Here is a 144,179-nt window from a genome sequence, read left to right on the forward strand (position 1 = left end):
GTTGTCCAGAGTGTTGTCTGCCCTGCTGAAACACATGAGGAGCTACATCATTTTCCCTGAGGTGGGGGATTTGCCTACAGTGAAGGGTGATTTCTATGCCCTTGGACATATCCCCAACATCATAGGTGCCATTGATGGGACACATGTTGCTTTGATACCCCCCAGCAGGAGTGAACAGGTGTACAGGAACAGGAAAAGTTATCATTCGATGAATGTACAGATGGTCTGTTTGGCAGACCAGTACATCTCCCATGTTAATGCCAAGTTCCCTGGCTCAGTGCATGACGCCTACATCCTGCGGAATAGCAGCATCCCGTATGTGATGGGTCAACTCCAGAGGCACCGGGTGTGGCTATTAGGGGACCCTGGTTACCCCAACCTGTCGTGGCTACTGACCCCAGTGAGGAATCCCAGGACCAGGGCAGAGGAATGCTACAATGAGGCCCATGGGCAGACTAGGAGGGTGATCAAACGCACCTTTGGCCTCCTGAAGGCCAGGTTCAGGTGCCTCCATATGACAGGTGGATCCCTAATGTACTCACCAAAGAAGGTGTGCCAGATCATTGTGGCTTGCTGTATGCTTCACAACCTGGCTTTGCACCGCCAGGTGCCTTTTCTGCAGGAGGATGGTCCAGATGGTGGTGTTGTAGCAGCTGTGGAGCCTGTGGAGAGTGAAGAAGGGGAAGCCGGAGAGGACGACATAGACAACAGGAACACAGTAATAGAGCAATATTTTCAGTGACACACAGGTAAGAGTACACACCGGCATATTACATTTACTTAAAGACTCCTTCCTCTCTACTGTCTGACTTTTTCCCTCAGTGTATGGTAACTGTGTTGTGACTTTCCCTTCCGTTTTCAGAGCTGTGGGCCCCACTGCGTGACATCTGCTTTGTTTCCCCATGGACTACAGCTGTGTGACAGCGGTTTGTTGGCATCACAATGTGAATAACAATTTTGGCACTGTCATGTCTAATACATTTGTTAAAATCACAGACAGACTCCAGATTGTTTATGTGCAATAAGTGTGTTTATTCAAGTGCTCTAATTTGGATGGGTGGTTGCAAATCGGTGAGGGGTGATGGTGGAGGATTGTCCATGGCAGAGTCCAGACTATCAGGTTCACAGGTGCATTGTCCAAATGCCTGTGGGAAGTGGAGCAGGGGCAGTTTAAGGTTGACAGGGTGACAATGTGGGACAGTGGGATGACAATCAGGGCGGTATCCTTTGCTGGCGGGGGTCTTGACATGTTACTCTGTCTTCTTCCTGGATCCCAGGGCCCGCTTGCGGGGTGGTTCTCCTTCTGCAGTGGGTGGGGTTCTGGTGGCCTGTTGGTCTTCTGTCGGGGCCTCCTGTCCACTAGCGCCAGCGGAGGTGGTAGCCAGTTCTTGGTCCATGCTAGTGTCAGGGGCCCTTTGAGGTGCCACAGTGGTCTGCAATGTGGTGATTAACTCATTCAGGGCCACTACGATGGTACCCAGGGCAGAACTGATGTTTCTTAGTTCCGCCCTGAACCCCATATACTGTTGCTCCTGCAGAAGCTGGATTTCCTGAAACCTGGCCAGGACCGTCACCATCGTCTCCTGGGAGCGGTGGTATGCTCCCATGATGGAGGAGAGGGCCTCGTGGAGAGTGGGTTCCCTTGGCCTGTCCCCCCCCCCTGTCGCACAGCAGCCCTCCCAGTTCCCCTGTTTCCTTGGTCCTCCGTCCCTTTGGACCGTGTGCCCACTACCACTGCCCCCAGGTCCCTGTTGTTGTTGGGGTGGTGGGTTAGCCTGGGTTCCCTGTAGTGGTGGACACACCGCTGATTGACGTGTCCTGGGGACAGAGGTATGGGCCTGCCGGGTGGGTGCTGTGCTGGTGTTCCCAGAGGGGGGAAGGTCTGCTATGGCCTGTGCCTGTCTGAGGGGAACCGACTGTCCCGAGGTCCCCGATGGACCGGGCTGGTCATCTAGATCCAGGGAGACAGAGCTGCTGTCATCACTGTGAGCCTCTTCTGGGGGTGGAGGGGACATTTGTGGACCCTCCTGCGCGGTGACCTGGCGTTCGGGTCCTGCAGGGGTATAAAAGTATGGTTATTGCTTCTGTGTGTGCCAATGGCGTGCAATGGGTGGGTGCCCGTGTACCCCAGTGCTAGCATTCCTTTGTCGGGGCTGTTGTGACAGTGTTTTGGGGGGGGGGTGATGGGTATGTGTATTGGGCATGCTTTGGTGATGGTTGTCCATGCTTTGGGGCCGCATGCAGGGCTAAGTTTTGGGATGGGTGGGTTGTGATGGTGAGACATTTGCAAGGGGTAGTTGTGATGGGGGTGAGGGTGAGGGTGGGGGTATGAGTTGGCATGCTGGTGGGGTGGGGGGGATGAAGTAGTGAAGATGAGACTTACCAGAGTCCATTCCTCCAACGACTCCTGCGAGGCCCTCAGGATGCAGGATGTTCAAGACTTGCTCCTCCCATGTTGTAAATTCTGGGGGAGGAGGTGGGGGTCCGCCGCCAGTCCGCTGTACCGCGATGTTGTGCCTTGATACCATGGAACGCACCTTCCCCCGTAGGTCGTTCCACCGCTTCCTGATGTCGTCCCTATTTCTTGGGTGCTGTCCCACAGCGTTGACCCTGTCGACTATTCTGCTCCATAGCTCCATCTTCCTGGCAATGGTGGTGTGCTGCACCTGTGTCCCGGACAGCTGGGGCTCTACTCGCACGATTTCCTCCACCATGACCCATCTGAGAACCTGGGGTGTCTTTGAGGTGCCATGGAGTGGTGTGGATGATGTGTGGGGTGGAGTGTGTAGTGATAGGTGGGGTGCTATTTAGTGGTGTGTTGTGTGAGGTGCGTGGAAGTTCTGTGGGTATTGGTATTGTGTGCCTGTGGATGCTTGGTAGTTGACTGTGGTGTCTCTCTCTCGCCTTCTCTCTGAATTTCTGGTCGTAAGGGTTTGTGGGTGATGTGGGTGTGTGTTTTATATTGTATTGGGTATGTGGGAGTGGTGTGTGTATGTGTATCAGATGTGTGTATTTCGAATTGTCCAATGTGGTAGTGTTTTGTACGAGTATGTGTATTTCGACCGCGGCGGTGTGTACCGCCAATAGAATACCGCGGTTGAAAGACCGCCGCGTGGATTCGTGGGTCGTAATGGCATGGGTGTATTTCTGTTGGCGTGACGGTGGAGGTTTGGTCATCGCCAGTTTATCGCTGACCTTTGGTGTGGCGGACTTTTGTGGATGTCGGTATTTTGGCGGTTTGCCTGTTGTGGGTCAGAATGACCCTGGCGGTTTACCGCGACCGCGGCGGTGTTATGGCAGTCTTCTGTCAGGCGGTAAGCGCCTTTTACCGCCGAGGTTGGAATGACCGCCTTTATATCACTTTTTAGTGATATCCTTACAAATTCATATTGCATCTTTGATCGTTTTGACCTGCAAATACCCAGATAAATATTATGTATTTTTCTAAACACTGTGTGGTGTATTTTTGTGGTGCTATATTATGGTATATTATGGTATTGTATGATTTATTGCACAAATGCTTTACACATTGCCTTCTAAGTTAAGCCTGACTGCTCGTGCCAAGCTACCAGAGGGTGGGTACAGGGTAATTTTGGATTGTGTGTGACTTACCCTGACTAGAGTGAGGGTTCTTGCTTGGACAGAGGGTAACCTGACTGCCAACCAAAAACCCCATTTCTAACAGGGTGCATCCGGAGTATTGCTGCATTCTACCTCGTGTAGCACCGCTGAACGTGTGTCTTTGTATCTGATGGGATTGTCTGGTGTGACTCAAGTCGTTGTGCATCAGACATTGTGCCTCATTCCAAGGAGGTACAGGAGTGGAGTTCTTCGTGTGTGACCGGACTGTCTGGTGCGACACAACTCATTGGGAACCAGATTTGTGACTCATTCTCGGGAGGAACTGCATTGAAACCCCTTTTTCGTGTGTGATCAGATTGTTTGGGGTAACTCACGTTATTGCACCCCAAACATTGAGCCGCATTCCTGGAAGAAACGCATTGAGCACTTTGGGTGTGGAATCGGAATCGTCTGGTGCGACTCAAGTCATCACGCACCAGACATTGTCCCTCCTACCCAGGAGGTGCAGGGCTGGTATCTTCATGTACAAACCACTGTGTGCCTCCCCCGGGAGGTGCTGAATTGGTAGCTATTGTGTTTTTGGAGTGCTTGGCTGGGCTGGGTGACTCTGTGACTAGCGTGTGGCCCCAGTGACCATTCCCCCATGCTTTGCAGACTTCTGAGTGAACCTCTAGATTAGTGCCCAACCCTCCATGTGTTGACTGTTGCCTGACCAGCGGTTATCTCTTTCTTCCCCCACCTTATCCCCGGGATCCTGAGAAGTGTCTGGCCTAGTATCTGGGGAAAAGGTTGCTTTCCTCTCCATCTCATGGGCGGGTAGCAGGAATTGGTGCGTGGAGGGTGGTTTGGGACCTTGGGTGTCTGCGAGCACAGTGACATTAACTGGCTGGATTTTAGTGCACTGCATTAGGGTGCTAGGATCGAGTGCATGCAAGTGTGTGTGTTCGAACCGCCTGATATCCTTGGCATTGCGTAGCGGTGCGTAGTGTTTGTCAGGGGGTGTGCATGGGTGAGTGTTGAAACAACACAGTGGTGTTGCCGTACAGATTATTTTTGCCAGAGTACTTTAATGATTGACATTGAGTTTCACTTGTGCGGTCCAGGTTGTGGAGCTTACTTAAAGTGCTGCAAGTCTTTGTATTTACATATTGTTGTTAACGTTGTGAACCAGGATGCACCCTGCAACAGTGTTTTATGGAACTGGGGTAATCTCTAGGGTGGGTCTTGTGCTGACAATGTTTGGCACCGCATAAGGGTGCTCGGAGGGAAAGTGTTATTTTTCTCACATGTACGTACTGGTTATGGTGTTTAACACAGTTGGGTCTAGTGCTGGGAGTAATATATCTAAATGTGATTTATGCCCAGATTTACATGCTGTGTTAATAATGTGTGTCTTGAATATACATTTTTTTTACATAGGCCTTTTGTGAAGTCTCTTTTGTGACGCTCAGTTTACTTGTGTGGAAGTCCTATGCCTTTGCTTTACACATTACCTCTGTAATAAGCTTCACTGCTTTGTGTCAAGGTACTCAAGGGTGAGCGCAGGTCATACAGTGAGTATAATTACCCACCCCTAACAGGAGTGACAAGTTCTACCTTGCTAATTTCTTGCTTCAGCCAACCTGAACGTGCTGCCTCCAACAACTAACATATATCTATTTGATTGCAAGGAGAGAAACAACTCCTTCTGACCAGCTGCCTGTCCAGGATGACCAACCTGCTGCCAGTGACATCCTGTCCCACATGAATGAAGACACCAGCAAATCCTGGACTACATTGTCACACCTTCTCCCAGAGTGGGAGGGGCTGACAGTGTCATTGGGCCTCCAGAGAAACTGCCTACAACCCAGCCTACCCCATCAGCAAGTCCCAGGCCACCTCTGGACTCCATGGACCCACAGGCTGTATTTCAACACCAAACAGTAGGAGTCCAGTTGCAGATGTTGGATGAGGTGCGGTCGATGAATGAGACCATTGTGGCACCCCAGAGGGAGTCCATAGGTGCCTCAGCCCGACACCTCTGAAGAAATTAGAGGCACCTACACTCCGCTCCAGAGATTGGAACAGTCTCTGGACAACATCCCTGGTGTCATGAGACAGAGGCAACAACAACAGCCAGTGAGGTTCCCACCCAACTAGATGCTATATGCACCACCCTTCAATCCAGAGCAGAATCAAGACTCCTATATTACACCAATGGGTGCCTTCCACTGTGATGTTGTTGCTGTGCTGACAAGCCAGCAGGCCCTTCTCGCACTGTACTGCATTCCTTGTTGGCATAAGCAAATGCTGCTGGGGGCAGGGCGCCATATCTTTGGCCCCTGATGTGTGTGTGGCTCAAGGCCTCCGGGACAAACACTACCACCCTCAGGGCAGGCACACCACACATCAGAGGTGGAAGAAGTAATGTTTCTATGTGACCGTTGGCCAGTTTCCCATTGGACTTCTGTTGAGTAACATGCCATTGCACTTGTCATCTGGCACTGTCTCCTTTGCTTTTGGCCACTTGTTTCTCTTGTGGACTGTCAAGGTGGCCTGTCTTCTCTAATTACAATTTGGAACTCCTCCTCAATGGAATACTCCTCTCCTCCACATGTTTCATGCCATGTATCCCCATGAACTTTATCTGGGAATCCTTTAACTCTAAATCAATGTTGGGGTTTTGCTGCAATAACTGCTACTGTGATTCTTCACATTTACTCACTTGTAAATAAGGGCACTATCTTTAAGCTGTGTGTTGAATGTCTGTAGCTGATTTGATGAACTAGACCATGCTGGATGTGCTGAACCAGTGGGCACTTCTTACTATCTAGAGTGAGTTGTGTGTTATAGACCCATAGTTATTACAGGCAGGTGGTAGTCACTTCTATGGTTACTAACCAACACACAACACTGATGTCACATTCAAATGGTGAGCGATTAAGTGCCTGGCATCAGTGTTGGAAGCAACATATACTAGATCTGTGACTATAGATTGATATTTTCATCCCTACAATACACGCAGCATAACTGAAACACCGTGCAACAGCAAGTGATTACCTATTTTGGGCTCTGTGTCCATGCACATAAGGAGGCACAGATACATTGGCCGAACAGGGATAAAGACTCCTTAAGTGACTCCATAGCAAAAGTGATGCACTTATGTCCCTAGGCATCCCAGAAACATACACATACATACCAACACTGCAAGAAAATCCTAATGCATGTGTTTAAACTAAGCATATGTGCAAAATCATATGCAGTCAATCATTAATCAGTTGTGAAAGTACAAAACCTTCTTTTTAAGACTATCATAACATTGTAAATTCTAAACCTAATTAAACTACACTAACTAACTTATCCTATCTAAACTAAAACTAAACTAACCTATGCTAAATTAATCTACAGTACCTAAACTTATTTCTATCTTAAACTACCTAACCTTTCCTTATACTAATGTACACCCATACCACAACAGACAAGTTAAATATTAGCCCACTTATCATACGTAGCCCACTTATCATACGTAGTCACGCAATACAAACATAAACTGCACCTATACACAAACTATACATTAAAAGCTAAACAAAGATATTGTTTTGTATTTTAATTTTTTTGTTTTTTTTCATATACAGACAAAACATTATCCCCCACCCACTAAACCCTTAACAAAATATAAATTCTAAAACCTATCAAAAATCACTCAAATTCTTATTTATAGCTAACCTAAACTTATTCTAACTAAAACTAAATAAAAACTAAGCCAACTGTACAAATAATACAAATTATTTAAAATGTTCAAGCAATCTGGGACAGTTGCTCCACGGCCTCCTCCAAATTGTCAAGGAGAGTGGCCTGCTGGCACTGCTCCGCTGTTACAATGTCCACCTTCTGGTGAAGTTACGGCAGTTCACAAATTAAAGTGTACTGGAACACGGAGTTCTCCTGAGTTGACCTCCTAGCATGTCTGTCCTAACAGGTTGCGGTTGAGGAGACAGGGTGTCACACTTGTCCCTGCTTGTGCATGTCTTTGGCCTGCTCCAGCCTGGATTGGCCCAGATATGGCAGGGCTTGGTTCTGGTATGGGCTGACTTGATCTTGGCCTGTGGCAACTTGGTCCTGGCCTGTCCCGGTTCATTGGTGTTGCAGGGACTGCAGCTGTGGTTTGGCTGGCCATGTTGCAGGTACTGGCGGCTCTCGTCCATACAGAAAGCTTTTGCATTGTCTTGAATCCCTTTTGCACTTTCTTTAAATTATTTACTGTGCAACGCAAATGTTCGGATCTCATCAGCATTCATGTAGGCTAGGGAGAAAATAACAATTACACGTTAACACATTTAAGACATGTACATACTGTCGGAGATACATATTCAGACAAAATTATGACGGTGTCCAGATCTAGTAACATGACACATATTTCTTTTTAAATCAAAATAGGATTTGGAGTTGCGATCAGCAGCAGTACATTTCATTGCCAAAGGACAGGAATGGTCTGCATTGCATAAATACAGTGCATTCCTGCCCTTTCATTTTGGTGTAGAGAAGTGCAGCAAGGTGAGTGGTTGTTCTGGCCTAAGGCATATACCCATGAATAAGGGCCTCATCTAATCTAAGGAGATGCGTACTTCCTTTGAGCCTGCTTACATACATCTACAAGTTACAAACAAAACAATTGTCCATGAACATTCCTGATGACACTTTGACCAGGTTCTGTACTGATTCCCAGACTGACAGCTCATTGAGGTTAGGCAACTGTTATCTTGCAACACACATCACAAATGAACATTTCAACCTAGATCATACACAGACCTTATAATTGTACCTACACACATATTAACGCTTACTGGCAGTATTGGTGTCTAGAAAAAAAGTGTTAGATGGCCACACAGAAGACATGAAAGAGAACATAGAATTGAGAAGATTGCATTTTTCCTACTAACAGTATATTTTACCATACTATGTAATCACATTATTTATTAAGTTCATAACCACTTATACATATAGCATTACAGGCAGCTCATTGCTATCATCAATTCCGTTTGCAGCCCAGAGCAGGCGTTATGCTTGACTTCAGGGATACACATTATGACCTGTCTGTAGCAAGTGTCCAGGATGAGACAGAGGGGCATATTTACATGCACCAGTGGCGCATTGTGCGGACCCATAACTACAAAGTCACGCAAAGCCACTTTGCATGGCTTTCCCTGGCCTCGTATATATGGTGTAAGGCAACACAGCATATGTTGCTGCATTTCCTCGCACTATGTCAGGGTGCTGTACCATGGGAATTGCAGTGGGTGTTTTCCAATGCAACACCTATGGGTTTTGATGCATTCCCAGATTTACAAGAATCTGTAAACCTGGGAATGCTTCAAAACTGCATGCCTACCCAGGGCAGGTGCAACATGGAGAAATAGCCTTATTTCTCATCGCTGATTCCTCTTTCCATGTGTGCTGCATTCTGCAGCACACAAGAAAGAAGGTAAATGCCTCCTTGGATTGCTTTTGTGGAGGAAGGTGTCCCTTACTGCAAAAAACATTCCTGCTGACAATGCAGACACCCTTGCACCATTGTGCAAGGGTGCCTGTGTTGGTGCTAGGCAGAAATTTGTGAGTCCTTGCAGGGGGATAGGACAGAAATGCACTGTATCTTGAAAATGCTGTGCACTTTTGCCATTTTGAATTGGCATAGGGCAGCACAGCAGAAACGCTTGCAGTGCTGCCTTGCTCCAATTCCTTGTAAATATGCCCCTGAGTGAGTAATGCTTGGCTACCTACAAATTGGCAGAGTACAGTGTACCCTGACACACAGGTGACATGATTAACCATGGGAGTACTTAACAGCCAATATAGAGAGCCCCTTGTATCACAATGGCTTACTGCTCGAGATGTTCCTGCATAAAAAAATCCCAGTCACACTTATATGAGGTGACTCAGAGTCACTTTTCCTGGCCCAGTATGGCTTCATAGAGATGTACCACAGCAATGCAACATGTTGCTGCATACCCTTACTCGTCGCTGGGAATGCCTTTCATGGGCCATGTGTGAGCAGACCCTAATCAACACATATGCGTAGTGTAACATACCCATATTTATTATCTATGTAGACTTGGGGATGTGCATAGACTATATGGCTTCTCATTGGTGACAAAAGTAGGAGACAGTATCTCAGTTCTCCTCATGTAGTCATGTTTTTATTGTGATGCACTGTGAGACACACATACATACAGGATAAATGCTCACATCATTATATTATGTGCAGGAAGTTACACATTCCAGCATGTAAAGTATCAATAAAACAACACAGACACCCTTGCACTATGGTAAAAGGGTGCCTCCATTGTATGCATGATTGATCTGGGGCAGGAAGGGGAACCTTCCTGCACAGAAACAATGCATTGATGTTTTCCCTCTTTCTTTATGTGTACTGCAAAATACAACACACATGGAAAGAGGACAAATGAGGAGAAAATCTATTAAACATCCTTGTTATGCCTGCCCTAAAGAGGTGTGAGATCTGGGGCCATTTGCATGTTTACATGTCCTTGTAAGTCTGAAAATGTGTCAAAACCCATGGGTTTGCATATAAAAACCCACCACAATGTCCATGGAATGTCCCCCTGACGCAGAGTAAGGAAATGCAGTGATTTGGGCAGCTTTTCCATACTCCTTATCTAGGAGACCATCAAAAGTCACACAAGGTGGCTATGACTTGCCTCATATATGTTTGAGAGAGTTGTGTCGCCAGAGCATCTGAAAAATGACACTTAAGCAACACAAACCTCTCGTAAATATTACCCTTTGTTTTTTGTGCAGCACATCAAGCCTACTTGCTGTGCTTGTGTACCCCCATATCAACATTGTTAATGATGTAACTACAATTTGTTAACCGCATCTCCTAATTTTGTTCAATCCCAAAAAAACAGGGTTATGTCTCTACATTAAGGCATTACAAAATTTAAGAATAGATCTTGTGTAAACCCAACATTCCAGATACAGCAACAAGTCTATATGCAAGCATGAAATATATATTAACAGGTCCACCAATCTCTAGCCCCAGGAAGTCAATCACATCAGCCTCTCATGATATGATGTCTTCCCACCGATGCTTCAATTGATGTGTTGGTCACTGTGTTAGCGCGTCTGACCTTAATAAGTAAACTTACAAGGAGATGCAAATAGGTTGATAAACCTTTGGACTCGCAATTAGGATGATCCCACCATAACTCCAGTACAACAATAATCAATGACATTAATAATCAATTGGAGTCAGTAATTGTCACACACCATGAATTTTCAGTCATGAATAACCACACCTTTTAGTAAAAGTTAGAATATTTATTTCCCTATTTTAACAATGCTAATGTCATATAAATTAATCTCAAAACCAAATGATACACATACAGAAACAACACTGGCTGTCCAAATCTGCGGAAGAATAGCAATCTAATCAAAGCTTGAACTATTACACATTCTAAGGTTACGGTGCAAATTAATAACAAGAACAATTGTGCAAACAATATCACATACATCTAGGTTCAGCAGAGAAATTCATCAAAGATTATTCCCTATTAGCAAAGTAAGAATCCTTTTCTAACATCAGATTAGCATCAGCATGTTGGGATTCATGCAAAACAATTTTGTAACACAAATTTGGAAAACATCTAACTATGGCTCTATCAAAACAGTGCGGTTGGTACCTAGAAAGAAAAAGCAAATATGCATAACATAAACATGTGTACAATAATACCTCTGCTCTCAGCAAGCTAAGATAGTCTTCATCATCAGGACATCGGTCGATCAGCAAGGCATCAGGATTCAGCATCAAAGTTCAGAAACGCAAAGTCTTTAAGCATTAAAGTTAAGAATGTCTCTTGTCAAGACGCACAAAAAAATATTGACCTTTCGGCCAGCAAGAAAATGGGCAATGGGCTGTCTTCTCTTGGTGCAGTCTTGTTAAGTTAAATTCCCTAAAACTATTTCCCAAATCCCTATTGGTCAAGGGATCACATGTTCCCACTTTGCCCAATAAAACGAAAGCTCCAAATCTATGAATTCTACCATTACTCCGTTCATATGTCACTGATTGGTTACTTCTGCAATGTTTTCACCATCCAGCTCGCCAGGTGGCAATATTGTTGCAGCTTCTACTCCAGTCAGTGTCTCCATTGATCTCCTCCTGAGAAAGTAAGTCTCATTTATATTACACACGTTATGTTACATTTAGCAAGAACAGCATCTTCTAGCAGTCGGTTCTCATGAGAAAAGATTCTCAACTACGAACACATTTACACAATCCAATGGAAAATCACAATTTAACTCTCTAGGACATCCATTTTTTAAACGTTAAGAAATACTGCTTGACATGAGACCGGGCAACTACGCCAAGACCTTCGTCCAGCTAAGGCCTATAATTAATAAATCTAGTACATAATGCATATCTCTTTATATGACACATTGCTACATTAGTCAAACATATACTCAACATTTCATGCTAATAGACTATTAATAAGTACACTTCGTGAGCATTGGTGGCCACTCATCGTGATCACATTTTCAAATGAGTGCATTATTTTTCTACATTATTATGTTTTCTACACAAATACATTAAGCATAATACATTAACACTCATTAATAATTTTTAATAAAATACCCGCGCTAGCAATCCCTCCTATGATGACTAAATGTGTCATCACACTATCACCCACACATTTTTGCATCAGGTAAAATTCTGTCAATTTATTCCCTTCATACTTTTGTTCCCTTTTTGGATTTTCCCTAAACAATTTTTCCCTTTTCTTTTCTTCCCCCTTCTGATCATTCTCTGACCTTTTCAATGTAATCCTTTTACACTGTCCCCATATTCCAATTATGCAAACCACAATAATTAATATCCCCTGCAAGATTTTCAATAGAATCCCATTCCAAATGTTGCTGAGCCAATGAAGCAAAACCTATGCCAACCTTTTCCCAAACACCTGGTTCTTTCAATTCTTTCAAATCAGCACTTTCACTAGTCAGATTAGTAATTAAGTCTCCAATTTATTTACTATTATTAGGAATATATGAGCAGCAATGCCTGAATTAATCATTCTACAAACTCAGCCATGCTTCGCTAAGAGAATGTCTAAAGCAAGACGATTCTGTCATAGCTCTTTCAGCAGCTAATTCAGTATCTATCAGGAGTATGGCTCCTGAAAAATGTGTCAGCATGTTAACCACAATAGTAGACTACTTTCGAATCTTTATCGAATTCAGAACAACTCCCACTGAAGGATTAATTGTTTCAAATATATCTCCCTCCCTCCTCTTTCTCATATGATGTAATTCAGTCACTTTCGGAAACATCTTCAGATCATTCATTTGATAAATCTTTGGGAAAACTATCCCAAAGTAACATGTCCCATGCCATCCTCTTGGAAGATGGCAATAAGCATTAGGATCACAGATGTAGTAAATCCCAGGAATAGCTGGGTCTTGTCCATTCAACATAAACGTCCATTTACTCTGAAACAAAAACACATGTTTACATTCACTCGTTCCTACAAACAAAGGGGGTCATTCTGACCCTAGCGGTCCTTGACCGCCAGGGCCGGGGAGCGCGGGAGCACCGCCAACAGGCTGGCGGTGCTCCCTTGGGCATTCTGACCGCGGCGGTACAGCCGCGGTCAGAAACGGAAAACCGGCGGTGTACCGCCGGTTTTCCGCTGCCCATGGGAATCCTCCATGGCGGCGCAGCTTGCTGTGCCGCCATGGGGATTCCGACCGCCATCCTGTTCCTGGCGGTTTTGGCTGCCAGTAACAGGATGGCGGTATGGGGTGTCGTGGGGCCCCTGGGGGCCCCTGCAGTGCCCATGCCAGTGGCATGGGCACTGCAGGGGCCCCCGTAACAGGGCCCCACTGAGAATTTCAGTGTCTGCATAGCAGACACTGAAATTCGCGACAGGTGCAACTGCACCCGTCGCACACTTTCCACTCCGCCGGCTCCATTCGGAGCCGGCATCCTCGTGGAAAGGGGTTTCCCGCTGGGCGGGCGGGCGGCCTTCTGGCGGTCGCCCGCCCGCCCAGCGGGAAACACAGAATAACCGCGGCGGTCTTCTGCGGCGGCCGGCGGGAGTCAGAATGACCCCCAAAGTATCAGTCCGTGATCTAGGCCTATATATACAAATTTTCCCTACGTGTTGCACATCTAGAGCTAATTTCTCTTGCGTTTTAATTGCACTATAAGCATAATCATTCCTGTAAGTCCTTTTCTCTAAGCCTTTTTCTTACTTCTTCTTCAATGCCTTTCTCCTGTCATCTGTGTGATCTTAAAAGCTTTTCTTTAAAGGTGTAAGCAAGCATGTTAAGTTATTACGGTGTGCAGAAGCTGTGCCAAATGTAAATGTAGGTTCAAAGAAACCTCTATTACTATGTCATCATCCCTAGCTATTCTACTCCAATACCTAATTATAGGGACAAATAAAAACAACACATCGTAATTCGAGTAAAAGTACTGGATATACTCCTGGTTCCAACTTATTCCATATGTTAGTGGTAGACTATGGTACGTAACTCCTTCCTCAACTGATGAAGGAATCTACGTATACACATAACAATTACTCACATCCATCATCTCAACATACTCACTCAACAAGCGATAGAAGGCATTAGAAGAAAGTTCTCCTTGCACATTAGTGCCCTCATGCAAATACTTCTCATCTAACCTAAACCTCTCTATTGCCGTTTGTGCCATAGTTGTCTTAAATGCAGAAGTATGGGTGGCTTCACCCTTGTCAAGAACAGACATAACCACAATCAACACCACAAACAATATCCCACACATAATCGCCAAACCAATACTCATATATTTACAGAGCTTAGTATTCCTACCCTGCTGGCTAATGTTACTCATGATCTGTAAAGAATCAGAAAGCAGAAGAACATTGCAGCTAAATCTAAACAAAATCCCCTTTCAGAAGTTATTTACAGCTCTCAGTTTCACTTCCAGGATCCCATGTCAAAAATCGGTAAGCAGCTTGTCAAAATCAGGTTTCAAAAGTCAAATCAGGATATCAATGTCTCTTACGGTTACTTTCAACACTCTCTTGTCATAAAATTTCTCTCAGATTGTTTCAACAGTTCAGTTCATCAGCTTCTTCAGGTGCCAAAATGCTGACCCGGAATGTCCCTATCAAAACAAAAAGGCAAAAATTCTTGCTGCCACTCACTTGTAGTTGCATACGCCCATTCAGGACCTGTGTATCTTCTATTTGCTATTCTCTTTCTTTTCAACTTTCGATCACCATTCAATTCTCCTTCACTTAGATCTTCTCTCCTTGTTGTATTTACTTCTTCCTCGAGTGTTGTCTCAACAACCACTTCCTTTCCCTTTCCTTGCAACTCTGGCTACTTATCTCCTTTCAGTGGACCTTTTGTCAGTGTTCTCTTCAGAGTCGAACTTGAAACTTCCCCTTGTTCTGCAGTTTTCTCTTGACGGACCTGCAACAGGTTCAGGAGGAGTCAAATCATAGTGACTTTAATCTGTCTCAACTCCTTTCCCCTCTGAGTCTGGCAATTGCTCTGTTTGTCTCTCAAGATCGTTTGCTTCTGGGAAAGCCCTCCTCTGACTAGCCTCTCCCGCTGCCTCAATTACGATAGACTTCTGGAGGTCTTCCCCTTCGTCTCTCACAGGAGTGACTGACCCATCCTCTACGGGCTCAGATCCGGTCTCAGTTCCTCTTTGTTCTCTTTCCGGCCCTGAGACTTGTTTTGCTGTTGTTGGTATTTACATCAACTCTTCCTCCTCATGATCAAGTGAACATGCCACTTTCTTTGTGTGACTGGCATGGATCCAATTCGAAATTCCAGCGAACTTCACAGCTGTGGTAGTTGTCAGAACTACCTGAAATGGTCCTTTCCAATGAGGTTCCAAACACGTTTTACTCACGTGTTTCTGGACCACAACCCAGTCTCTGGCTCTCTGGTTGTGCCCTGGGTCATGGATCGGTGGCAGTGTGGTCGCCTCCACCTGCTGAGAGAAAGAGTGAACCACATCAGCCAGACCTTTGCAGTAGTCCAACACCATATCATCTGTAATGTTGACAAGTGCATTTGCAGGCACTGCTGGCACCCTCATGGCTCGACCCATAAGGATCTCATGCAGTGACAATCCTGTCAGGTGTGTTTCTCATTGTCATCAAAACTAAAGGCAATGCTTCAGGTGATTTCATATTCGTGGACGCACACATCTTTGCGTCAAGATACCATTCATATGCTCCACTAGTCCTGATGCTTCTGGACGGTAACTACAATGCAACTTCTGCTCAATGTCCAATGCTGCACACTGTAATTTAATTACTTCATTGTTGAAGTGACTTCTCCTATCTGATTCTAAAGAGATTGGAAACCCAAAACGCGGTATCAGTTCCCTAAGCAGTAGTTTCGCTACTGTGAGACTGTCATTTCTTTGTGTAGGGTAAGCGCCAATCCAGTGACTACAAATGTACACAATCACCAACACATATCTCAAACCTTCACACACAGGCATCTCAAAAAAATCCATCTGCATTCTGCTGAATGGACCTCCTGCTGTCCCTTTCCTCACGTTCAATTGTTGGCAAATGACACAACAATGGCAAACTGCTTCAGCAACATGTCTAAAGCTTGGGTTGAACCAATCATGTTTGAACAACCAAATCATGGCATCCCTCCCAACATGTGCTTGACCATGATAATACCTAGCCATTTGAGACAACAGACTATTTGGCCAAACCAATTGACCCTTTTCCGAAACCCACAATTCATCTTGTCTTTGTACACATTCATTTTACTCCATTAATGTTTTTCCTCCCTGTCAGCATTATTCTGCAACATTTTTAAATCCTCCAAGGTGTCAATTACTTTCAATGAAAAACTTGGACATGGTTCGTCTTCTTCAGGTAACATTTCCCACTTATCTTTGAACGATATACAGTTCAATGAGCAAAACTGTGCAACTTGATCCACAGATCCATTTCCCAATGATACGAAGTCCTGCGACTTCAGATATGCACTGCATTTCACCACAGCAATCTTTTCAGGCATTCGAATGGAATGTATCATTTCTTACTGGTGAACCAGAAGAGGTCATGAAACCTCTCTGTGACCACAACTGACCCAAATCATGGACTATTCCAAATCCATATTGGCTATCCGTATAGCTTGTAACTTTCAACTGAGCAGAAACATAGCAGGCTCTAGTAAGGGCTACCAGTTCTGCTACTTGGGCAGAATATACTCCTCGAAGCCAAGAAGGTTGCAGAATACCAGTAATTGTGCACACGGCATATCCTGCTCTCAGTGTCCCTGTATTGACTCTAAGACAAGAACTATCAACGAAGATCATTTGGTCATTTTTTCCAATCGGGTATCTCTAATGTCAGGTCTTGGTTTTGTGCACAAGTCAGTTACTTCAAGACAATCATGCTCAACGTCTTCCAATTTCTCAATTTCAACATTTTCATTGGGAAGTAAGGTTGCCAGGTGCAGCACTGTACATCTTTTCAATTACACATTTGGTGACCCTAGAATACTCGTTTCATATCTAGTCAACTTTGCACCAGTCAAATATTGGGTTTTCGTTCTTGTAAGTAGAATCTCAATAGAGTGAGGGACCATTATAGCCAGGGGACGTCCCATCACAATGCCTTCACACTGTGTAAGGCTTTGACCAACTGCTGCAACTGCGCGCAAACAACATTGTAAGGCTGCTGCAACTGGGTCCAAAGTAGCTGAAACATATGCTACTGGGTGGTTTGCACCTCCATGGACCTGTGTCAAGACAGACAAAGAACATGCATCACGCTCATGACAAAATAATGTGAAAGGTTTTGTGTAGTCAGGCATACCTAAAGCTAGAGCCTTGCACAGATTCTATCTCAATTCATTGAACACTTTCATTCCAGCCTGGTCTAACACTATGGGATCAGTGACTTCCTTTTGAGTCAGCTTATGCCATGGTCTCTAAATGACAGAAAAATTTGGAATCCATTGGCGACAGTAGCCTACCACCCCTAAAAACATTCTGACATCTCTGTGTGGTCGGGGGATTTATCTGCAATATGGCTGTAATCCTTTCTCTTGATATCCTTCTTGATCCTTTCTCAATCTGGTGACCCAAGTATTTCACTAGTTTTTGACAGTATTGCAATTTAAGCTGAGACACTTTTCGACCATTCTTTCCCAAATGGTTCAACAGGGCAATCGTATCATACTTGCACTTGTTCTTTGTTTTGGACGCAATCAGCAAGTCATCAATGTACTGTACCAAGCTCGATTGGAAAGGCAATTCCAACAACTCCAAATTCTTTTTCAAGATCTGATTGAAGATGGAAGGTGACTCTGAAAACCCTTGAGGAATTCTGCACCAACAATAAACTTGGCCCAAAAATTTAAAATAAAAGAGAAATTGGCTGTCCTGATGAAGATGCATAGAAAAGAAGGCTTGCGACAAATCAATGACAGTGAACCATTCAGCATCACATAGAATCTGAAAAATCATCACAGCTGGTTTTGGCCCCATGGGACAAAATGTGACAGTCTTCTCAAATCCTGAACAATTCAAACTTTACCAAACGGCTTTTGCAAACCCATTATCAGTGAATTGCATAGCTGCTCAATACTTCCGTCAAAACCGCTTGATTTATAAAGTCTGCAATTATTTGGGTTACCTTCAAAAGGACATCTTGCGGCATGTGATACTGGGGAATTTGAGGGAAACTGCATTTGGCTTTACAGTAACTTTAACTGGCTCAACTCTCTTTATTAGACCTACTTCTTTTCCTACCACAAAAGGATGATGGATGGAGTGCTGAACGATGCAAACACTCACCCCCAGTCACAGATCTGGGTTTAATCCATCGTTCTTTTGCTCACCATGCCACCCCAGTTTGAACCCAGCCATATGCAAATCAGTATTGACCCTGTTCCTCATGGGGACAGTTCAGCCCGAACTGCCAGACCAGGTCCTTCCCGGACCGGAAACAAGCATCCTGGGACCAGTTTCAGGGTATCACCCTTCATCAGCCAGGCTAGCTTGAATCCAGTGGCACAGTGAGCACGGGACCCACATCTGGGCATACCCTTCCCACTTGGGTCAACTTTAGCAACACAAAAGAATGATTGATGGAGTGCTGAACAATGCAAACACTTACCCCAGTCACAGATCTGGGTTTAATCCATTGGTATTTTGCTCACCATGCCACCCCAGTTTGGATCCAGCCATATGCAAATCAGTCTTGACCCTATTCCTCATGGAAACAGTCCAGCCTGAACTGCCAGACCGGGTCCTCCCTGGGCCAGAAACAAGCATCCTGGGACTGGTTTCAGGGTATCACCCTTCGTCACATTTGCAGTCAGCTCCACGGAATCCTTTTTTCTCTTGTCTCTTTTCTTGACGCATCTGCCTTCCCATTTGTCTAATGCTCCCCAAGTCTGGGCACTTTGAAGCAATTCCTTAAGGTGTGCCTTCATTCCGGCAGATCTCATGTGTTCAAAATCTTTAGTCTCAAAATCTAATTTGTAACTCCTTTTCAAATGCTTTTTTTCTCTATTTCTATGCCGTACTTCTCTGCCAGTCTGCTAGCTTCTGATGCACATTACTCACTTCCCTCGTAATCTTCGGGCACAAATATCTCAATTCTGCCTCTGTTTAGGATTCTAACCTATTCACACCCATAGTTCCTTCAATGAGCTCACCCACTTCCATGCTTAGGTTAGCATAATTCAAACACTTGTCTCCCTTAGGAGCAATCGGCGGGGTATTCAGCTTGTCTAACCATTCAGTCAACTGCTGAGCTGTCAAACCTTGCAACGGAATGTTACTGGCTTGGACTTGTGGCACCTGCTGTGCAACTGCATTCAGGCTCTGCGATGTCAGTAATTTCAAGCTCTGGCTAACATCTGCCCCTACATAGTATCTGGAAGTGCCCCAAATGGACTGAGGTCTAACAATGATCTTGATCCATCAAAAATCTGTCCCAGAGGAGAGACTACTCGAGCATTTTCGTTATGTCCTCCCCTGAATACCTTCTGTGGCATGGCACCCTGTTCACCTACAGTAGGTTTCTTCTGTGCTAATAGTGATACGGCTGGACCAACAGTAATAGGTAGCGATATAGCATCTGGGGGTGGTCTGGCACTTACGCTCTGTGGGAGAGTAACTCCCATGTTCGGATTCATCATTAAAGACATATTTGACTGTGTCCCTGTTACTGGAGTGAATCTCGGGTAAACCTGTTCCATAGGCACCATTAAATTCGAAGTTGTTTCCATAATGGGCACATCAGGGTATGTTCTCTGAATGTGTGGCAGTTGCACCTGGCTTTGTACTACAGGAGTAGTAGGCACATTATGGCCCTTGGTGGTAAATCCCACTTACCGCCACAGTGACTGCCACCAACATACCGCCGCCACCGCGGATATCCGTTCACCATATTATGACACACACATACCAATCCGTCACTATTCAGCCACGCACACACAATTACGCCACACCAAAGGTCAGTGATAAACTGGCGGTATCAACACCCACACCGTTACGCCAACAGAACTACGCCCATCACATTATGACCCATGAATCACCACGGCGGACATTCAATGGTGGTAAACCATTGGCAGTACATACCGCTGCGCTCAAAATACACACACACAAACAAAACAGCACCACATTGGACAATTCAAACAACACACACCTGACACTCATACACATCCAACACACCCACACCACTACAAAACACACCCCCACAACTCTTTACGAATACACACCATTGGCACGAGACAGGCACCACGACCACAGACAAGACCAGAGCCACACACCACCATCGCCTATACACCACCCACGCACCTTACAACACCCCCCAACACATCACCCTACACACCCTCACCCACACTACTCACAAAACACGAATGGCACCACAAAGACACCCCCGATTCTCAGAGGAGGAGGTAAGGGTCATGGTGGAGGAAATCATCAGGGTAGAGCCTCAGCTATTTGTAGCACAGGTGCAGCAGATATCCATTGCTAGGAAGATGGAGCTATGGTGGAGAATGGTGGACAGGGTCAACACCGTGGGACAGCACCCCAAAACAAGGGATGATATCAGGAAGAGGTGGAACGACCTACGGGGGAAGGTACGTTCCATTGCAGCAAGGCACCAACTCATTGTACAGAGGACTGGTGGTGGACCCCCACCTCCTCCCCCACAACTAACAACATGGGAGGAGAAAGTCTTGCCAATTATGCATCCTGAGGGCCTGGCAGGAGTAGGAGAAGTACTGGACTCTGGCAAGTCAACTCTATCCTATTCTCAGCCCCCTTCTTGCATGCCATCATATACCCCCACCCCATCCTCACTCCCATCACTCCACCAACTCCCACACACCCCACCATCACATATCACCCATCCCGATGCCAAGCCCTGAATGCACCACCAATGCATGGACATCACTCACAGCCCTGCATGGACACCTTTCACTAAAGCATGCACACTAGAGAGAATCAGCTAGCCCACCACATACCAACTCACACAAGTGAAAGCTGCCAGGGCGAATACAACCAAAGAGGGAAACCCACTGATGCACAATATGTCACACACAGAAGCAAAAACACTGCATTTACATCCCCACAGGTATCCCAGCCAATGTAATTGGAGAAGAGGTGCCAGCACTATCCAGTCCCCCCACAGAAGAGGCCCACAGTGATGACAGCGACTCTGGTCGCCTGGATCTGGATGACCAACCTAGCCCATCAGGGACCTCCGGAAAGTTGGTTACCCGGGCACAGCCACACACAACCACAGAGCTTTCCCCCTCAGGAAACACCACCACAGCACCCACCCAGCGTACCCATACTTCTAACCCCAGGACACGTCAATCAGCAGTGTGTCCACCACTGCAGGGACCCCAGGGCACACCCTGTCCCCAAGACAATCAGGGACCTGGGGTCAGTGGCAGTGGGCATACGGTTCAGGGGACAGAGGCACAGCACAACAGGGACACTGGGAGGACTGCTGTGCGCCAGGGGGAGGACTCTCCAGGAGTCACTCACCGAGATCCTGGGAGCATACCAACAGTCCCAGGATACGCTGGGCCAGATCCTGGCCAACGTGCAGGAGAACAGGAGGGACAGTACCAGGGGATCAGGGAGGACTTGCAGGACACCACCTTGGTCTCCATAGCAGCTAGTGGACAGGATGCCCCGCCACAGGACCAACAGGCCACCAGCATCCCTCCCCCTGCAGAAGGAAAACCACCCCGCAAACGTTCCCTGCGATCCAGGCAGAAGCCAGAGACTATTGCCAAGACCCCCGCCAGGAAATGAGACTCTCCTGATTGTCACCCTTGTGTCCCACTCTGTTACCCTGTTCACCTTGAGCTGCCATTGCTTCCCTTCCTATGTCCCCATGGACAATGCATCTGTGCTACAAATAGACTGGAACTGTATCCTGGACTTTCCTCTATCACCACCATATCCCAATGCACTTGCCCCACTCCTCCTTATCATTTCAATAAATACCCTTTGAACAAATACAAGTATGGAGTATGTCAAAGGATTTAACTATGTATTTGTTTAACCAGGTTCAAAATTTGCAATTCAACTTTACAGTAATGTTCACATAGAAGAGACCTGTAGTTGGCTGCAGTGATCACACCACGAGCGATAGTGGGGCACCAACAGCTGCAAAAAGAGTTGCCGAAAGATACAGTGAGTGGGCATAGAAGTGGGAAATAACAGCTTGTCAGTGACAAAGTGAAACAAAAAACTGACAATGAAATATGAAGTAACACTGTCTTACCTGTGTGTCATTGGAAGTATTGTCGAATCACTGCAGTTCTGTTGTCCTCATCCTCTGCCTCCTCATCCTCACTGTCCACAGGGTCCACTGTTGCCACACAGCCATCTCCAGCCTCCTCCTCCTGCAGAAAAGGCACATGGCATCTCAAGGCAAGGTTGTGCAACATGCAGCATGCCACAATTATCTGGCAGACCTTCTTGGGTGAGTAGCAGAGGGATCCACCTGTAAGATGGAGGCACCAAAACCTGGCCTTCAGGAGGCCAAAGGTACGTTCAATTATCCTTCTTGTTTGCCCATGTGCCTCATTGTAACGTTTCTCTGCCCTTGTCCTGGGATTCCTCACAGGGGTCAGTAGCCATGATAGGTTGGGGTAACCAGAGTCACCTGCAAATATCGAGGGACAACATTTAGCCACACACTATCCCATATGGCCCACACCATACCCATACGCCAACATCCACTGGGTGGGAACAAGGGCTCACCTATTAGCCACACCTGGTGCCTCTGTAGTTGGCCCATCACATTTGGGAGGCTGCTATTCCTCAGGATAAAGGCATCATGCACTGACCTAGGATACTTAGCATTGACATGGGAGATGTACTGGTCCGCCATGCACACCATCTGGACATTCATAGAGTGAAAACTCTTTCGATTTCTGAACACCTTTTCATTTTGGCGGGGGGGGTCACAAATGCAATATGTGTTCCATCAATTGCCCCAATGATGTTGCGGATATGTCCCATTGCATCGAAGTCTGCCTCCATAGTGACCAAATCCTCCACCTTGGGGAAAACAATGTAGCTGCACATGTGTTTAATCAGGGCAGACAACATTCTGGTCAGCATGATTGAGAACATTGGCTGTGACATTCCTCCTGCCAAGCCCACAGTCACTTGGAAAGAACCACTTGCCAGGAAATGGAATGGAGCACTAATAGCACTTGCACAAGAGGGGGGATATCAGGGGGGGTGACGGATATCAGATATCAGGACAGGCTCCAATTGGGCACACAGCTCTGTGACTGTGGCCCTGTCAAGTCTATAGGTGAGGATGATGTACCTGTCCTCCATTGTTGCCAAGTCCACCAGGGGTCTGTACACAGGGGTATGTCTCCATCTCCTATTGATCCGCAGCAGTAGCAATCTATGGGGCAAAAGAGTGAGGAGCCGGTTACAAACTGTACATCGTAGCCACAACAGTACAATGCATGATGTCCATTTTTCATATATATGTGGCATTTGTCCTGTATGTCCAATTGTGTACTGTGAAACAGTTATAATACAGGGCCTGCCCCCCCTTGAAATGGTGTCCGCCTGTCCTGTGTGGAGGGAGATGTGGAAGTGAGGTAATTCTGCTGACGTTGTGCGTCATTGCAGGAGGCGGTCGGGAACCGCCGTTCAACTCCTCATTGGATAATGGTGGCCCCTATGGGGTACAGTGGCCAACGGTGATGTACGCCGGCAGTGACGGTATGCACCGCCGTGGACGTGATCGCCATTTTCTATCTGATCACTCACTTGCTACATGACCTTCAACAGGAGAGGACCTACACTGCATGTGGTGCTGTGACCTGTGTCTGGAACTTACCATGGCTCGTGTGACTGGGGAAAGGGCCCCTGCCTTCACCTCAGTGGAGTTGGAGCGACTGGTGGATGGGGTCCTACCCCAGTACCGACTGCTTTATGGGCCTCCAGACCAACAGGTGATGCATGGGGCATGAATGCATGGAGTGGTGTGTGTGAAGGCCTCGTGTAGGGGGTGGTAGGGGATGGCCCTTGGGCGGCGGACAGCTTGTGTGCTGGGCCCTGTGTGTGCAAATGGCGATGTGAAGGAGTATGGTGGGCCAGGAGTGTAGCAGGGATGACAGTCTGACTAATACCTTTCCCTGTGTGTATTTCTCTGCAAGTCAGCACCCATCAAAAGAAGGGTATATGGCGTGCCGCCATCGCCAAGGATTTGCGGACACTGGGGGTCTACGGCAGGCGGAGTACCCACTGTCGGAAATGGTGGGAGGACCTGAGACGCTGGGCACAGAAGACGGCAGATGCCCAGCTGGGGATGGCCTCCCAACGAGAAAGGGGTGCCCATCGAACCCTGACCCCCTGATGGCCCGCATACTGGCGGTGGCCTATCCGGAGCTGGATGGGCGCTTGAGGGCATCACAGCAGCCACAAGGGGGTGAGTACAGTTCCCATCATTACAACTTACGCATGGTAGAGGTGAACCTGGGTGGGGGATGTGTGTCAGTGGGTGCCCTTAGGCCAGGCCTGACATTGCAGAGTAGGTCCCATGTTGGGAAGGGTTCAGAAGTAATATTCCTGCTACCTAGCTTGTAGGCATTCACTATTGGGCAGGGCTGTGTAGGTCCCAGGTGTGCTGCAGTTGGCGGTCTGTGTCCATGCCCATGCCCTGGTGGCTAGCATTATTACTGGTAGTGCATTGCATAGTGCGTAGGGCTGTACCCTGTGTGTGAGTGTGCTGTGTACGCCAAAGGGGGTGTTGATGCAGCCATTGACCAAGTGTATCCTTTGTCTCTTCCCCCCCTTTTTGTTTTGTCACCCTGTCCTTATGTGCATTAGCATCATCTGGCGGAGGAGCAGAGGCACCAGGAACAGAGGGAGTTGCATCCCACATGACCCAGGACGCAGAGTCCACCGATGGTGAGGGCACCAGTGGGACAGAGGGGAGGGGAGCACCATGGCAGAGGCTGGAGGGGAAAGTTCAGACACAGATACCTCCTCCGATGGGGGCTTCCTGGTGGTGGTGAACACTTTTGTGACCATCCCAGCTACAGCTGCCACCCCCCCATACCAGCACCACCCTCCCAGCAGCCCCTCATCGAGTTGCCTGTGCCCGCTCACCCAGGAGGGTGGGCATCTCCTTCACCCCAGGCACCTCAGGCCCTGCCCCAGTGAGCTCTGCTGCCCTGAGTGAGGAGGCTATTGACTTACTGCGATCCATCTCTTTAGGGCAGTCAACCATTGTGAATGCCATCCAGGGGCTGGCAGCCCAAATGCAACAGACAAATGCATTTCCGGAGGACATTCACACTGGCTTGGCAGCCCAACAGAGATCAATCCAGGCTCTGGCTTCCTCTCTGATGGCAGCCATTGTCCCTGTTTCCACCCTCCCCCCTCCAACATCCTCTTCATTCTCTTCAACCCCAACCTATCCCATGTACACAGGCAGACCCGCATGCACGCAGGACAACAAACAAGAGTGGCACAGGCAAACACAAGCACCACACAGCATCCCACAGGCCCTCACACAAACACCATCCAGATGCAGACATACCAACATCCACTGCCTCCACTGTCTCCCCCTCCTCCTCCATCCCAGTTGCGTCTACACTCACACCTGCATGCACTACATCCTCATGCTCTACCAGCATCACCACCACACCTAGAACACACGCCTCACTGGCAGACACCTCTACAACAGCCATGCACACGTCCCCTGTGTCCTCTCCCACTGTGTCTGCCCCCCCTCCCAAGGTACACAAACGCAAGCACTCAGACACCCAACAGCCATCCACCTCACAACAGCATCCAGTCCATGCACCTGCACCCAAACACAGCAGGCAGACACCACCTACAACCACTATCTCTTCCTCCACTCCCAAACCTTCTTCTTCTTCCCGCCCCAATTCCCTAAGAAGCTTTTCCTATCCACCATTGACCTCTTCCCTATCCCTCCCCCACCGTCCTTCACGTCTGGCCAGGGTGGCAATAACCCAGGCAAGCACGTCAGCCACCCAGGCCACAGGAAGGACAAGGGGCCTGGTGCAGGGACTCAGTCGGAGCCCCCACCATGAACCATGGATGTGCAGCCGTCTGAGGCTGCAGGAGATGGGTTGGAGCTTCCCCCCCACCACCACCAGCAGCACCACCACCACCAGGAGTAGGCAGCCATCCGAGACTGCAGGGGATAGGCTGGAGCCTCCCCCCACCACTATCAGCAGCAGCACCACCACCACCAGCAGTGGGCAGCTGTCCGAGGCTACAGGGGATGGTCTGTAGCCTGCCCCCATCACTACCAGCAGCAGGACCACCACCAGTGGGAAGCCGTCCGTGGCTGCAGGGGATTGGCTGGAGCCTCCCCCCTCCACCACCAGCAGCATCAGCAGCACCACCACTGAACAGCGGTCCCTGCCAGTGGACGGTCTGTAATCCTGCCTCCGTGGGCTGTTGTGCGGCCTGTCCCCTGCAAATCCTGTGGGAATGACACCCAGCTGAGAGACTGTGACATTGCACTCCCCAGGATCTAAAGCACAGGGCACAATGCCCCCTCCAGAACCAGTGGGTATGGCCTCCACTCACCCCATCCTCACCAGGAACAAGAGCACAGGGCACGATGTGCCCTCCAGAACCAGTGGGTATGGCACTGACTCACCCCATCCTCACCAGGATCTGAAGCACAGGGCACAATGCCCCCTCTAGAACCAGTGGGTATGGCACCAGCTCACCCCATCCTCACCAGGAACAAGAGCACAGGGCACAATGCCCCCTCCAGAACCAGTGGATAAATCGCCTACTTGAGAGACTGTGGCCTTGCACTCCCCAGGACCAAGAACAGGGCATGTTGCTCCCTCCAGGACAGGTGGTGTTGTTCCATCTGCTGGCTGAGGTGCCCCCCGTTCCCCGTCCCCTTGAAGTGCCTGCCTATTTTCGAGCTGATGCCCCTGCAGTGTTCTCTCTGTGTTGTTGCAGGAGACAAGTGGGGCCTTGGACTTTGTCATGTAGCCCTGTGCCCCACGCGCATTGAGGACTGGGCCGTGTCCCTTGAACTGCATATATGTATATACCATTAGATTGTATTTTTGTATTTCTAATATATTTATATTATTACACTCACTTTCATCTGTTCCTGTAGTCCTTGCATTATTCCTGAGGGGTAAGGGGTAAATATGTTTTCTTACTGCATATGGTTGTGTGTATGGTGTTGGGGGTGGGTGTGTGTATTGCGTGTCTGTGTCACTCTCTTTTTCCTCCCCTGTGTGCTAGGCGGCTGTACTCACCGTGGTCGTCTTCGCTGTCATTGGTGTTCGTGGTGGAGCTGGACGTAGAAGATCATTTGAAAGATCTGCAGCTTGACCTCCATGGCAGCCTGGTTGTTCCCTGTGTCTTCAATGGTGAATCCTTTCACTTCTGTGCAGTATTTCCGCCAGGCTTTTGATGTCATTGGTGCCGCCCCGGAAAAGGTGGCAGATTGGGTTGTCTTAATACGGTGGGCGGAACATTGGCTTCCGCCTGGTTGTAGGTGGCTACCGCCGTGGTGGCTGTTGTTTCCACCCTGGCGGTCAGTGTGGTAAAGTGGCTGTCTTTCTGAGTTCTCACCGCCATGGTCATAATTTGGCTGTAATTACCGCCAGCCTGTTGACGGTATTACTGCCACTTTATCATCGACCTCCAGGGTTGTAATGAGGGCCTAAGACCACTCTGCATCCCATTCTGTATCAGGCTAGCATTAACTGGCATCGGACTATTCCATTAACCTGTGTCGTTGCTCTAGGATCAGCACTGGTAGTCGGACCACTCTCATGTGCTACATATGGTGGTGGGTGATTTCTCAATAACTTCAAAATAAACTCATCATCATCTGATTCTTCCTCCACTGTTGAAGACTTTCTAGCCTTCCTACTTTCGGATGGACTTCTGTTAGTCTTTCTAGTAGCTTTCCTTCCTTCTCATTGTCCTGCGTAATTGCTGGAAATAACTTAATTCCATGCAGTCTCCATCCTCCAAACTCTCTGATCACTCTCCCACCTAGCCTCTGTTAAAGTCTTTTCTGCCTTTCTCATCCTCCTCTCGAGTTTCTGTTGCTGCTGCTCTCTGGCTACTGATCCCAAATCGCAAATGCCTCAAACTGTCTCAGAAGGGGCTTCGATTCATATAGCACCATCCTTAAATGCTCCTAAACCCTCAAATTGAACGTTCCATTTATAGGAAATGCTAAGTTTCCATCCTTCTCTGTCACTTTGCACCATTGTTTTCGTCAAAGACATGGAGCAACACCCCTCTCTTCCATTACAATGTAAGCTGGTGTACCTTCTCGTGGTGTAGCCTCGCCTATACTCGTTGTAATATGCGTATCTCCCCTTAAAGCACTCTTTAAAGTGTTTAAAAATGTCATCTTTTAGACCTTTTGTTATTCAAAATCAAATCAGGTAGTGATTTTAATCCCAGAATTCCCCTTCACCTACTTTCTCAACCAGCTGCCTCCCACAGAAGGCTGCCAATCTGTGCCCGACCCTTCTCATTAACTGACGTATCCCAGCGCGGCTCCAATGACATCACACTCATACGTACTGCGGCTGACAAAGTCTTGCGGCTTGTCCTCCCAAACTTCGATTCACACAAAACTAATGCAAAAAAGTATGAGCACAAATCAAAAGCCAAAAACTAAATCTGCTGGTTCACTACAGAAAAGGTAACACAATAGCTTCGGAAACTTTACGGATTTTTCACTGCTGGCTCTCGCTCTAACAGCTACTCCTTTCTCAGTCTCCCAGATTCGCAAGCAAAATTCAACCTGCATATTTTACTCTCAACTGATCAATGGGTCTGTCCTGGTGCACATAGGACTCGCCAGGTCTCAGTTGAAATTTTCTTTCACTCACCTTGACTCACACTCTGACTTGTCAACCACACCCGATCAACCAATTAAACCAGACAGATTACAACATAAAACCCAAGTGTCTCATACACTTTTCAATATACTCTGGAGTATTATACCTCATAGGGTCCGTACATCAACAACCATGTGGACAATTTTTGAGCACAAAGTGCCACACACATGTGAAGTTTGACGACCTCCCTACTCTCACACTGCGGAGTACGCACACTCCTTCTACAACTTCATTTTGAGTATGCAAACTCCCTAAACCTTCACAAACCTCACAATACACCTGCGATTTGCATAAGCTGTGCAAGTGCAACCTACTTAACTCATACTGTCACTAGAAAGCTGAGAACACCCTCAAACAACCAGTAGCAAGATCTGAGATCCTGGGAAAGCAATTTCTGGACTTAAGGGAACATTTTCTCTCCAATTAGCATCATTGAAAAATAAAATCCAATCTCAGTAATAATGAACTCTCAAAAGACCAAGGGCCAGATGTAGGTAGCCTTTTGCACGATGCAGAAACACATTTTGCGAGTCGTTACCGACTCGCAAAATGTGTTTCCGACTCGCAAATAGGAAGGGGTGTGCCCTTCCTATTTGCGACCGCATCGCGATGTAGAGTTGATTTGTGACCGCGAAAGCGGTCGCAAATCAACTCGCAGTTACCATCCACTTGAAGTGGATGGTAACTCATTCGCAAACGGGACCCCTTCCCCTTTGTGAATGCAAACAAAAATAATTTTTCAGAGCAGGCAGTGGTCCTATGGACTACTGCCTACTCTGAAAAAAAACGAAACAAAAAGGTTTCGGTATTTTCTCTATTTGCAGCTCGTTTTCCTTTAAGGAAAACGGGCTGCAAAAAAAAAAAAAAAAAAACTGCTTTGTTCAAAAGCAGTCACGGACATGGTGGTCTGCTGTCTCCAGCAGGCCACCATCCCCGTGAGTGCCTAGACTCGCTATGGGGTTGCAAACTGCGACCCACCTCATAAATATTTATGAGGTGGGTCTTTGTGACCCCATAGCGAGTTGCAGAAGGTGTCTGGGACACCTTTCTGCATTTCCTTTTGCGAGTTGCAAATTGCGAGTCGCTGGGTCTCGCAATTTGCAACGTGCAAAAGGAATCCTTCCTACATCTGGCCCCTAATCATCAAGCTACCACCATCTCTGGGAACACCTACAAAGGGCTCTTAGGGAGATGAACCATTTGTCTCTGCTATCTTCTCTGTACTGGACGTCTATGGTGAGCTCTTAAGGAGACAAACCATTACCTCTCTGCTCTTAATCTGTACCGAACGTCTATTGTGAGCTCTTAAGGAGACCAACCATTTCCTCTGCTACCATCACTGTTTGTGTGTCTGACCTTAATTAGAAAAACTTACAAGGGGACGCAAATAGGTTGATGAAGCTTTGGACTCGCAATTAAGATGAACCCACCATAACTCCAGTACATGCAGATCAATAATCAATAATAAATAAACAATACCAATAATCAACAATACTCAATGACAATAATAATCAATTGGGGCCAGTGATTGTCACAAACCATTACCTTTCAGTTATGAATAACCATACCTTTTAGTAAAAGTTAGAATGTTTATTTCCCTTTATTAACAATGCTAATGTCATGTAAATTAATCTCAAAATCAAATGATAGACATACAGAAATAACACTGGCTGTTCAAATCTGCTGAATAACCACAATCTAATCAAAGCTTGAACTATTACACATTCTAAAGTTACGGTGCAAATTAATGACTAGAACAATTGCGCAAACAACATCACATACATCTAGGTTCAGCAGAGAAATTCATCAAACATTATTCCCTATTAGCAAAGTAAGAATCCTTATCAAACATTAGAATAGCATCAGCATGTTGGGCTTCATGCAAAACAATTTTGTAACACAAATTTGGAAAACATCTAACTATGGCTCTTTCAAAACAGTGCGGTTGGTACCTAGAAAGAAAAAGCAAATATGCATAACATACACGTGTACAATAATACCTCTCCTCAATTGGATCAGCAAGCTGAGATAGTCTTCATCATCAGGACAAAAGCAAGGCATCAGGATTCAGTATCAAAGTTCAGAAACACTAAGGGGGTCATTACAACCCTGGCGGACGGTGGTAAAGGTGCAGTAATTATGACCCTGGCGGAAACCACCAACAAAGACAGCCACTTTAACACACCGCCCGCCACGGCGGTACAGACAAGCAGCGCGGCGGTCACCGCCAACAGACAGGCGGAAGACAATGTACCGCCCATAGTATCACAACCCGCCAAGCCGCCACCTTTTCCGGGGTGGATTCACCGTGGATAAAAACACGGCGGAAACAGTTACTGCAATGGGAACGAGGACTCCATGGAGCCGGAACTCCAAATACTCCCTGCGCTTGTCTACCTGCTCCTCTACGACCACCATCTACGTAGGCGCCGAAGACAACGGTGAGTACTGCACCTACGACATGGGGGAGGTGGGAGCCAAAAGTTAGGGGGACACCCACGAAAGACCCCCACCCCCACCCTCGCATATTACAACATACACACCAATGCATCCACAAAAATCACAGTAACAACCCACAATCCCCCCGGAAGAATGCAAAGACAAAGCGAAATCCGTTCAAACATTGTAATGTATCAATATACATGTTTTGCAAAAATATACAGATATATATGAAAATCAGGCAGAAATATATACATTACGAGAAGTAGTGCAGATATATACATATCAATGTCCGTGCACCACTAGTCCGAAAATGCATGGGCGAGGCCCACAAAAGATACCTGACCACAATCGGAGAGAACACTGCCGGGGCATCAGATAGAAATACTACAGGCACCTCAGGGGGAAGGGAAGGGGGGGCACCTCAGCCGGATGACTGCAAAGCCAGATCCACGACGGGGCTCCATGCCCACTGTGCCATCCTGGGGAGTGCAAAGCCACAGTCTCTCAAGTCTATACAGTGGGTGGTTTGCCCACTGTGCCATCCTGGGGAGTGCAAAGCCACAGTCTCTCAAGTCTATAGAGTGGGTGCTTTTCCATGGCGGTCTTTGCCCTGTTCAGCGGTGCTTTGCCATGGCGGTCTTTGCCCTGTTCAGCGGTGCTTTTCCATGGCGGTCTTTGCCCTGTTCAGCGGTGCTTTACCATGGCGGTCTTTGCCCTGTTTAGCGGTGCTTTGCCATGGCGGTCTTTGCCCTGTTCAGCGGTGCTTTGCCGTGCCGGTTCTGGACTGTTCAGCGGTGCTTTGCCATGCCGGTTCTGGACTGTTCAGCGGTGCTTTTCCATGGCGGTCTTTGCCCTGTTCAGCGGTGCTTTGCCATGCCGGTTCTGGACTGTTCAGCGGTGCTTTGCCATGCCGGTTCTGGACTGTTCAGCGGTGCTTTTCCATGGCGCTCTTTGCCCTGTTCAGCGGTGCTTTACCATGGCGGTCTTTGCCCTGTTCAGCGGTGCTTTACCATGGCGGTCTTTGCCCTGTTCAGCGGTGCTTTGCCATGGCGGTCTTTGCCCTGTTCAGCGGTGCTTTGCCATGCCGGTTCTGGACTGTTCAGCGGTGCTTTGCCATGCCGGTTCTGGACTGTTCAGCAGTGCTTTTCCATGGCGGTCTTTGCCCTGTTCAGCTGTGCTTTGCCATGCCGGTTCTGGACTGTTCAGCAGTGCTTTGCCATGCCGGTTCTGGACTGTTCTGCTGTGCTTTTCCATGGCGGTCTTTGCCCTGTTCAGCGGTGCTTTACCATGGCGGTTCTGGACTGTTAAGCGGTGCTTTGCCATGACTGTTCTGGTACGGACATTGGTGTGTGGCATGACGTTCCCTAGACTGGGCATTGGTGTGTGGCATGATGGTCCCTCAAAGCCCACCTGGGCTTTGGCAGCCGGGGCCCCCCTGGGCACTGACTCCAGCGGTGGTCTCCTGACCAGTGACGATACTTGGGCCCTCCTGGGCACTGACTCCGGCGGTGGTCTCCTGACCAGTGACGATACTTGGGCCCTCCTGGGCACTGACTCCGGCGGTGGTCTCCTGACCAGTGACGACGGTGCTGGCGGTGGCGTCCCGACCGCCGGGAATGATGCCGCCCTTCTCCGCCGTGATACTCACAACAGGCTGGGCAGACTTCCTCTGGCCCTTCCCCACCTTTGGTGGAGTCACAGCTGACTCTCCAGTCCCCTTGGAACCCATGTGAGTTGTTTTCCCATCAGGAGTCTTCACACGGTCCCGTCGTCCACTCTCCAATTTCAGAGCCTTTACAGGGGGTGGGCTGCCAGTGCCTTGGCTCCGGGTCACACTGCCTCCCCTGGTGTCCGGTGCACTCCACATACCTTGTACAGGAACCACTGGTATTGGAGGCTTTTTGGCAGAGGCGCTACGACGGGACTGATGAATTGGAGGGGGGGGGGTGGGGGCAAAAAGGTCAACTTTACACAGGGACAGTTTCTGACGAACACTGGGATGGGTAGTTGGAGGGGATCTGGGAGTGGAGAAAGAGGAGGTGGTTGTAGGAGGTGTCACTTTAGGTGTTTTGGGTGCAGGTGCAGGTACTGGAGGCTGTCGTGAGGTGGATGGATGTTGGGTGTGTAGTTGCCGGCGTTTGTGTTCTTTGGGAGGGGGCGTCACAGACACACTGGGAGAGGACACAGGGGACATGTAAATGGGAGTGGAGGTGGTGAGTGCAGGTGAGCGGCTTGGCGTGCTGGGTGTCCTTGTGCGATTCATGGTGCCTCTAGATGTGGTGCATGCAGGTGTGTGTTTAGACGAGACTGGGAGGGAGGTGGGAGAAGAGGGGGAGGGGGACACAGTTGAGGCAGTGGATGTTGCTGTGTCTGTATGTGGGTGATGCTTGCATGAGTGCCTGTGGGTTGTGTGGTGCCTATGTTTGCTTGAGCTACTTGTGTGTGCTGACTTGTATGCATGCTGGTCTGTAGATGTGCTTGGGATGGGCTGGGAGGCAGGGGATTGGGTCTGGGTGGAGGAGGTTGGAGGGGGGAGGCTAGACACAGGGACAATGGCTGCCATCAGTGCTGAGGCCAGAGATTGCACGGTTCGCTGAAGGACAGCCTGACCAGAATGAATGCCCTCCAGGAATGCATTACCGTGTTGCAACTCTCGTTCTACACCCTGGAAGGCATTCACAATGGTAGACTGCCCCAACAGTGAGTGACCTGAGGAGGTCAATGGCCTCCTCACTGAGGGCAGCAGTGGTGACTGGGGCAGGGCCTGAGGTGCCTGGGGCGAAGGTGATGCCCACCCTCCTGGGTGAGCGGGCACGGGGCGAATGCTGAGGGGCTGCTGGGAGGGCGGTACTGGTAGGGGAGGTGGCGGCTGTACCTGTAGAAGTGGGGCGCACAGATGGTGCCGCCACCACAAGGGAGCCCCCTTTGGCGGACAAGTCTGTGTCGCTGGTTGGTGATCCGGTGGCCGACGTGAAGCTCCCCTCGCCCTCCGTCCCACTGGTGCATTCAGAGTCCATGGTGTGGCCCTCCATGGCCATGTGGGATGCAGCTCCCTCGTGCTCCGGTGCCACTGTACCTCCGCCTGATGATGCTGATGTACAAAAGACCAGGGAGAGCAGAAAAAAGGGGGGGCAGAAGAAAGACAGGTTGAGTGCATGGCATACCGCTACCGTTGGTGGACAATACAGGCACAGCATCCCCCTGCACTACGCCGTGCTCCTGCCCTCTACATATGCAATTTCTGGGATATGGCCTACATGGCAATGGTGGACATCTGCACACATGGATGCCACAGGGGCAACTATACCTCGACTTGGCACTATACTGAGGTGTGGTAGAGTGCCACAGGTGCAGCATTACAGAGGGGCCTAGTCTTCGTGTTTCTGGCTGGCCTAGGTACACCCACAGCCCTCCTCCCCCACCCAGGCCCCTCTACTGACCCGCAAAGTCCGCAGAATGAGGTTATACTCACCCCCTTGTGTCTGCTGTGATGCCCTCAAGAGGCCATCCAACTCCGGGTGGCCCACCGCCAGGATCCGGAACATCAGGGGGGTCATGGTGCGACGGGCACCCCTCCCACGTTGGGAGGCCATCCCCAGCTGAACCTCCGCCGTCTTCTTGCTGCAGCGACGAATGTTCTCCCATCTTTTACGGCAGTGGGTGCCCTGTCTCTGGTGGGCCCCCAGGGTCCGGACCTCCTTGGCGATGGCACGCCAAATGTCCCTCTTCTGGTGGGCGTTGACCTACATGACATGCACAAGGGAAGAGGAACAGTCATTACCAACTGCACCGTCGATGTGAGTGGCCCCATCCCTACTTTGGCCATGTGGCCCATACATTCACATGCATTAATGTTCTATGAACTCTGCCCCCGTCCCACTTCCAACCAGCCCTCTCCACCCAGGCCTAGCCCATACAACGTGCTCCGTGTGTACTAACCTGTTGGTCTGGAGGACCGTAGAGTAGCGTGTACTGGGGGAGGACCCCGTCTACCAGTTTCTCCAACTCCTGAGCAGTGAAGGCAGGGGCCCTTTCCCCAGACGCAGCAGCCATCGTCGCTTCCAGACCGAGGTCACAGCAGCACTTGCAGTGTAGGCCCTCCCCTGTCGAAGGTCAGGTATCTAGTGATTGAACAGATAGAAAATGGCGGTGACGTTTGCGGCGGTGACGTCCGCGGCGGTACGCATCATCACCGCCGGCGCACCTGTTCATTGGCTCCTGGGACCCATAGGGTCCAATGTTAACCAATGCAGCATTGCGCCGCGGTCTACGACCGCGTACCGACACGGTGTGCAACGCCTGCGCTGTTACCCCACAATCCCATTGTCCCAGTTTAGAGGTCAGGCAGCCGCCATTTCAGGGGCCCACATGGCTTCATTTACTTCTGCGTCACACATAGCTAGGCCTACACTCAATACACATACAGGAAGGGTTTTGTGATTGGTGTAGTCTTGTGTGTAACTGTGGGTACATACCTGGAGGAAAAATGACTGATTCGTCGCTGTTGTCCTTCGTAGGCACCGTCAGCTGGGACATGTGAGAAGATGGCGGAATCCTCCGGTGTACCGACCACTGGTGGACCTGTTGACAATGGAAGAGCGACATGTCATCGTCACCTACCGGTTTGACCGTGCCACAATCCAGGAACTATGTACCCAGTTGGAGCCAGACCTGATGTCACCAATCCGCCATCCCACTGGAATCCCCCCTGACGTGCAGGTGCTGTCAGTGCTCCATTTCCTTGCAAGTGGGACATTCCAGACAACAGTGGCCATGGCATCAGGGATGTCCCAGCCTATGTTTTCCAACGTTTTGTCCAGAGTGTTGTCTGCCCTGCTGAAACACGTGAGGAGATACATCATTTTCCCTGAGGTAGAAGATTTGCCTACAGTTAAAGGTGACTTCTATGCCCTTGGACATATCCCCAACGTCATAGGTGCCATTGATGGGACCCATGTAGCTCTGGTCCCACCCCCACAGGAGTGAACAGGTGTACAGAAACAGGAAGAGTTATCATTCCATGAATGTTCAGATGGTCTGTTTGGCAGACCAGTACATCTTGCAGGTAAATGCTATGTTCCCTGGCTCAGTGCATGATGCCTACATCCTGCGGAATAGCAGCATCCCTGATATGATGGCTCAACTCCAGAGGCACCGTGTATGGCTACTGGGGGACTCTGGTTACCCCAACCTGTCCTGGCTACTGACCCCAGTGAGGAATCCCAGGACCAGGGCAGAGGAACGGTACAATGAGGCCCATGGGCGGACTAGGAGGGTGATCGAACGCACCTTCGGCCTCCTGAAGGCCAGATTCAGGTGCCTCCATATGACAGGTGGTTCCCTATTCTACTCACCAAGGAAGGTGTGCCAGATCATCATCGCCTGCTCGATGCTTCACAATCTTGCATTGTGACGCCAGGTGCCTTTTCTGCAGGAGGATGGTCCAGATGACGGTGTTGTGGCAGGTGTGGAGCCTGTGGACAGTGATGAGGAGGAAGCTGAGGAAGAAGACAACGACAACAGGGAGTCAGTGATACAGCAATATTTCCAGTGAGACACAGGTGAGAACCTTTTAATTTTTACCATTACATTAACTTTCACACGTCTACCTCTATCTTGTCTGTCGATTTCAACCAGTATTTGGTTACTGAATTGTACCTTTCCATTACGGTTTCACAGGTGTGGTTACCAACGTGTGTCATCTGCTTGCATCCTTCAAGGACTTGTGATGTGTGACATAGGTATGTTGGCTTTATAATGGGAAACGCATTATCACTCTGTCATTGATAATACATATTTACAATATCACAGACTGACTCCAGATTGTTATGTGTTTCAAGGGTGTTTATTGAAGTGCTCAGAAATGGGAGGGGGTTGTAAAATGAGGATGGGTGATGGCGGAGGAATGTACATGGCAGAGTCCAGTCTATTAGTCTCAGAAGTGCATTGCCCATATGGGCATAGGAAGTGGAGATGGGGCAGTTCAAGTATGGACAGGGTAACAAAGTGGGTCAGTAGGAGGACAATCAGGGTGGTGTCATTTCCTGGTGGGGTTCTTGCCATCTTGCTCTGTCCTGTTCCTGGATCTCAGGGACCACTTGCGTGGTGGTTGTCCGTCTGCAGGGGGTGGGGTGCTGGTGTGGTGGTCCTGTGGCGGGGCGTCCTGTCCACTAGCACCGGCGGAGGTGGTGGGCAGTTCATCGTCCTGGCTAGTGTCAGGGGCCCCTTGGAGTGCCACGGTGTCCCTCAGGGTCTGCTGTATGTCCTTCAGCACCCCTACGATGGTGCCCAGGGCGGAGCAGATGGTCCTGAGCTCCTCCCTGAAGCCCAAATACTGTTCCTCCTGCAGGCGCTGGGTCTCCTGAAACTTGGCCAGGACCGTCGCCATCGTCTCCTGGGAGTGGTGGTATGCTCCCATGATGGAGAATAGGGTCTCGTGGAGAGTGGGTTCCCTTGGCCTGTCCGCCCCCTGTCGCACAGCAGCCCTCCCAGTTCCCCTGTGTTCCTGTGCCTCCGTCCCCTGGACCGTGTGCCCACTACCACTGCCCCCAGGTCCCTGTTGTTGTTGGGGTGGTGGGTTATCCTGGGTTCCCTGTAGTGGTGGACACACCGCTGATTGACCTGTCCTGGATAGGGAGGCTTGGGCCCGCTGGGTGGGTGCTGTGCTGGTGTTACCAGAGGGTGGAAGGTCAGTGTTGGGCTGTGCCTGTGCAAGGGGAACCGACTGTCCCGAGTCCCACGATGGTCCGGCCTGGTCATCAGGCTCCAGTAGGGCAGAGCTGCTATCGTCACTGTCGGCCTCTTCTGGGGGTGGAGTGGTGTTGTCTGGACCCTCTGGTGTGGTGACGGTCCTTCGGGTTCCTGCAGGGGCATAAGAGCATGATTAATGCATTTGTGTGTGTAATGGTGTGCAATGGGTGGGTTTCTGTGTACCCCAGTGCAGGCATTCCTGTGTGGGGGCTTGTGTGATGATGGTTAGGGGGTTGTTCTGGCTATGTGCAGTGGGCATGCTTTAGTGCTGGGTGTCCATGCTTAGTTGTGTCATGCAGGGCTTGGTGTTGGGATGGGTGGTTTGCGTTCTTAGTACATTAGTGAGGATTTTGGGTGAAAGGGAAGGGGATGAGGGTGGGGGCGTGTGATGGCATGCAGGTAGGTTGGGGGATATGATAGTTAAGATTTGACTTACCAGTGTCCCATCCTCCACTGACTCCTCCGAGGCCCTCTGGATGCATGATGGTCAGGACTTGCTCCTCCCATGTTGTTAGTTGTGGGGGAGGAGGTGGGGGTCCGCTGCCAGTCCGCTGAACCGCTATGTTGTGCCTGGAGACCGTTGAACGCACCTTCCCCCGTAGGTCGTTCCACCTCTTCCTGATGTCCTCCCTATTTCTTGGGTGCTGTCCCACAGCGTTGACCCTGTCGACGAGTCTTCGCCATAGCTCCATCTTCCTGGCTATGGAGGTGTGCTGTACCTGTGAGCCAAATAGCTATGGCTCTACCCGGATGATTTCCTCCACCATGACCCTAAGCTCCTCCTCGGAGAAGCGAGGGTGTCTTTGGCGTGACATGGGGTGGTGTGTGTGATGTGTGGGGCGGTGTGAGTGTTGAGTCTTTAACAAGGCCGACGACATCATCGCCCGCACCTCCAGACCGTCATCAACTCTTCTTTTTCTTCTGCTACCTTTCCCGAATGCTGGAAACATACCGAAGTCAACGCCCTACTAAAGAAACCTACGGCTGACCCGAGCGACCTGAAAAACTTCCGCCCCATCTCTCTTCTGCCTTTCCCAGCCAAAGTAATAGAGAAGACCGTCAACAAACAGCTGACCACCTTCCTGGAAGACAACAACCTGCTCGACCCCTCACAAACCGGATTCCGAACCAACCACAGCACTGAAACCGCCCTCATCTCAGTCACTGACGACATCAGAACCCTGATGGACAACGGTGAAACAGTCGCCCTCATTCTGCTCGACCTCTCGGCTGCCTTTGACACCGTCTGTCACCGCACCCTAATCACCCGCCTCCGCTCCACCGGAATCCAAGGCCTGGCCCTGGACTGGATCGCCTCCTTCCTCTCTAACCGTTCCCAAAGAGTTTACCTCCCTCCGTTTCGCTCAGAACCCACCAAGATCATCTGCGGCGTACCCCAAGGCTCATCACTCAGCCCGACACTCTTCAATGTCTACATGAGCCCCCTCGCCAACATCGTACGCAAGCACGACATCATCATCACCTCCTACGCCGACGACACGCAACTTATACTCTCCCTCACCAAGGACCCCGCCAGCGCCAAGACCAAGCTACAAGAGGGTATCAAGGACGTCGCAGATTGGATGAGGCTCAGCCGCCTAAAGCTGAACTCTGAAAAAATGGAAGTCCTCATCCTCGGCAACACCCCGTCCGCCTGGGACGACTCCTGGTGGCCCACAGCCCTCGACACCGCACCGACCCCCACAGACCACGCCCGCAACCTCGGCTTCATCTTGAACCCTCTTCTCACCATGACCAAGCAAGTCAACGCCGTGTCCTCCGCCTGCTTCCTCACCCTCCGCATGCTCCGCAAGATCTTCCGCTGGATCCCCGCCGACACCAGAAAAACCGTGACCCACGCCCTCGTCACGAGCCGCCTGGACTACGGCAACACCCTCTACGCCGGGACCACAGCCAAACTCCAAAATCGCCTGCAACGCATTCAAAACGCCTCAGCCCGCCTCATCCTCGACATACCCCGCAGCAGCCACATCTCCGCACACCTGAGACACCTGCACTGGCTCCCAGTCAGCAAAAGGATCACCTTCAGACTTCTCACCCACGCACACAAAGCCCTCCACGACAAGGGCCCGGAATACCTCAACAGACGCCTCAGCTTCTACGTCCCCACCCGCCTCCTCCGCTCCTCTGGCCTCGCACTCGCTGCTGTCCCTCGCATCCGCCGCTCCACGGCGGGTGGGAGATCTTTCTCCTTCCTGGTAGCCAAGACCTGGAACTCCCTCCCCACCAGCCTCAGGACCACCCAGGACCACTCCGCTTTCCGGAGACTCCTAAAGACCTGGCTGTTCGAGCAGCGATAACCCCCCCTTTTTCCCCTAGCGCCTTGAGACCCGCACGGGTGAGTAGCGCGCTTTATAAATGTTAATGATTTGATTTGATTTTGATGTGTGTGGTGATGTGTAGTGGTGTGTGGTGTTTTGTGCGTGGATGTGGTGTGGGTGATGGTGTTGTGTGCCTCTGTATGGTGGTGTTGTCTTGGCTGTGCTGTCTCTCTGGCCTTCGTCCGTGAATTTTGGTCGTAGGGGTTTGTGGGTGATGTGGGTGTGTGTTTTATATTGTGTTGGGTGTGTGGGAGTGTTGTTTGCATGTGTATTTGGAATTGTCCAATGCGGCGGTGTTTTGGAGATGTGTGTGTATTTTGAGCGCAGCGGTGTGTACCGCCAATGGAATACCGTGGTTGAAAGACCGCCGCGTAGATTCGTGGGTCGTAATAGCATGGGCGTGTTTCTGTTGGCGTGGAGGTGGAGGTTTTGTTTTCGCCACTTTAACTCTGACCTTTGGTGTGGCGGAGTTGTGTGGGTGTCTGTATTTCGGCGGATTCCGAGATGTGTGTCATAATAGCTGTGGCGGACTTCCGCGGCCGCGGCGGTGTATTGGCGGTCTTCTGCACGGCAGTAAGCGGCTTTTACCGCCAATGTTGTAATGACCCCCTAAGTCTTAAAGTCTTTAAGCATTAAAGTTGAACACATCTCTGGTCAAGACATACAAGAAAATATTGACCTTTCGGCCAGCAAGAAAATGGGCAATGGGCTGTCTTCTCTCGGTGCAGTCTTGTTAAGTGAAATTCCCTAAAACTACTTCCCAAATCCCTATTGGTCAAGGGATAGCATGTTCCCACTTTGGCCAATAAAACTGAAACTTCAAATCTATGAATTCTACCTTTACTCCGTTCACATGTTGCTGATTGGTTCCTCCTACAATGTTCTCATCATCCGGCTTGTCAGGTAACAATATTGTTGCAGCTTCTACTCCAGTCAGTGTCTCAATTGTTCTCCTCCTGAGAAAGTCCATCTCACACACATTACACACATAATGCTACATTTAGCAAGAACAGCATCTTCTAGCAGTCGGTTCTCATAAGAAAAAATTCTCAGCTACGAACACATTCATACAATCCAATGGAAAATCACAATTTAACTCTCTAGGACAGCCATTTATTAAACGTTAGTTGACATGAGGCCAGGCAACTAGGCCAAGACCTTCAGCCAGTTAAGGCTAATAATTAATAAAGCTAGTAAATAATGCATATGACTTTATATGACACATTACTACATTAGTCAAACATATACTCAATGTTTCATGGTAATAGACTATTAATAAGTACACTTCGTGAGCATTGGTGGCCACTCATCGTGATCAAATTTTCAAATGTGGCATTATTTTTCTACGTTATTATGTTTTCTACACAAATCCATTACGCATAGTACATGAACACTCATTAATCATTTTTATTAAAATACCTCCGGAAGCAACTGTACTCAAAAGAAGCTGTCATGTTGCTAGCGCACCCTCTACCACTTGTCACACTTATCCCTTGCAAGGTATCCTTGGTTCTCCCTGCCACCTGCCTCCAGCATCCAGGCATAACATTGCTACCCCTCCCTTACTTGATGCAAACCTCAAACAAACCCAAAACAAGACCCATACCAAAGCTAAACACCCCTAAACACTATACCTACCCCAAATACTAATCCCAAAAATGACAGACTCCCAACAGTACAATTTCAATTTTTTCTAAACACAATGACAAAAATACAATATAGGACAGTGAAGGGGGCAAAATATGGACAAAACACACACTCACTATATTTCCAGACACAACTCTCACACAGACACTCGCAGTCATCCTCCTCCACCAAGCACAGACTAACAGAGAGTGAGTGAAGGCAAAAGTAACTTCACACTTTGTTGTGATGTCGTACTTTTTACTTATTTTCTTCTGTACTGGGGATATGTCTATGTAAGGCCTGAATTGGGTTAGTCCTGGAACCTCACGGCCTTCTATGTTCCAGGACTTAATTCTGGAGCCTGGAGAAGCTAGGGGTTCCAGGAGTGACGGTTGGAGTGAAGACAGCGGTGAGACGTAGCGACACAGATCCTGTTGGGTTGGCTGTTTACCTAATAAATCTCATTGAGCTTTTATTGTGTGCATCGCATCATAACACTGGCGACGAGGAGCCAACCCTGAACCCACGGAGTCACCTGTATGAATGTTGTATCCGCGTGGTGGCGACAGCAGAAGGATGAGTGCTTGCCGTGAAGACACTCTCGCTTCCAGTCCGGGTGGCAGGGAAGACCACCGGGGCCCTCCTTGCTGTTTGGGCGTTGATGTCTTGTCAGGCATAAACTTTGTCGCAGCAAGCCTGTAAGTTTTTTTTTTTCCTTCCTTCCTCCCGTTGCTGTGGGGCGCGAGACGAGCTTGTGTTCCCTCCGCGCGCACGTTGTTCCATTGCTGCTTTGCATGAGACGAGCTCGTGTCTTCTCATCGCACGCCAGTTTTCTTCGAGTGCTGGACTTTGAATCTAGACTTTTCACTGTGTTACGGCTCGGACGCACTGTCCTGTCGAATAGCCGGCATACTCACTTCCTGTCTCTGCGGTCAGGATTTGGAATCTAGACCGCTCACCGTGTTACGACTTCAGCTGAGAAAGAATCTACACTTTCATTTTTTTTTGGCTCGCGTTCACCGCTACTCTAGTTGATTTTTGATGAAGAAAGTTGAATTACATTTTTATTATTAGTAATTAATTAATTTCATTTTTGACTCATATCCAGGAAGAAACTTTATTTTGAAAATTTGGAATAAATTAATAGAAAAGCTAATTTCTTCACCTTTACCACCATGGCTACACCCACTATGTCACAACCACCTCCCTTTTTATCGGACAAAGGTGACCCCATTCTGCCCTGGAAAAAGGTGGAAAAATCTTTTTGACTCTTACTTAATAGCCATAGGTGGAGAGAAATTCTCTCCAGCCAGGAAACAAGCTGTTCTTCTACTTAATCATGGTACTGAAGGCAGGAATATTTATGACAGTCTTGAACCTATGAGCATTGGTGGGGCGGACGGTGAACCCAGGGATGTTTACGACATGTCTATAGCAATTCTTGCAGCACATTTTGAGTCCAAAATTAATGTAGTGTTGGAAAGACATAAATTCTTCGCCAGGTCTCAAGGTAGTACAGAGAGTGTAGGGAATTTTGTTGCTGCTTTACGCACCTTAGCACGCACTTTGGCGAGATCACAGATTCACTTATTCGTGACCAGCTTGTACGTTGTACAAATAACAAAAAAGTCCAGGAGAAACTGTTAACAAAAAACCCTGACTTGAGAGAAGCAATTGCCATTGTTGAGGGAATGGAGAGTACCAGCAATTGGATCAAAGAAATGAACCTTACCAATGGTGACAGTCTCTCTGTTGTGCAATTACCAAGGAACCAAAAGAAATTTTAAAGATTGGCAATGACAACAGAGCTCAAGGATCTTCTCAAGAAAAAAAGAGAGACATTAAAGTTCTACGTTGTTATCGTTGTGGCAATATGGGGCATACGGCGAACAGTACCAATTGTTTTGCACGTAATTCCTTATGTAGGAAGTGTGGGAAAAGAGGCCATTATGCTAGAGTTTGTAATAATGACAAAAATAACGTAGATATGGTCACTGAAAATGTCAATAAGATGATTTTATTTGTTGGACAAGAAATTGCTTATATCAGGCATAATTCTGATGTGGTAGATGAGGGACCAGTGATCATGCCTGAATGCGCCATAAAACTTGATGATAGGACCGTTACAGTTCTAGCTGATTCAGGTTCGCCTTATACAATGGTTGGTGAAAAGAATTGGCAAGATATTTTTGGAAAGTCTCCATTTCCCCTTGTTAAGCCTGATATTAACCCGGTCAGTTATGGGGGTGCTAGAATTGAGGTGATTGGTTACAGGGTGATGAAAATCCAATTCCAAGATAGAGTTACCATAGGTAAGGTTTATGTAGCCAAACGCGGTAATAATTTATTAGGGTGGCGACACCAGCGTGATATGGGTATTAAATTAGACCCTAATTCTGACAATCAAGTGATGGTGGTGAAAAATATCAGTGATTCATTAGGGATTTGCAAAGAGTTCCCTGGTGTTTTCGGTGATAACTTAAGGTGTTTAGCTAATTTTGAACACAAAATCGTTCTGAAGAACAATTCTGTACCCGTTGTACATAGAGTTAGAAGGGTGCCGAGAATGATGTTGGAGCCTTTGAAGGCGGAACTCAAAAGGCGACTTGAGGCTGGGGTTATCGAGGAGATTGAATCTTCGGAGTGGTTGGCTCCAGTAGTTTTAGCACCTAAAGACAATGGGAAGCGTATCCGCATGTGTGTGGATCTCAGAGACCTTAACAAAAATATATGGATAGATCGTCAACCCTTACCTAACATAACGGAATTGTCATGTCTGGGTGGTTCGAAGGTGTTTAGTGTATTGGACCTATCCTCTGCTTATCATCAGATTGTTTTACACCCTGACTCTAGGCACCTCACTTCCTTTGTTACACCTTTGGGGGCTTATCAGTTTTTGAGGATGCCTTTTGGTCTCGCTTCTGCGGCTGCATGTTTTCAGCGTGTCATGAAGAAAATTTTGGGAGGAATTGATGGTACGTTGTATTTTCAAGATGATATTTTGGTGCATGGCAAAACTGTGGATGAGCACGACAAAATTTTGAGGTTAGTTTTGAACAAGCTGGCAGAGGCCGGACTTACAGTTAAGAAGGAGAAGTGTAAGTTTAGAGTTACTTCAGTGACCTACCTTGGACATACCATTTCTGGTGAGGGAATAAAACCCAAATTAGAACTTGTTGATTCTATAGTTCACGCGCCTGAACCCAAAGACAATGTGAGGTCCTTCCTAGGTTTGGCGGAGTTTTACTCCAAGTTCATTCCCAACTTTTCCAGTGTGACGCAACCTTTAAGAACTCTTCTGAAAAAGGGTTGTGAGTTTATTTGGGGAAAGGATTGTGCAACAGCTTTTTCTTTTGTGAAAGACTGTTTTAGAATGATGCCTACTTTAGGGCATTTTGATGTGTGTGCGAAAACCTTTTTGTACACAGATGCTAGTGTCAAGGGTTTAGGGGCTGTGTTGATCCAAAAGGTTGGTCAAGAAGAAAGAGTGATAGCATTTGCTTCTCGTTCCCTCAAAGAGGCTGAACAACACTATTCGGTCATAGAAAGAGAGGCACTTGCCTGTATGTGGGCGATCAAACATTTTAAATTCTACTTGTGGGGCCTACCTTTTGTTGTAAGAACTGACCACAGACCTCTTGTTCATATTTTTTCTTCTAAAAAGGATGAAAAGTTAACCCCGAGAATTCGTAGGTGGTCTGAAGGGTTGTTAGAGTACAACTTTATTGTGGAATATGTGCCTGGGCCAAAAAATGTTGTAGCAGATTTCTTATCCCGTGCTTCGATTGATAGTGAGGAAGAGGTAGAGGATGTAGTTACTATCAACTGGGTAAGGGAGACAGCTATCAATAGAGAGGAGTGGGAAATGGCTCTGGAGATGTATCCCGACAGACATAGGCTTAGAGAATTCATTGTTAAAGGATGGCCAGAATTTAGAGATATTCCTGATTCATTGAAGGGCTATTGGAATGTGAGAGATGAACTTTCCTTGAATGGTAGTGGATTATATAGGGGAGACAAATTCGTACCTCCGAAAGATTTGAGGAACAAAATTGTGAATCTAGCTCATGAAGGGAATTTAGGCAGGAGTTTAACCAAATCTAGACTTAGAGCCATTTATTGGTGGCCAGGGTTATATAGTGAAGTTGAAGCGATTGTAAAGGATTGTTTGAATTGTGCGCACAGCGATAAAAGAAAGAAGGTAGTTAGTGTGCCTCTCTCCCCTGTAGAGGTTCCAGAGAAACCCTGAGTTAAGCTTGGGCTAGATTTTATGGGTCCTTTCCTCTTCTACCGCCGAATGAACGTTATGTTCTACTCTTGGTGGATTATGCATCCAAATGGGTGGTAACCAAATGTGTGAATATAGTTGATACTCGTACGGTAATTGAATTTCTGGAGGAGGAATTTTCTAGAGAAGGTATTCCCAGTCATTTGGTTACGGATACTGGGGTACAATTGACATCACTAGAGATGAAACATTTCTTAGACTCTCTGGCTATTATACACTTGAAGACAGCCTTGTATTTGCCACAAGCTAATGGTCTGGCTGAGAGGATGAACAGGATGGTGAAGGCTTGTGTGCAAAAGGCTATTGTGACAAGAGCTCCTTTAGCTAATATCTTGAGGGATTTGTGGTGGGCACATCGCAACACTCCAGATAGTGTTACCAACATAGCTCCTTTTGAGCACTTGAAGGGAAGAGTGGGTTGCACTAAATTGTTCCCAGCATGGTTCAATAACACCTTAGTACAGGTCAAAAAGGACCCGAGTAAATTTGATAAGGCACCAAGGCCCTCATTCTGACCCTGGCGGTCGGCGGAGAGACGGCGGTCGGACCGCGAACAGACCGGCGGTATTAAAAATGGCATTCTGACCGCGGCGGTCCCCGGCGCGACCGACCGCTACTTCTCCACTCCGACCGCCACGGCGGTCATGACCGCGGGGCTGGAGTTTGCGCACTCCGGCCCGGCGGTCGTCCCAAGACCGCCAAGGGTATTATGACCCTGCCTACCGCCGCGGTTTCTTGCGGGCGGGAACCGCCGTGCGAACCATGGCGGTAAGCACTATCGGGGCCAGGGAATTCCTTCCCTGGCACTGATAGGGGTCTCCCCCACCCCCCACTACCCACCCGAGTCCTCCCCCCACACCCTCCACCCCCCTGCCACCCCCCAGAGGTGGTACGAACCCCCTCCCCACCCCCACCCCGACATGCACATACATGTACCCCGACATGCACACACCCCCAACATGCACATATACACACCCCCTACACACACATACACAACGGGGACACATACCCGCACACATACATGCCGACATGCGCACCTGCCGAACAGCACACATTACCCATAGACACAGCAGCACCCCCCGCCCGCATACACGCACTCACACACCCCCTCTACACACTCACACGCACACCCCCATGCACGCCCACATCACACAACACCCCCCCACCTCCTCCCCTCACGGACGATCAACTTACCTTGTGCGTTGGTCCTCCGGGAGGCGACGGGAGCCATAGGGACGTGACCGCCAACAGAAGACCGCCAACAGAAGACCGCCACACAGAAATGTGGGTCGTAATTCTGTGGGCGGTGTTCTGCTGGCGTGGCGGTGGAGGTTGACCAGTCTCCACTTTCCCGCCGACCGCCAGTGTGGCTGCTGGCGGTTTTCCGGCGGAACGCTCCCAGCGGTCAGAATGCGCACAGCGGCACACCGCCGCGGTCGGCGGTCTTCACCGCGGCGGTAACTCAGCGGTCTTGCGAAAAGACCGCCAAGGTCAGAATGAGGGCCCAAGTCTCCGGGAGAAGTACCAACGCAACTACAAGTTGCGTTTTGATGGCAAGCATGGTGTTGCTAAAGTATGGTGGAAGGTAGGTGACTTGGTGTTAGTAAAGGACCCGGGTTTTAAAATTAAAGGTAGATCGCTTTATAAGGGGCCTTTCCGCATCAGAGAGGTAAAGAAAAACATTGTGATCCTAGACAATGGGGATGCGTGGAGTATGTCTAGAATTACCAAATGGACAGATGCTTCAAATTTGGAAGATCAGAGGAAAAATCACGTCACTGAAGCATCCAAGGGAGTTTCCAAGGAATTTCCACATACCAGTGTACCATCCAGGTTATCATCCAGGATACGTTCCCAACCATCCTGGATGAAAGATTATTTATCTTGACTCTACTTTGCGAGACTGTTCTATTGTTCTACAAATCTTTATTCCTACTGCATGGTTATTAATATTTGTTTTGTTATTTAATGAGAAGGGGGGGGGGATGTGTTGTGATGTCGTACTTTTTACTTATTTTCTTATGTACTGGGGATATGTCTATGTAAGGCCTGAATTGGGTTAGGCCTGGAACCTCACGGCCTTCTATGTTCCAGGCCTAAATTCTGGAGCCTGGAGAAGCTAGGGGTTCCAGGAGTGACGGTTGGAGTGAAGACAGCGGTGAGACGTAGCGATACGGATCCTGTTGGGTTGGCTGTTTACCTAATAAATCTCATTGAGCTTTTATTGTGTGCATCGCATCATAACACACTTCCTAGTTTGCAGCCTGCCACAGCCATAGTGTGATTTCCCACCTGAGTTGGATCACGTTTTCAGCAAATGCATTGTTTTTTCTGACGCACGGATGGTGATCTTGGTATTGGAAAACAAACGCACAGCACATTGGAACTTATACTGGTTTGTACACGAATTGACCTCGATGTGTGCTATAACTCAGTGCGACTAATGCAATGCACCTTGCAGCCGGAAAATGTGTGGTTTTTCACGCATACTACAGGGCCAGTAAATCAGGGCCATCAACTCGCAGTTGGACTATTGAGGCAGTCCTAAATATAATATCAAATGTCTCCAGGTAATTCCAAATGCGGTGGCACGTAAGCTTAGTAAAATCTCTAAAAATACCTCAGTGGCCCCTTCTCTAGCAGCATTGCATTGGCTCCAATTCCAGAAAAGGATTTATTTTAAAAACTTGTGTCTATTTCAGAAGATGCTACAGAGCAAAGGACTGCTGTAGTTTCACGGATGCTTGAGTCATATGCTCCGAATTGGATGCTACGGTCTCAGTGTCAATACCTGCTCACAGTTCCTAGGTTTCATAAAGTGAGAAGAGGTGGCAGCTCGTTTACAGATTTGGTCACAAAGTTATAGAATGAGCTTCCCCAACACATTAGGCAGGCGCAACCTGAGTAGGAAGTTACTTAAAACATATCAATATTAATTGCTGACCAATAGTTTGATTGGGTCTCACCAGTGCTGGGACTCCTGTTGGGTAGTCATGCGCTATATAAATACTGGTAAATAGAAACAGAAATATGTGTGATGTAATGTATAGAGATACAGTATTTTGCAACTTGGACACAATTCCATTGGTTCTACATTTGTAGTATACATGCAGAAAGTTTGGGTATGTGTGCCATTGAAGTGGTCTTTGTGTGCCTATGTGTGAAAAACTTCACACTTCAAAGTGACATGTATAGTAATAAATTATGGTAATATAAGAACTCAGTGAAATATTTATGAAAGTCTTGCACTGCTGGAACATAACTTTGTGTGATGCTCCAGTGGCACAAGCCTCTCTGTTGGTCTATGTTTGCACGGCTTTGAATGGCCTCATAGAAATGGCATAAGACAAAGTGTGCGAGTCACTGCATCGCCTTACTCTGCAGCCAGAAGGTGTTCCATGGGCGTTTCAGTTCATTTGGCCACACAACGCCCGTGGGTTTTGATGATACCCCAGATTTAATTGAAAACAAAATCCTGTCCAGCACAAAACATTACACCTACCCAAAGCAGCATTAACAAGCAGATTTATTTGAGTTTTGTTTTTCATTTTTCAACATGTGCTGCATTCCGCATCACACATAGGAAGGTGTCCCTTCCTGCACCCAAAAAATTAACCATCCAATGCAGACACCCTTGCACCATAGCGCTACTCTGCAAGTGTTGCCGCTAGCCAGCCCATTATGGACCAATGTAGGGAAAATGACAGGAATGCAACATATTACATACATATGATGGATGTCTGCCCTTCAGATTAGCATAGGGAATTGCAGCAGGAAGAGCAGGAAAGCTCCCCTACCCAAAGTCTTGCTTAAATAAGGTCCTCAGTGGCACTTGTATGACAAAGTCATGCAGCGCTGCAAGTCACTTTGCTGCACTGTGCTGTGTGACAATGAAAGGGCAGGAATGTGTTGGTTTTATTAAAATACAGTGCATTCTCGCATTTATCCCTGTGCTTGCATCATTTTTGCAACCTAGGGCCAAAGCAGGGACCCTTGCACCATGGTGCAAGCTTGCCTGCATTGCACCCAGGATAGTTTTTGTGCAGGAAGGGGCATCTTCCTGCACAAAAATAATCCTGGGAGGCATATTCCTCTTTCTATGTGCACTGCATTTTGCATCAGCAGAGAAAGAGGAAGAAACAAGGAGAAATAGAGATATTACTCCTCATTGCACCTCCCCTGGGAAGGTGTAAAATGTTGGTGCTTTCTCAGGTTTACAAGTTCTTCTAAATCTGGAAATGCATGAAAAATCATGGAGAGTGGGTAGGAACACCCACACAACACACATGAAACGCCTTTCCAGGGCAGAGTAACGTAATTGAATGATTTGTGAAGCACTGCGTTTCTGCAGATTTTTTTAGCCAATCACAGCCACGCAAAGTGGTTTTGCGTGGCTTCACATATCTGAATTAAAGTTTGCATTGGTCTTGCTTTGTGGAGCAAGAGTGACACAAACCTGCTTGTAAATAGGCCCCTCAGTGTTTTGGAAGTGTCTTGTGAGTACTTTTTCTACTGCAGTGAGGCTATGGTTATGTGAATTTTACATCAGTAAATCCAGCGTTGAACAGTGGTTGGCACTGCAGAGGACAGTTGGCAGTCCTAGTCAGGTCTGTTTGACAGAGGGTGGTGTCCAGGTGCAGACAAATGCGGACTCAGCTGGTGCAGGCCTTACCATTGTGGAGCACACTGAAAAACACAATATTGGATCTTGCTGCACAAGGTATAGCCTGCTTGAGTGTTGCATGCATATACCCTTGTACAGACAATGCTAACATGTGCATCTTGGAACGTAACAAAACACATGCAGTGGGAAATGTGCAAGTAACTAATACATTTCCACTTGTGAAATTACACGGTCTTGTACCCAAAAATCTCATAGCAAACTCAGGTCTCTCTGTGAGCTGGGTCCGGCATCATGCATAGATGGTGGATTTAGGCACACAGGATATTTCTATTATCAAAAGGATGCCCCTCATGCATACATACATGTGAAAAATTCCATTGCAGCTCCATGGTGCTTGTGTGCCTGTATAGGCTATAGTCAGACAAAACAGGCAGTGGGACATGGGAAATTGCATGAATGTTTTGTATCCAGTTATGAATATCACTTTACTTACAATGTCCATTCAGAAACAGCCATGCATTAGGGAGTATATCAGTGATGCACTGTGTGTCTGTGCACATTCTAAGCCCCTCTCTTTACTATCACAGGATGTTGGTGCAAATGTTAAAATGATGCACATGCCAACATCATGATGTACAACACACACCCCTCAGTCAGCTCACAATCTTTGAATCCAGATTCCCTTGGAGATGGGTATGAGTGTTAGAAGGTTTACACACACTTGCAGCAAACACACACTTTCAGGATGTGCACACTGTTCAAGATTGCTAAATTTCAGTTGTCTCTTTCTGTGACTGGAACATGCGTCTGCCACATAGTGATGATATGCGCACTAATTTGGGTCAAGATGATGTTGTGATGGGTAAGTGTAACACCCAACAAGATACCTTTGCGATAGCCCTTAGTCTGGTTAAGGAGATGAGAGTGCTGTGATGTTTAGAGTGATTAAGACAAATGGTAAGACAAAGGTAGTGTATAAACATGTATTTACATTTTGCAGACATCAGTCCATAAATCAAAATCAAGTCAATCCGGACACAGAAAATTCATGAAAAAATATTCTGGACAATGTGGTTGTCCCAGCAATTGATTGTTTCTCCTCTGTCCTCGTCCTCAGCCTCATCCATTGCTTTCGGCTCCTCAGGGGGCACATCCTAGGGTACATTAGTCCTTACACATATATTATGTAGTAGGCAACATACCAGGATTATTTTGTACTCCATAGGAGGGGAGTATAGCAACCTGTCCCTGATATGTCCAGGCAGCAGAAGCAAGACTTCAGGACCTCAGATCGACAATACCCTTGGTTGTGCCCAGTGCTTGGTTGTAGTTGTGATGTGCCTCTGTCTGTGCATGTGCAAATGGGGTCATGACCCATGGCTGTAGACCACATCCTTGGTCAGATGAGATGAGAGAAAAATAAATGAACTCAATGATCATGATGATTGACTAACCCACATTCAAGTTCATGTCTGTCATGTGTGCTCAATGACTCATACACATTTATACCAATATTGGACAATATTGGTTACATATAAATTAGCTAGATTAGCAGACTTTTTTCACATGCCTCTTCCTGTTCTCTGTATCATATCGAGAGATGTGCATGGCCTACTACTTTTGAAACTACCACAATCCGACAATTGAATTTGGGCAGTAGTTTATTGGAAGGTCCATTGGCACTGTAAGTGGCAGTATGTTGTTCTTGTATTGGGGTTTTTGGTCATCCATAGGTAGGCTGTGCCAGCAGCAACCTGTTTCACACTCACATGTACGTGTGTTCCTATGGAACTACTGATGCTGTTGCTGCACTACCTGCCAATGACTGAGCTTTTAAATTGTTTGCTTCTTTTACAAAGTGAAATATGGTGAGCACATGTGATGCAATCTACACAGGTTCCCTAGATAGTTGGACAATCTATTGTCAGCCTTCAGCTGCTGCTTGTCATCCGTCAATATGTCATAGTGCACTAAGATTGACACATAGGTATGTAATATGTGGCATCTCTAGGTGGGCACACTGATGTTGTAACTGATATCTGTCTACAAGACACCTGCACACAATACAATGGTCTTCACAAGTATGTATTTTACTGTAAATTGTTAGGGACTGTGTGCCTATTTGCAATGCTTCTATCAGCATTGCTGTCAAGGGAATTTTGAGATTGCATCCTGGGGACACTACGGTGCATTGTTCAGGTTGCATTACAATCTATGTTGATGATTGTTGGCATGTTTTATTTTCAATTTGTTACCCAGTGCAAATGATCTGGTCCCATTCATTCACACAGATTTAAATGTTACAGGAGTAGTCACTGATGCTCAGTAACTACCATCATGGATAGATTAGTGAGTGCATGTCAATGTGGGACATCGTTATCCACTTGTTGCAGTGGATTGGGGCCGCTAAGTGGACAGGACACAACGGCCCACATGTTTGGAAATGTTGCACTGTACAGTGCAGCAAGTAAATTATCAGCACTGCACTGTCTCACCGAGTATGAGCACTGTTGGACATATTTTAGGCCATACAGCACAGTGCTGAATTTTCAAACTGCACAGGCACACAATAGGCTATGTAGCACCAAGACAGGCACAACTGCAACATGCTGAATGTGTAAGTGCATTTTTTATGTGAGTTGTACTTTGTGCATGAATTGCAGCCTTTCTCCACAGCATGGACCCTTGGAAGGCTGATAGAGTATGTCTGTATCCCACGAAATGCACCACACATATGTGACAAAAGTGTGTTGTGTGACTTAAGTATTTTTTTAAGTTTTGCACATGATCTGGGGAGGGCAATTGATTTGAGACATTTCACAGTTTACCTGGTCTCTGATACATGACATGCCTCAAAAACTATGGGGGGTTACATGTGGGTAACAGACATGGAAGTCTTTCCTTGCACACAGTGATGCAACACAGAATTTTTCCTAGTGTTGCATTGCTCGATATCTATCCACCACTGAAAGGCACACATAGGCCCTCATTACAACATTGGCGGTAAATGCCGCTTACCGCCGTGCAGAAGACTGCCAACACACCGCTGCGGCCACGGAAATCCACTACAGCTATTGCGATCCAAAGGCCGGAATCCGCCAAAATGTAGACACCCACACAAGTCCGCCACACCAAAGGTCAGTGATAAACTGGCGATAACAAAACCTCCACCGTCACGCCAACAGGAATACGCCCCCACAATCACGACCCAGGAATCCACACGGCGGTCTTTCAACCACGGTATTCCATTGGCGGTACACACTGCCGCGCTCAAAATACACACACATTTATAAAATACAACCACATTGGACAAATCGAAATACACACACCTGATACACATACACCCACCACACACACTCAATACAATATAAAACACACACCCACATCGCCCACAAACCCCTACGACAAAAATTGAGAACGAAGCACAGAGAGAAACATCACCTTCAACAAACTAGCATCCACAGGCACACAACACCATCACTCACACAACATCCAAGCACCTCACACAACACACACAAACACATCCCCTCACACATCACAACACACACCACCTCACACATCACCCACACCACACCATGGCACCGCAAAGACACCCCAGGTTCTCTGAGGAGGAGCTCAGGGTCATGGTGGAGGAAATCATCCGGGTAAAGCCACAGCTATTCAGATCACAGGTGCAGCACACCTCCATTGCTAGGAAGATGGAGCTATGGCGCAGAATCGTAGACAGGGTCAACGCAGTGGGACAGCACCCAAGAACACAGGATGACATCAGGAAGAGGTGGAATGACCTACGGGGGAAGGTGCGTTCCGTGGTCTCAAGACACCAGATTGCAGTTCAGAGACCTCCTCCCCAACAACTAACAACATGGGAGGAGCAGGTCTTGGCTATACTGCATCCTGAGGGCCTCGCAGGAGTAGCAGGAGGAATGGACTCTGGTAAGCCAGATCTTAACTACTTCATCCCCCACCCTACCTGCATGCTATCACGTACCCCCACCTTCACCCTCACCCCCATCACTCCAACACCTCACATATGTCCCACTATCACAAACCACCCATCCTAACACCAAGCCCTGCATGCAACACCAAAGCATGGACACCCATCACCAAAGCATGTCCACTACAGATACCCACAGAGATCCCCAAACCAAATATCACACAAGGTCCTAGACAATAATGTAAACACTGGGGTACAGGGTCACCCACCCATTGCACACAATGGCACACACAGATTCAATAATCATGCCTTTACACCCCTGCAGGACCCCTACCCAACGTCACCGGACAGGAGGTTCCAGACATGTCCACCCCCCCACAGAAGAGGCCCACAGTGATGACAGCAGCTCTGTCCAACCAGATCTAGATGACCAGCCCGGCCTTTCTGGGACCTCAGGACAGTCGGTTCCCCAAACACTGGCACATGCCACCACAGAGCCTCCCCCCTCAGGAAACACCAGCACAGCACCCACCCAGCGGGCCCATACCTCTGTCCCCAGGACACGTCAAGCAGCAGTGTGTCCACCGCTACAGGGAACCCAGGCAAACCCACCAACCCAAGAACATCAGGGACCTGGGGGCAGTGGCAGTGGAACACGGTTCAGGGGACAGAGGAACAGGAAAACCGGGGAACTGGGAGGACTGCTGTGCGACAGGGGGAGGACAGGCCCAGGGATCACTCTCCACGAGGCCCTCTCCAACATCATGGGAGCGTACCATCATTCCCAGGAGACGATGGCAACGGTACTGGCCAAGTTTCAGGAGACCCTGCGGCTGCAGGAGGAACAGTATTTGGGGATCAGAGAGGACTTGAAGTCCATTAACACCACCCTGGTAACCATTGTAGGGGTGCTGAAGGACCTTGTAAACACCAGGAGGGACACTGTGGCACAGCAAGGGGCCCCTGACACTAGCCTCGATGATGAACTGCCCACCACCTCCGCTGGCGCTAGTGGACAGGAGGCACTGCCACAGGACCACAACACCAGCACCCCACCCCCTGCAGATGGAGAACCACCCCGCAAACAGTCCCTGAGATCCAGGACAAAGACAGAGAACAATGCCAAGACCCCCGCCAAGAGATGAGACCACCCTGAATGTCATCCTTCTGACCCACTTCGTCACCCTGTCCACTCATCAACTGCCCTAGCTCCACTTCATATGACCCTTTGGACAATGCACCTGTGAGACTAATAACTGGACTCTGCCATGGACATTCCTCCACCATCACCCCTGACCATTTTCCAACCCCCTCCACTAATTTGCACTTAAGTAAACACCCTTGAATCACAAAACAATCTGGAGTCAGTCTGTGCTTTCACAAATGTGTATTTGCTATATCTAACGAAAATAGCAATGTCCATTTTATTGTCAACATACCTATGCCACACAGCTCTAGTCCATGAAGTAACATAGCAGAGGTCACACAGTGGGACCCACATCTGTGAAATGGAAAGACAAAGTGACAGGTCAGGGTCCATACACTGGGTGAAAGTGACAGACATATGATAGGTCTAACAATTGTATGAGACGTAGGAGGCAGTGATGTCTTCTTACCTGTGTCTCACTGGAAGTATTGCTGGATCACGTTGTTTCTGTTGTCGATATCCTCTTCTTCTGCCTCCTCTTCTTCACTGTCCACAGGCTCCACAGCTGCCACAAGACCTCCTTCTGGATCATACTCCTGCAGAAAAGGCACCTGTCGTCGCAAAGCCAGGTTGTGCAGCATACAGCAGGCCACGATGATCTGGCACACCTTCTTTGGTGAGTAGTAGAGGGAACCACACGTCATATGGAGGCACCGGAACCTGGCCTTCAGGAGGCCGAAGGTCCGTTCGATCACTCTCCTAGTTCTCCCATGTGCCTCTTTGTAGCATTCCTCTGCCCTTGTCCTGGGATTTCTCACTGGGGTCAGTAGCCATGACAGGTTGGGGTACCCAGAGTCACCTGCAAATGTTGAGGGACAACTGTTAGACACACACTAACCCTTATGGACAACCCCAGACAACTATTCACAGGGTATAGGGTCCTTGTCCTCACCTATTAGCCACACACGGTGCCTCTGGAGTTGCCCCATCACATAAGGGATGCTGCTATTCCTCAAAATGTAAGCGTCATGCACTGAGCCTGGAAACTTGGCGTTCACATGGGAGATGTACTGGTCGGCCAAACACACCATCTGCACATTCATTGAATGGTAGCTCTTCCTGTTTCTGTACACCTGTTCACTCCTGCGGGGGGGTACCAATGCCACATGTGTCCCGTCAATGGCACCTATGATGTTGGGGATATGTCCCAGGGCATAGAAGTCACCTTTCACTGTGGGCAAGACCTCCACCTGAGGGAAAACGATGCAGCTGCGCATGTGTTTCAGCAGGGCAGACAACACTCTGGACAACACATTTGGGAATATAGGCTGGGACATCCCTGATGCAATGGCCACTGTTGTTTGAAAAGACCCACTTGCCAGGAAATGGAGTACTGACAGGACCAGCACTAGAGGGTGGATTCCTATGGGATGGCGGATAGCTGACATCAGGTCTGGCTCCAACTGGGCACACAGTTCCTGGATTGTGGCACAATCAAGTCTGTAAGTGATAATGATGTGTCCGTCTTCCATTGTCGACAGGTCCACCAGAGGTCTGTACACCGGAGGATGCCGCCATCTCCTCACCTGCCCCAGCGGACGTGCCCTATGGACGAGAACAGCGAACAGAGTCAGCCAACACTGAGGTAGTAAAAAAAGAATTTATTGCACACATTTGTCAATCCGCTATGTGCCTGTCACTGTGTGTATGCAAGGCCTAGATATGTGTGACGCATTTAAAAATAATGCCATGAGGCCCCCTGAAATGGCAGCTGCCTGACCTGTAAGGTGGGACAAGGGGATATGAGGTAACTGCGCTGGCGTTGTACACCGTTGCGGTAGGCGGTCGAAGACCGCAGCACAATCCTGCATTGGTTAACATTGGGCCCTATGAGTCCCGGGAGCCAATGACGATGTACGTCGGCAGTGACGGTACGCACCGCCGCAGACGTGACCGCCATTTTCTCTCTGTTCACTCACTTGATACCTGACCTTCGACAGGAGAGGACCTACACTGCAAGTGTTGCTGTGACCTGTGTCTGAAAGCGACGATGATGTTGTGTCTGGGGAAAGGGACCCTGCCTTCACTTCGGAGGAGTTGGAGAAGTTAGTGGATGGGGTCCTCCCCCGTACACGCTACTCTACGGTCCTCCAGACAAACAGGTGAGTACACTGTGAGCATGCTATATGGGCAATGCCTGTTTGGCGTGGTGTGGACGGAAGATACAGGGGGGGACTGAGGCCTGCATGAGCGGACGGTGAGTGTATGTGCGTCAGGGCAAGGGTGGGAACGTGGGCCAATGACTGTGACGGTCAGGATGGTTAAAGATCATCCTTTTCCACTGTACTATTCCTCTAGGTCAGCGCCCACCAGAAGAAGGATATTTGGCGTGCCATCGCCAAGGACGTCCGGACCCTGGGGGTCCATCACAGACGGAGCACTCACTGCCGGAAAAGATGGGAGGACATTTGCGCTGGAGCAAGAAGACGGCGGAGGCCCAGCTGGGAATGGCCTCCCAACGTGGGAGAGGTGCCCGTCGCACCATGACCCCCCTGATGTTCCGGATCCTGGCGGTGGCATATCCGGAGTTGGATGGGCGCTTGAGGGCATCACAGCAGCCACAAGGGGGTGACTACAGTCACATCCATCTGACGCTGCGCGGATTAGGAGGTGTCTGGGTGGGGGAGGTGGGCAGTGGGTTATCCTAGGCCAGGGCAAGCTTTGTAGGCAAGGACCCTTTGTGAGTCAGGCTATGTGGCACCCCAACCTCACCAGTGGTAAGAGCCATCTACACCTAGTCAGGCTCCTCTGACTTCCATGTGTGCAGCAATCGGGCATAGGTCTTGTACCCCATGTCCCTGTGATTAATTAGGGAACTCTAAGTGCATGGCGTAGGGCAGAGAGCTGCTGTGTCTGTAGTGTCCGCCAACAGTAGAGGTATTGCATGCACTGAACATGTCTTTCTTCTTTCTCCCCCCCCCCTTTTTTTGTGGTCTCCCTGTTCTTGTGTGCATTAGCATCATCAGGCGGAGGAGCAGTGCCACCGGAGCAGGAGGGAGCTGCATCCCACATGGCCCTGGAGGGCGAGACAACAGAGTCTGAAGTCACCAGTGGGACGGAGAGCAAGGGGAGCTCCATGGCGGGGACAGGAGCAGAGACCAGCGACACCGACTTCTCCTCTGATGGGAGCTCCCTTGCAGTGGTGGGCCCCTCTGTGACCACCGCATCTACAGGTACAACCCCCTACCAGCACTGCCGTCCCAGCAGTCCATCAGCGTGTGTCCCGTGGCCGCTCACCCAGGGGGGTGGGCATCTCCTTCACCCCAGGCACCTCAGGCCCTGCCCCAGTCAGCCCTGCTGCCCTCAGTGAGGAGGCTATTGACCTCCTGCGATCCCTCACTGTTGGGCAATCTACCATTCTGAATGCCATCCAGGGTGTAGAGAGGCATTTGCAACCAACAAATGTATACCTGGAGGACATTCATTCTGGCCAGGCAGCCCAACAGAGAGCATTTCAGGCTCTGGCCTCAGCACTGATGGCAGCCATTGTCCCTGTGTCCAGCCTCCCCCCCTCCAACCTCCTCCACCTAGACCCAATCCCCTGTACCTCAGCCTATCCCAAGCACACCATCAGACCAGCATGCACACACCTCAACATACAAGGGTGGCTCAGGCAAACATAAGCACCACACATCCCACAGGCACTCACACAAGTATCATACCCATGCAGACATACCAACATCCACTGCCTCCACTGTGTCCCCCTCCTCCATGTCTCCCTCCTCCCTTCCTGTCTTGTCTCCACTCAAACCTGCATGCACTACATCTTCAGCCACTACCTCCATCACCATCACGCCCATCACCACACACCGCTCATGTGCACTCACCACCCCCACTACCATTCACACATCTCCTATGTCCTCTACTAGTGTGTCTGTGAGCCCTCCTCCCAAAGTACACAAATGCAGTCACACACCCACCCAACAGCCATCCACCTCACAACAGCCTCCAGGCCGTGCACCTTCACCCAAAGTCAGCAAACGTACACCTCCTACTTCCACTACCTCTTCCTCCACTCCCAAACCCCCTCCATCTACCCGCCCCAGTGTGGCTAGAAAGCTTTTCCTATCAAATGTTGACCTCTTCCCTACACCTCCCCCCCATCCGTCCCCTAGTGCCAGCCTTTCCAGGTCCCAACCCAGCACCTCAACCACCACAACAACGGGCACAGTGGTGCCAGCAATAGCGGGATTTTGGAGTGTGCCAAGCAACAGGGCTGCCAGTGTCCCAAGGAGAGAGGGCACGGACATTCCCCCACCTCCAAAACAGAAAAAGTTGCCCACATCCCGGAGGGAGAAGGCGAAAACACCTGCCACCAAAGGCTCAGGCAAAACAAAAGTGGAAAGTGGGAAGACAGCTGCGCCACCATCCAAGATGGGGAAGGGACAAAAAATCAAAGGCAGGTCCACGTCGATGTCAACCTGCATGGCGGACAAGACCGGCACCACCACCTGCACTGCCGTGACAGACACCGCCACGAGCACCGCAGACACTGAGCCCTTCACCAGCACCGTAGACACTGAGCCCTTCACCAGCACCGCAGACACTGAGCCCTTCACCAGCACTGCAGTCAGTGAGCCCGCCACCAGCACCGCCGCTACTGACCCCGCCGCCGCCACTGCAGTCAGTGAAGCTGCCACCAGCACCACAGTCAGTAAGTCCGCCACCAGCATCACCGCCACAAAGACCGCCGCCAGCACCGTTTCCACAGACCCGCCGCCAGCACCGATGCAACAGACCCCGCCGCCTGCACCGATGCCACAGAGCCCACCGCCAGCACCGATGCCACAGAGTCCGCCGCAAGCACCGCCGCTACTGACACTGCCGCCAGCACCGCCACTACTGACACCGCCGCCAGCACCGCCAGCGGCCCGCGACATCCTGAGCCAATGGCACCACCGCAGACATGGCTGCCATCCCCAGTGTTAAGTCGTACGAGGCTGGTGGTCAGTTCCAGGAGCCTGGCCAGCTTGCATGTTGCACCACCGTCAGTGGAGTGTCACATCCACTTCCTCAGTCCTTGGCAGGTTGAAGCACTCTCGGCACAAAACCCCCTCCAGAACCAGTGGAGTATCACATCCACTACCTCAGTCCTTGGCAGGATGAAGCACTCTGGGCACAAAGCCCCCTCCAGAACCAGTGGAGAAAGGCATCCACTACCTCAGTCCTTGGCAGGATGAAGCACTCTGGGCACAAAGCCCCCTCCAGAACCAGTGGAGAAAGGCATCCACTACCTCAGTCCTTGGCAGGATGAAGCACTCTGTGCACAAAGCCCCCTCCAGAACCAGTGGAGAAAGGCATCCACTACCTCAGTCCTTGGCAGGATGAAGCACTCTGGGCACAAAGCCCCCTCCAGAACCAGTGGAGTATCACATCCACCGCCTCAGTCCTGGGCAGGATGAAGCACTCTGGGCACAAAGCCCCCTTCAGAACCAGTGGAGAAAGGCATCCACTTGAGAGACTGTGGCTTTGCACTCCCCAGGATAAAGCAGTGGGCAACCCACCCACTGAAAAGACTTGAGAGACTGTGGCTTTGCACTCCCCAGGATAAAGCAGTGGGCAACCCACCCACTGAAAAGACTTGAGAGACTGTGGTGTTGCACTCCCCAAGATAAAGCAGTGGGCAACCCACCCACTGAAAAGACTTGAGAGACTGTGGCTTTTCACTCCAAAGGATAAAGCAGTGGGCAAACCACCCACTGAAGAGACTTGAGAGACTGTCGCTTTGCACTCCCCAGGATACATCAGTGGGCATGGAGCCCCCTTGTGGAGCTGGCGTCGTGCACTCATCCCCTTCCCTTCCCCCTGAGGTGCCTGTTTCATTTCGATCTGATGCCCCAGCAGTGTTCTCTCCGTTTGCAGTCTGGTATCGAGTGTGGGCCTCGCCCATGCTTTTTGGGCCCAGTGGTTCACGGACTTTGAATGGTGCACTATCCAGACTTGTACAGTTAGTGTACATAATTGTTTATACTGTATTTTAAGTTTTGACTAATGGATTTTTATTGATTACAATCGTTACAATCATTTCCTTTTGTCATTGCGTTCTTCCAGGGGGGTTTGGGGATGTAAATCTATTGTTGCAGCATGTATTGGTGTGTGTTGTTGTGGGTGAGGGTGGGGGTGGGGGTTTTTGCGTGTTGAGTGTATGTGTCACTCTCTTTTCCCTCCCCCCTCCCTTGTGTTGTAGGTGCAGTACTCACCGCGGTCGTCGCCGCCATCTTTCGTGCTCCTGGTAGAGGAGCAGGAATACTGTCGCAGGGAGGATTTGGAGTTCTGGCTCCATGGCGTCCTGGTTCCTCGTGGGTCGTGTAGAGGTGAGTGTTTCCCCTTCCAAGTCCTGTTTTCGCTGTGTTTTTGTTCGCGTTGAATCCGCCCCGGAAAAGGTGGCAGATTGGCCTCTCATAATAGTGTGGGCGGTGCATTGTCTTCCACCTGTCTGTTGGCGGTGACCGCCATGCTGTTTGTTTCTACCGCTGTGGCAGTCGGAGTGTTAAAGTGGCTGTCTATGTTGGCGGTTTCCGCCATGGTTGTGATTCCATTTTTTTACCACCGGCCTGTTGGCAGTCTTACCGCCGCTTTAACACCGACCACCAGGGTTGTAATGAGGGCCATAGTGGCTTAATGTGTCTTAAGGTGGGTGACATGTGGGGTTGCATTGCACATGTGCCATGATGTGTGGTGCAAGCATGAGGCACACCCCTCCTACATATGCACTGTCTCAGCCACCAAACACAGAGGTGGCTATTTTATCATACATTGCTTAATGTTATTAGGGCTCCTGTGTACTTCAGTTGTACTTACTAACCAGTAGGCAATTCCCATAGCTCTCATTCTGGAAGCGCTCATTGACGATGGAGTGCCTGTAGAGGTAGGCATCACCAGCACTCCCAGGGTGCTTGGCCAACACATTGATGAACATCCCAGATAGTCCAGCCCCTGACACCTGACAGCCTTAGGGTGGTCATCCCCAAACCTTTTGCCTACCTACCTCTTTTTCGGATCTCATTTGTGCGGGTTTTAGGACTCTGCGCACTTTAGCACTGCTGACCAGTGCTAAAGTGCACGTGCTCGCTCCCCTACACATGGTAACATTAGTTCTTACTCAACTGGCATATTTAATTTATCTGTAAGTCCCTAGTGAAGTACACTAGAGGTGCCCAGGGCCTGTAAATTAAATACCACTAGTGCGCCTGCAGCACTGATTGTGCCATCCAAATAAGTAGCCCCTTACCCTGTCTCAGGCCTGCAATTGCAAGGCCTGTGTGGACAGTTTCACTGCGACTTCCATTTGGCATTTAAAACTGCTTGCCAAGCTTTAAACTCCCATTTTTCTACATATAAGGCACCCCCAAGTTAGACCCCAGGTAACCCACAGGGCAGGTAGCTACTTAAGTTAAAGGCTGGACATGTACTTATGTGTTTTACATGTACTGGTAGTTAATTTGCTTATCACTAATGTGAGGTCTGCTCCTCTCACAAGCCAGCATTAGATGTGCCCTCCTATACTTTTAAGAGTAGATTCTAATCTGAAAGGAGTAGCCCTGTCATGTTTAGTATGGCCAGAATTGCAATAGAACTTCCTGCTTACTGGTGAAGTTGGATTTAATATTACTGTTTTAGAAATGCCACTTTTAGAAAGTGGGCATTTCTCTGCACTTACTGCCATCTGCGCCCCATAGTCTGTCGCCAATCCACGTCTGGTCTGTGCTGGTTGACAGCTCCCCTTGTGCATTCCACCCAGACAGCCATAAAAACAGGACACTCAGTCACACATGCATTCATCTGCATACTGAAAGGGTCTCCCTGGGCAGAAAGTATGGAGGGGAACTCTCTTACACTTCAAAGGCTGGTGGCCTGCCCCATACAAAGGACTGGCAACCCCTTACAGGGATCCTGGCACACAGGGCTGAGTTGAAAGGGGCCCTTGTGCCACTTCAAAAAACGCTCTTTTAGGCAAAGGCATTTTGGGGTATGTATACTGGGTGTGTGGCCCTCCACAATTAAACACTTCTAGATCTATACATGGACTCTGTCAGAGGGACTGCCTGGCTGCCCAAAAGAGCAGTCCGGACTGCTTTGCTGAAAAGGACTACTGTCCTGCTTGTTGCCCTGCTGCCTGCTGGCCCCTGACTCTGTTGGGAGGACCCTGCCTTCCCCACAAATGCTCTCCAGGGCTTGGATTAAGTTTGCTTCTGAAGTCTCAGGACCACAAAGACTTCAGCAAAGAGAAGAAAATCCCTGTACGTCAGAAAATCAACACAATGCCTGCCGAAATCGACAAAGCACCTGCATTGTGGCTGAGAAATCACAGCATCGCCTAACAGATCGACACAGTGCCTGTTTTTTTTTTACCAGCACCTCAAGGATTTTCACGCATCATCCCTAGGTGTCAAAATATCCACGCGTCGCAGTGAGACGCCAAGGCTGCGTGCCTGGAAATCGATGCATCCCCTCGCAGCGTGGATAGAAACGACGCATCGACTGTGCCGTGCCAGAAAATCCAATGAAGCTCCTTCTTTTTCAACACACCTCCTTTGCAACCCTCTGCGTCATTGTTTTTGACGCATCCCAGGTACTGTGTGTTAAAACAATACAACCATTGATTTTTAAGGATTGATACTCATTTAAACCTTTAAAAACTGATATCTTGAGTTATGCATATTAGATTTTTTTTATTTTGGTATTATTTTATTTAGATAAATATTATCTATTGTCCTAAACTGGTGTGGCGTACCTTTTATAGTGTTTTCACTGTGCTACTGTATGGGTTATTGCACAAATACTTTACACATTGCCTTCGAAGTTAAGCCTGCCTGTTCTGTGCCAAGCTACCAGAGGGTGAGCCCCATCATAATTTAGTTTGTGTTGTGACTTACCCCGACTAGGATTGTAGTCCCTACTTGGACAAGGGTGTATACCTCTGCCAGCTAGAGACCCAATTTCTAACTATCCACAACTGTGTGTACATGTATTGAGAGGGGGTGCTTCCTTTTGCAATACAGGTGGGATGCTGAAGCAGGAGGCACCAGTTGCACATGTGTGCATGCTATTGCACCCAAGACATGTGGGAAGCCAGCTATGGCATAAAAGCCTTCCTTTGTGTCCAGTTGTTCCTGCTGTGTCTTGGGGAACATGATATACTGTTGTGACAGGCTGATGATGGGATCTGGGATGGAGGGTAGGAAGGCTGAAAAAGGTGGCTGTTAGATTCTTACTACTCTGGCTGTGGTGGTCTGAAATAACCCAGATGCCAGCATGTGGAGGACTGTGATCACCTTGACCTGCAGAGGGATGTTGGTGCACCTCTCAGATGTTGTCTGCAGCCTTGAAGAGCTGTGTTAGAAATTATTCTCTCTGGTTGGCAGTGGTTTGCACCTCGTCCAAGTATGGGACCTCACTCTAGTCTGGGTAAGGGAGTTACACAGCTAAGGTAACCCCTGCTCACCCTGATGCAATGTGTAAAGTATTTGTTCACACACACAACAACACAGTGAAAACACCACAAAAGTACTTCACACAGGTTAGAAAAATAGCCAATATTTATCTGAGTAAACCAAGACCAAAACAACAACTAACGAAACACACACAAGTTAAGATACAAATTTTAATAGGTTTAATGTAGTATAGCTCTTAGAAACACAACAGTTTCAACTTAGCCTATCAAAATTACGTGACCGTGTCACAGATGTGTCACAATCACACCACGTGACCATAGGTGCTGCAGTGGAGTCGGGTGCCACAGACGTCAGTGACACTGCACTCTGGACTCACACTGTGGCAGGATATCGGAAACATTGCAGCAGCATCAGGCCTGCATTGTAGGTCGCGGTTGTTGCACTCAGTGGGAAGCACGGCTCAGGTGCAGCCAGCGGCGTGGGGTCACAGACGGCACCACTTCTGAAGTTGTTCTGGAAGTTGATGCACTAGTTTCTTCCTTTTCGCACCAGAACTCACTCCCAATGGCCTAGGAACTGGATTTGGCGCTCCTTGCCAAGTCAGGACTCTCAACAAGAGAGCCCAGGCACTGGCAGGTGAAGTCTTTGACGTCGCTGAGACTTCTTAACAGGTGGCAAACTCAGTCCAAACCATTAGAGAACCTTTGGAAGCAGGATGCAGAAAGCAAAGCCGAGTCCCTTCACTTCCAGCACAAAAGCAGCAAGCAGCAGGCCAGCACAACAAAGCAACAGGCAGATTAGCAGTCCCTCCTACAGCATCCAGCTCTTCCTCATGGCAGAAGTTCCTCAGTCCACAAGCATACTAAATATGTGGTGTCAGTGGTCCAGTACTTATACCCATTTCTGTCTTTGAAGTAGGCAAACTTTAAAGAGGAGTCTTTGTAGTACATGAGGCTGTGCCTTTCCCTGCTCTTGCCCCTAACACACTGCAGGGGATTGGTGACTGCTTTAAGTGAGGATAGACACAGCCATATTCAGGTGCAAGTGTCAGATCCTACAACCACTCCAGCTCATGAAGACCCATCAGGTTAAGCAGGGCTCACCTCACCTCCCTCTGTGTGACTATCTAGAGTGAATGCACAAACAGCCCAACGGTCATCCTGACCCAGACGTGTAGTCAGCAGACAGACAGAGGCACAGAATGGCTAAGAAAAAAAAAGGCCCACATTCTAAAAGTGGCATTTTCTAACTTACAATTCAAAAGACAACTTCATGAAAAGATGTATTTTTTAATTGTGAGTTCAGAGACTCCAAACTCCAAATCTCTGTCTGCTCCCAATGGGAAACTACACCTAAAAGATATTTCAAGGTAATGCCCATATTACCCATTGGGAGAGGTAGTCCTTGCAATAGTAATCACCAAAATGGGGCTACCTTGGGCCTACCTTAGGGGTATCTTACAGGTAATAAAAGGGAAGGTTTGGGCATGGTAAGTTGATGCACTTGCCAGGTCAAAATGGCAGTTCAAAATGGCACAGACAGGCACTTCAATAGCAGGCCTGAGACATGTTTGCAGGGCTACTCATGTGGGTGGCACAATGAGTGCTGCAGGCCCACTAGTCGCATTTGATTTACAGGCCCTGGGCACGCCTGGTACAGTATACTAGGGGCTTACCGGTAATTCAAATATGCCAATCATGGATAAACAAATCACCAGGCAAGGAGCATAGGCACTTGGTTAGCAGTGGTAAAGTGCCCAGAGTCCTAAAGCCAACGTAAACAGGTCTGGAAAAAATAGGAGGAAGTAGGCAAAATGTTTGGGGAGAACCGAGCCAAAGTGGTCAGGCTCAACAAGCTGTATGATGGACTCCCACCTGAGTGTGTAGTAGGTAATGTGCTTCTCCTCCCTGAGGTCAATGAGGGTAGTCCTTTGGCGGCATATACACACCCTTCTCCTGCTCTGCCTATGTGGTGGTGGTGGTGGTCTTCTCGCTGCTTCTAGCTGCAGTATTATCATCTCCATGGTGTTGTTGAGCTTGCCAAAGTGTTTTGGGTATGTTCTGTTTATGTACCAATGCTACCGTGTAATTTCTTATGCCTTGGTGGCTGACGCACAGGGTTTTTGACTCATTACAGGCACTGTGTGCCACTTGCTGAAGATGCGTCACTTTTCCATAAACTCAGAAATAGGACTGTGTTGATTTTGCATTGGATTTTACGAAGGAAAGGCTACCTTGCATATATTTATACTTGCGTGTTGCAGTCGGTTCAGGGACAGTTAAATTCAGATGGAGTGCTACTAAAAGTGATGCATAGGCCTAGATGCGTCACCTTGTAAGTGTGGAGTGATGCTTGCAATGCCAAAGTGTAAAAAAAAATGATGCAACGGCCATGGAAGCTCCTTGTAAACATGCCCATTAATGTAACAATGTCTTAAGTCATTTGAGTAATTCAATTAATAGCCTAAGTGGTTTTTTACTGGTGTATAGAATTCTCTTGATGCCTAGCTTTGTGAGGTTCACATCATATTTGAAAGATTCTAAACATCATAACCTGCATCTTCAAACATCACCATCGAGTGTCATTGCTTCCTTCCTGATCTTCATTAATGGTGATGTTAGAACACCCAGGAACAGCGAATCAGGTAGTGCATCCCTTATAGCAAGCTAAAGCTTAAGTGCTGCATAATTCAAATGCAATCAAGGCATTAGCATAAACCTACAGTGAGGCCACAGTATGGCCCATTTCAGAACAGCAACTGTCACTGAATGTGTAAATTATTTCAATTTGATTTCATTGTATCTATCTGTATTTCTTGATACCCTGCTATAAGTGTGACCTTTGTGGACCAGTGACAGATACCAGAGAACTGAGTTGTTGAATGACATTGAAGTGAATATTCATATTCAGTATAATACCCCACTTGATCAAAAATGTGTCCATGTTTTCACAGTATCTAAAATAACAATTTTTGTGTGCACCCTTTAATATATCTTATACTGATGGGCCGTATCATCGAGTCTGCAAGTAACAAATATAAGGTACAGACATAGGACTTAAGCATCAAGGTCCAGATTTAATAAACATTTGCTTAAGGGTTGCATCACTTTTGTGATTCATCCGTGACACAAAATCTAGTATAGCATTTACTAGGCCATGCCAAGTTGATTTGCATGGCTTTGTGTGGTTTAGTAAATACAAAGAAAAGCAAGAAAGTGCACAGAACTATCTTGCATTACTTTGCATCAGATAGGCATTACACAGGTAGAGCATAAGCGACCCTGTGCATCTATCTAAATATTTTGACACAAACAAAGATTTACAAAGACTTGTGAACCTAGGCTGGTGCCAAAATGGCGCACCTACCCCCACAGAGGTGGAATGGGGAGAAATATCTTCTGCCATTAGCTAGCTTCACTTTGAGTGATGGCGTTCTGCTTTTTAACAAGGTGCACATCTACACACAAAGTAGTTGCCTTCAAGATCAGGTACTGTGATGGCAATGTGTGCTTTTGGTGACCGAAAACCATAAATTAGTTTTTGGCCATTTTCATTTATGTAGACAAGAACTTGGCAGACTCACCTGCAATACTGTTTTACAAAGACCAAGCAAAGCTGAAGAAGCACTGTCAAAGGCAAAAAGGTGATATCCAACACCAGTCAACTTGGCTTTTACAATGCTTGTTAAGGCTAGCTATAGGAAAGAGCTTATGATTTTGTTAAAATTATATGAATATATAATATACTTACCTAATAAGGGCCTTCAGCCATTCCTCTTCATCTATTTATCAGTTGTTGTGCCATTCACATTTTTCTTCCAACCCACACATTATACAGCATGGGGCAATAGATCAGCCCAGTTCAGCCATTGGCTAACTTCACTGTGGTTGCAAAAATAACAAGTGATGGATAGAATGCTGAACAATGTCAAACATTCACCCCTAGTACAGAGATCTGGGTCTAAATCCATAATTTTTTTGCTACCCTGCCATTCCAGTTTTACCCAGCCATATGCACATCAGTCTAGATCCTGTTCCACCCCACAGAACAGTCCAACCAAACTGCCAGGCCAGGTATTCCCTGGACTGGAAACAAGCATCCTGGGACCAGTTTCAGGGTTTCACCCCCCATTAGTCTGGCTCGCTTGACTTGCTTGACTCCAGCGACATGGGGAGCAAGGGACCCATGTCTGGGCGGTAGGGGGGACAAACTCAATATGTGTACCATCAATCGTCCCAATAATATTGGATATATGTCCCATTGCATAGAATCCTGCCTTCATAGTGGCCAAATCTTCCACCTGGGGGAAAGCAATGTAGCTGCACATGTAATTCACCCAGGCAAACAATACTCTTGCCAGCACGATTGAGAACATTGGCTGTGACATTCCTGCTGCCAAGCCCACTGTCACTTGGAAAAAACCAGTTGCCAGGAAATGGAGCTGATAGGACCTGCACAAGAGAGGGGGATCCCAGTGGGATGACGGATAGCTGATATCAGGTCAGGTTCCAATTGGGCACACAACTCTATGATTGTGGCCCTGCCCAGTCTATAGGTGAGTATTATGTGCCTGTCCTCCAGTGTAGCCAAGTCTACATGGGGTCTGTACCCGGGGGATTTGTCTCCTCCTCCTATTCATCTGCAGTTGTAGGTATCTAAGGGACACAGGAGTGAGTAGGCTGTCACAATTTGAACAATGGAACCACCACCTCAGTGTGCATACAGCATTAATGTGATGGGACAGTGGGATTGGCAATGTATGTGCAATTTTCTGCAATGACGCAGTTATGTAAGATCTGAATGTTGTCCACCACCATAAAATGGCTGTATCTAGGGACAGGTGGAAGTGAGGTAACTGCGCTGACGTTGGGCGTCGTGGCGGAAGGCGGTCTTACACCTCCATGCAATTCTTCATTGGCTAATATGGGGCTCTGTGGAGTACAGTGGCCAATGGGGATGAGCGGAGGGGCTGACGGTGTACACTGCCGCGGACTTGACCACCATTTTCTATCTATAACCTCACTTGATTCCTGACTTTCCACAGGACAACACCTACACTGCGTGTGCTGCTGTGACCTGTTTTTTGGAACCTACCATAGCTCGTGGAAAGGGCCCCTGCCTTCACTTTGATGGAGTTGGAGCGCTTGGTGGATGGGGTCCTACCCCATTATGGACAGCTGTATGGTCCTTAAGACCAACGGGTGAGTACACCTTGGGCATGATGTGGGAAGGTTGCATGGAACTGTGTGTGCAGGCATCATGTCATTTGGGGGGGGTGCATGTCTGGTGGTAGTGTACATGGTGTGCGCCGGGCAATGTGTGTTCCGATGGAATTGGAAATGGAATTTGTGGGCCATATGTGTGACAGGCTGGATTGTATGTGTAATGTGGTCCTCCCGTCTGTATTACCTCTGCAGGTCAGCGCCCATCAAAAGAAGGGATTGTGGCATGCCATCACCAAGGACGTGCAGACCCTGGGGGTCTACAGCAGGTAGAGCGCCCATTGCAGGAAACGGTGGGAGGACCTGAGACGCTGGGCACAGAAGACCGCGGAGGCCCGGCTGGGGATGGCCTCCCAATGACAAAGGGGTGCCTGTCGGAACCTGACCCCCTGATGGCCCATATACCGGCAGTGGCCTACCCAGAGCTAGATGGGTGCTTGAAGGCATCACAGCAGCCACAAAAGGGTAAGTACAGTGGGCATTACTACAATAGTTGGTAGGTGCCATGGGATCCGGGTGGTGGGTGTGAGTTAGTGGGTGCCCCTTAATGCCAGGACAGATATTGCAGTGTGATCCAGCTCAAGGGTAATCGGTGCATGGCAAATGGAGGTAACCTAGCTTGGTTGCATTCCATGTCAGTTAGGGCTTTCTGGGTCCCAGGAGGGGTGCAGTTGGTGGTGTTTGGCCCTCATCTTCCTGTGGCATATAGCCAATTGAATTCCAGTGCAATGCATAGTGCTCAAGCCTGATCCCTGTGTGTGTACTGTGTATGCAAACTGTGGTCTTGGTGCTGTAATTGACCCAGTGCTCCCTTTCTCTCCCTCCCCCTTTCTCCTTCTCTCATCCAATTCATGTGTGCACTAGCATCATCTGGGGGAGGAGCAGAGGCACCAGCGACAGAGGTCGCTGCATCCCACAGGGCCCAAGAGGCAGAGTCAGCCAACGATGAGGGAACCAGTGGGACGGAGGGCAAGAGGAGCACCACGGCGGAGACAGGAGGTGATAACACAGATTCTGATTCCTCCTCCGATGGAAGCTCCCTGGTGGTGGCGGACACCTCTGTGACCACCCCAGCTGCAGGTACAGCCACCACCCCTGTACCAGCAACGCCCTCCCAGTAGCTCCTCAGCGAGTTACCTGTGCCAGCTCACCCAGGAGGGTGGGCATCTCCTTCCCCCCAGGCACCTCAGGCCCTCCCCCAGTGAGCCCTGCTGCCCTGAGAGAGGAGGGTATTGACCTCCTGAGATCCATCTCTGTAGGGCAGTCAACCATTGTGAATGCCATCCAGGGGCTGGCATCCCAGATGCAGCAATGCATTCCTGGAAGGCCTCCACTGTGGATTGGCGACCCAACAGAACTCGATTTAGGCTCTGGCCTCTTCTCTGATGGCAGCCATTGTCCCTGTTCCTACTGTCCCCCCTCCAACTACCACTTCCCAGTCCCAGTCTCCTCAACCCCAACCCATCCAATGCACACATACAGACAGGCATGCACACAAGGCATCACACAAGAGTGGCACAGTCAAACACAGGCACCACACTTCAGTCCACAAGCACTCAAACAACAGACAGTTGCACACACATCCACATCCACTTTCTCCACTGTCTCCCCCTCCACCTCCTCCTCCATCTCCCTCACAGTCACGTCCACACTCACACCTGCATGCACTGCTTCAACAACCACCCCCAGCATCACCACACCAAGCAGCACACACACCTCACTAGCAGACACCTCCACAACATCCATCCACGCGTCCCCTGTGTTCTCTCCCACCCTGTCTGCCCCCCCAAAGGACACAAACGCAGGCACTCAGACACCCAACAGCCATCCAGCTCACATCAGCACACTTCCCATGCACCTGCACCCAAGTCCAGCAGACGTACTCCTCCAACAACCACTCACTGAACCTCAACTCCCATCCCTCCTCCCTCATCCCACCCCACCGTCCCTAAGAAGCTTTTCCTTGCCCAACTTGACCTCTTTCCTCCCCTTCCCCCTCCCCCTCCCCATGTCCTGCCCGTAAGAGCAGGGTCCCAATGACCCAGCCCAGCACCTCAGCCAAACAGTCCATGGAGACAGTGGAGGCACCTCCTAGTCGTGGAGGCAAGACAGTGAAGGATCCCACTCCATGAGCCAGGAAAGGGAAGGATCCCACTCCGCCAGCAAGGAAAGTGAAGGATCCCACTCCAGCAGTCAGAAAAGGGAAGGATCCCACTCTACCAGTCAGATAGGGGGAGGATTGAACTCCATCAGCCAGGAAAGGCAAGGATCCCACTCCACCAGCCAGGAGGGGTAAGGTTCCCACTCAACCATTAATGACAGAAGAGGTTCCCACTCAACCACCAATGACAGTAATGGTTCCCACTCAACCACAAATGACAGAAGAGGTTCCCACTTAACCACCAATTACAGTAATGGTTCCCACGTAACCACCAATGAAAGGCAAGAAGACCTCACCTCCAGCTTAGATACAGCAGCCCTCACCTCCAGTGGAGGCTGCCCTGGAGACTCCTTCCACAGCAGAGACACAGCAGCCCTCACCTCCAGTGGAGGCTGCCCAGGACACTCCTTCCACAGCAGAGACACAGCAGCCCTCACCTCCAGCAGAGGCTGCCCAGGAGACACCTCCCCCAGCAGAGAGACACCAGCACTCACCTCCAGCAGGGGGCATGTAGGCCACCCTCCAGGGACTGTTGTACTAGGAGCCTCCTCCAGAACCAGTGGGCAAGTTCCCCATCTCAGAGACTGTGACCTTGCACTCTCCAGCAATTTAGAAATGGGCATGGAGACCCCTCCAGAACCAGTGGGCATGTTCCAGACTTCAGCTGAGGTGCCCCCCACCCCCCTCTGAGGTGCCTGTCCCCTTCTGAGAGGTTGTCCCTGCACAGTTTTTTGCAGACTTTGGGGGTCATTACAACATTGGCGGTAAAAGCCGCTTACCGCCGTGCAGAAGACCGCCAACATACCGCCGTGGCCGCGGAATCCCGCCACAGCTATTATGACCCACATCTCGGAAACCGCTGAAATTCAGACACCCACACAAGTCGAAAACAAACCTCCACCGTCACGCCAACAGAAACACGCCCATGCTATTACGACCCACGAATCCACGCGGCGGTCTTTCAACCGCGGTATTCCATTGGCGGTACACTCCGCCGCGCTCAAAATACACACACATCTCCAAAAGACTGCCACATTGGACAATTGGATTTACACACACCTGATACACATACAAACACCACTCCCACACACCCAACACAATATAAAACACACACCCACATCACCCACAAACCCCTACGACCTAAAATTGTAGACGAAGGCCAGAGAGTGAGCACAGCAATAGACAACCCTACCACACAGAGGCACACGACACCATCACCCACACAACATCCACGCACAAAACACCACACACCACTACACATCACCACACTCATCACCACATACACCACCCCACACACATCACCTACACCATCCAATGGCCCGCCAAAGACGCCCCACGTTTTCGGAGGAGGAGCTCAGGGTCATGGTGGAGGAAATCGTACGGGTAGAGCCACAGCTATTTGGATCACAGGTGCAGTACACCTCCATAGCTAGGAAGATGGAGCTATGACGAAGAATAGTCGACAGGGTCAACGCAGTGGGACAACACCCAAGAAATCGGGAGGACATCAGAAAAAGGTGGAACGACCTACGGGGGAAGGTGCGTTCTGTGGTCTCCAGGCACAACATTGCGGTTCAGCGGACTGGCGGCGGACCCCCACCTCCTCCCCCACAACTAACAACATGGGAGGAGCAGGTCTTGACCATCATGCATCCTGAGAGCCTCGGAGGAGTCGGTGGAGGAATGGACACTGGTAAGTCTAATCTTAACTATCATATCCCCCACCCTACCTGCATGCTATCACACCCCCCCACCCTCGCCCCATCCCCTATCACTCCAACTCCTCACTAATGTACTAATAACACAAACCACACATCCCAACAACAAACCCTGCATGACACAACAAAGCATGGACACCCATCACTAAAGCATGCCCACTGCACATACCCATAACAACCCCTAACCATCATCACACAAGCCCCCACACAGGAGTGCTAGCACTGGGGTACACGCTCACCCACCCATTGCACACCATGACACACACAGATGCAATAATCATGCTTTCATACCCCTGCAGGACCACTACCTAACGTTACCAGACAGGAGGGTCAAGAAATCTCTACCCCACCCACGGTAGAGGCCCACAGTGATGACAGCAGCTCTGGCCAACTGGATCCAGATGACCAGGCCGGACCATTGTGGGCCTCGGGACAGTCGGTTCCCCTCACACAGGCACAGCCCAACACTGACCTTCCACCCTCTGGAAACACCAGTACAGCACCAACCCAGCGGGCCCATACCTCCGTACCCAGGACACGTCAATCAGCTGTGTGTCCACCACTACAGGGAACCCGGGATAACCCACCACCCCAACAACAACAGGGACCTGGGGGCAGTGGTAGTGGGCACACGGTCCAGGGGACGGAGGCACAGGAACACAGGGGAACTGGGAGGGCTGCTGTGCGACAGGGGGTGGACAGGCCAAGGGAACCCACTCTCCACGAGGCCCTCTCCTCCATCATGGGGGCATACCACCACTCCCAGGAGACGATGGCAACGGTCCTGGCCAAGTTTCAGGAGACCCAGCGCCTGCAGGAGGAACAGTATTTGGGCTTCAGGGAGGAACTCAGAACCATCAGCTCCGCCCTAGGCACCATCGTAGGGGTGCTGAAGGACATACAGAACACCATGAGGGACACCGTGGCACTCCAAGGGGCCCCTGACACTAGCATGGACGATGAACTGCCCACCACCTCCGCTGGCGCTAGTGGACAGGACGCCCCGCCACAGGAACACCACACCAGCACCCCACCCCCTGCAGACAGACAACCACCCTGCAAGCGGTCCCTGAGATCCAGGAACAGGACAGAGCACGATGGCAAGACCCCCGCCAAGAAATAAGACCACCCTGATTGTCATCCCACTGTCCCACTTTGTCACCCTGTCCATATTGGAACGGCCCCAGCTCCACTTCCTATGCCCATATGGGCAGTGCACCTGTGCGACTAATAGACTGGACTCTGCCATGGACATTCCTCCACCATCACCCATCACCATTTTACCACCCCCCTCCAATATTTAGCACTGCAATAAACACACCTGAACCACAAAACAATCTGGAGTCAGTCTGTGATATTGAAAATGTGTATTAGCTATAACAATGACAAAATCAGTTCTCAATAGTAATGTCAACATACCTATGTCACACATCACAAGTCCATGAAGGATGCAACCAGATGACACACTTTGGTAACCACACCTGTGAAACCGTAATGGAAATGTACAACTCAGTTACCAAATACTGCTTGCAATATGCAGACAGGATAGAGGTAGAAGTGTGAAAGTAAAAGTATTAGTAAAGAAAGTGTTCTCACCTGTGTGTCACTGGAAATATTGCTGTATGACTGAGTCCCTGTTGTCAATGTCTTCTTCCTCTGCTTCCTCCTCATCACTGTCCACAGGCTCCACAGCTGCCACAACACCGTCATCTGGACCATCCTCCTGCAGAAAAGGCACCTGGCGTCGCAAAGCCTGATTGTGAAGCATGGAGCAGGCGATGATGATCTGGCACACCTTCCTTGGTGAGTAGAATAGGGAACCACCTGTCATATGGAGGCACCTGAACCTGGCCTTCAGGAGGCCGAAGGTGCGTTCGATCACCCTCCTAGTCCGCCCATGGGCCTCATTGTAGCGATCCTCTGCCCTGGTCCTGGGATTCCTCACTGGGGTCAGTAGCCATGACAGGTTGGGGTAACCAGAGTCCCCTAATAGCCACACCCGGTGCCTCTGGAGTCGACCCATCACATAAGGGATGCTGCTATTCCACAGGATGTAGGCGTCATGCACTGAGCCAGTGAACATAGCATTTACCTGGGAGATGTACTGGTCTGCCAAACATACCATCTGCACATTCATGGAATGATAACTCTTCCGGTTCCTGTACACCTGTTCACTCCTGTGGGGGGGGACCAGAGCTACATGGGTCCCATCAATTGCACCTATGATGTTAGGCATATGTCCCAGGGCATAGAAGTCACCTTTAACAGTAGCCTAATCCTCCACCTGAGGGAAAATGATGTAGCTCCTCATGTGTTTCAGCAGGGCAGACAACACTCTGCACAACACGTTGGAAAACATAGGCTGGGACATCCCTGATGCCATGGCCACAGTGGTTTGAAATGACCCACTTGCTAGGAAATGGAGCACTGATAGCACCTGCACTTGAGGGGGGATTCCTGTGGGATGGCGGATTGGTGACATCAGGTCTGGCTCCAACTGGGTACACAGTTCCTGGATTGTGGCACGGTCAAACCTGTAGGTGATGATTAAATGTCGCTCCTCCAATGTCAACAGGTCCACCAGCGGTCGGTACACCGGAGGATTCCGCCATCTTCTCACATGTCCGAGCTGACGGTGCCTAGGAAGGACAACAGCGACCACAGAGTCAAGCAATTCAGAGGTATGTACCCACAGCTACACAGAACACGAAACAAATTCCCAAAAAGTTGTCTGTATGTGTGTGTAGTCCAGGCCTTGGTATGTGTGACACAGTAGAAAATGAAGCAATGTGGGCCCCTGAAATGGCGGATGCCTGACCTCTAAAGTGGGACAATGGGATGTGAGGTAACTGCGCTGGCGTTATACACCGTCGCGGTAGGCGGTTGTAGACCGCGGCGCAATGCTGCATTGGTTAACATTGGACCCTATGGGTCCCAGGAGCCAATGACGAAGTGCTCCGGCGGTGATAATACGCACCGCCGCGGACATCACCGCCGCGGACGCGACCGCCATTTTCTATCTGTTCAATCACTCGATACCTGATCTTCGACAGGAGAGGACCTATACTGCAAGTGCTGCTGTGACCTCGGTCTGGAAGAGACAATGGCACGTGCGTCTGGGGAAAGGGCCCCTGTCTTCACTGCACAGGAGTTGGAGAAGCTCGTGCACGGGGTCCTCCCCTAGTACACACTACTCTACGGTCCTCCAGGCCAACAGGTGAGTACATAGGGTGCAAGTTGTATGGGCTATGCCTGGGTGGAGAGGGCTAGATGTAAGAAGGAAGGGGGCACAGTTCAGCGAGCATGAATGAGTGTGAATGCATGTGCCACATGGCAAGGGCAGGGTTGTGGGCCACTCACTTCGACAGTGCAGTTGTTAATGACTTCTCTTCTTCCCCTGTACATGTCATGTAGGTCAGCGCCCACCAGAAGAAGGATATTTGGCGTGCCATCGCCAAGGACGTCCGGGCCCTGGGGGTCCACCACAGACGGAGCACCCACTGCCGTAAAAGATGGGAGGACATTCGCCACTGGAGCAAGAAGACGGCGGAGGCTCAGCTGGGGATGGCCTCCCAACATGGGTGGGGTGCCTGTCGCACCATGACCCCTCTGATGTTCCGGATCCTGGCGGTGGCCTACCCTGAGTTGGATGGGCACATGAGGGCATCACAGCAGACACAAGGGGGTGAGTACACTCTCATTCTGCTGACTTTGTGCGCAGTGGAGGGGTCTGGGTGGGGGAGGAGGGCTGTGGGTTTCCCTAGGCCAGGGCGAGTTCCGTAGGCTAGGCCCCTCCGTAATGCAGGCCATGTGGCACCCCACCCCACCTCTGTGGAGTGCCAAGTACATGTATTCATGCCCCTGTGTCATCTATGTGTGCAATTGTCGGCCATAGCCATGTAGGCCATATCCCAGGAACTGCATCTGTAGAGCCCAAGAGCGCGGCGTAGTGCAGGGGGCTGCTGTGTTTGTATTGTCCGCCAACGGTAGCGGTAAGCCATGCACTCAACCTGTCTTTCTTCTGTCGTCCCTCCCCCCCTTTTTGTGCTCTCCCTGTTCTTGTGTGCATCAGCATCATCAGGCGGAGGTACAGTGGCACCGGAGCACGAGGGGGCTGCATCCCACATGGCCATTGAGGGCCACACCACGGACTCTGAGTACACCAGTGGGACGGAGGGCGAGGGGAGCTTCACAGCGGTCACCGGATCAGCAAACAGTGACACGGACTCGTCCTCCGATGGGAGCTCCCTTGTGGTGGCGGCACCATCTGTGCCCCCCACTTCAACAGGTACAGCTACCACCCCCCCCAACCAGCACCGCCCTCCCAGCAGCCCCTCAGCCTTCGGCCCGTGCCCACTCACCCAGGAGGGTGGGAATCACCTTCACCCCAGGCACCTCAGCCCCTGCCCCTGTCACCCCGGCTGCCCTCAGTGAGGAGGCCATTGACCTCTTCAGGTCACTCACTGTTAGTCAGTCTACCATTGTGAATGCCATCCAGGGTGTAGAAAGGGAGTTGCAACACACTAATGCATTCCTGGAGGGCATTCATTCTGGTCAGGCTGCCCATCATCGAACCCTGCAATCTCTGGCCTCAGCACTGATGGCAGCCATTGTCCCTGTGTTTAGCCTCCCCCCTCTAACTTCCTCCACCCAGACCCAATCCCCTGTACCTCTGCTTATCCCAAGCACACCATCAGACCAGCCTGCACACACCTCAACACACAAGGGCAGCTCAGGCAAACATAGGCACCACACATCCCACAGGCACTCACACAAGCATCACCCACATACAGACACAGCAACATCCACTGCCTCCACTGTGTCCCTCTCCTCGTCGTCTCCCTCCTCCCTCCCAGTGACGTCTATACTCTCACCTGCATGCACTACCACTACAGCCACTAGGACTCGCACCAGAACACCCATCACCACACCCCGCTCACCTGCACTCACCACCCCCACTACCATTTACACGTCCCCTGTGTCTTCTGCCAGTGTGTCTGTGACGCCCCCTCCCAAAGTACACAAACGCGGGCACACACACACCCAACATCCATCCACCTCACGACAGCCTCCAGAACATGCACCTGCACCCAAATCACCTAAAGTTACACCTCCTACAACCACCTCCTCTTCCTCCACTCCCAGACCCCCTCCAGCTACCCGTCCCAGTGTTCGTCAGAAACTTTTCCTGAGCAACGTTGACCTCTTTCCCACCACCCCCCCCTCCAATTCATAGGTCCCGTAGTAGCACCTCAGCCCAAAAAACTCTGGTACCAGTGGTGCCTGTTAGAGGTATGTGGAGTGCACCGGGCCCCAGGGCAGCCAGTGTGACACGGAGCCAAAGCACAGCCAGTACCCCCCCCTGTGAAGCACCAGAAGTTGGACAGTGCCCGACGGGAGAGGGTGAAGACTCCTGCCGGCAAAGCCGCTCACAAGGGTCCCGAGGGGAGTGTCGAGTCAGCTGTGACTCCTCCTAAGGTGGGGAAGGGGCAGAAGAAAGCGCCAAAGTCTGGGAAGAGCAGCACGGCGGAGAAGGCCGCCATCATCCCCGCTGCCCAGGATGCCACCGTCAGCACAATCGTCACTGGTCAGGAGACCACCGCCAGAGTCAGTGCCCTGGAGGGCAGCATTATCGTCACTGGTCAGGAGACCACCGCCAGAGTCAGTGCCCTGGAGGGCCCCGGCAGCCACAGCCCCGCTGGGCAATGAGGGACCGGCATGGCACACACCGCTGCACAGGTCAGACAGCAAAGTGAAGCACCGCTGAACAGGGCAGAAACCGCCATGGCAAGCACCGCTGAACAGGGCAGGCACCGCTGAACAGGGCAAGCACCGCTGAACAGGGCAAAGACCGCCATGGCAAGCACGGCTGAACAGGGCAAACACCGCTGAACAGGGCAAAGACGGCCATGGCAAGCACCGCTGAACAGGGCAAAGACCGCAATGGCAAGCACCGCTGAACAGGTCAAGCACCGCTGAACAGGGCAAAGACCGCCAACTCAAGCCCCGCTAGCCCATGGGCGGCAGGGGCAGTGACGCAACTTGGACCGTCACGGGGTGAGTGATGCACTCTGGGCACCAGTCCCCCTCCAGAACCAGTGGAGACATGCATCCACTACCTCTGTCCTTCACAGGATGAAGCACTCTGGGCACCAGTCCCCCTCCAGAACCAGTGGAGACACGCATCCACTACCTCTGTCCTTCACAGGATGAAGCACTCTGGGCACCAGTCCCCCTCCAGAACCAGTGGAGACTGTTATCGACTTGAGAGTCTGTGGCTTTGCACTCCCCAGGATGGCCCAGTGGGAAACCCACCCACTGCAAAGACTTGTGAGACTGTGGCTTTGCACTCCCCAGGATGGTCCAGTGGGCAACCCACCCACTATAGAGACTTGAGAGACTTTAGCTTTGCACTCCCCAGGATGGTCCAGTGGGCAAGCCACCCACTGTAGAGACTTGAGAGAGTGTGGCTTTGCACTCCCTAGGATGGTCCAGTGGGCAACCCACCCACTGCAAAGACTTGTGAGTCTGTGGCTTTGCACTTCCCAGGATACATCAATGGGCATGTGGGTCTGGCGTGGTGCTGTCATCCGGCTGAGGTGCCCCCCCTTCCCTTCCCCCTGAGGTGCCTGTTGTATTTCTATCTGATGCCCCTGCAGTGTCCTCTCCGTTTCTGGGCAGGTATCTAGTGTGGGCCTCGCCCATGCATTTTGGGCCCAGTGGTCCACGGACATTGGATGGTGCATACCTGCACTACTGATCGTGATGTATATATTGTGGCATTTGTAAATATTTCTGTATATATTAGCTTACTGTATTTTGATGCATTACAATGGTTGTAGTAATTTCCTTTTGTCTTTGCATTCTTCCGGGGGGGTTGGGGGTTGTTACTGTGATGTCTGGAAATGCATTGGTGTGTGTTGTAGTGTGCGAGGGTCGGGTGGGGGTGGGGGTGTTGCATGTGTGTGTCCCTGACTTTTGCCTCCCCCCTCCCCTATGTCGTAGGTGCAGTACTCACTGCTGTCTTCTGCGCCGCCGTTGTTGATGTTCGTAGAGGAGCAGGAACACTATCGCAGGGAGTATTTGGAGTTCCGGGTCCATGGTGTCCTCCTTCCCCGTGGAGTGTGTTGAGGTGAGCGTTTTCCCATTGAAATGTCTCTTTCCGCTGTGTTTTTATCCACGGTGAATCCACCCCGGAAAAGGTGGCAGATTGGCCTGTTGTAATACTATGGGCGGTACTTTGTGTTCCGCCTGTCTGTTGGCGGTGACCGCTCCGCTGTTAGTCTGTACCGCCGTGGCTGTCTATGTTGGCGGTTTCCGCCACGGTCATAATTCCCTTTTTTTCCGCCGGCCTGTTTGCGGTCTTACCTCCGCTTTAACAACGTCCGCCAGGGTTGTAATGACCCCCTTAGTCAGGATCAAGTTGGGGCTTGGACTGTGCCTTGTGGCCAAGTGGGCCTTATGTACTTTGGACTGGGCATTGGTCCTTTCTGGACAATTGTTCATATATCTTTGTTCTCCAATTGGTTCATATGCTGTCTGTTGCAATGCAATTACAATTTCAGTACTGCCGACCTGTGGTCCTTGTATTATTATGCTGTGTGTCCTGTGCCATTGGTTTTCCTCTGTAGCTGGTTGTGTGCATGGTGTGTGTGTCTGGTGTGTGTTGTGCGTGTGTGTGTCACTCTCCTTTTCCTCCCTCCCTCTTAGTCAGCGTTGGTGTTCCAGGTGGAGCATGGTGTAGAAGAACATCGGAAGACTTGAAGTTCCGGTTCCATGGCGTTGTTGATCTTCTCTTTGTCTCTGTTGGTGAATCTTTGGTCTTCTTTGATGTGTTTCCACCATGCTTTTGATGGCGTTGGTACCGCCCCGAAATCATGGCGGTTTGATGTGTCATAAAATGGTGGGTGGTACCTTGTCTTCCGCCTGGCTGTTGATGGCTACCGCCTTGGTGCGTTGTGTTAATGCCCTGGCGGTTGGTGTGGTACATTGGCTGTCTGTGGGAGTTATCACCGCCATGGTCTTAATTTGGCGGTAATTACCACCAACCTATTGGTGGTATTACCGCCACTTTAACAGTCACCAGCAATGTCATAATGTCCACCTTAATGTGACTTAATACCACCTTGCAAATATGACCCCTACACACGCAGCACTTTGCCTGGAAGAGGTGTGCAATCTGTGTGGCTGTGGCAGTGCCACAACAGCACACAACATCCATTGCATATTGTGGTTGCCCCATATCCAAGACAGCATGTTCATCAGAGACTGTGACTAAAGTCAACACCACCCCAGGGGTGGTGTCAGGATGGCACAACTAGGCAAAATGATTTCCATCTTCTTTGTGTCATTGCCCTTCTCATGTGTGTTGCAACCTGCAGCATCCATAGAAATGCCACCTTGCCATAATAGATTGTTTATGTGCAGGAAGAGATGCACTTTCCTGCATATAAACAATCTATCCCCTCAATGCAGGCAACCTTGTAAAAGGTGCAAAGATGCCTGCATTGGTGTAGGGAGCTTAAATCTGCGCCGGTGCTGGGGGAAACGCATGGGTGTGCCATATTCCAGATAATACAGCGCATCCCTGTATTTCAAAAGTGAAATAGCACAGAGCAGCTATTTTTGCCGCTGCACCAAGCTGCGCCACTTAAGAAAAACACCTCTGAGTGTCCAGTGCCAGAGGGTGACGTCAGAGAACCCTCCTGATAGGTGCATACCTGGGTAGGTAGCCAATCCCTCTCTCAGGGCTATTTGGGGTCTCTCCTCTGGGTGTTTCCTCAGATTCGGTTTGCAAGTTTCCTCCAGGACTCCTCTTCATCCTCTGCTTCAGCTTCTGACCAACGGATCAACCGCAGACTGCTCCAGGAACCTCTGTAACTGCAACAAAGTATCCAGAAAGACTCCTGTGACCTGCAACTTCAGCTCCAGCCAGCTTTTGCAACAGTTTCCAAGGTGTGCATGCTCTGAGGTCTGCCTGTCTTCACCCTGCACCAGAAGAACTGAAGGAATCTCCGTGGAGTGATGAAGTCACTTCCCTCCTTCAGCAGGCACCCCTCTGCAACGATGACCGGTACTCTGGAACTCCTCTCCTGACTACGAGTCTGCTCCATGGAACACAGGTGGTGGACAGAATAGACCCAGACTGTTCAAAGGTCCAGCTGTCCAAATTTGGTGGAGATAAGAGCTTGCCTCCCCGTGTTGCAACAGTACCCCTGTGCACTGCGTCTTGTGCAGCTCCTTGGGCTTCTGTGCAATTATTCCAAGAATCCTTTGTGCACAGCGGAGCCCAGGTCCCCAGCACTCGATCCTGTGATGCACAGCTCCCTGGGTTGTTCTCTGGCGGCTTGGAACCTTCCAGTGTAGCGCTGTGATGACCACACTTTGCATCTTTTTTGTCCCCAAGTTCTGGAACTCCTGTGGGTGCTGCCTGGTCTTCTAAGGGCTCTCTGAAATGTTGAGAGCCCCCTCTGTCTCTTCAGTCTGAGTTGCGACCCCCAGGTCCCTCCTGGGTCTAGGTAGCTCCTTTTTGATGCAAACCGCATACTAGCTTGAACCAAGGATTGTTGGCGGAATCCAGCAACGCAAACAGCCTGCATCCAACAACTCAACGTAGGACATCACCAGCACCAAGCAGGAACCCACAGCCATCTTTTTTGGTGCTTTTATGTACTTTTCTTCTTACCCGAGAATCCATATTTTGCACCATCTTCTAGGTTGGCAGGGGCTGCTGTCCTTCCTGGACTCTTCTTCAACTTCTGGACTTGGTCTCGTCTCTCCACAGGTCTTCAGTTCCAGGAATCCACTGTTTGTTGCTTGCAGTCTTGCTTGGTTTTGGAAAATCTCTTATCACGACTTGTAGTGGGTACTGAGGAAACTTGCTGTACTTTACTCCTGCTTTCCGGGACTTTGGGGTGGGGCACTATACTTACTTTTGTTGTTGTCCTACATTCCCAGTGCCCCTCTACACACTACACTTGCCTAGGGGGGAATTTGTGATTCGCATTCCACTATTGTAGTATATGGTTTGTATTGCCCCTAGGCCCAATGCAATCTATTTTTCTACTGTTTGCACTATTCTATGACTGTTTACTTACCTGATTTTGGTTACTGGTGTATATATTGTGTATAAAACTTACCTCCAGAAGGAGTATTGCCTCTAAGATATTTTTGGCCTTGTGTCACTAAAATAAAGTACCTTATTCTTGGTAACACTGAGTATTGTCTTTTATTGTGTGTAAGTACTGTTTAACAATAGTGGTATTGCAGGAGCTGCTCTGCTACAGCTACCTCTAGACAGCCTAAGCTGCTAGAAACCTACCTACATTTCACTAATAAGAGATAACTAGACCTGGTATAAGGTGTAAGTACCTTAGGTACCCACTTCAAACCAGACCAGCCTCCTACATAATTAATAAGCCATATCAACAGCTACTGCAGTCAAAGACTGGCATTTCACTCTCTGATTGCAGAGGATGATGCCTTACCTCCTATCGACCTGCCTGTCCTGGCTTTTGCAGATTACATGGATAGCCAGCTGCTGACCATCATTGAAGAGACTCTCCAGGATGTCCTAGGTTCCCTCCAGACACCACCTTCACTCACAGGAAGGACACACGGAGTTGCAGGGTCTCCACTTGAACCACCAACACACAGCACCAACCAGTCCTACCAAAGCCCTGGACTCCGAATACCCAAACACCACCTTTCAGAGGACAGTGGTAGAAGTCCAGCAGCAGCTGGCCAAGCAGGTGTGGATGTGGATGGAGAACATGGCAGGCAGCCTACAGGGAGTGCAGAGATGTTTCTGTCCAAATAAGGACAACTCAGCTGCCATTAGAGGCACCCACTCCCCGCTACGTGGACTCCGGCAGTCGCTGGCTGACATAGTTGCTGTCATGAGGAAGAGGCTTCAACAACAATTACCCTCCAAAAGAGGCAGCAGCATGATAGATAACAAGCTGGGGGCAATAGGAAATGCCCTGAAATCCATACAGCGGGAAGTGGCCTCCCTCAGGAAAAACATGGCTGTCTACCACCATGATGCAGCTGCGGTGTTGAGAAATCAGGAGTTCCTGCTTGCTGCAGTGATGCCTTATGTGTTCCCACAAATGGCAGCTGCCGGGTCCTTTGAATCCACATCTCTATCTCCTGATGTGTGTGTAGCCCTCTCAACTTCAACAGCAGCACCACCCATGGCACAGGAGGCACTACACACATCAGAGGATGAATATGTGGAAGGAACAACAATCACATGTAAAACCACCCAGTAGCACCTGTCTGTGCCACATGGACAGTATCTCCTTAGTTCTGTGCTGAAGATCATGCCAGTGTAGTGACAGCTGGCAATGTGCCCACTACACTCATCCACTTTTTACGTGTCTGCTGTAGACTGTCATTATCTCAGTTCCTACCTATTGTCAATTTGGACACCTCCTCACTAATGCACACTTCTCCTACCCATGTCTCATGACACGTCCCTCACCCTTGGACTCAGAATGTACAACAAATGGCTCAGGATCTCTCATGGGGTCTGTGAACTGGACGTTGTATTGCACTGGAAAATACAATAGCACGTGTAGATAAATCTCCATAGACACATGGATCATGTTATCTTTTACTGTGATCCACCAACTCATCCAAATGTGTGCATTGTGTGAAGCTATGTCAATGAGAACAGAAGCTAATTACTGTCAGACACAAAGCCACACACTAGGACTCTAACATGAAAAAGGTGACTGATGATGTTGTGGGCTACAACCAACTTACAGAGCCGTAAAAGCATGTATTGAACGTATATCCCGGTATGGGTCAGAACCAAGGGGCATATTTATAGGCCCCAAAGGCCACAGGAGCATCATTTTTGATGACGCTCCTGTGGTGCTAAGCACTGCCCCATATTTACAAGGTGGCGTTAAGTCACTTTTTGTGGCTTTACGTCACTTGTAAATACGGCCCCTTCCCACACAGCACTGTGTGTGTGGAAGGGGTGTGCAATGGGTGTTGCTGTGGGCGTGCATTTTGATGATGCCTCAGATTTATGAAATTTCATAAACCCTAGGCAGCGCCAAAATCTAATGCCACCCCCAGGGGTGGCAGCAGCCGGGCGCATCGAGGAGAAATATTTTTATTCCTCCTGTTTTTTTTGCTTTTTCTATGCGTGCTGCATTCTGCTGCACGCATAGAAAGAGCAAAATGCCAGAAATTATTTTTATTTGTGGGAAGGTGTCGCTTCCTGCACATAAACAATCATTTGAAAATGACGCTATGGCACTTCTGTGTGTGCTGCATCGTACAGCACACACACAGACGTACCAAAGCGCCATTAGTGATTGTTTATGTGCGGGAAGGGACACAATGGAGCAAGGATGCCTCCGTTGGTGCTGGCAGTTAAATTTAGCGCCAGCGCTGGGGACAACAAAGGGGTATGCCATATTCAGATAAATACGATGCATCCCTGCGTTTCTAAAGTTTTCCATAAATCTGGCCCCAAGTGTCTGGAATTTACCCTGATGAGAGCACGAGTAAAACTAATATGTGTGGAACTGAAGAGGCAAAACTTATCAGTGATGGACACCTGTTAGTGTGCCAGGATACATACCCCAAATAAGTAGAAGCAATATGTGTTACACTTTGCAAGATTATTTCTGACAGACCTCAGCAATGACAGTTGATGTTCCATTCATACCTGTCAAAGATTTCATATGCATACACAATGTGATTGTCAGGAAATGGGGATGACAAATGTTTTGAGTACTTGATGTCATATTGCAGCCAATCTGACAGCTCCTTGGTCATAAGAGATACACATAGTCATACATGTAAATCAATACAGACAGCCCACCCTAAAGCATTAATCTAGCTTGGACATTGCAAACATGAGAACACCCAGACACTGAATCAACATGGACACCTGTCTACAACTAACAAGATGTATTAGTACTTAAAAACAACACCTTATTAACCCCTTCGCTGCCAGGCCTTTTCCCCCTCCTGTGCCAGGCCTTTTTTTGCCTATTTGGGGCAGTTCGCGCTTAGGCCCTCATAACTTTTTGTCCACATAAGCTAACCAAGCCAAATTTGCGTCCTTTTTTTCCAACATCCTAGGGATTCTAGAAGTACCCAGACTTTGTGGGTTCCCCTGAAGGAGGCCAAGAAATTAGCCAAAATACAGTGAAAATTTCGTTTTTTTCAAAGAAATGGGAAAAAGTGGCTGCAGAAGAAGGCTTGTGTTTTTCCCCTAAAAATGGCATCAACAAATGGTTTGCGGTGCTAAACTCACCAGCATCCCAGCTTTCAGGAACAGGCAGACTTGAATCACAAAACCAAATTTTTCAACACAATTTTGGCATTTTACTGGGACATATCCCATTTTTAAAAAATGTTGTGCTTTCAGCTTCCTTCCAGTCAGTGACAGAAATGGGAATGAAACCAATGCTGGATCCCAGAAACTTAAACATCTCTGCAAAGTAGACAAAATTCTGAATTCAGCAAGGGGTCATTTGTGTAGATCCTACAAGGGTTTCCTACAGAAAATAACAATTGAAAAAGAGAAATATTGAAATTGAGGTGAAAAAAACATCAATTTTTCTCTACGTTTTACTCTGCAACTTTTTCCTGCAATGTCAGATTTTCGAAAGCAATATACCGTTACGTCTGCTGGACTCCTCTGGTTGCGGGGATATATAGGGCTTGTAGGTTCATCAAGAACCCTAGGTACCCAGAGCCAATAAATGAGCTGCACCCTGCAGTGCGTTTTCATTCTATACCGGCTATACAGCAATTCATTTGCTGAAATATAAAGAGTAAAAAATAGCTATCAAGAAATCCTTTGTATTTCCAAAAAGGGCACAAGATAAGGTGTTGAGGAGCAGTGGTTATTTGCACATCTCTGAATTCCGGGGTGACCATACTAGCATGTGAATTACAGGGCATTTCTCAAATAGATGTCTTTTTTACACACTCTCCTGTATTTGGAAGGAAAAAATGTAGAGAAAGACAAGGGGCAATAACACTTGTTTTGCTAATCTATGTTCCCCCAAGTCTCCCGATAAAAATGATACCTCACTTGTGTGGGTAGGCCTAGCGCTCGCGACAGGAAACGCCCCAAAGCGCAACGTGGACACATCCCATTTTTTTGAAAGAAAACAGAGGTGTTTTTTGCAAAGTGCCTACCTGTAGATTTTGGCCTCTAGCTCAGCGGGCACCTAGGGAAACCTACCAAACCTGTGCATTTTTGAAAACTAGAGACCTAGGGGAATCCAAGATGGGGTGACTTGTGGGGCTCTGACCAGTTTCTGTTACCCAGAATCCTTTGCAAACCTCAAAATTTGGCTATAAAAACACATGTTCCTCACATTTCTGTGGCAGAAAGTTCTGGAATCCAAGAGGAGCCACAAATTTCCTTCCACCCAGCGTTCCCCCAAGTCTCCCGATACAAATGATATCTAACTTGTGTGGGTAGGCCTAGCGCCCGCGACAGGAAATGCCCCAAAGCGCAACGTGGACACATCTAATTTCTTGAAAGAAAACAGAGGTATTTTTTGCAAAGTGCCTACCTGTAGATTTTGGCCTCTAGCTCAGCCGGCACCTAGGGAAACCTACCAAACCTGTGCATTTGTGAAAACTAGAGACGTGGGGGAATCCAAGATGGGGTGACTTGTGGGGCTCTGACAAGGTTCTGTTACCCAGAATCCTTTGCAAACCTCAAAATTTGGCTAAAAAAACACATGTTCCTCACATTTCTGTGGCAGAAAGTTCTGGAATCTGAGAGGAGCCACAAATTTCCTTCCACCCAGCGTTCCCCCAAGTCTCCCGATAAAAATGATACCTCACTTGTGTGGGTGGGCCAGGTGCCTGCAACAGAATAAGGCCCAAAACTTGTAGAGATAGAGGAGATAGCACAGCGAGTTTATAAGGACATATTCTTTTATACATCTTTAGACGGACTCTGATTTGGGGACCCACATAAGTGAGGTGTCATTTTACTTAGGAGACTGAGGGGAAAACTGGGGAGTAGTAATTTTGTGCTGGAGCGGTGATCCTACTAAGAAAAGTCTTGGAAAATGTGCTTTTTTAAGCAAATATTGAGGTTTACAGAGGAGTCTGGGTAAGAAAATGTTGGTGGATCCACGCAAGCCACACCTCCCTGGACTCCTTGGGTGACTAGTTTAAAAAAATGTCTGGGTTTTGTAGGTTTCCCTAGATGAAGGCCGCACCCAGGACCAAAAACATAGGTGGGCCCTCCCCCCAAACACAGGTATTTTTGTAATATATCATTTTGATGTGTGCACATACGTCCGTGATGTGCCAAACACTAAAATTGTGAAAAGAAACACACTTAGGTTATGTGAAAAAGACCCCTCACCCACCAACCAAGTTGGTGGCATGGTTCATCATCGGGGTCCCACCCGAGGCACCTAGCGTGTCACAGGTGTGCTGCGATGCCTGATTACAGCGGAGCAGGTTTTGTCATTTTTACCACACATACTGGTTGGATTTGGCACGAGGGTGAGTGATGGTTCAGTGGATCAAATTTTATTAACAAGAGATTTCACAAAAATAAAATGACTGAAAGGCAAAAAACTGAACCAATGACTCACAGCTTGTGAGCCGTAAAGCCACGACAAGGCACCAACCGCTTTACAGTCCATTCACACACCTTTCATACATGACACGCACAAGATCGTACACACCGCCAGCCACGGGCCCAGCACATTACAACACTCACATTGACAGACCGCGCCACTCAAGGTCCCATCACTTACATACGCCCACATGCCTGATACAAGAATCACAACAGCTGATGGGAGTGTGGACTGGCGTTTGGCTGGCACCGCCTGCCAAGCGCCATCCCAAGCATACCGCCAGCCAAGCACCACCCCACTCACACTGCCAGCCAATCGCCACCCCACGCACACCGCCTTCCAAGCGCCACCCCACCCACACTGCCAGCCAAGCGCCACCCCACGCACACCGCCAGACAAGCGCCACCCTACGCACACCACCAGCCAAGCGCCACCCGACGCACACCGCCAGCCAAGCGCCACCCCACTCACACCGCCATCACTTTATTTTTGTTTATAAACAACAAAGAAACCACTAATTATAAAATAAGCACAAAACTACAAACACAAAATCTCTAACTAAATACATGACAGAGATGCCAACCGTGAAACTTATGAAAATATAAAACAGACAGCTTACGCTCACGGTATTTCCCAGAAGTTTTTTTACTCTGCACAGACACAGCAATCACCAATGATATCCCACTAAAAAGAAAAAAGCAAATTAGACATATGACAACACAAATATCATTGTGCTCACATCTAGGGACAATGTCAAACACACAATACTGCATTTAGTACACCACCTACAAACATGTCATTCATGCATGTAAACAATACTCCTTTGGAGTAAATTGCTTTCACTTACCTAAAACATGCAACTATGCAAACCGCAGGACAACTACTGGCAAAACCGCAAGGATCCAAAGCAAAGGAAGCAAAAGCGTTGAACTAGAAGAAAAAGAAGAAAAAAATTGTTGTAATCACAAATACAAATACTTTGCCAGCTGACAAACACCCCACCACCAAGAACTTAGAAGTTGTCCCTGGTACCTAAGTGGATCCTGCCCCCCTCGGGGGCAGATGGGCGTAAAAAAATTGGCCAATCTGCCCCCAAGGGAGGCAGAAATGGGCAACACCTCTGTGCCCCCTTTAGGGGGCGACCCTTCCCAAAGGGGGCACCCCCAGCACAAAACAAAAAAAAGGGGAAAAAAAAAATAATCCCTGGCGTATTGGTGGTTTCTGCCCTCCTTAAGGGCAGATGGGCCTACAAAAATAGGCCCATCTGCCCCCAAAGGGGGCAGAGATGGCCAACACGAACTTTCCTCTCTTTAGGGGGGTGACCGTTGCCCAAGGGGTGCCCCCAAACACACACCACACACACCACACAATCCCTGGCGCCCCAGGGGAGCGACCCTTGCCCAAGGGGTCGCCCCCAAAAAACACAATAAAAACAAATTCCCTGGTGTCTAGTGGATTTCGCCCCCCCCCCCCCGGGGGCAGATCCGCCGAAAAATCGCCGATCTACCCCGGGGGGGGGTGAAATACTAAAAAAAAATAGCCCCCCAGGGGGCCGACCCTTGCCCAAAGGATCGCCCCCAAAAGAAACTTTTCTCTAAAAATAAATCCCTGGTGTCTAGTGGATTTTGCCCCCCCCCCCCCCCGGGGGCCGATCGGCCGAAAAAAAGGCGATCTGCCCCCAGGGGTGGGGGGGCGAAACACAAAAAAAAATTGACCCCCGGTGGGGCGACCCTTGCCCAAGGGGTCGCCCCCAAAATACATACACAAAACAAAATCCCTGGTGTCTAGTGGATTTCGCCCCCCCCGGGGGCAGATTCGCCGAAAAATCGGTGGATCTGCCCCCAGGGGGGGGGGGTGGCGAAAAAAAAAAAAAAATTGCCCCCCAGGGGCGCGACCCTTGCCCAAGGGGTCGCCCCCAAAATAGACAGACCTCAAAAAATCCCTGGTGGCTAGTGGAGATTCTGCCCGCGATCGTGGAGCAGGAATCTAGTGAAAATAGGCACAGGGGGAAAGGAAAAACCCTTTCCTTTCCCCCGTGTCTGTTTTCCACCCCCCCAAAACCCCAAAAAAGGAAAGGACTCACCTTTGAGGGTCCTTTCCCCTCGATGCGCTGGAAGCAAATGGCTTCCAGCGCGTCCGGCAACACTTGATGACGTCGGCGTGCTGTGCGCGCGCTGGCGTCATCGGATTGCCGGGGGGGAGTCGGGGGTGGAAGGGGAAGGTCTTCCCCTTCCATCCCCGCCTAGGGGGGGGTAGGAGGTGCACAGGGGGGGGGCGCACGTCCAAGGCACAGAACGGGTAAAACCTAACCTAGACACTACCTTACACTAAGTTAACCTATACTAATTTATCTAAACTTACCCCTACAGCTATTTATCCTAATCTAGACTTATTGTATACATTTAACACCATACTCTAAACATTGTCCCTAAACCCTTTAAGAGACAAGATACGAGTAGGACAACATTAACGAAAGCTACACATATACTAACTTAACCTATCTCCTAAACAAATACATATTTTTTGTAAATTTATTTATGGATTTTTTTATTTGTATTTTATTTTATTTTTTTAACACAGAGCCCCATACATGACCCCACACCCAACCTCCAAAACAAAAAAAATACTAAAACCCACCCCCTCAACTATACTAACTCTATCCTACAACTAACCTAATCTACGTTACCTAACCTATCACTAGCCACCCATAACCCACAAAAACTAATTACAAAATACAACCGGAAAAGTGAATGAACTGGGAAGATGTGCATTTACATGGTTACAGCTTCTTTGGCTTCTTTTTGCAATATTTCACCAGTTTGGAACAATGAACATTGCCCTGCTCAAGTTTGTCCAACCTCGCCATAATGGCTACCATGTCCCTCCTCATGTCCGCCTAAAAGTTGGTTAATGTGGCTGCTGCAGGTGACTGTTGAGGTGGCTGTGTTGCCATAGGTGCCTTTGATGTGAAAGGGGTTGGACCAGCTGTGGCATCCCTGACCCCTGGCGTTGTGCCTGAAGTCCTCTGCACTGGTGCGGCCTGTTTGGGAGGTCCCCCTTGTGGGGTGGCAAGCCATGCCCTTGATGACTTTTTCCCTCCCATAACTCCTGATCATCTTTCGGTACCCTGCCTGTACCGCCATGATGTGGCAGAAACGCTCTGCCATCTTATCAAAAGCACGCGTCTTTGCTGTGGTCATAGTGGCAGCTAAAACATGAGGACATCATGGCATCAAATACTGCATTGGGTAGAGGTCGAACCAACACGCAATGTACACAGTATCCTCAGATGAGACATGCTGTCCACTAGGCATTCCACAGCAATGTCAATTACCATTTCAAGATTAAACTTCCTACCAGCCATCTACGGCATCATGTTCATGTCACTGGGTTAGCGGATATCCTTTGTTGACCATTAGGGCTCAGAGGTAAGTGGACTAGTGCCTCCTTGCACCACATTTGTGTCATCATACTTGTGAGGATCAAGTGGCACAACAAGTACCAAATCCCTGTGCCATGGTCACAAAGTGGCGCAATTCATGCATTTTGACACCCCTTTCGCTACATTTAGGCCCTCATTACAACATTGGCGGTAAATGCCGCTTACCGCTGTGCAGAAGACCGCCAACACACCGCTGGGGCGGAGGAATTCCGCTACAGCTATCACAACCCACAGCTCGGAATCCGCCATAATACAGACACCCACACAAGTCCGCCACACTAAAGGTCAGTGATAAACTGGTGAAAACAAAACCTCCACTGTCACGCCAACAGGATTACGCCCACACTATCACGACCCATGAATCCATGCAGCGGTCTTTCAACCGCGGCATTTCATTGGCGGTACACACCGCTGCGCTAAAAATACACACATGTGCAAAACACAACCACATTGGACAATTCGAAATACACACACCTGATACACATACACACACCACTCCCACACACCTAATCCAATATAAAACACACACCCACAAACCCCTACCACCAAAAATTCCAAAAGAAGGCCAGAGAGAGACACCACCAGAAACAACACTAGACTCCACAGACACACAACATCATTACTCACACAACAACCACGCACCTCAAACAACACACAACAACACATCCCCTCACACATCATAACACACACCACCTCTCACATCACCCACACCACATCATGGGACCACAACGACACCCCAGGTTCTCTGAGGAGGAGCTCAGGGTCATGGTGGAGGAAATCGTCCGGGTAGAGCCACAGCTATTCGGATCACAGGTGCAGCACACCTCCATAGCTAGGAAGATGGAGCTATGGCGCAGATTCGTCGACAGGGTCAACGCAGTGGGACAGCATCCAAGAACACGGGATGACATCAGGAAGAGGTGGAACGACCTACGGGGGAAGGTGCGTTCCATGGTCTCAAGACACCAGATTGCAGTACAGAGGACTGGCAGTGGACCCCTACCTCCTCCCCCCCAACTAACAACATGGGAGGAGCAAGTCTTGGCAATACTGCATCCTGAGGGCCTCGCAGGAGTAGCAGGAGGAATGGACTCTGGTAAGTCAAATCTTAACTATTGTATCCCCCACCCTACCTGCATGCCGTCACATACCCCCACCCTCACCCCCATAACTCCAACACCTCACATATGTCCCACTATCACCGATCCCAACACCAAGCCCTGCATGCAACACCAAAGCAGGGACACCCATCACCAAAGCATGTCCACTACAGATGCCCACAAAGACCCCAAACCAAGGGCCATATTTATACTTTTTGACGCACAACTGCGCCAGCGCAGTTGTGCGTCAAACATTTTAACGCCGGCTAACGCCATTCCAAAGCGCCATGCGGGCGCCTTATTTATGGAATGACGTTAGCCGGCGCAGCTGACTGGTGTGCGTCAAAAAAAATGACCCACACCAGGCTGCGCCGGCGTAGGGGAAAATGGAGCTTGGGCGTCAAAAAATGGGGCAAGTCAGGTCTGAGGCAAAATAGTGGCCTCAACCCGATTTGCGCCATTTTGTTTTACTCCCAAGCCCCATTGAAATGACTCCTGTCTTAGCACAGACAGGAGTCATGCCCCCTTGCCCAATAGCCATGCCCAGGGGACTTATATCCCCTGGGCATGGTCATTGGGCATAGTGGCATGTAGGGGGGCACAAATCAGGCCCCCCTATGCCACAAAAAAAAAAAAACTTACCTGAACTTACCTTAAGTTCCCTGGGATGGGTCCCTCCATCCTTGGGCGTCCTCCTGGGGTGGGCAAGGGTGGCAGGGGGTGTCCCGGGGGCATGGGAGGGCACCTCTGGGCTCCTTCCGAGCCCACAGGTCCCTTAACGACTGCCCTGACCAGGCGTTAAAAAATGACGCAAAAGCGGCTGGACGTCATTTCTTTTGACCCGCCCACTCCCGTGCGTCATTTTTGCACGGGAGTTTAAATAAGGCGCACATGCCTAGGAGTCATTTTTTAGATGGGAACGCCTACCTTGCATATCATTAACGCAAGGTAGGTGTCCACGCTAAAAAATGACGCAAACTCCAAGATCTTTGGCGCTAGACGGGTCTAACGCCAAAGTATAAATATGGAGTTAGCTTTGCGTCGGATTTGCATCAAAACAAAATGACGCAATCCCGGCGCAAACAGAGTATAAATATGCCCCCAAATATCACACAAGGACCTAGACAAGAATGCAAGCACTGGAATACAGGGTCACTCACCCATTGCACACAATGGCACACACAGAAGCAATAATCATGCCTTCACACCCCTACCCAACGTCACCGGACATGAGCTTCCAGACATATCCAGTCCCCCCTCAGAAGAGGCCCACAGTGACGACAGCATCTCTGCACAACTGGATCAAGATGACCAGCCCGGCCCATCTGGGACCTCGGGACAGTCGGTTCCCCTGACACTGGCACAAGCCACCACAGAGCCTCCCCCCTCAGGAAACACCAGCACAGCACCCACCCACCCAGCGGGCCCATCCCTCTGTCCCCAGGACACGCCAAGCAGCAGTGTGTCCACCACTACATGGAACCCAGGCAAACCCACCACCCCAAGAAAATCAGGGACCTGGGGGCAGTGGCAGTGGGCACACGGTTCAGGGGACAGAGGAACAGGAAAACAGGGGGACTGAGAGGACAGCTGTGTGACAGGAGGAGGACAGGCCCAGGGAAACCACTCTCCACGAGGCCCTCTCCTACATCATGGGAGCGTACCATCAGTTCCAGGAGACGATGGCAACAGTACTGGCCAACTTTCAGGAGACCCAGCGGCTGCAGGAGGAACACTATCTGGGGATCAGGGAGGAACTGAAGTCCATTAACACCACCCTGGTCACCATTGTAGGGGTGCTGAAGGACCTTGTCAACACCAGGAGGGACACTGTGGCACAACAAGGGGCCCCTGACACTAGCCTGGATGATGAACAGCCCCCCACCTCCGCCGGCGCTAGTGGACAGGAGGCACCGCCACAGGAACACAACACCAGCACCCCACCCCCTGCAGGTGGACAGCCACCCCGCAAACGGTCCCTGAGATCCAGGAACAAGACAGAGAACATTGCCAAGACCCCCGCCAGGAAATGAGACCCCCCTGAATGTCACCCTTCAGTCCCACTTTGTCACCCTGTCCATCCTTCAACTGCCCTTGCTTCACTTCCTATGCCCCTTTGGACAATGCACCTGTGAAACAAATAGACTGGACTCTGCCATGGACATTCCTCTACCATCACCCCTGCCCATTTTACAACCCCCTCCACTTATTTGCACAGAAATAAACACATATCAATCACAAAACAATCTGGAGTCAGTCTGTGCTTTCACTAATGTGTAATTGCAATAACTATGGAATATAGCAATGTCAATCTAATTGTCCACATACTGATGAAACACAGCTGTAGGGCAGAAGGATTATTCTGTTGTCGATATCCTCTTCTTCTGCCTCCTCTTGTTCACTGTCCACAGACTCCACAGCTGCCACAAGACCTCCAGCTGGACCATCCTCCTGCACAAAAGGCACCTGTCGTCGCAAAGCCAGGTTGTGCAGCATACAGCAGGCCACGATGATCTGGCACACCTTCTTTGGTGAGTAGTAGAGAGAACCACCTGTCATGTGGAGGCACCGGAACCTGGCCTTCAGGAGGCCGAAGGTCCGTTCGATCACCCTCCTAGTTCACCCATGTGCCTCATTGTAGCATTCCTCTGCCCTTGTCCTGGGATTTCTCACTGGGGTCAGTAGCCATGACAGGTTGGGGTACCCAGAGTCACCTGCAAATTTCGAGGGACAACTGTTGGACACACACTAACCCGATGGGACAACCCCATACCAAGACACCTATTCACACTGTATAGGGTCCTTGTCCTCACCTATTAGCCACCACGGTGCCTCTGGAGTTGCCCCATCACATAAGGGATACTGCTATTCCTCAGAATGTAAGCGTCATGCACTGAGCCAGGAAATTTGCCATTCACATCAGAGATGTACCGGTCGGCCAAACACACCATCTGCACATTCATCGAATGATAGCTTTTTGGGTTTCTGTACACCTGTTCACTCCTGCGTGGGGTCCCATCAATGACACCTATGATGTTGGGGATATGTCCCAGGGCATAGAAGTCACCTTTCACTGTAGGCAAATCCTCCACCTGAGGGAAAACGATGTAGCTGTGCATGTGTTTCAGCAGGGCAGACAACACTCTGGACAGCACGTTAGAGAACATTGGCTGGGACATTCCTGATGCAATGGCCACTGTTGTTTGAAAAGACCCACTTGCCAGGAAATGGAGTACTGACAGGACCTGCACTAGAGGGGGTATCCCTGTGGGATGGCGGATAGCTGACATCAGGTCTGGCTCCAACTGGGCACATAGTTCATGGATTGTTGCACAATCAAGTCTGTAGGTGACTATTGCGTGTCTCTCTTCCATTGTCGACAGGTCCACCAGCGGTCTGTACACCGGAGGATGCCGCCATCTCATCACCTGCCCCAGCTGATGTGCCCTATGGATGAGGACAGTGAGCAGAGAGTCAGCCTACACTGAGGTATCACAAAATGTAATTTGCACACATTTATTAATCCGCAATGTGCCTGTTACTGTGTGTATGCAAGGCCTAGAAAGGTGTGACGCAGTTAATATTAATGCCATGTGTTCCCCTGAAATGGCGGCTGCCTGACCTGTATGGTGGGACAAGGGGATATGAGGTAACTGCGCTGGCGTTCTACACCGTCGCGGTAGGCGGTCGAAGACCGCGGCGTAATCCTGCATTGGTTTACATTGTACCCTATAGGTCCGAGGAGCCAATGACGATGTACGCCGGCGGTGACGGTATGCACCGCCGCGGACGTGACTGCCATTTTCTGTCTGTTCACTCACTTGATACCTGACCTTCAACAGGAGGGGACCTACACTGCAAGTGCTGCTGTGACCTCAGTCTGGAAGTGACAATGGCTCATGTGTCTGGGGAAAGGGCCCCTGCCTTCACTTCGGAGGAGTAGGAGAAATTAGTGGATTAGTGGATGGGGTCCTCCCCCAGTAAACACAACTGTACGGTCTTCCAGACAAACAGGTGAGTACACTGTGAGCATGCTGCATGGGCAATACCTGTTTGGCGTGGTGTGGATGGAAGATACATGGGGTGGACTGAGGCCTGCATGAGCAGACGGTGAGTGTATGTGCGTCAGGGCAAGAGTGGGAACGTGGGCCAATGAGTATGACGGTCCGGACGGGTAAAGATCTTCCTTTTCCCCTGTACTATTCCTCTAGGTCAGCGCCCACCAGAAGAAGGATATTTGGCGTGCCATCGCCAAGGACGTCCGGACCCTGGGAGTCTACCACAGACAGAGCACCCACTGTCGGAAAAGATGGGAGGACATTCGCTGCTCGAGCAAGAAGACAGCGGAGGCCCAGCTGGGGATGGCCTCCCAACATGGGAGGGGTGCCCGTCGCACCATGACCCACCTGATGTTCTGGATCCTGGCGGTGGCGTATCCGGAGTTGGATGGGTGCTTGAGGGCACAAGGGGGTGAATACAGTCACATTCCTCTGACTCTGCATGCATTACGAGGTGTCTGGGTGGGGGAGGTGGGCAGTGGGTTCCCCTAGGTCAGGGTGAGCTTAGTAGGCAATGTCCCTTGATAGGCAGGTTCAGTGGAACCCCAACCCCACTAGTGGTTAGTGCCATCTACACCTAGTCAAGCTCCTGTGACTTCCATGTGTGCAGCAATCGGGCTTATGCCTTGTACCCCATGGGCATGTGAATAATCTAGGAACAATAAGTGCATGGCGTGGTGCAGAGGGCTGCTGTGTCTGTAGTGTCCGCCAACGGTACTGGTGTTGCATGCACTGAACACGTCTTTCTTCTGCCCCCCCCCCCCCTTTTTTGTGGTCTCCCTGTTCTTGTGTGCAATAGCATCATCAGGCAGAGGAGCAGTGGCACCGGAGCAGGAGGGAGCTGCATCCCACTTGGCTCTGGTGGGAAAAACAACAGAGTCAGAAGCCACCAGTGGGACGGAGGGCTAGGGGAGCTCCATCACCACACACCGCTCACGTGCAATCACCACACCCAATACCATTTACACATCACCTGTGTCCTCTCCCAGTGTGTCTGTGAGCCCTCCTCCCAAAGTACACAAACGCAGGCACACACCCACCCAACTGCCATCGACCTCACAACAGCCTCCAGCCCATGCACCTTCACTCAAATTCAGCAGATGTACACCTCCTACAACCACTTCCTCTTCCTCCACTCCCAAACCCCCTCCATCTACCCATCCCAGTGTGTCTCAAAAACATTTCCTGGCTAATCTTGACCTCTTCCCTACACCTCCCCCCGTCCGTCCCCTAGGGCCAGGCTTTACAGGTCCCAACCCAGCACCTCAGCCACCACATCCCCAGGCACAGTGGTGCCAGCAACTGCGGGCTATTGGATTGCGCCAGCCATCAGGGCTGCCAGTGTGCCAAGGAGTGAGGGCAAGGACATTCCGCCACCTGCCAAGCTAAAAAAGTTACCACATCCCGGAGGGAGAAGCAGAAAACACCTGCCACCAAGGGGTCAGGGAAAACGAAAAAGGGGTAGTGGCAAGACAGCTGCGCCATCATCAAAGGTGGGAAAGGGCCAGAAACTGAAGGGCAGGTCAGGAGAGGGAATGGTGACACCGACTGTGGGACCAGTGTCACACCTTTTTTCCACATCGAGAAGACCGCCACCTGCACCGCTACCTGCACCGCTGCCACAGAGCCCGCCGCCAGCACCGCTACCACAGAGCCCGCAACCATCACTGCCACCACAGAGCCTGCAACCAGCCCCGCCGCCACAGAGCCCGCTGCCAGCACCGCCGCCACAGAGCCCGCAACAAGCACCGCCGCCACAGAGCCCGCTGCCAGCACCACCGCCACAGAGCCCACAACCAGCACCGCGGCCACAGAGCCCGCCGCCAGCACCACTGCCACAGAGCTCGCAACCAGCACCGCGGCCACAGAGCCCGCCGCCAGCACCGCTGCCACAGAGCCTGCACCCAGCACCGCCCCCACAAAACCCGCCGCCAGCACCGCTGCCACAGAGCCCGCAACCAGCACCGCCACCGCAAAGCCCGCCGCCAGCACCGCTGCCACAGAGCCCGCAACCAGCACCGCCGCCACAGAGCCCGCCGCCAGCACCGCTGCCACAGACCCCGCCGCAAGCACCGGCGCGACTGACACCGCCGCAAGCACCGCCACGACTGACACCGCCGCAAGCACCGCCAGCGGCCCGTGACATCCTGAGCCAGTGGTACCACCGCAGACAGGGCTGCCATCCCCAGAGGCTGGTGGTGAGCTCCAGGAGCCTGGGCAGCTTCCATGAAGCATCACTTTCAGTGGACAAAGGCGTCCACTACCTCATTCCTTGGCAGGATGAAGCACTCTGGGCACAAAGCCCCCTCCAGAACCAGTGGAGTATCACATCCACTACCTCAGTCCTTGGCAGGATGAAGCACTCTGGGCACAAAGCCCCCTCCAGAATCAGTGGAGACTATTATCCACTTGAGAGACTGTGACTTTGCACTCCCCAGGATAAAGCAGTGGGCAACCCACCCACTGAAAAGATTTGTGAGACAGTGGCTTTGCACTCTACAGGATAAGGCAGTGGGCAACCCACCAACTGAAAAGACTTGTGAGACTGTGGCTTTGCACTCCCCAGGATAAAGCAGTGGGCAACCCACCACCTGAATAGACTTGTGAGACTGTGGCTTTGCACTCCCCAGGATACATCAATGGGCATGGAGCCCCCTCGTGGAGCAGTGGCGTCGTGCGTTCATCAGGCTGAGGTGCCCCCCCTCCCACTGAGGTGCCTGTTTCATTTTGATCTGATGCCCCTGCTGTGTTCTCTCCATTTCCAGTTAGGTATCTAGTGTGGGCCTCGCCCATGCATTTTGGGCCCAGTGGTCCACGGACCATGATTGGTGCACTATCCGGACTTGTGTATTTGGTGTACATAATTGTATATACTGGATTTGGAGTTTTGACTACTGGATTTTTATTGATTACAATTGCTCAAATCATTTCCTTTTGTCCTTGCGTTCTTCCAGAGGAGATGGGAGGGGGGTAAATGTAATGTTGCAGCATGTATTTGTGTGTATGGTGTTGTGGGTGAGGGTGGGGGTGGAGGTGTTGCATGTTGCGCGTGTGTGTCACTCTCTTTTCCCTCCCCCCTCTCCTGTTTTGTAGGTGCAGTACTCACCGTGGTCGTCGCCGCTGTCGTTGGAGCTCCTGATAGAGGAGCAGGAAGACCATCGCCGGCAGGATCTGCAGTTCTTGCTCCATGGCGTCCTGGTTCCTCGTGGGGTGTAGAGAGGTGAGTGATTTTCCCTTCTGTGTACTGTTTCCACCGTGTTTTTATTCACATTGGTTCCGCCCCGGAAAAGGTGCCGGATTGCCGGGTTGTGATAGGGTGGGTGGTACATTGTGTCCGCCTGTTTGTTGGCAGTTACCGCCGCGCTGTTTGTTTGTACCGCCGTGGCGGTCAGAGTGTTAAAGTGGCTGTCTATGTTGGCGGTTTCCACCGTGGTCGTGATTCCATATTTTTTCTGCTGGCCTGTTGGCGGTATTACCGCCGCTTTAACACCGACCGCCAGGGTTGTAATAAGGGCCTATGTTTTGGCCAGGCATCATGGATGCAAGGTGGGGTTCACCCGTTAGGGGGGCAGGAAAAATGGCACTGGGAATTCTAAGGAATGCAAATGCATCATTCATGTATCCTTCGTTTAACACCTGATCAGAGCCGGCATTATAAGGCGGCACACCATTGCTTACAATGGGCTCCTATGTACAGTTCAGAGTTAGTGCCCATATCGTTTGCCCTAAGCCTGAACAGTACATCTATATTGTCTACAGATGTTGTACCTATTGACCCCTTCTCTGTGGCATTGTGTGCAAAATGTCTTATGTGGCACACACATGGTGGCCGTATGGGTACACTAAGGGGCACAGGAAGAGTAGCACTGCACTGGGTGCAGCGACAGTATCCTTATTGAGCTACCTGTGCACATGCATGTTTTACATCTCCTAAGTACCAGGTATACACTCAGCATCCACGTTCTCTACACACTTGGGGGGTCATTCTGACCCTGGCGGCCGGTGACCGCCAGGGTCACCGACCACGGGAGCACCGCCAACAGGCTGGCGGTGCTCCCTCGAGCATTCTGACCGCGGCGGTTCAGCCGCGGTCAGAAACGGAAAGTCGGCGGTCTCCCGCTGACTTTCCGCTGCTCGGGGGAATCTTCCATGGCGGCGGAGTGCGCTCCGCCGCCATGGGGATTCTGACACCCCCTACCGCCATCCTGTTCCTGGCGGGTCTCCCGCCAGGAAAAGGATGGCGGTAGGGGGTGCCGCGGGGCCCCTGCAGTGCCCATGCCAATGGCATGGGCCCCTCAGGGGCCCCCGTAAGAGGGCCCCACTTAGTATTTCAGTGTCTGCTTTGCAGACACTGAAATACGCGACGGGTGCAACTGCACCCGTCGCACCTTCCCACTCCGCCGGCTCAATTCTGAGCCGGCGTCCTAGTGGGAAGGTTGATTTGCCCTGGGCTGGCGGGCGGCCTTTTGGCGGCCGCCCGCCAGCCCAGGGCAAATCCCAAAATACCCTCAGCGGTCTTGCGACCGCGGAGCGGTATTTTGGAAGGGGAACATTGGCGGGCGGCCTCCGCCGCCCACCAATGTTAGAATGACCCCCTTGATGTGACCAACCTCACTCACAATTATCACGATGGGAAGATCTTGTTGGTTAATCTGCAAACATTTAGGACCAGATGTAGGTAGCCAAAAATTTGCGAGTCGGAAATTGCGAGTCTTTGCGACTCGCAATTTCCGACTTGCAAACAAGTATCCAACAAGAAGAAGAGACTTCATTTTGCGACTCGCATATGAAGTCGCACCGCAGATTGCGAGTCCGCTGTTTGCGAGGTCGCTTTTTGCGACCTCGCTAAAAACGAACACACAAATTGCGAGTGGGTGTCGCAAATTGCGACTGTGACGCAAATTGCATGCAGGTACAGCAGAACACTCTGGAAAACACTTCCTGGCTCTTGATGATGACATCACAGCCAGGAAGTTTACAAATACACCTGGGAGGAGGGAGGACCACACCCATTTCCAACTGCTGAACAACCACCAGGAGGAACAGCAGCAAGAATGGAGGACTCAGGCAGGAAGAGGAAACTCAAATTCTCAGAGAAGGAACTGGAGGTGCTGACAGATTAATGCTGCCAGCACCATGACCAACTATTTGGAAGGGCTGCCCTCAGTGTGCCAGAGTCTGACAAAAGGAGGATTTGGACAGACATCCAGGAGAAGGTGAATGCAATCGGGGTGAGCCACAGGAGCATAGATGAGCTGAAAAAGCGATGGTACGACCTGCGCTCCAGGACCAAGGGGAGGGTGGCAGAGCACCTCCGGGAGATGAGGGGCACAGGAGGAGGCCATCTACCGTCCCACCACCCACACCCATGGAGGAACGAGTGCAACAGACTCTGGAGCCAGAGGCAGTGGCTGGAATAGGAGAGCTGGACACGTCAGCGCCAGGACCATCAACAAGTGAGTACCATGAAACATGCATGTACACCCATATCTGCCATAACCCCACCCACCCAGTACACAGCAGCATGCACAACCAAATGAGCTCCATTTCAGAGTAGCAACCACCAGAATGGTGCATTATGGGCAATGTAGTCCAGTAGGCAGCTGATAGGCAACAGTTTATTTGGAAGCATACAACAGATGTTAGATACTGACAGTGTATTCCCTATGTCCCACAGGTCTCCCACAAGACATCTCCACCAGCCAGTCCGTCCAGGGTACAGAGGTCAGCCAACAGGCAGCCCAAGGCACAGGAGCAGCCACCACAGGGCCCTGCACCACCCGACCACAGTCCCCTCCAGATGCACCATTGGACATTGTGGAGATTGACCCAGCACCCGGTCCCAGCCACAGTGCCAGCCAACAGGACCCTGATGTTCCACTGCGTCGCAGACGAGGTGTCCATGTCCCTGCAGTGTCACAGGGAGATGTAGGGGACTCCTCCATGTCCGCCGCCGAGGTAGCTCTCATCAGAGGTCAGCGCCTGCAAACAAGGCAGATGAGAGTGATGTCAGGGGCCATGCAGAGAATGGAGAGAAATTTCACAACAGGGCTGGCACAGGTCCACACAGACTTCCAAAACCTGAACAGTCATGTGGGTGACCTTGCACTCTCCATCAGGCAACTAGTGACTGAACTTGTTACAGAGAGAGAGAGAGTGCAAGGCGCCGTGAAAGCCAACTCATCCACCGTTTGGACCGCATGGCTGCCTCCATCGTCCGCCTGGCTGTGAATACAACAGGGCTGTCACGCCGGACAGTCAGTTTACAAGTAGACATGGGCCACTTTGCAGGCGATGTGGCTCGCGGCCTGGGACGGATAAGCCACGCCGTGGACATGATGGAGGCAAGACAGGTGGCTAGGGGCACGGCAGACACGCCTCAAGATAGTGAGGAGGGCTCCACTATCAGTAGTATATCTGCCACGGACACCAGGGTGTTGAGGAGTGGCAGTGCACGGCAGGGATCTGCTGACGCTCCAGGCACTAGCCTGCTGGGCATCCTAGGCGTAGGAGTTGAGCTACGCACTTACGGACAATTGAGGCACATGAGGTTAATGTGTCCTCATAGCAGGTGGACATTTACAGCCCCTGACCAACAGTTCAGTTCTATAGTTATTTGGTTCACTTAATAAAAGTTCTTGTTTGTTCCACTTCACACCTGGGCTCTTTGTGTGTGACATTCGTGTGTGTGGTGACAAGCAGCACATACCTTCCAAAGTATTGGTTTGCAATGTGGTCCCGTCTCTGTCTGCCTTGATTTGCAATGCTTCTATCCACATGATGGCGATGTGGTAGGTCTTGCTCGTCATCCTCCGAATCTGGGTCTTCAGGGGTGAGATATAGACCACGTCTGGTGGCAATGTTGTGCAGTATAGCGCATGCGCCAACTATCTTGAAAGCTGTTATTGGGGCATACCGGAGGGCACCTCCACTTCTGTGGAGGCATCTGAATCTTGCCTTCAACAGTCCAAATGTCCTCTCTATAACATTTCGTGTCCTCCTATGTGCACTGTTGTATCGCCTCTCAGTCTCATTGCTGGGTGTTAAGTACGCGGTAAGTATCCATGGCCTTAGAGCATATGCACTGTCACCTGTTTGACAAAAATAAGCAATGTTAGCAGGGCATGGATGGTATCCACATTGACCTGTGTGTATGTCTTCAGGATGTAGTCAGTAATACCTAATGGATATCCGTCTCCAAACTCCCCACGTTCTAGGCGTTGGTGTATCCCACTGTGCCTGAAAATGTAAGAGTCATGTGTACTCCCTGGAAATTTGGCCACCATGTCAGTGATGACAAAAAGGGTGACACATACCACCTGGATGTTCAGTGAGTGGGTACACTTCCGGTTGCGGAACAGATATTCCAGATTTGCAGGAGGACATATTTGTATATGTGTCCCGTCTACACACCCTATTACATGTGGGAAGTTGGCAATCCCGTAGAATTCCAACTTGGTGCTGTTGATTTCTGCCTCATTCCTGGGTAAGTAAATGTATCTGGACATGTGTGTGAGTATGGCATCTAAGAAACATCTGAAAAACCGTGAGAGTGCACTTTGGAATACCCCACCTGCCACAGCAATCACCCCCTGATAGCTACCCGAGGCCAAGAGGTGCAGTGAGCATAGCACTTGCACATGTGTGGGGATGGCGCTGCCGCGCACAGTCTGGCGTTGAAGCTGTGTATTGAGTAGGTCTATTATTTCTAATATTGCTGCACTGCTGAGTCTGTATTTATCATAAATCTCCTCCTCAGTTTGTTGGAAAAGTGTCTGCCTGGTTCTGTATATCCTCTCCTGTCTCTGGCTCCTCCTCCTCCTCTGCTGTGCGGCGTGGACTCTCCTCCTCCTTGCTATCACATATATCTCTGCCATCTTGAGTAACCCAGGTGCCTTCTGGGTCTCCTTTTATACTTTGGTTCTGGTTACCAACTGCTCTGAGTTAGTGGTAAATTGGGTGTGCAAAAAGGGCTTTTTGCGACTAGTCGCAATTTGCGAGTGGCTTTTTCATATGGTTAGCGACTCACAAATTGCGACTTCCTATTTGCGGGTCACACAATGGGGTCGCAAATTTTGCTCGTCGGTATTGGCTCGCGTCGCTATTTGCGATTCGGAAATGGGGTTTTTGCATCCCATTTCTGATTTTGCGGGGTCGCAAATAGCGATTCGGGCCATTTGCGACTCGCAAAATTTTGCTACATCTGGCCCTTAGTTTGCTACGATCCGTAGACATGTCCCACATCCATCTGGTGTACTCAACTGCTAATAAAAGGAGAGGGACTGGGAGAGTTAAAGGTCCAGTATACGTGCTCCCTACATATAGACCTATATGACAAAAGTATACTGTTCCAAAACTGTCTGCCTACGTTAATTATCACGGGCAGGTCATGTCGTTAGGAGTACCCTCAAGCATCAATTCCGACGCTAGGCATCATCATCGGGCTGACTCCTCGCCAGACCGGCACTGCAATATCTGACGGGCCACCACTCAAAGGGTGGTAGGCTCTTTGACCGAAAATGGTGTTACTGATCAAGTAGAATCAGTAGAATGTGATACTGTAGGTGAAAAAAGGAGAGTGAGAGGTGTATTAAAATTGGCTCAACTGCTGCCCAGCACAATAGGGCTCCTTGCATGGCTGTTGCCTTACTTAATTTCTGAAGAGTAGTGAGGCACCGGTGGTGCAAGTGTCTCCTTCATAAGCCCCCTAGAGACCTCACCACATGCACATCATTTGTACCATGTCCTGAGTAACTTAAAGCAACATGTGGCATACAGTGCTGTAAAATGTGCTGTGACAAATATGTTGGCAACAGGCATGCTAATCAGATAAACAGCACCTCTGACACATATTTTGATTGACATCACTGTGCATGTGGGAAAGCTTAAATTTTCCTAACACCCTAAATTCCATAGCAGCACAGGTTGGCACTTTTGAAACCATCAACTTAATCTACAACCCTCAACAGTGCATCAGACATGATGCCAATACCCTAAATCAGATGATGTTATCTAATTGGTCACGCATGCCACTTAAACATTGCATTGCACACAACATACCCTCTCACACAAAACCCTGGAATTACACATGTAACACAAGGTAGCACTTACTGGCTGCATCGGGGTCTTCAAACTGGGACACCTCTACAATTGTGTAGGGTGAAGGTTCACCACCAAGACATGACAGGAACACATAGCTCAGTGATTTTTGAACATTTATGAGCATGGACAACTGTTATACATTCAACTTGTTAAGCTGAGTAAGCAAGTCAACTTTCTGTTAGGACTGAACATCTGCCAACCATTACATTTCTGTCTATAAGACAAAGGGCCAGATTAAAGAGGCCATGGCACCAGTGGAGCGTCACTTTCCCTGATGCTCCTGTGGTGCTTTTCAGTGCATCAAATGTACAAGGAGCTGCTATGCTGCTTTTTGTAGCATTACACCTTCATGTACATATGGGGCAGCAAGAAACAGTGTTCTGCATCGGAGGGGTATGCAATGGCTGTTGCAGTGGCCATCCCATTGTAACACCCATAGCTTTTGATGCTGCCCCAGATTTTCAAGACATCGTACTTACTGTCAGCGCTAAAAGACTAACAACAGCCCAGGGGTAGTGTAAGCATGCCAAAGAGTTGAGGAATTATTTAATACCTCCTTGTTTCTTGCTTCTTAAATGTGTGTGCCATTTGAAGGCACACACAGTTGAGGTAAAATGCCATGGATGTTTGCTTATGTGCAAGTAGGTGTCCCTTCCTGCACATTTACAAAACAACATAACGTATGTCTTGGCACTACTATGTGGGCTGCCGTCTGCAGCACACAAAGAAGTGGCACATCACCATCGTAGACTGTTATATCCAGTCAGGGATACCTACCTGCACATAGACACTACCCTCAAACCAGACATACTTGCACTGTGGTCCAAGTATGCCTGCATTGGCGCTGACTGCTAAGCTATGTGCTGGTGCAGTTGCAGATGCAGGCCTGCCATGCTCTAGGTAATACAGGGCAGGCCTGTGTTTAAAATTCAGCACAGTGCTGCTGATGTTAGCACTGTGCTGCACCTGTTTCACATATATGTGGCTCATAGTTATCACACAAGAACATGCACCGATTTGGGTGGCAGATATATGTACATGTTTCAGATACCTATATATTACAGTATGGGGGCAGGATACTGGCCGTTGGCTAAAGCATTAACTCTTGTAGTTGATCTATGTGAAGAAGTAGGCAACCACTCAGATGCTTGCCTGTTTTTAATCACATAGCACCAACACATACCTCCATCATGTGCGTGCCATGTGTAACATATGGCACACCATGGTGGATGTCAGGACACTGTTGTTGGGAACCCTGTCAGAATGGTTGCACATCGCATGTTTGGCACCATACATGAATATGCTACACCTGCAAAGTGGAAATTGGCTTCTTGATGACAAGAGAACAGTCATGTAATCAACCAGCCTTAGGCAGAAATATAAGTTGACTCCAATAAAGGAACAGTGTAACTAAGTTGATGTTAAGGCTACATTTTTTTAGTGCCACCTATAACAGAAATACACAGCTTGCATTCCTCAGGCCTGGTTCTGCCGCCATGTGGCACCAGCTTTTCACACTGCCACAATGCTTGGACTTGTCAAATTATTCACATATGGTTAGGTAGTAGTTGCCTACATTGGCAATAATACCTTAAAGAAAATTAGGCACAGATGTAGCATTGTGAGGCAATCACTCCTGCTTACATTTGTGTAACTGTCATGTCACTCTGCACATACATGAGTCTTGGTATACACAAACACACGACTGACAATACTCCTGAATCATGTTTCCCATCACTTCAACTTTCATAATCCCATTTACACAGTTGTAATAACCATGACGGACATATAATTTTGTGCATGGGAAACATGTACCCTTGCACCATTGCACATGTGTGTCTGATATTTGACACTTTATGGGGTATATGTGATACACAATGTACACAAAGAGGAATGTGCAATTTTTCTGCAACTGGTGCACAGCTAAGCTCTCTTCAATGCTTTAGACACTAAACTTCCTGTCCTGACCCTTGACAAAACATACTGCAGTCACCTTTATATCTCCCTGTCATGCACATCAAATGAGAATGTTGCAATGCAAAAGGGGTACTCACCAACTGGTCCACCAATCCGAATCACCAGGTGATCCAGTAGATCTCCCTTTCGTGCAATGAGGTCTGCCCAATGGTGTTTGATTTGGTGGTCCATATGCACAACACCAAAGATCCTCCGTAGGTGGTGGAGCACCTTGCCCCACCACAGCTTCTGTGCCCCCGTTGGGTAGCTCTGGATGACCCAGCCACCCATACTCAACATCATGGAGAGGTAGTGCTTGACCAAAGATGAACTCTCCCAGTTCATCTCCACTCATTCTTTGAGCTCTCCCTTTCCCTGACATATTGCAGTTTCCCTCCACTGCAATTAAAATAGCCCCAAAAATAATAAAACACTACCCCACTTAATCCCAAATACCCTAACAAACTATGCTACCCCAAGATAAACATCCGACAAAACAATTACTATGACAGGTCAAAAACACTACACAAGACTTAGCAAAATTTCTAAATTGACAGGACAGAACAGGACACAGCACAAAACTCGGAAAAACCACCACTCCTCGACCAGCACCAGCTCCACACACCCTCTCACAATCACAGACAGAAAGACTGTAAAGTGAAAGTGAAAGTGAAATCACTGTACCATGTTTGCAGCAAGGAAGTCCTGTTTCATCACTTCCTGGGCATGTGCGTCACGTTTTCTGATATGCGTCAGCTTTTTTACGCATGACGGTCATGCGTGGTATATTTTCCATGAAGGCTGACAAGGCATGTTGACTTGCAATTTACGCGCAGTGGCCAGGTGTCATTTTATTAGTTAGCGAAGTATGGAATATTTCCGTTTGCGCGAAAAAAATTGATGCAAACAGGAAAGCGTGTTTTTTTTCCTGTGAAGGCTGACAAGGCCTGTCGACTTGCGACTAACGCACAGGGGCCGGGCGTCATTTGATTGATTAGCGATGAATGGAGAATTGCTGTTTGCATCAAACACTTTTACACATAACGGGAATGTTATGATTTTGTTAGACAGGTTGACAGTGCACCCAGATTCACATACCTAGTTACAGAGGCTGTGCATGTAAGTAGTCAGTACGGTACGGCTACATGTATGTGCATGTGCATTCATATATGTAATGGTAACATCGGAATGTATTACCATATGTTTGTATGTGTGTGATGCATGCAATGACTGATACCGTTTGCATATATGCATGTGTTGGTAGACTTTTTCCACATACATAATACCACATGTGTACTGGTAGTATAAATATGTGATGTAACACCTAATAGTGGGTCTACCACATTGTCCTGTCTGATTTCCAAATGTACGTTTGACAACACAACTTTAGATATGATGGGCTGTGTCCAATACATGTTCATGCATGTGATACCCTTGACAAATCTTACTCAAAGGATGCAGGGGACTACTCCTGGGTTGATTTCACGTAACCTATGGCAATGCGAGTGCATGTTTTTCCACACTGTGGTGTGTTGTATGGTTCAGGGTGCATGATGCTATGCTACACATGTAACATATGGTTCCCCATGCATATATGATGCAGGAGATGGTGTACTGACATGTGTCAATGAAGGTCGGTATGTGACGTGTGTGTGGAAAGATATGTGTAGTGTAATATGTGTAATGAATGCCAAAGCGGTGTGTTCATGGGATAAGAAATCTCCTAAATCTATCTTCCAGTGTGGACATCCCATGTTTCCCTATATAGGATCAGATCTGAAGGTCATATAAGTCTATGTATGATCATGTGATACAAACACATTTTTACTAGTGGAAAGTTGACTTTTGTGCATACTCCAATACACAATACCAGACCTGTACCATTGAAGTGATACATGTGTTCTGAGAGTTTAGACATATGTCTGAAAAGGCACAAACTTGGTACATACTATTAACCACAACATGTTTGTTTTGATGGCTACATACAATTGCGTACAAATGTATAACAGGGTTGCTGTCAGGCAATGATGGCACCCTCGTAATCATTGCTCCTGTGTCACTTTGTGGACCCACACAGACCCATGTTTGTATGTATTGACGCAGGTTGACGGTGCTCCACTCAGCTCAATCCACTGGGATAAGCATCATGCCCCTGACTGCGTCAAGAGTCAATGTAGCCTCAGCAGGGGAGCTATGGGGTGCAGGGCTAGGATCTACATTTATCATGACAGCTCTTCAGCAGCGCATTGCGCAGCCCCCTGGAGACATACACCTGCACAAATGTGATCCCATGGCCTTGCATGTTTTGTTTCCTTTGGGGTACTTAATGTCAGACTTGCCCTCTCATGTCCAGGGGCCTGACTGCTTGTTCGTGTAGGGCATGCCTCATCTTTTTGAATGGGTTGACACAAATGGTTAAACATTGTTTGGCTTTTCCATGTAAAGCTTGGTTAGGGCGTGTAAGTTGCTTATGTTTTCCGACCCAGGGGGCAGATAATGTCATCTGTAACTGCTATCTGTCACAATAGTATGAGGTGGGCAATTACATCATCGTTGTGGTTGCAAACATGAATGGGTTATGTACTGACCTATACATCATTTGTGCAAATATGTCTGGTGATCACCTGGTAACATTGTTGTGTGGTACAGTCAATAGTGTTCTATGTGTGTACCTTCGCCAACATTAACAGCATATCTTGTTTGGAATTGATTTGGTCCTACATTGGTGGCATTCTACATTGCTGGCATTCTTTAGGCTGCTTAACATTTGTACACATCTTCTACTGCAACATTGTCCGGTCATCCATGGACAGGATGCTACATGAGACTTGTGTACTTTGAAGAAGAACACATCTTCTTCTACTGGCTACGTGATAGCATTACTCGCATTTCCAGGCTTTGCTAGATTATATGACTTCTACACACACAACAGTACACCAGCCACAGCACTTGTGTAGTGTTCGAGTGACCTCCCCATGTTGTACCTCCATAATCTGAAGGAGTCTCTCAGATGTTCTTTCATATCCTTTGGTGTACATGGGCATGCACTCACATCTGCATTCCACAATCTCTGTCACTTTCACCATGAGTGTATCTTGTTAGTGTGCGGAGTCATCTCAGCTATGATTATGTGATTTGACACATGCAACATTTCTGTCTCCTTCTTCAACCATACAATTTTGGATGGGTCTTTGACATGTTTGGACATTGCTAAACTTACATGCACATCCCAAACTGGATTGGGATGTGGAGGAACTAGACATTTGAGGATTTTGGCCCCTGTATGTCACTTTCTCTCGATCAGACATGTGAGTGTCAATGAGAGGTGTGTTTTCATATGTCGTGTGTGATGGTATCATACAGACTATACTGGGTTACCATGCAGGCACAAACCAATCATTGTAGGTATTTGCTAACTCTTTCCTACCTAGGCCATACACTGGTACAGCAGTCTTCACATTTATTTGCAGACTAGCTGCAGGCTTATGTAAAGACAACACAATTGTGTGACGTATCTAAGAATGTACATTGGAAGTGCCACAAACTCTGCCTATATTCCAACCACACATTCATGTGGTGTTGCATTCTCCCATTTTATTAATCATTCCTGGCTATGCGGCATGTGTGGAGAGTTTATCAGCATCCATTGCTGCTCCACTTGTCTTGCAACCCTTATCACACTCCACAGCCAACATGTGTGTGCTATATTTGAGAGACAGCACACCATGTGGCAGGGTTGGGGCCAATAGCGCTCATTGTATGTAACTCCGTTTATATAAGTTGCAGGGTTAGGGTCAAACCTTTTGCCCTGACCAGTACATGATGGTCCATTGATACCAATGGTGTTCCCCCTTGTCACACCTGCTCAGTGCTGGCATTACAGCTACCCGCCTGAGATGTGACACAGTTTAGTTCCTTAGCTTCAAGTACACCATTTTGAAACACCCCTACGCATGTACGCCCCCTTGCATACATCTTGCCTGGCATAGGCATGATATGGTGCAAGGGGTCACAATTATGCCTCTTAGTATTTCAGTTGCATGAATCTAGGCCTTCCAGAGCTATATAAGTATGAGTAGTGTGACGCTGATGTGTGGCATGGAGGCACTGGTACCTCTTAAATCTTAAATCGCAACCAGCAAAGAGGAAAAGTATGCCATGGACAATTTAGTGGAAAGTGATTGAACAGTAGTAAATACAGTATGAATTTTGTTGTACAGTGTCTAGGCGTAGATGTTCAGTACAATCTGTTGTCTCCTGCGAACTCCTGCAGCAGTGTTTTGTTGTTCCCCCTTCTGCACCATTGTCATCCTCCTCCTCATTGGGGACATTTACCATTTCATCCCAGGGGACCTAGTCCGAACACATATGTAATGCAAGATTGCACATACAAGGATCATCTTGCATACCACGGGTGGTGCATACAACAGGCATCCTCCGGTCAGAGCCAGATACCTGAACCTTGACTTCAGGAGCCCCAATGTACTTTCCACCACATTTTGTGTTCTGTGGCCTTCATTGCATGCCTGTTCTTCCTCCGTTGTTGGGTTGGCAAAAGGGGTCATCACCAATGGCTGGATGCCGTAAACGTTGTTGGTTGCAAAGAAATGTGAGAACATGTTTCTGTCATGCATATTTATTATTTCCTTTGTGCCATGTGTGGTGAGCTAAAAAATAACTCCAAGTAGACGTCAAAGGTTCCTTCTTTAAAGTTTATTCCCGGTAACACAACCTGGCGCCCGATCGTCCCAGAGGCCAGTACAACTGTCGCCCCTGGAACCATCGATCGCCGAACTCAGAACAAAGTTACATCATAACACATTCTCTCCCGTTCACCAACAAAAATATTAAAATAAAAAACAAAAACAAAGTTAAAACTGCTAATAATTAAAACTGATAATAACAATAATGCATAAAATCTTAGCTAAGGAGAGATAACGCAACAAAACCTTACTAATAATAACAGCATCATCTAACATAGGCCCTCATTCTGACCTTGGCGGGCGGCGGAGGCCGCCCGCCAAAGTCCCGCCGTCAGGTTACCGTTCCGCGGTCGAAAGACCGCGGCGGTAATTCTGACTTTCCCGCTGGGCTGGCGGGCGGTCTCCTTCAGACCGCCAGCCAGCCCAGCGGGAAAGAGGCTTCCACGATGAAGCCGGCTCGGAATCGAGCCGGCGGAGTGGAAGCTGTGCGACGGGTGCAGTTGCACCCGTCGCGTATTTCACTGTCTGCGCAGCAGACAGTGAAATACATGTAGGGGCCCTCTTACGGGGGCCCCTGCAATGCCCATGCCAGTGGCATGGGCACTGCAGGGGCCCCCAGGGGCCCCGCGACCCCCCCTACCGCCATCCGGATCTCGGCGGTCCGACCGCCGGGATCTGGATGGCGGTAGGGGGGGTCGGAATCCCCGCGGCGGTGCAGCAAGCTGCGCCGCCGCGGAGGATTCAATGGGGCCGCGGTACACTGGCGGGACCCCGCCAGTGGTGCCGGTCCGACCGCGGCTTTACCGCTGCGGTCGGAATCCCCATTGGAGCACCGCCGGCTTGTCGGCGGTGCTCCCGCGGTCCTCCGCCCTGGCGGTCAAAGACCGCCAGGGTCAGAATGAGGGCCATAATCATTCAAGTAAGAAGGTGATTTCTTAATTCTTTTTACTGAAGCAAGAAAATCTCTTGAAGCAACATCGTTACTGTTCTCTGAAGCAGAACCATCCCCACACAGGCCACTCTGGACATCCTCTCTGCCACGTGAAACGCGGCTACAGATCCCACTAACCACCTCTTCATCCCTCATGAACATCAAGCCTGAACAATCATCCTCGTACCTTCATCTGACGTGCCCCCCTTATTATACAAGGCCACATTCCGAAAGTTCCATCTCTCTCCATTCTCCAAAACCACGAGAAAGGTACCGACCTGCTGAACCCTAAAAGGCCCTTTGAATTTAATTAACCTTCCTTGAATTCTTCCAGATTTCACCTTAATCCAATCCACAACTTCTATTTGTTTCCTGGAAGCTTCTTTATGAAAAGTTTGAGTATTGCTGTGTCTGAGAACTTTCTCATGAATATCCAATGCACCCTTTAACCAAGCTGGTACTAACTTGGAACCCGGTAGCCTTCCCCGCATAGACAGAAATGGAATCTTATTTGTGACGCTGTGTGGTGTGGTACAATACGCCCAGACCATATCAGAGATGATTTCCTTGACATCATAACAGTTAACAATAGCAAGTTGAATGGTCCCTTTAAGTAACCTAACGGCTCTCTCGGCCATACTATTCCCCCTCGGATTATATAATGAAGTGCAAGAATGATTAACTCCCCAGGCTTGGAGAAATTTCACCATTTCGTGTGATGTCAGCTGTGTGCCGTTATCTGTGATAAGTACCACCGGTGCACCTTCTTTTTTGAAAATGTTCTCCAAAGTTGTAATCGTGCTTCTTGTAGTGATGTCTCTCAAAAACTCCACTATCAACCACTTGGAGTGTACCTCTACCACCACCATAGCAAATTTCATATGAGATGGTAATTCATTCAAAGGTCCAACAAAATCCAGACAAACTGTGTGCCAAGCCTTACCCGGATCATCCAAATGTCCACCTGCGCTCTTTTCAAGAACGAATCTTTTCTCACTCACTTTACACAACGCACAATTCTGTACCCACTCTTTGATTTGATTATTCATCCCCGGCCACCAGAAATTTTCCTTCACTCTCCTGGTAGTTAGACCCTGCCGCAAGTAACCCTCATGAGCCAGTTGGAAAATATGAAATCTCAAGTCTGCCGGGGGTACAAAGCAATCACCCCTCATAATTACGCCATCATTGCAAATAGACAATTCGTCAAGCACGTTTAGATATGGTCTCACTGGTAATGGAAGTGTACTTTCTCTCACCTTTCCATGCTGTATCAGTTTAGCAAGATCTCTCATGACCACATCCCTGTGCATTGCATCCCTCCACTGCGACAACAAAAAAGAACCAGTCCCACTACTCACTGCATCACTAACAGTAGCAACCGCACCCTCTTTGTCAGCATCACTCACACCAAGGCTGTTGACCTCCTGCCAATTTAACGACAGCCTCGACAAGCAATCAGCCCGAACATTCTTCCAACCTTGCAAGAATTCAAGAGTATAATTATACTCTTGTAGTCTAGCCGCTAATCTAGCCAATCTGGCTGATCCTTTACCTGCCCCTCCTGCAGACAGAATCTTCACCAGCGGTTTGTGATCAGTTCGGAAGACAAAAGGCAATCCCCATAAGTATACCCGGAAATATTCGACACCCCATGCCGCTGCCAGGGCCTCGCATTCAATAACGGTGTAATTCCTCTCAGCTGGTGTCAAAGTCCTGGAGGCGAAAGCCACCGTCTTTTCCTCACCACCATTGTACTGTGAAAGGACAACACCCAAACCAGATGCGCTGGCATCCACTGTAAGTACAGATCTGAAATCCTTATCAAATACTGTCAAGATTCCAGCCTGGCATATTTCTTCTTTTATGTTGTCAAAACACAATTGTTGCTCTTCATTCCACTCAAACCTACAACCCCTACGTAGTAACTTCTTAAGATTCTCTGTCATCTCTGCAAACCTCTCTACAAACTTGGCATAGTATTCCACAAGTCCCAAGAAGGACCTCAATTGATCCTTATCTTTTGGAGTGGGAGCCATATTTATAGCATCTAATAAGGAGTGCTTAGGCTTAACAGACCCCAATGCAACTATGTAACCCAAGTACTCAATCTGTTCAGATAAAAAAACGCACTTCTCTTTATTTAGCGTGAGCCCAAACTCCTCCAACCTTTTCAATACCATCTTCAAAACAACATTATGATCAGTAATTGTCTTCCCCATGACTAAGATATCATCCTGAAAGTAGATCACATCACGTATACCATCCAAGACCTTGGACATCGCCCTCTGAAAGACGCTAGCGGCAGAGGCCAACCCGAATGGTAAACGTTTAAATTGAAAGGTCCCTTCTGTGGTGATAAAAGCCGTGAGGGACTTAGAATCTTCATGAAGTCTGATCTGATGGTAAGCGCTCCTAAGATCTAATTTGGAGAAATACTTCTGGTCCTTCACTAGAGTCAACAACTCATTGATAGTGGGAAGAGGAAACATATCCACAATTATGTCCTGATTCACTGAACGCAAATCCACGCAAAATCTCAAACTTCCATTAGCCTTTTGAGTAATTACTACAGGAGAAATCCATTCAGAAGCCTCCACACACTCAATAATACCTTCACTCAACATCTCCCCCAACAAACGCTTCAAGTCATCATGAACCGCCAAAGGTACCCTTCTCAATCTGTGTTGAGTAGGAACAGCATTTGGTTTCACGCATACTCTATGGACATAACCCTCGAGACATCCCAACTTCTTATCAAACACCTTTCTTGCACCCTCTAACACATCATGTAAAGTAATTTCCTCCACCGCTAAGACCTGATTGGAAGCTCTAGGATGGATCATAATATTTAGATCAAATTGGTGCATTCACCCAAGTATTGCCGGACCCTCTGTTGAAACATAGATTTTCCTTCTCACAGACCGACAGTCATATTGAATAATGCCCTCCATGTACCCCAAGATGTCTATAGACTCCCCTTGGTACCCTCCCAGATTAATATCCTTGGGTAAGAGCTTAACAACCCTCCAATGTCTCTGAAACAAATGTTTTGGAATAATAGTATACATGGATCCGGAGTCGACCATAAGTTGCACCTGTTCCCCACATACAATAAAAGCAGCAGAGGGTCTAATCATTCTACTTCTGTTCTTGATTGTTCTGACTCGGAGAATTATTGTCATCACATACTACAAGAACTCTGTCATAATATTCTGAATCTGTATCTGCAACAGCACCCACAGTAGAATGTTTATTTCCTCTGCTGGGTTCTTTATAAACTCTTGCAGAGTGCCCCTTGCGCCCACATTTCCTACAAATGTTGTTGCTTGCAAAACACCTTCCAGAGTCAGAGTCATGAAAAATACTGCCACAACGTGCACAGTCTTTCTTGTTCTTAGAAAACTGTTCATATTCTTTCTTGCCCTTTTTCTTAAGAACACAAACTTCATTTGATGTGATGTCGTCACGGACAGCATTAACTGAAAATACTTCACTGTTCTTATCTCGTCTGTTCAGTTCTTCCATACACAACTGTGACTGTTCAATAACTTTTGCCATTCCAATAGCTTCTGCGAGTGTGGGGTCCTTTGATGCCCATAGCCTCTCTTGTATCTTCTTGTCTTTGCATTGAACAATTAACTTATCTCGGATAAGTGCCTCTGTCATGTTCCCAAAGCGACACTTAATCGAGAGTTCCCTGAGCCTAGCCACAAAATCATCAATAGACTCATGTTCATGTTGCGGTTGCGTATAAAACTTGTGTCTAGTCATAACTAGATTCACCTCCTTTGCAAATCTATTTTCTAGCCGTTTTACAGCTTCCTGATAGATGTCATCCATTGGCTACCCGTTAGGTCCCATCACAGGTGGTAAGTACTTAAAGATTCTTTGCCCTTCATTACCAAGTGCACTTAGTAAAATAGCTTTTTTTCTAGCTGGCGAAAAGTGTTGACCATCCAAGGCTACGATGTAGTTCTCCAGAATGCCTATCCAGTCTTCCCAACAAATATCTGGTTGACCAGGTTGTTGTAGAAAACAAGGAGGTGTAATAATATTCCCCAGTGTGGCCATGATGTAATTGAAACCACACAAAGTATATATATTGTCTTATACTTATTATCTATTATTTTATTTTCCTTTCACTTAAAAATCCTTTAAAATCTATGAAGCTTGCTTCATGAACTAATGTCTCTTTGGTTCCAGAAAGAAATATTACAAGGAGCTGAGTGTTGTAGTGTTTCAAGACTGTACTCCTCAATGCCAAATACGAGCGCACGCGCGAGGAGGGCTCGAGCGCACGTGTATTCTAAAATGAACTTTTGACTTGAATAAAAAAAAAACTGAACACACGTGCGAGGAGAGCTCGAGCGCCTGCGCATGAAAAAGAAAATTGGGCTGGGGAACATCCTCTTACCCCCCAGCGTGTACGTCGTATGAGCCATGCCTACTCCTACGCGGCTGATCCTCTGGAAGCGTAAGGAGTTAACGAAAGGCTACACGAGATCGTCTCACCGCTCAGTATCCAGGAAGACGACCTCCAACTCTCCAAAATTGAAAGGGGTGCCACGCCAGTCGCACCGAACTCGCTCAGCGCCTAGGAAATGAGAATGAAGCGCAACACCTCGACAGTCTCTGACAGGCTCCAAGAACGGCCCTGCTAGGCAGACGATTTCTCAATGAACAGCAGGCGAATCCATGGACAGCCAGGTTGTGTAAACGCTGAGGTAACTCGTCGCCAAAATGTGGTGAGCTAAAAAATAACTCCAAGTAGACGTCAAAGGTTCCTACTTTAAAGTTTATTCCCGGTAACACAACCTGGCGTCCGATCGTCCCAGAGGCCAGTACAACTGTTGCACCTGGAACCATCGATCGCCGAACTCAGAACCAAGTTACATCATAACATCATGCAGATGTTAGTTTTAGGTGGAGTGGTGACTCAGACTTGCATCTGGTATTGTATGTGTTCCTTTTTTGTTGAATGGCTGCATTGGTGTGTGGTGGTGGAGATTAGAATCATGGGTTGTGGCTCAGGGACCTAGTGATTGTAAAATTAAATCTGGACATACAGTTCGACCATGCAAATTATGTGTTGTGTTGCCCATATTTGAGGCTGTGTCCTAATGTTAGTGGAACCTACCACTTCCTTGCACCACAATACTGTCATTTGTATTGATACTATGGTAGCCCTATAAGGTATAGGAGGCTGGCCTGGGAGTGTAGGAAAACACCAAAGGTAAATAAAATACCCCACCCCAGAGCCCAGGAAAGCAGGAGTAAAGTACAGCAAGTTTCCTCAGAACTCACTACAAGTCGTGATGAAAAATTATGCAAGCACAAAGCAAGACTGCAAGCAGCAACCAATGGATTCCTGGACCTGAAGACCTGTGGAGAGAGGAGACCAAGTCCAGAAGTCAAAGAAGAGTCCATGAAGGACAGGAGTCCCTTCCAACCTAGAAGAAGGTGCAAAAGTGGATTCTCCGGTTAGAAGAAAAGTACAGAAGTGCAACAAAGAAGATGGCTGCAGGTTTCTTCCTGGTGCAAGAGATGTCCCACATCGAGATGTTGGATGCAGGCTGTCTGCTTCATTGGATTCTGCCAACAAGCCCTGGTTCAAGCAAGTCTGCGGTTTGCATCGACGAGGAGCTGCCTGGACCCAGGAGGGACCTGGGGGTCTCAACTTGGACTGAGGAGACATAGGGGGCTCTCAGCACTTCAGAGAGCCCTCAGAAGACCAGTCAGCTCCCGCGGGAGTCCCAGAACACAAGGACAGAGGAGATGCAAAGGGCGGTCATCGCAGCACTTCACTGGAGGGTCCCACGCCACCGGAGAACAACTCAGAAAGCTGTGCATCACAGGATGGAGTGCTGGGGACCTGGGCTATGCTGTGCATGAAGAACATTTGGAAGAAGTGCACAGAAGCCTAAGGAGCTGCAGAAGACGCCCTACACAGAGGTACTGTTGCAGCACGGGGACGCAAGCTCTTACCTCCACCAAATTTGGACAGCTGTACATTTGTACAGTCTGGCTCACTTCAGTCCACCACCTGTGGTCCAGGGAGCACGCTCGTTGTCAGGACAGGAGTCCCAGACTACTGGTTGTCATCGTAGAAGGGTGCCTGCTGAAGCAGGCAGTGACTCCGTCACTCCACGGGAGATTCCTTTGGTTCCTTTGGTGCAGGGTGTAGACAGGCAGTCCTCAGAGCGTGCACACCTTGGAAACTGTTGCAAATGCTGGCTGGAGCTGAAGTTGAAGGTCACAGGCGTCGTCCTGGATACTTTGTTGCACTTACAGTGGTTCCTGGAGCAGACTGTGGTTGATCCGACAGAAGGTGAAGCAGAGGATGCAGAGGAGTCCTGGAAGAATCTTGCAAACCGAATCTAAGGAAACACCCAGAGGAGAGACCCTAAATAACCCTGAGAGGAGGATTAGCTACCTACCCAGGTACGCATCTATCAGGAGGGGTCTCTGATGTCACCTGCTGGCACTGGCCACTCAGAGGTCTCCAGAGGGTCCCCACACCTTGGAATCCAAGATGGCTAATGCCAGGGACACTCTGGAGGAGCTCTGGGCACCACCCCTGGGATGGTGATGGACAGGGGAGTGGTCACTCCCCTTTCCTTTGTCCAGTTATGCACCAGAGCAGGGACTGGGGGTCCCTGAACTAGTGTAGACTGGATTATGCAAGGAGGGCACCGTCTGTGCCCTTCAAAGCATTTCCAGTGGCTCTGGAGGATACCCCTCCCAAGCCTGTAACACCTATTTCCAATGCTAGACGGTGTAACACCCCTCTCCTAAAGGAAATGTATTTTTCTGCCTTCCATGGATTGAGCTGCTCAATCACTAGGAGGGCAAAAACCTGTCTGTGAGGTGGCAGCAGCTGGTGCTGCAGTGGAAACCTCAGTTAGCTGGTTTGGCAGTACTGGGGTCCATGGTGGAGCCCCCGGGTGCATGGGATTGTCCCTCCAATACCAGATTTGGGTTGGGGGGTCAATTCCATGATGTTAGACACCTCACATAGCCATATTTAGAGTTACCATTGTGAATCTACATATATGTGTTGACATATATGTAGTGCACGCTTATAATGGTATCCCCGCACTCATGATGTCTGGGGAATTGGCCCTGGACAATGTGGGGGAACCTTTGCTAGTGCAAGAGTGCCCTCACACACAGTAGCTTTGCACCTAGCCTTCAGTAAATGAAGGTTAGACACATAGGTGACTTATAAGTTCCTTAGTTCAGTGGAAAATGGTTGTGAAATAGTGTGTGCACTATTTCACTCCAGCTGCAGTGGTAGTCCTGGAGAAAGGTTTGTATGAGCTCCTTGTGGGTGGCAAAAGTAATGCTGCAGCCCATAAGGATCTCTTGGAACCCCAATGCCCTGGGTACCTAGGTACCATATAATAGGGACTTATAAGAGGGGTCCAGTGTGCCAATCAGAATTGGAATATGGAGTCACTAAACTGTAGTGACAAATTTCGTAAGTAGAGAGAGCATAAGCATTGGAGTTCTGGTTAGCAGAACATCAGTGACGCAGTCAAGCATACTGACAACACACATAGGCCAGAAACTATGAGCACTGGGGTCCTGGCTAGCAGGATCCCAGCGATGCAGGCAAAACACACTGACAAATAGCTTTTAAACTATGAGCACTGGGGTCAGTGAGACAGTAAAAACACACTGACAAACACTCACAAACAGGCTAAAATGGGCGTAACCATGCTAGAAAGAGGCTACTTTCTCACACAAGGCCAAACTCAGGCCACCATCTTTCCATGTAGCACTATGTATGCAGTCTGACACTTAGGCCCTCATTATGAACTTGGCGGTAAAACCCGCTGAGTTTGGGGCTGGCGGTCACATTACTAACATCCCGCCAGCCGGCCCAGCAGAATGCAGGGCCTGTACATTGACGCCGGCTCCTCATGGGGCCTGCGGCAATGTAGCAGTGCGGCAGGTGCAGCAGCACCCATCACGTATATCACTGCCCGTAAATCCGGCAGAGACATGCGCAATGGGGCTGTGCACGGGGGCCCCGAGGCACCCATTCCGCCAGCCTTTCCCTTGCGGGGTAAACCGCCAGGCAGAGGCTGGGGGAAAAAAGGTACATTATCCAGCGGGCAGCGCTGCTTGCAACTCCACCATGCTGCCTGGCGGTGGTGGAGTTACGCCTGTGGTGGTTCTGCCATGAACATCATATGGTGGTCTGGACCGCAATGTTCATAATGACCGCCTTAGTGACCCTTTGTGGCAGATTATGCCTGTGCCAGCCATCATGTGTACAAGGGGGGGCATTCATGCAATAGGAGGACTAGCAAAATTGGTGCTGAGGATTCTCCAAGGGTCCTAAACCCTTTATTTATCACAGATACATTCAACACTTGCACAGAGAAGGCGTTAGGAGGGAGCACACCATAGTTTTGAATGGGTCCATATGTGCTGTGCATGAAATGGGCAGGTACTTTATCAGTACTCCTACAGAGTTGAACTATGGCATCCATTATCTTGACTCTATTGTACCTACTATGCGCCATGGTGCGCTGTTTATTGTATTTGGAGCCCACAAGGTGGAAGTAGGGTGAGGCAAAGGGGCACAATTACGGTAGTGCTGCTGTCGATGTTGCACCGCTTTCCTGACATGTGGCCCTCAGACCCTTCACTTTAGACCTGCAGAACAGTGATATTCTGGGACTTTGTACCTATTTTGAGTGTTGTGTGCTATGACACAGGTGTTGTGCCCTGTGTGTAGCATGTGATTCCCACCCCTTTTCCGTTGGAATAGCTCCCTTGCACAAAGTTTTCGTGTTGGCAGTTGCTGGCTGGCACACGTATCTGCATGTTAATCATGGGCACAGTGTGGCACAGTTAGAGGGTTTGTTTAGTGATGTATGCATGCGTTTTCAGACACCTCTGTGACAGGAGAGGGAACTATGTGTTTTTCTGCAATGCCCTGCAGTGCATGACCAGTCCTGCTAAGTCCCATGTCTCCTCATTCACATGCATCTCTGGCCTATCCCAGTACATTGCCAGTAGTCCAGCAGCCACAGTGCCCTGTTGGTACCCTGGTATCATGTAAGGGAGTGGTGGGATTACCGGGTACGGTTGTAGGTGTGCTGTGAGGTGTCCATCCCTACAAATGGTTTTTCATGGCTGGTGATGTTGTATTTCTTTGTGTGAGGCACAATGCACCAGACAGGAGACACAATGGATATGTCTGGTGGGTTTAGCTGATATGTAGCTGGTGATGGCAACATTTGGTTAGCATTTGAGATTGGTGCTGCCAGAGGCTTCTACACCATGACAAATGTGGGGCTGTGCCTATGTGTGACTTTCTTTATGTTGACATGGCCAATGCCATTCACATAGCTGAGCTATTCATTGTTAGGTGTTATGTTCGTGGGATCTGTATTTAGTTGTCAACCAGTGGGCACTTTTAGGCCCATATTTATACTCCCTTTGCTCCGGATTAGCGTCATTTTTTTTTAACGCTAATCCTCCGCAAACTTAACACCATATTTATATTTTGATGCTAGACCCGTCTAATGTCAAAATGTCAGAGTGTGCGACTGTTAGAAATGGTGTTTCTGGTTGGCTAGGGTATGCACCTCAGCCAGGCAGAACCTACCCTCTCTAGTCAGGGTTAGGGAGTTACACGTCCAAGATAACCCCTGCTCACCCCTTGGTAGCTTGGCACGAGCAGTCAGGCCTATCCCAGAGGCAATGTGTAAAGAGTTTGCACAACACACACAACACACGTGACGCAAAATGTACACCACAAAGTAAACACAACACTGAGTTATGTAAAAATAATCTGTATTGCACAAAACATGATTAGAGCAACATTACACGTAAGTAATATCCTGCTACCTTAGCAGTTGTCAGAATGTTACACAAGTTACTAATACTCTGCAAGAATATGAAGTTGTCACATTAGCATACGTAAGTACTCAGGATTCTGCAACATAAGCAGTAGTCAGGAATTATAGCAAAAGATATATGCACTTGTCATGAACAATTCCTCAATACCCATAAAAGGAACAGTAGAAAATATATCACAAGTCATATAAATACATATCAGCTAGACATGCCCGTTAAAAAGGAACTTTAGCACACATATGTAGGAACAGTAAACAGGTAGGAAATCTAAAACATCTAAAAGTCTGTACTAGGCTCCTAGGGCCTAGATTCCCTAAAAAGTACCTGTTTCCAGTTGAAGAGGCACTCCCAGTGCCTAGGAGTTGAGCATGGGGGCCCCCGGTGCTCCTATGTGCAAAAACGGGGGGCCATGCGATGCTCTTTGGGGGAGAGGGGCGGTCTGCAACCTCTCTACTGTGATAAAGAACGGGCCCCTCCGGGGTCCCGTGATCCTTGTAGGGCCCCCCCCCCGGGCCTCGACCGGCCCTCCACAAAGGTGGGGGGGGAAGCAAAACAATTGTCCACAAGACGGAACAGGGCGATCGTGCCCCTTAGGCAGTGGCCGGGGGGGAAGGAACTCCCTTTCCGTACCCAGGCCCTGCAATGCCGAGGGCAGTGAGGTCTCGCGGCACGGGGGCCTCCGATGAGGCCTCCTCCCACCCGTGACCTCGAAGTGCAGCCACAGAGGTCGCGCTGCTCCGGAGGAGTTTCGGCTTGTCTCCTCCGGCTGAGGTTGGCTCCCACGTGGAGCGGAGTCCACCAGTGCCCCGGGGGCACGGGTCCAGATCCGCGCGCCCCGGGGCACGACAAGAGCGGCTCGCTCCTTTCAGTGAGTTTGTTGGTGCCCTGGGGGCACTGGGGGTAGCGCGGCTCCGGCGCACAAAGCACAAGGGAAGCTGGGCTGCGGCGGTGATTCTTATCAACAGGGGAGCGCTCATGGAAGCGCGAGGGCTCTGTTCCAAGCCCGGGCTGCGGAGGTGATTAAAGCGGCAGAAAAGTGCTCCTCTAAGCGCGAGGGCACTCCTATAAACTCGGGCTGCGGCGGTGATTTCTCTTCAGGAGAGGGGTGCTTTAGCAAAGCACTGGGACACCCAACAGAGCGCTTCTCGCAGCGATTTTAGTCCCAACTGCAAGGATCGTTGCAGGGGTCAGGGGCCACAGCACCCTGCCCCTGGAAACAAGCAACAAAAACAAGGAGAAGCACAGGGCTGGTGGCCCAGCTACAGGCCAGCACAAGGGGTGCAGATGGTGGCAGTTCCTTCTAGTGACCAGGCAGGTCACAGGTCAGCACAACAGCAGCAGTCCAAGGTGGTTTCCTTGTGAGTCCATTCATCAGCGTTCTGTGTCCAGTTTCAAGTTCCAAGAATGTTCAAATTGTGGGGAAAATTCCCCTGTACTTATACTAGGGTTACAGAGTGTCTTACAATGGCAGGGAGAGAAGGTTCCAGTCAGTTACAACTGGTTCTGGGAGTGCCCCCTCTCTCCTTTCAGCACAGGCTCCAAACATCAGTGGGGGGTTAACAACCCTATTGTGTGAGGCCAGGGCACAGTCTTTACAAAGGCAGGTGTGCCCCGCCTCTCCCTTCTCTCAGCCCAGGAAGGCTTTACAATATGAAGATGCAGCTCTGTGTCACCTCCACCCTCCCTGTGTTCAGGCTGTCTGAGAAGTATGCACAAAGCCCCAAGTGTCAGTCTGCCCAGACGTGGATTGGAGACAAGCTGCAAAACCTCAAAGTCATAAGCACAGATAAATGCTCACTTTCTAGAAGTGGCATTTCTGTAATAGTAATAAAAAATACACCCACACCAGTAAGCAGCATGTCTTACCACTATCACAACCATACCAAACATGCCTATGCTACCCCTCATAAATCAGACAATACCCCTTACACATAAGGCAGGGCATTTCCGATGCAATCCTATGAGGAGGCAGCACTCACAGCAGTGAGACACCAAGTTAGGCTGTTTGTCACTACCAGGACAGGCCACGCTACATGGCACATGTCCTTCCTTCTACATACATGGCACCCTGCCCAAAGGGCTAGCTAGGGCGTACTGTAGGGGTGACTTACATGTAGTAAAAGGGGAGTTCTGGGCCTGGCAAGTAAATTTAGATGCCAGGTCCCTGTGGCCGGAAACTGCGCACACAGGGTCTGCGCTAGCAGGCCTTAGATAGGTTTGACAGGCTACTTCAGTGGGTGGTGCAAGCAGCGCTGCACGCCCACTAGTAGCATTTAATTTACAGGCCCTGGGTATAGGTATACCACTTTACAAGGGACTTATAGGTAAATTAAATATGCCAATCAGGTATAATCCAATCATACCAAATTTGTAAGAGAGAGCACATGCACTTTAGCACTGGTTAGCAGTGAAAAAGTGCACAGAGTCGAAACGTCAGCCAACAAAGGTCAGAAAAATAATGAGGCAAAAAACAAAAAGTCTGGGGAATGACCATGTAAAAGGGCCAGGTCCAACAGCGACATTTTCTGGATGCGTGAAACCGCCTTGCGTCGATGAGATCCAAGGTAGGCGTTCCCGTCCAAAAAATGACTCAAACACCCGTCCTCTATATTTACCCAACTGGGCAAAAATGGCGCATGGCTGGAAGGCAGAGCTAGAAAATTATGCAAATCCCGATTTGCATAAAATGTTAACGCCTGGGTCAGGGCAGGTGTTAAAATGGGCAAACACACTACTACTTAAGGAAAACTCACAGAATCAACATCATTACTCAAGAAGGGCGACATAGATGTGCTACTCATGTAGCATGCCAGAAGACGCAGTGCACAGGACCATCAGCAGCAGCTTCCACCACACCAACATGGACCCCAAAGGTAACGCAGAACGCAGGAGAGGCTATTCAGGACCAGGACAACCCTTCTGGGCCTCAGGGAATATGATATCTTCCAGAGGTGCAGACTCAACTGGCAAGCCATAAAGCAGCTGCTGCGCCACATTGAGCCACAGTTGGAAGCCAGCTTGTAGACACCCCTCATCATTCTACCGGAGACCAAGCTGCTAGCTGTCCTGCACGTGTTGGCAAGTGGCTCATTTCAAACTACTGGTGCCCTGGTTGCAGGGGTCTCAAAGCCCTTATTCTCCGCCTTCCTTCCCAAGGTACTTGATGCCATCATCTCCCTTACACCCGCCACATCAGCTTCCCCAACACACAGCAGAAGCAGCAGGAAACCAAACAGGGGTTTTGTCAAATGAATGGCTTCCCGCATGTGCTTGGTGCCATTGACTGCACACATGTCCGGATTGTGCCACCTACTGCAAACGAGCACCCATACCACAACAGGAAGCACACACACTCCATCAATGTACAGGCCATTGTGGATCACCAGGGATTGTTCACAAACATCATGGCAAAGTATCATGGCAGTGTACATGATTCCTTCATCTTCCGCCACAGCACCATCAATCGGCACTTCCAGGATGGACTATATGGCAATGACCTTCTTGTTGGTAAGTACAGAAACCTAGTAATTTACACACAGCACAGCCACCCCTTAGGACACACAAGACATACACTACTACATTGACACGTGGCCAGGACGACACTGAGGTGTGACACTGGTAGTCATGTTTGATATCCTGACCCAATGGGATACACACCTATGGACAAATAACGGCTGCAAATAACAATAGATGCCACTCTAGAGCCACAAGGGACCAATTTAAAACCACACAGTGACAATGACATGGCCTTAACTGGCAGTACAACTTGAAGATGAACCTTTCAATACCACATAAGGCTACAGTCAATCCCACACACTTCCAAGCAATACGTCCTGTGTAAGGGATGTGTAACGTGTGTTGCTGTAGGTCAAACGCCATGAGATACATAGCATGATGACGCTGACTAAAATGAAGGTGACATGGAATTATTGAGGCAGTACCAACATCTCACATCACTCCTGAGGTGACATTGCCAGCTAGCAATAAGGAAGTGGACTGTGCTATGAAAACATGTGGATGTGACACTAATGCAAAGTGCACCCTCCTACACATACTAAAAGCGACAATACTCCATATACATAACAGATGTACAGGGAGATGGGCCTTCCTACACTAAAACCTTCACCCCCACAACCAAGGTAGCCAGCTCAGCTTGCCTGGAGCAAATTCAGTAGTGTAGGTGAACGGTTGCACATGAACCAACTGGGTGGGGGAACAAAAATAGGTTTGCATAGAACTTGTCACACATGGGATAATTGTGCAGTGTCAATAGTGAACATTTCAGTAGGTGTGTAGTGCATTGTCACATAGCCAAATCAAAGGGCCTCACTGTTGCACTTTACCTGCAATTATTTATGTTTAATTGGATGGGATGTACAGGCCATATAGTGCAACCATGTTACCACCACAGTGGAATCTATTGTGTGTGTGGAAGTATCATGTCACCTAAAGTGAATGCACACGGACACATCTTTCTCACGACATAACGCATGGGAGATACACACTGAACTGCAAGTTTCTAAATATACCACAGATATCAGGTCAATCAGCCAAACACCAGTTTTGCTAGTCAAACAACCCAATGCAGAAAGAGCATCACAGAAGTCTAGGATCCCACACAATACCACAAACACATATGAGTCACAGACGACACAAGATAACAACTGCCATGCAAAGTGACAATCACAGTGCAACCAACAACAACATATTTAACCCCATTTTCTCTTCTGGCTGATCAGGGTTACGGGATCCAGGCATGGATCATGACCCCATTTGCCAACCCAAGCACAGCAGCAGAGCGTGCCTATAATGAGGCACATCGTAGGACACGCACCATAGTTGAGCGGACTTTTGGCATCCTGAAGTCCAGATTCAGGTGCCTGGACATCACCGGAGGCAGCCTCCTATATTCCCCTGAAATGGTCTGCAAGATCAATTTGACCTTTGCCATCCTGCACAACATTTGTGTGAGGAGGAACATTCCCCTATATGAACCGGAACAACAAATGCTTTAAGAGAAGGAGGAGGAGGATGCTGTCCGGGAAAATGAGGGGGAACATCCTAACACAGCTGCAGGAATGCGTCGCAGACAACAGATCGTACAAAACTTTTTCTAACTATAGTCACTATCACCACTTTGTTATGATATGGAATTAAAGACCTCACTTCATCACTCAAATATGCTCTGGGTAATTATTTATGCATCACATAATCTCTAGGAATCATAATCAAAGTATTGCCTCATGGAGCACTGCAGAAATACAAATTTGCATACTTCAGATGCCACATCACATTTGATGGGTGTGAATGTACAGCAAACATCAAACACAGTTTTTATGAAATACATCCTGTCTATTTCACATTTGAAGGACAATATCGTAGGACCACAGCTATGAGACACATCCATGTTGCCAACATGGTCCATTGCAGCATATGAGACACAACTAAGACACTATCAATCATAAGGTAAAAAAGTGCATCAGACATGAGGCAGTGGATGTGCAATTGCATTGGTAACAGGAATGAATGACCAGACCCTTGACATCAGTAAGTGTGACATCAGCTATCTCTGCAAGGAGCATGTGTGACAAGAAGTGCATCAAACCTGAAAATGGATAGCACAAGTGCCCCAGGTATGACAAGCATTGCTCACAAGACATGCCCTGCGCAGACCATCCCAGGTAATAAGTCCTGCCACTGCCTTGTTTTAAGTCTCGGCCCACCCTTCTCTAGGGGGCACTGTAAATTGACTATCTGTACCCTGAGAATCATCATCTACACTCACCCAGACTCCCATTCTGACTCCTGTGTGCTTCCCACTTCAGTATGGCATGCCATAGTTCTAGTTCATCAGTCTGCATGGTCTTCAGGTCCGATAATGCACTGCCTGGTAGTCAGTAAGACCTGTAATCTGCTGTCCATTGCTTCTCATGTGAAAGGTCCGGTTGGCCCTTTGAACTGGATTTCAACTGCAGGACTTGTGAGAGACTGAAGCTGCACACACCTGTGAGCACTCTCATGCAGCCCAGCCATTTAACTCTGCCCTGCCCTTGCTGCTGCCTGGAACTGCTTAGAAGCTGCCATTTCCTCCTGAATCTCCTTGTTGTGCATTGGCGTACAAATCATTTGTGTACCAAAGCCCTTGGGGGATTGTGTAACAGTGCAGAGTACACCAGAAACTGATCTTTGTTCCCACAGTGTTGTTCCTGCTTGTCCCAGTCAGACTCTGCTCACTGTGTATTTGCCTTGTTCGTGTTTGTTCCTGACAGAACCTGCATCCTGTTAGCCAGACTGGTTCCAGTGTTTGCGTTAACCAGAGACTTTCCCTGTGGCTACATTTGCCTCATAGTTGGTTTCCATGCCCTCTGTTTCCTCTTAGGGTATTGTGTCTGGTAGGTCTACGATCAGTCCTCAAACGTACAGTATAGTTTAATTTGTTTCCTTATAGTATTTTGTTCTGGGAAATGTATTCAAATGGGCAAATCCAGTCACCATCCCTTATCTGGTTTTGCATGTATTCATTAGTGCCAAACAGTGACAGTGTGCTATGGCTGTTGGCATGGATTTGGTACTGTGCCTCCAGCCCAACAAACAAGTGCTGCTAATGTGTATGTAAGCACAAAACATGTTTGTGCCCTGATGGACCAGACACAGATTCACTTCTGCCGTCACCTTTTGATGGGGCTTGCATGGTGACTAGCTGTGAGATTAATCAGCACAGGGGCACTGATTTTCCCTACTGCAGTGGGAATTTTAGAGCCCACCCTGTGTACAAATGTAGTGATGAAACCTGCCTGTTTTTCTATTACTGATCCATAACGTATTTGAGCACCCCAAGGTTGCTCTGTCGCCAGCCTTTTGAAATTTCTGCTGTGCCATAGCTGCCATATCCCCTTGTATGCCGTTAGGTGATCTTTTGCTTTTGGTCAAATCTGCTTTGAAGGATACTCTGTTAATTCAAGGGTTGGCTCCACAGACTCATGACTAGACCTGCACGTAACTTTTACACCATGGAGGCCAATATTGACACAAGGTACACATGGCCACACACTTGAACTGGACACCTTTGTGCAATGAACCACTGGAAATATGTGAACACATGCAGCATGGTCTGCTGGTCCACCACACCCACAGGAGAAACATAGGTCATTTACATGAGTCAAACTGTGGTGTACATAACAATTTTATGATTGGATGCAAGACTCTGTGTCACAAACACTGTACCTACCTAGCATGTTCAAATGCCTGACTCATGGGTAGTATACACACAAGTGACCATGAAGTGGTAGCCAACATTTCATGACATGTGAGGGATAACATATCTGACATAGCCCTCATCAGCCGTCCTCGATCTTTCCTGTGTATAGTTAGTCATGGGAAATGCATTGTCCCCAATATCAAGCAAGCTCACACAGCATCAGAGGCAACAGATATTACAAACACATATCATGACTGTTGTACCTCATTGAATGGCATCTTATGGTTATACCCATTTGTAACACATTCATACATGCACATTACGACAAATGTTTTGCATGCCGTTCCCACAGAGGCACACAAGTAATTTGAACAGACGATTCACACACATAAACACACAGGCCATGATTCTTTTTTTAGTAGTGTAGCCTTGCTGTTCTCTATTGATGCAACACTTGCTCAAACTTGAAAAACCCTATTTTATTTCCAAAGTTTGTGCTGCTGTTGCGTCAGTTAAGAGAGCTAATCCTGCACAACAACACGAGTATTATGGGCTGCAGTAGTATAGTCTGCCACATGTGCCCAAACACTAGAACATACACTGCAAGTCATACCATCCTATCTTTGTATAGTTATAGGCTGCAAGCATGTTAAAATTTGAAAAATCACTCAAACCCAGTTTAAGACAGAATGTTTGATGCAAACGTGGCAAAAAAAGATGCATAGGCATCCAAAAATGATGCTTATGCATTAAAAATGATGCATATTTGTAAAAAATGACGCATATTAGTTAAAAAATGACACTCACGCACATTATACATCAATTGGTCCCTAGCGTTAATTCCACCAACGCACCCCAGGTATGAGGTTATCCATAAAAAATTTATTGATACTTGAATGCGTAAGAATTTTCATGCATGTGCGTCAAAAAATATTGACACAAACCCCGTAAGCGTCAAAAATGTACACGCAAGACAAAAAGCGGGCCACAAATAAGACAGGAAGTGATGTATTATGATATCCTGTTTGCAGAAATGGTACAGTGGGTGTACCTTCACTTTCACTTTACAGTCTGTGATTAGTCTAGTCTAGGTAGCTGTGTTTGACTTGTCTCCCTGTGAATATTGTGAATTTGTCTTCTGTGTGCTTTTTATATTGTCTTTTGGTGTTTGGTAAGTGTCTTTGGTATCCTGTGTAAGTGTATTTTTTGTCATTTATTGTATTTAGATTTGTCTTTGTACTGTTGGGTGACTGTTTGAGGGTAGTATTAGTTGGGGTAGTGTTGGGCTGTCTGTGATGAGATAAATTTCCTTTTCCTACCTCCCTTCCCTGTTTTTCCCTCTTTCCCTTTTTTATTTCTTATTTTGTTGAGATGTTGGGAAGGCCACGGCTGTGGCGAATGGGTGAGGAGGAGCTAGGGGCATTTGTGAGTCTGGTGTGCCACTTCGTCCCCCTGATGTTGGAGGCTGGGGGCCATGTGATACAGGGGTATCACACGGAGGCAAGAAGGCTGAAGTGGGCAAAAGTGCTGTTTCACCTAAGGCGCATGTTCAACAGCCAGCGCAATGACCACCAGCTGAAGCATCGCTGGGCTGACCTGGTGGCCCGAGAGCAGGACCTGCTGGACCACCTGGGTGTGGTGATTGGTGGTCCTGTTGGTGAATACCAAATTGACTAATGTGTACAGTACAATGCTCTGGAGTGACAGTAGCAGATGTTGTGACATGCTGCATGCAATGTTTGTGGACATGTGGAAGGCAAGTTGAACAAACTGTGGAACTGATTTAGACTATTTATGCACCGCATTACCGTCATTTGTTGACACAAAAGCTGTGCAAACTTACAAAATACAATTGTATTTTGTAATTTTGTGCCGCTTTTGCATCAATAGATGACAGTAATGCGGTGCAAAAAAAGTATAAATCAAGGCCTGTGAGTGTACCAGGAATGGGATGTATTTCACATGGTAATACATGGAAACAATGTAGTCCCCAGTTTTGTGAAACCATGTCCGAACAGTGTTCAGGGCCATACGTACCAAGCTCTTCATAACCTTTGGTATTATCTTAGGCCCATATTTCTACTTTGTTTGTGCTGCATTTGTGTAATTTCTGGACGCAAAAGTAGCGCACACTTGCTAAATTCAAACATATTTTGCTAATTTGCATAGCTGTAGCGTCGACAAATGAAGCAAATGCGACACAAAATAAATTACACATCTGGCCCTAAGTTCACTGTTTCTGTGTGTTAATGTCTGGCCAGATAATCATTCACATGGCCAAACTCAAATGGGCCATTATGCTACCAGATTTCATTAGCACAAAACAGGTTCATCTCGTGGCTTTTCGGAGTAGGCGTTGAAATCCTATCATTAAGTAGCAGGGCCCAACAACATTTTTGGCTTGGGCGCAATTGCTGGGACTAAGCTAGTGCAGTTACCATCTGTGTCACTTTGGTGCCAACCCATTTTCTAAAGTGAAAGGGTCAGCATGGGATCCCTGCTCTTTGTGAATGCATGGTCACAAACTATTTGTGAGCAAGATGTTGTGCCAGGGACCACTGACAGCTTCCATGATACTATTTTAGTGAAGAAATAGGGTGTTATTTTACTTTTGGTATACCCCTGATGAAATATTGCTGCATTTCTACAAATGTTAACTTCTCAGTATGAAGGCAGTCACAGACACGGTGGTCTGCTAAGATCAGCAGGCCAACATTCCTGAGAGTACTGCATTCCCAAGGTGCTTTCAAATAGAGACCTACCTCATCATGATTGCAGAAGTAGGACATTTGCTGCCCCATTTTTTATTAGAGGACAGTGTCAGTTCGGTTGCACTACCACTGGTCACCCAACTTGGCAATTCTAAGTTGCTGATTCTGGCAATGTGTAATTTACAATACCTGATATAGGTACACAGGGCCCAGAGCAACACATTTCAGGTGCAATGACTACACCTGTGCCCATGCATTCTGTCAAAGATGATCAACGAAGACACTGTCAGCATACATCATTTTGCTGTTTTGAATCAGAAAGGTGGCCAATCCATGTTTAGCGTAACATTGTCATCAAGTAACACACAGGGTCCCTGCCATCATGTTGTCATAGGGAGCATATATGGCTTAGGGTACACTGCCAATGTGGCATATGTATCCTACAAACAACACTGGCACACCTATTATGGACCACTGAAAGCACAATAATTCCCGAAAGCAAATCAACCCACATGACCATCATACAGTTACTCATAGTCCCTTGATGCATAAGCCACAATACCTGTGTCACTGGTATTACAGTGCACCAGGAATGTGGCATGTGTCTCCCAATTACAAAAGATGAAATGGAGTACTCTCTGGAATGTATTAAGCACAAAATTGAGTAAACATGTTTGGCACCACATGATTGTTAGGGCCAGTGCATGTGTGCATATGTGTATCTATCACTAACTGGAGTGACAGTGTCAATGCATGTTTGCAGTGGTATGTCTGTTGGGGTGTCTACATGCCTGATGTGCAGCTCTATCATATAAAATGTCACATACAGTGATTTGTTGTTCGAACTTTTGTACAGTGAGCAGACATTAAGCACATATCACCCTTCCATGTTTAACAGGTGGACCAGCCCCCCACACAATAGGTGAAGTGGCTCGATTTGAGGACCCAGTTGTATCCAGTAAGTGTTCATTTGTTTGTCCTGTGTTGTCTTTGCAGCTGTTGTGTGATTGACTCCTGTGTGCTGGACTCATTGCAAGATATGATGAGCTGGCACGTGATCTGATATGTGACTTAACTGGAGGTTACCATAGTGTGCCATGGAAGAGTTAGACATTCACTGGCAGAGAGTCATATATTGAGAATCGAGTCCTGTGCAATAGGCATGGGCATGTGAACAAGGTGATTTCTTGCCACATGTATGCCAAAAATTGATTTGGAGGTGGCCAGTGTCATAATTTAGTCAGCAAGTCATACCCTAATTCACACAGAACAGTGATGCATCAGTTTACACACCAATTTGCGCATCCCTGTTAAGTAATGAACATGTAGGACTATATGGGTGACTGTCCCGCAGCATCTAGCTCCAGATGTTGTACTCCATTTACATGGCACTTGAGTGAAATGTCAGAGGCATGCATGCAGGTCAAGGCCAGATGGGTGCTTGCATCAATGTGGTTGAGTTTGGAAATGTGTCAGTGAGATCTGATGTTGATGGTTGTCCCTAAATAGAAACATGAATGTAGATGTGATTGTACAATGGTTGACTCAATCCTAGTTGGCAGGCCTCCTTACCTGTGGTGGACTGACTAAACCCATGTACAGCTGGACAAAGCTGTGTAGTTGTCCTTGATGGTTGAAAATATGTGTGGCATGTCCATCCCCCCCTGAGGCACAGGGTTAGGGGTAGAAAATATGTGTAACTTGGTGCGATGGTCACAGTGTAGAAGACGGACCCGTAATTCAAGCATTCATGTGTGCCAAGCTACAATGCCCCCTTATGATTACCAACTGCATACCATCCTGGCAGTTCCATATACAAGTCACAGGTCTTGTGTGCCTTGAATTTGATCCAGAGGATAGGGATTAGTCTGCCTGGCACATGTTAAGTACTTGCAGCATTTTTTATGTGACTAATAGCACTACAAATATGCACAGATCATTTAATTAAGTACACACCTTGTTGTGCATTGCTGTGCTGTTAGATAGTTGATGGGTAGGCTGTGTTGGCATGTAATTCCTAAGGGACATTCTATCATCTTTACTGTGATTTGGACTGCATGTGTTATTTTTGATTTGTGTTAGATTATCATTTGTACAAGTATCACACAATTATGTCACTAATGTTTGCCTGTCTCTATTTTTACAGCTGCCAGCATGAATGCCCAGGAAATACGTGAATTTCAGAGGCGGGCAGTGTGGTACCGCCACATCCTCGATGTGGAGGCTGGGTTCCGTAGGATGGCTAGGCGACATCATCATGAGAGAGACACACAGGGGCATGGAGGGCATTTAGCCAAGGGGGACCAGCATGGGCCACAACTGCCACCACCACAACAGCTCAAAGCACAGTGGACACTGGGATGACAACCACTCCAGCTAGTCCCTTGACCTCGTCAGCCCAAGGCCCACAAGCAGCACCTTCTGCACCTCCACCTCCAACCACGGCACCAGCACCTGCTACAACAAGTGCTACCCAGATGACCCCAGCTGCAGTAATGGACATGGCAGAGTTCAGAACCCAACAACGTGACATGCAACGTATGTTGTGCTGCATGCACACTCTGCAGCAGGAGGTGGCCCGCAATAGCAGGAGACTGCGAAGGATTAGGAAAATCCTGAGGATGGCCAATCTGTGAATTTATTGATCCTCACCCCTAATTCAGTCCCTTCCCTCCTCTTTCCTCATACTTTTCTTTAGTGGGTTTCGGGGGCTTAGTGTTAGGTTAGAGTAGGCTGATAGTTTAGTTAGGATAAGTGGGTTGGGGGTGGGGGGAGTTATATTATTACATGTTTGTTTGTGGGTGGGTGGGGGATGATGGGGTTTATGTGTATTAAAATAAATATATATATATATGTATATATATATATATATATATATATATATATATATATATATATATACATACAAAAAATATATATTTGTTTAGTATGTGTTTTGGTTAGTATATTTTGTCCTACACATGTCCCGTCATATAAGGGGGGTTGATGTTTAGAGTGTTTAGTTAGATGTGGTAAGTAAGTTTAGCTTAGGGTAGTTAGGGCCAGTTGTGGGTAATGTATAGTTAGAATAGGTTAGGTAAGTTTAAGTGTTTCCCATAGTTTAAGTTTCCTTTCCTACAGATATAATAAAGTTTGGTATACTCCTTTACAGTATGTGTAATATGCTTGGAGATCAGGGCCTTTGCATGAGTGTACAGTGTCAAATTTGTATTTGCATGTGTGTTCCATCCTGCATCCACATCCCATTCTTGACATGGTTATTCCCACTTCAAAATGTCACATTTGCAGCTACAACAAAGCTACTTCTCTATGCATCTGCTATCCATTGTACCCACCACTCAAGGTAACTATGGTTCCCAATGTCTAATAAAGGTTGGTGTGATTTTCAAACTGTCATCGTTTGAGTCATGTGTTGGAATTTTGGGCATTGTGAGACGTCTGCCTGCAGCCTGATGTTCATGTGAACTATGAGAAACTGAGTGGTGTCATAATCTTATGAAGTTCAGTATACATAAATCACACCTATGATTCCTTACATTGTACTCCCAGGTGACGTTATTGTCCATACACTCGTACGCATCCATTCCTGCTGTATGGTGTGGGATTAAAGTTTAGAGTCATATGTCACATACATAATGATTGTCTTGAAGGGAATGTGGGCCACATTGAGTTTCATCTTGTACATACTTTGGACCTGACATATTTATTTATACACAGCATTATACTGTTTGTGATCCTTTAGCTTCAGAAAGAAGCCAAAGGCAGCACAGATGATGATAACATCCAGACCCCTGTGCATCAGCCCACATTCTTTCCACACTATTGTATTGACATTCTGTGGCCATTGACATGTTACATGAACCACAAATCTCCTACACAGTTGATGTGTCACATTACACAGAGACAAAGTGGTTGTGTAAGTGCTATTTATTTTAAAGTGCTGTAGCGCAATATTTATATAGTCCAGGATTGTACTGCACATTTATAGAATGGGTGTGTTTGAGGATCCTGTAAAGGTTTTCCATTGCAGCAGGTGGCACAAGTTGGACATGGGTGCAGTCCATTACACCCAGCATATGCGGGCACCCAGCAATTTGGTAGAAACCTTGTTTGATCTACTGCTGCAGGTGTTAAAATTTGATGCTAATCGGACTTTGTGTCATTTTTTGGGACCAGTTCCTTAACGTGCTTCATTTTTGTGTCAGGCAAAAATATGGTGCTGGAAGGCTAGAATGCCTACCTTGTATATCATCATCGCTAAAAAAAATGACGCTAACTCTAATATTTTGTCGCTAGACAGGTCTAGTGCTAAAAAATAAATATGGCGCTAGGTTAGCGCAGTTTTTGTGTCAGAAAAAATGTCGCAAAGGCGGCACTAAGTTTTCTTAAATATGGGCCTTAATTTTTTTATAGGCTTACAAAATCACAGATACATTGGTATGAAGCAATTAGATCCAAAAAGAAACCCAGCCTATTCACATCATACTGTATCCAGTTTTGGATAATCCTTCAAATCACAAAGCTGTCAGTATGAGTAGCTTCTCTATAGATACAATTTTGGACAAGGAAAATAACTTGTATACAAATCATGGATGGATACGTACAGTCTAATCATATAACATACATGTTGTAATTACGCATAGCCATGTAATTTAGGCAAAATTCTGAGTAATTTCACAAAACTAATGGCCTCATTTACAAGAAACTGTAGCATTGTGATTGATGCAGCAGCTTTCTTACGCTGCCCTGCACTCCCCCCCCCCACTGATGCCATGGGAGTGCTGTATTTACAGTACAGAGCTTCATGGCGCACAGTGTCCACATCTTTGTCAGAAATTCTGATGCAGTTGTGGCGCTAAACTGTAGCATTGCTGGACTAGCATCAAAATTATACCTGCTGCTGGTATATTGGGGTGCAAGGCTTTACAAACTGGAGCAATGGTACCATTGTGCAGTTTGTAAATGCAGCACTGTCTGGGGGACTTTTTGCGCCGCCATAGCGTAAAAATAAATGACACTATGGCAGCGCAAGGAATTTGCACATAAGCCCCTAAATTATGCAGTTTTCTCACACACCTCTATCTTGTCACGTGCGGTCATGAATTTGTCAGCATGAGCTATTACTAGCAGGAAAAAGAGGAGCAGTGTCTTATAGTCTCAATACCCTGAGGGAAATCTGCTTTCGCTAACATAATGTACATATATATTCAAAAGGAGAACTTTTAGTGACATTTTCAAATATATAGTTTAACATAATGTATGCATTAACTATATATATTTATACATTATGATTGTTTATCAGGTCACAAATAAAGCAAATAAAATATTGTCGATATCATTAGGACCTCTTTTGTAACTCCAAGTATCATAAATTTAGAAACTGCAAGTTTTTTATAAATCTTATTATTGATTTTGTAAAATATAAAAGAAGAAATGAACAACAGTGAGACTCTATTGAATCTTATTTCAGCAAGGAATAATGTAGGAGACCCATTAAAAATGTGTTGACTACCAGAAGATGAGCATAAAGTACACACAGTCATTATAGACTTGTAATATCCCGGGGATCAGGAGGAGTTATCATTGTGGGTTTTCAGTGCTATTGAGTCCACGATCCTCTCATCCACGTCTGTCTGATAGCACACTTGCTTGCTTTCTAGATGGTCTTTTTTAGCGATGGCACAACCCCAAGGCCATTCCATCATGTTTGAGGGTTCTGTGTCATTCAATTTAACTCCTTCACTACCAGGCTTTTTCCCACTCGGGTGTCAGGCCGTTTTTTGGCTGTTTTGGGCCATTCGCGCTTAGGCCCTCATAGCTTTCTGTCCACATAAGCTACCCATGCCAAATTTATGTCCTTTTTTCCAACATCCTAGGGATTTTGGAGGTACCCATAGTTTGTGGGTTCCCTTGAAGGAGACCAAGAAATTAGCCAAATACCCCGATTTTTTTTTTTTTTTTAAATGGGACAAAAGGGCTGCAGAAGAAAGCTTGTGTTTTTACCCTTAAAATGGCATCAACAAAGGGTTTGCGGTGCTAAAATCACCATTTTCCCAGCTTTCAGGCAGACTTGAATCAGAAAATCAAATTTTTCAACACAATTTTGGCATTTTACTGGGACATACCCCATTTTTGCTATTTTGTGTGCTTTTAGCCTCCTTCCAGTTAGTGACAGAAATGGGTGTAAAAACCCATGCTGGATCCCGGAAAGCTAAACACTTCTGAAAAGTAGACAAAATTCTGAATTTAGCAAGGGGTATTTGTGTTGATCCTACAAGGTTTTCCTACAGAAAATAACAGCTGAAATAAAAAATATTGAAATTGAGGTAAAAAAGCAATTTTTCTCCACATTTTACTCCATAACTTTTTGCTGCGATGTCAGATTTTCAAAAGTAATATACCATTACATCCGCTGGACTCTTCTGGTTGTGGGGATATAGAGGGTTTGTAGGTTCATGAAGAACCCTAGATGCCCAGAGCCAATGAAGGAGCTGCACCTTGCAATGGGTTTTCATTGTATACCTCGGTATACAGCAATTAATTTGGTGAAATATAAAGAGTGAAAAATGGGTATCAAGGAAACATTTGTATTTCCAAAGTGTACACAAGATAAGGTGTTGAGAAGCAGTGGTTATTTGCACGTCTCTGAATTCTGGGTTACCCATACTAACATGTGAATTACAGGGCATTTATCAAATAAACGTCATTTTTGCACACTCTCTTACATTTGGAAGAAAAAAAGTAGAGAAAGAAAAAGGGGAATAACACTTGTTCTGCTATTCTGTGTTCCCCCAAATCTCCCAATTAAAATGGTACTTCACTTGTGTGGGTAGGCCTATTGCCCATGACAGGAAATGCAACATTGACACATCACATTTTTACATTGAAATCTGATGTGTTTTTTGGAAAGTGCCTATCTGTGGATTTTGACCTCTAGCTCAGCTAGCACGTAGGAAAACCTACCAAACCTGTGCAGTTTTTGAAAACAAGACACTTGGGGAATCCACAATGGGGTGACTTGTTGGGCTCTCACCAGGTCCTGCTATCCTGTATAACGTACTTTGGGCCATATTTATACTTTTTGACGCAAAACTGCACTAACGCAGTTTTGCGCCAAAAAAATTAGCGCCGGCTAACGCCATTCTGAAGCGCCATGCGGGCGCCGTATTTATTGAATGGCGTTAGCCGGCGTTAGATGACCGGCGCTGCCAGGTGTGCGTGAAAAAAAACGACGTACACCAGGCAGCGCCGGCGTAGGGAAAAATGGCGTTTGGGCGTCCCAAAATGGGGCAAGTCAGGCTGAGGCAAAAAAATCGTCTTAACCCGATTTGCGCCATTTTTTTTGGGCGCCCAGACGCCATTAACATGACTCCTGTCTTAGCAAAGACAGGAGTCATGCCCCCTTGCCCAATGGCCATGCCCAGGTGACCTATGTCCCCTGGGCATGGTCATTGGGCATAGTGGCATGTAGGGGGGCACAAATCAGGCCCCCCATGCCACAAAAAAAATTAAAAAAAATACTTACCACAACTTGCCTTTTCTTCCCTGGGATGGGTCCCTCCATCCTTGGGTGTCCTCCTGGGGTGGGCAAGGGTGGCAGGGGGTGTCCCTGGGGGCAGGGGAGGGCACCTCTGGGCTCATTCTGAGCCCACAGGTCCCTTAACGCCTGCCCTGACCCAGGCGTTAAAAAGAGGCGCAAATGCGGGGGTTTTTGCCCCGCCCACTCCCGGGCGTCATTTTTGCCCGGGAGTATAAATACCACGCACATGCCTGGGAGTCATTTTTTAAGACGGGAACACCTACCTTGCATCTCATTAACGCAAGTAAGGTGTTCACGCCAAAAAATGACGCTAACTCCATGAACTTTGGCGCTAGACACGTCTAACGCCAAAGTATAAATATGGAGTTAGTTTTGCGTCGAATTTGCGTCGAAAAAAACAACGCAAATTCGGCGCAAACGGAGTATAAATATGCCCCTTTGTCTTTGACGGAGGGCTCATTAATCTCTTTCTTTATGGCAAAACTCTTTCTGATACATTTTTTGCATGTGTGTTACTCAGGACGTATCTCTGACTATTTGAATGTTTTGACAAATACAGCCGGAGTTAATTAACACCGGGGAATACTACTTATATGTTTGACCATATCTCAGGGTCTTAGTCTATATTATCAATATATTACTGTATAACCCTTCATCTGATGATTATTGATTTGTTTACAAAGTGATTTTGTGATAACATCTTACTTGTTTACGACCATCATGAACAGAGCCATCTTTAGTCCTTGGCATGCGCTTCCCATGGAGCTACATCTCATAGTTGGGGATGGTAAGCATATCTTCCAACAAAGTTTTTTTATGATCACTCACTGCACACTTGTTTCACTAGTGCACTTTTATCTCCACTCATTATTGGTGTTATTTATATTATCTATGTTTTCTAGGGTGACCTTTTCTTGACAATACCAGTTGACTTAACGTAAGTGACTGTTCTTCACATTGTTTTTACATTTTGATTTGAGTTTGTTATTTGGAGAAGCTACAAACTTTTTTTTGGTCCTGATGAAGCGTCAATGGATCCTGTTGGACCACGAGACGCGAAACATGTTGATCCTATATTAGATGCACTATAATAGTTGTAATCCTGTTATTGTGTTTTTGATTTTGAAAGTTATTGAGCATTGAAACTCAATTTCTCAGTTTCATTTTTGGTTTTTAATCTTGGTCTTCATCTCTTACGCACTGATTAAACTTATGATGTAATTTTGAGATGAATAACCAATTTTACGTCTCCTTTT

This window comes from Pleurodeles waltl, chromosome 3_1, assembly GCF_031143425.1.
Source record: "Pleurodeles waltl isolate 20211129_DDA chromosome 3_1, aPleWal1.hap1.20221129, whole genome shotgun sequence".
NCBI classification, from domain to species: Eukaryota; Metazoa; Chordata; class Amphibia; order Caudata; family Salamandridae; genus Pleurodeles; species Pleurodeles waltl.